Here is a 130,730-nt window from a genome sequence, read left to right on the forward strand (position 1 = left end):
AGGCCTGCTGGCTCATTATCAGTGAGCACAGCCCATTAAGACCAGTTCAACATCCACAGTAGTCATAGAAAAATACAGAATGCACATAGAATGTGATTAACTGTTAATTTAATTTATCAATAAGATTTTGTTTATACAAGCCAAAGGAGGCAATGTATTTCAGTGCTTGAAAGAAAACTTCATCTCTGAGGCCATAAATGAGAGGACTCAGACATCTCGGTGCAAGATAAAACAGTAAGAAATTTAGGTACCTAGCAATTTCATATAAACTGAAGTTAATCTGAAGCAAAGCAACTTCTATAAACGGGCACCACAGCTGGATGAGACAGAGCAGCAGCTGAAAACCATGAAGAGCCACTGTTCTGAGCCCTTTCTTTGATGACTTTTTATCTTCTCCTGATGCAGCTTTGGCCACTTTCATTATTTTAATATAGGAGAAAACAATGATGATGCTCATAATCAAAAATTGGAGTTGATATATAGCTGACCTAAGATTATGCTGCCATATGTAAAGCATAAACAACTCCACTGAACAGAGCTGATATTGTTTGTAAAAGCTCAGAGATGCCGATACAAAGAAGGAGGAGAAAATTAGAATGCCTGGTACAGAGCTGATGCCATGTATAAGGAAGATACAGTTCATTGTATTACGGGTAGAGCTCAGCTCTCCATGGCGCAGGGGCATGCAAATGGCCACATAGCGCTCCAGGGTCATTGCTGCCAGAGTAACTGGCGTGACTGTAACATACACAAGTACCACAAGAAAGATGATGACACATATCCAAACTTGTATGGTCATTTGAAAATAGTCGAAGATGAGAAGGATATCAGACATAAACAACAAGAAACTATCCGACAGTAATGTAACAGCAAACAAGATGTAGCGTGTAGTTGTGTAGAAATACTCCTTTTTAAAAAAGGTTATGATGAGCAACAAGTTGATGAAAAGAAAAATCATCACCAGTGCCTGTAGAACAATTAACTTGACCGTTCGCAGCAAGAAATCATCACCAGCCAATGAGTTGTTAGCAGCCATGTCTTCATATGTTTTCTAAGCAAACACACACTTTTTTTAGCCACTACCAAAAATCCACTTAAGTATCATTATGTAACATGTCTGTCAATACAAACTCAGATTCTTTTTGCAAAGTCCATCTGAACTGTTCAGATGCTGTGTTAAAGACAGCTGTTTACCAAGCCCTCCATGTTGTTTACAGACTAATGTCTTCTGCTGAGCTCTGTGCAGCCTTCTGAGAGAGGGCTGTGCGCAATGACTTTAAAGACTACAGCATCTAAAAATATCACATGAAACTTTGCTCACCATAGTGTTGTCATCACCACCTCACTGGCTCATGTCAACCCTCTGAGGTCTAAGGCTATTTTCTCGATTTTTACATCATTTCATAAATTCATCTTTTGTAGGTACCTGCCTATATGTATAATACCAAAGTGTTATAAGTGCTTTATGTAAACTGAGGGCCCCATTTTTGCACTGTGTAAAGATATAATTTGGCCCAAATGTTGAAAAGTCAATTTTTTTTTTAATTTTCTAACTTTACTCATGTGGATGAATTGTTTCGGTGCTTTAAATGGGTTTACCAAGTCTCTGATTCACAAAAGAAGTGGAATATATGAACAAAATTAGATGAATAAATGTAGATGTATAAAATATGTCTAAAGCCAAATTATGTAATATTACTGTGGCCCTGAGAGCTCCACGCACTGGCTTTGCATGTGTTTTTTTTCTTAAGTTGCAGTTCGTTGAGCTCTCAGGGCCACTGTATAATATAATTTTTTGAGCAGAAGTGTTGTCTGTCACTCTGCTTTCACCAAATGTCAGATCGACTGAGATGAATGGGATTGAATAATGGGATGTGTTTAACTGAAAGATTTGCATAATTACATTTTTTTTTTTTTTACAAAATATTTACTATACAAAAAGATTCCAAAAATGTAGTAGATGTGCCCATCCTATAAAACATGAACTGATGAAACAATGTGAGAATGAAAAATCTGAAGAAAAGCATGACGTCACTGATGGGTAGGCCTTCCTATTGTATCTCATTAAAATTTCAGAAGAAAACTATAATGTAAAAGAGTTTTTTCTTCCTATGAATGAAAAAAAACCAGAAGAAACACTATTTACAATATTTATATAATGTACATGTTTTCATGATTTCGAATCTCCATTCAGCCATTCTGCAAAACAGTTTCTTTCCAGCTGCAGGCAAAAGGCTGGCCTTTTCTTTTGCAGTGTTCACACCTCCTGCGACCTGTGGTGGGTCTCGTGCTTGGGCCTGCTACAATGACACCAGCAATAGGCACAGGAAGATGAATGGGCAACATTCAACTGAATATTGAGCCAGATGTTCGACTGAGACCGTCGTCCATTGTTCCAGACATCAGGCATTTGGTGGCCGCTATGCAATGTCAGCCGTCTCATTAGGTGAGTCGACACATTGTTGGCCTATTGTTGAACCGATCCACTGCAGCTATATATTTATCAAAAAGTAAGAGTGCAATGTTTTAATTTTGTTTTGTTGCAATTGTTAATTTACTTATTTAAATATTTTTCTTCTGGTTATGCCTACACGCTGAATTTACAGTACAATCACATTGAATTTGTGTCTGTTTGAAGGCTTATTGATTTGATATAAAACATGTCATTTTTCATGAATCAGCTGTGGAAAAGCGCAAACACAATAATGCAATGAGTACAATGTTGTAATTTTATGTCTCTGCAATAATGGTCATTGCTTGCAAGTTTGGTCTGGTTATGCCCGTGCTGAATTTACAGCATATGTAGACCTACATTGGTTTTAAGGTTTGTTAATAGGCCTATTGATTTATTTCTCATTTGTTGAATGATACCATGATATAATACGTAATAATTTATTCATTAATTAGCCTATTGCAGACAGTCTGTTTTATGTTGTGCTGATGGACAGATTCTTGAAAACTCATGTACAGTCGCACTACTTCACTGTCCTCTGCTCTTTACACAACATCGCTTATTGATCATGCCAGAGTGTCATTTAGATTTCCCAGAGGGAAATTAATCATTTAGCTTAATCAACTATTCGATAAAATAGTTGATAGATTTACCGTTCGTAAAATAGTTATAAGTTATAATAAAAAATGAGTGGCATCCCTATGACCATCCCAGATCCATCTTATGGAGCCTCTGCCAGACTTTTTGATGTGGGCATTCACATCTGTCTGAGGGCAGTCCTTGTTGTTTTCCCTGTAGGTTCCACAGGCAGCAAACCTGTGGTAATGGAGAGCCCTGAAGCACTCTGGACTAGAATAAAAATTATCTATATAGATATGGTAACAACAACATCATAGGACAGGCCATGTCAGGGCAAGATGTCCACTGTGTAGCCATTCCTTGAATCAGCCAACACATACAGCTTGAATCCCCATTTTATGGATTTTGCCTTCATGTACTGGATCATCCCTGCTTGAGCCTTGGAGGCAGCCATTCTCTCATTCATGGCCAGGTCTCTGTAGGGATGATAAAATAACTAGCTTGCATTCTTGACGGTGTCCATGAGAGGCTTTACTCTGAAGAGTTTGTGGTGGTTTGGATTGTGCCCTTCATTCAGTCATTTTCTAGATCCTCATCAGGATTGCTGAGATTAATGTAACAGGACATTGTTCTGTACCTGTCCTGTGACACAGTCTGTGGCAAAGAAAGGAAGTGATTCTACCGCCATTAATCTGCAATGCTGTCAAGTTTTACTATGGCCATGTACATAAGCAGTCCTATGTACAGTACATATAAGATTCCCCTGCATCAAAGTCTGTCCATTTGTGTTTCTTTCTCTATGCGATCTTTTTAGCAGCCTGCTTGTTTGTGAAAAAAGTGCAAAAACAATCAGTTCAAGCCGTGTATACATCGAGATGGAGCTGTGTCCATATCCTCTTTTAGTGGGTAATGAGCTCTGCCAAGAATGTCTCTTGTCACTGACTATGATTTTTATGAAAAAGATCAGAGCCAGTCTGGTTAGAAAATGGCGGACTGCTCCATGGAAGTGAGCTGCTGCCCTAAGGAGTCCATGTTTTGGGTAGTTACCAAAAGAATGATACTGTGGATGCAAGCGCTCAGCTTTAGACACAGGAGAGGTTAACCCTCTGTGGTCGTTGGACCATGGCATTTTCTTGATTAGATTAGATTCAACTTTATTGTCATTGCACAGAGTACACGTACTAAGACAACGAAATGCAGTTAGTATCTAACCAGAAGTGCAAAAGAGCAGTTAAAGTGCAAGTGTGTGCTGTACAGGTATGTAAAGTGAGGGTGTGCATAAGTAAAGTGGAGATGTGCATATGTAGGGTACAAAATTACAATGATGAGGTAGCGGGAATAAATACAGTGAGTGCTAGACAATGAGTAGAGACGGTTCAGAACAGTTCAGTGCAAGGTTAGGTGGCTGAGGGGGTTGGTGTGGCAGTCACAGTCTCTGGGTTGTGTGTGTGTGGGGGGGGACACCGGGGTTGTGAGTTCAGCAGGGTGACCGCTGCAGGGAAGAAGCTTTTCCTGAACCTGCTGGTCCTGGAGCGGAGAACCCTGTAGCGTTTCCCTGAGGGGAGGAGGGAAAACAGTCTGTGGCTGGGGTGAGAGCTGTCCCTCACGATGCTGCGCGCCTTCCGCAGACACCTCTTGCTCTGGACAGCCTCGATAGAGGGGAGGGGAGAACCGGTGATGCGTTGGGCGGTTTTCACCACCCTCTGGAGTGACTTCTGGTCCGCGATAGAGCAGCTACCATACCACACCGAGATGCAGTTGGTGAGGATGCTCTCGATGGTGCAGCGGTAGAAGTTCACCAGGATCTGAGGTGACAGGTGGGCCTTCTTGAGTCTCCTCAGGAAGAAGAGACGCTGGTGAGCCTTCTTGACCAGGGTTGAGGTGTTGAGAGACCAGGAGAGGTCCTCGGAGATGTGGACACCCAGGAACTTGAAGCTGGTGACACGCTCAACCTCCGTCTCGTTGATGAGCAGGGGGGCGGGTGTGTCACTCCTCTTCCTGAAGTCCACAATGAGTTCTTTGGTCTTCTTGATGTTGAGGGCCAGGTTGTTGTCGGCGCACCACTCTGCCAGATGCTGGACCTCTTCTCTGTACGCTGACTCATCGTTGTTTCTGATGAGGCCAATCACCGTTGTGTCGTCTGCAAACTTGACGATGGAGTTGGAACCATGTACAGGTGTGCAGTCGTAGGTGACGCCATCTGCCTGTCACTGTTCAGAAGTGGTGGATGTGTTTTCTTCTGTGTGACACTAGCCAATGGGCACTCAGGAAATTACGAAGGACCTACCCACTGCCTTGATATTACAATACTTCATAGTTAAGACTCTTGGTTTGGACTTTGGGTTTATTTCCCGTTTTATTTTGATATCACTTCCCCTTTGTGTTGTGTGCTTCATTTACTTCCTGTTCCTGCTTAGTGATTGCCTGCCCTGCCCTAATATGTTTTACCTGTGTTCAATTACCCTTACCCTTAACCTCAGTTTGTCTGTTTTGTCACAGTTTGTTCCAGTTCAGTCCCCTCATGTGTTTCCTTAGTTTTGCCAGTTTTCGGGATTGCTTTCAGATTCTACGGTTTTTATGTCTCCACCATTCAACAGTTTTCATGTGTCCACCAGGCGACAGCCAGAGCCGGAGGCATATTGTCTTCGGGTTGTGAGTCCGTCCATCCAATTCTTGTGGAAACGGTATCTCAATAACGCCTCAATAACGGTGGCTAAAGGTCAAAGGCTCAAAAACTGCAGTTTTGGCCTTTTGAATGCAATATTTTGAGAAGTCCTCAAGGGAATCCCTTCAAATTTTGCACAAATATCCACTGTGTGAGTGAGTGAACAGAGCGTCTGTTTGTTTGGTCTTTCTTTTTGATTTTTTATCTGTAAATGGGCTGTAATTCCACATAGTTTATTAATCACAGTTCACATTGGTTTAGATACAGTGCTTTTTGGTGTTTTTTTCTTTGATCTTTCCCCTTACCGGCGTCTTGTGGAAGGGGAAGCCACAACACTTTTGAGTGGAGGAGTGGGCTTCCTCTTCTCCATGGCTTTTAAACCCAACTCACTGGAGGTCCAACACTTTGTTGAGGGGAGGTTGCTTTTAATGGGTTTAATTGGGTGGGGATTTTAACTGCATTGAAGATACGACTTTAGGTCGCAATCATGCAGAGCCTCATCCTGCCTCTCAGCACGCCTTAAAGCAGCTGGTCCACTCTCATGGCCTGGTGGATGTGTGGAGGAGGATGCACCCAGACTCTAGACAGAATACCTGGTTCCACTTCAGAGAGGGTAGGGTCTCCTCAGCCCGACTTGACCGGATTTATTGTTCTCAAGCATCATTTTAACATTGTTAAAAATTTTGATATTTTATCTGCTGGTTTTACTGATCATTCCCTGCTTTTATGTAGAGTTTTTATTCGAAAATTTTAGGCCAAAAAGCGCATATTGGCATTTTAATTCTATTTTTATATTTGATAAGAGTTTCAAGTCTTTATTTATTTCTGGGGTTTTTAGACAGAGAAAGGATGATTTTAGCAGTCTTAGGCAGTGATGGGACCATAGTAAGACTCCTGTGTCAGCAGCACACCATCAATGTCACCCGAGACGTCACCAGATCTATTTGGGATCTAGAGACCAATATAATGGAACTAGAACATTTAAGTGAGTCCACATAAAATCGAGGCTATATTGAAAGCCACAAAGTAAAAAAAAAATGGCTTTAGCCAACCTGTTAAACATTGCAGCCGGCTAATGACAGGGGCTTACCAACTGAGATCTCCATGGAGAGAACCATGTCTGCATAACAACAGACAATTGTACATGCTTACAAGGCTGTAAGTTAAACAAATCAGTCAATAAACTACTGTGACTGAAATAGTTAAATAAAACTATGTCATTCATGTCAATTCATGCATCATATAATTTCATCATGACATATAAGCCTGGCCTACAGGATACAGTTCATGTTTAATCAATCTAATATATTGTTAGTCATAATATAGAATGATTTATTCCTTGTGTTTGTTGAATAATACAGAAGATAAGAGGAACTTAAAAAAAAACAATCGCATATTAAATTGCAATTGCAATGTTGTTTAAAAAAATATATATATATCACATTTAGATTATTTTCCAAAATCGTTCAGCCCTAGGAACTACCTCAGGTCTCAAGAGACAAACTCACATCTCAAGGTCCCCCTCCAGATGCAGAAGCTACAGGCTGCCCTGCAGGGCATGCAGGGGCAGAGGACTCCTGGCATCAATGGCCTCACAACAGAGTTTTATAAGGCCTTCTGGGACATCTTGGCACAAAATGTCCTCGATGTTTTTAATGAGTGTCTGGCCTCTGGTTCCATGCCGGTGTCCTGCAGGAGGGCAGTCCTCACCCTACTGCTAAAGTAGGGGAGCCTGCAGGACATCCAAAACTGGCGCCTTGTGTCACTGCTCTGTGTGGATTACAAAATTCTGTCCAAAGTCTTGGCCTCCAGGCTCGGGAGAGCTATGGAGCAGGTTGTCCACTGGGAACAGACCTACTGTGTGCCCGGCAGGTCAATGGTGGACAATGTCCACCTAATTAGGGATGTTTTGGATGTGTCTGGTTCATTGGGTTTAGATACTGGTCTGATTTCCCTGGATCAGGAAAAGGCTTTTGACCGCATCAGCACAACTTCCTTTGGAAAATAATGGAGAAGTTTGGGTTCAGCACTGATTTCACAGCTAAGATCAAGGTGCAGTAAAGCGAGGTTGAGAGTCTGCTGAAGTTTAACGGCAGTCTGTGTGCTCCTTTTAGAGTGTGCAGAGGTGTCAGACAGGGCTGTGCTGTCGGGGATGTTTTTTGTTTGTTTTTTATTGGGTAACCAAACAGATTCTAAACACAAACTGGCTGTTTGAAGAAAATAATGGCTTATTTTAGATCTTGTTGTTTTTATTCACTACTGCTATTGTTTCCTTTTCTTTTTTTAAAAGCAAAATATAAGAGGGAAAAAGAGATTGTGTAACATATGAAAATGTTGCTCAATAAACATAAAGTTGAAAAAAAAAAATGCTGCTGCTTGCCTTTTGATTGGAGCACACAAGCGAGAGCCAAGCTTCAATAAACATCCTCAGACATAAGACATCCTGGACTCCAGCGCTCTTTCTTCACCACCAATGATAAGAACAATCTGGCGTCACAAACAGGGTCTCTTATGTCTGAGGATATTTTATGAAGCTTGGCCAAGGAGAAAAGAGGAATCATCAATACTGTCTCTTGTGCATGATGTCACCTCAATTCTGAAGCAGGAACCCCTGAGGATAGTCTTTATACACTTAGAGAGATTACTATAGATAGCTTACACTGCATAATTGGTCAAATATCTAAAAGAGTGTGAGAAAAGGGATGTATAAATACACTATTGGTTTATTAACCATAAACAAGGAAACATGACTATATGCGTTCAGGTGCCGATTCTTAAAACACCCATCCACTTGCTACTGACTATATCCAAGGTCTTCTGTTATCAATCGTGGCACCAGCAGTATCAGCAGCAAACCACAGAGTTGCATCTGGAGGAGCCGCCTGAGCGTCTCAAGGCCTGTTAGATTTAATGCAGTAGCTGTGGCACAGCAACCTAGGGCCTCACACTGACCTGAGTCAGTCATTCATTAGGCGGACAAGAGAAAATTCCCTCACAATTTCTATGCTTCAGAAAAGACCAAAAACATATTGTTAGAAGAAGCTGTGGAATGAGATGCTTATAGTTTTTATCAAACAAATACATCTTAAAACCCTAACCCTAATAATAATAATAATATTAATAATAATAATAATAATAATAATAATAATAATGAAAGTATGTGAGTCTGGGAGACATAAAATGCATGTATGTGTTTATTATACATTTTTTTCTCAGCCAGTGTGTGAATGGTCCAGTACAAGGTCTTCTGGTATTTAAGATGGCAGAAGAAACATGTCAGACTCATTGGCAGAGGAAAAAAATTTGACAGCATGTGATTTTTTCAAAAGCTAACTATTTATACAATTAAGCGAAAAAGCTGCTATTCTGCTTTAAAATACAAAAGACAACACCAACAACCCTCAATCCATCTAGCTCAATTAAATTCCTTCTTGAAGATCTTTGACTACAGTGTACATTGACAAAGTTCACAAAAAAGTATCCATATTATATGCGTCTACAGGACTGACACTAACATTGTTCAGTTAATAATAAGTCTAATCAGTAATACGGACTCAACTACATGAACACAGGGATGTGTACTAGAGTTAAATTACAAGGTTGCATTTTCCATATTAAGCTATAACTGTGCACACTATTAATCAAAACTTGACTGATGGCTGCCAAGCACATCGATGATTATCATTACTCATAACAATGTCGTGTAAGACCTGATACTGATCCATCATCATTGATACTGTGGTTTTGTGGAAAAAGACCCTGAGGCCTGCTGGCTCATTATCCATGAGCACAGCCCATTAAGACCAGTTCAACATCCACAGTTGTGATGGAAAAATACAGAATGGGAACAGAGTGTGATTAACTGTTAATTCATTTTGTCAATAAGATTTTGTTTATACAAGCCAAAGGAGGCAATGTATTTCAGTGCTTGAAAAAAAACTTCATCTCTCAGGCCATAAATGAGAGGACTCAGACATCTCGGTGCAAGATAAAACAGTAAGAAATTTAGGTACCTAGCAATTTCATATAAACTGAAGTTAATATGAAAAAAAGCACTTTCAATTAACGGGCACCACAGCTGGATGAGACAGAGCAGCAGCTGAAAACCATGAAGAGCCACTGTTCTGAGCCCTTTCTTTGATGACTTTTTATCTTCTCCTGATGCAGCTTTGGCCACTTTCATTATTTTAATATAAGAGAAAACAATGATGATGCTCATAATCAAAAATTGGAATTGGTATAAAGCTGACCGAAGATTATGCTGCCATATGTAAAGCATAAACACCTCTACTGAACAGAACTGATATTTTGAGTAGTAGCTAAGAGATGCTGATGCTAAGAAGGTGGAGAGAATAAGAATGCAGGGCACAGAGCTGATGCCATGAATGATGAGGATACAGTTCATTGTATTACGGGTAGAGCTCAGCTCTCCATGGCGCAGGGGCATGCAAATGGCCACGTAGCGCTCCAGGGTCATTGCTGCCAGAGTAGCTGGCGTGACTGTAATATACACAAGTACCACAACAAAGATAATGATACATGCCCAAACTTGGATAGTAATATGAAAATGGGTGAAGATAAGAAGGATATCAGACATAAACAACAAGAAACTATCTGACAGTAAAGTAAGAGCAAATAAGATGTAGCGAGCAGTTGTGTAGAAATACTCCTTTTTTAAAAAGGTTATGATGAGCAACAAGTTGATGAAAAGAAAAATCATCACCAGTGACTGTAGAACAACGAACTGGACCTTTCGCAGCAAGAAATCATCACCAGCCAATGAGTTGTTAGCAGCCATATGTCTTCATATGTTTTCTAAACAAACACACACTTTTCTGAGGCACTACCGAAAATCCACCTAAGTGTCATTATGTAACATGTCTGTCAATACAAAATCAGATTCTTTTTGCAAAATGATCAAAGTTCATCTGAATTACTTGGATGCCGTGTTAAAGACAGCAGTTTACCAAACCCTCCATGTTGTTTAAAGATTAATGTCTTCTGCTGAGCTCTGTTCAGCCTTCTGAGAGAGGGCTGTGCGCAATGACTTTAAAGACTACAGCATCTAAAAATAACATAAAATGAAACTTTGCTCATGTCATTGCTCATCACTTAGCTCCTCCCTCTAACTAGCTGATGTTAATTAACCCTGTACAACTATTTTCCCAATTTTTACATATAAGTTCAAGAATTTCACCTTCTGAAGGTACTTGCATACAAAATAATACCCAAGTGTTATAAGTGCTTTGTGTATACAGAGACCCCCATTTTTTCATGAGCATTGTGTAAATAGAAAATTTCACCCAAATGCTGGTAAGTTGAAGTCCTGTAATACAAACAATAGGAGCTTATCCAAAAGTAGCGCCTCTATGGGGGGCAAGCGTCTTGGACATTTGTCATTATAGTTACAATAACATACAGTTCCACGGTGGAACATTGGTGCTGCAGTAAATCGCTCAAGCCCATAATTAGTTGATCCCTAATTTATACCATGAAGCAAAGAAGCATTGACTTAAAAATACAAACGGCAACACCAACAATCCTCAATCCCTCTAGCTCAATTAAATTCCTACTTGAAGAGTTTTGACTACAGTGTGAATTGACAAAGTTCACAAACAAGTATCCATATTACATGTGTCACTACAGGACTGACAGTAACATTATCCAGTCTAATCAGCAATATGGACTAAACAACATGAACACAGTGATGTGTACTAGAGAATTACATGCTGCATTTTCCATATTAAGCCATAAATGTTCTAAACTATGTAAAAAAAGACACTTCATGACTGACGGCTGCCAATGATCGCACTGATTATTATTACTCATTATGATGTCATGTAAGACCTGATACTGATCCATCATCACTGACACTGTGGTTTCGTGGAATAAACTCACAGGCCTGCTGGATCATTATCCGTGAGCACAGCCTATTGAGATAAAGACCAGTTCAACATCCACAGTTGTCATGGAAAAATAGAGAATGCACATAGAATGTGATTAACTGTTAATCTAATTTGTCAAATATGATTTCTTTTACACAAACCAAAAGAGGCAATGTATTTCAGTGCTTGAAAGAAAACTTCATCTCTCAGGCCATAAATGAGAGGACTCAGACATCTCGGTGCAAGATGAAACAGTAAGAAATTTAAGTACTTGACAATTTCACATAAACTTAAGTTAATGTGAAACAAAGCACTTTCAATGAACGGGCACCACAGCTGGATGAGACAGAGCAGAAGCTGAAAGCCATGAAGAGCCACTGTTCTGATCCCTTTCTTTGATGACTTTTTATCTTCTCCTGATGCAGCTTTGGCCACTTTCATTATTTTAATATAGGAGAAAACGATGATGATCCTCATAATCAAAAACCGGAATTGATATACAGCTGACCTAAGATTATGCTCCCATATGTAAAACATAAGCAACTCTGATGTACATATGTGAAGTTTTTTGTAGAAGCTAAGAGAAGCTGATACAAAGAAGGTGGAGAGAATAACAATGCAGGGCACAGAACTGAGGCCATGAATGATGAGGATACGGTTCATAATATTGTGTGCAGAGCACAGCACTCCATGGCATAGGGGCATGCAAATGGCCTGAGAAACTTTGTTACATTGTAAAGAAGTGTCTTTAAGTATAACTACTGGTGTGTTTAATGTGAATATTGACAACCTCTACTCAATGGAACTTTGATTCTTCAACTTTGACTTACTGTTCATTTGGTAGTTTTGGTTATAATTAAGTTCACTCTTTATCAGGGTTCCAGATTAATAGTAACAATTTGAGACTGAACCAACATTTGCTATCCTCTCTTTTTTCAGGATGGTGGCCCTGAGGGACTTTAATTCATTTTAATGTTATTATTTAGTATTAATATTTTCTTAATTTATGATAGCCAATACATTGATAAACAACCAAGGCCCAACATATTGATTAATCTATGGAAGATAGACTGATCTAAATGATTCATTTTCCTCCAGAAAATATAGATGACGCACTGGCATGGTCAATCAAAAAACAACAAGCCCAAATTCAGGCCTAAACATTTGCTCAAACACTTATTCAGTGTAAATTCTAAGGTAGCAGGTCGATGACTTTATGACTTTATGAGTGATGTACTCATCCTCTCGAGGTCAGCCACTAACCAGCTGTAGGGATAGGTATAGTTAGCATTTTATCTTTACCTTATCCATACCCTTATTGATCCAGCTAATACTATCATTGGTTCTTCATCATTACTGAAGAACTGGGTTTTTTTAGAGCCCAACCGATATTGGATTTTTGGGGGAGTAAAAGAATTCAGATATCGATATATTGGCTGATATATATATATAAACACTCGTGAAAAAGATATGTAATGAAAGCAGGATATTTTACAGTTTAACAATAAACTTTATTGTCCAAAATTATTTCAGTTAACTGAAACAGTAAACTTCCCTGGGAATTAAATAAAATAACCATAAAAATGAATAAATATAAATAAAAAGCATGACAACAAATATGTATTTATATGTTATATATATATATATATTAAACATGAATAAAAAACAATGGATCAAATATACATAAAATGCTGCCGATATAACTTGACCAAAGCATTTCCACTGCATTATTGCTTCTTAATAAAAGTATTCATATCATATCAAAGAATATATGTGCTGATATCGATATATCTGTGATAGGCCAATCGGCCAACCGATAAATCGGTCAGGCTCTAGGTTTTTTTTTCAAATAATCATTTTTAAAAAGAATAAATTCAATTTATTGTCTCAGCCGGTTGCTCAATTTGCAACAATCTATCACAAATCTTAAAATGTGACAAACTAAAATGATCAGTTAGACTTATATGCTTAACCAGAACAATGTTGTGTAAAAGACACAGGGAGACATGGGACAAAATAGATGAAAACATGTTTTTTGCATGTTTAACTGATGATTTCATAAAGTACTTATTGGCCTTATGTGTGCATGTGTGCATGTGTACTGAGTATGCAGCCCCACCTCGCCCAGAGAGCAGAGAAGAGAAGCAGTGCAACTGTACATGACTAATAGAAAAAAAAATATGGCAGTTTATAGTGACCGTCAAAATAAATCAATGTATGGGAAATGAAGCGTCGAATTACAATATCAAAATCAAAATATTTTCAGCGTCGTCTACTATTTATACCATGAAGCAAAGAAGCATTGACTTAAAAACACAAATGCCAACATCAACAACCCTCAATCCCTCTAGCTCAATTAAATTCTTTCTTGACTACAGTGTACTTTGACAAAGATCACAAAGAAGTATCAATATTACATGTCACTACAGGACTGACAGTAACATTGTCCAGTTAATAAATCTAATCAGCAATATGGACTCAACAACATTAACATGATGTGTACTAGAGAACTGAATTACATGCTGCATTTCCATATTTAGCTATAACTGTGCTGAACTATGTAAAAAAAACGTCATGACTGACAGCTGCCAAGCATCTCATTGATTATCATTGCTCATAACAATGTCATGTAAGACCTGATACTGATCCATCATCACTGATACTGTGGTTTTTTGTGGAAAAAACTCAGAGGCCTGCTGGCTCATTATCAGTGAGCACAGCCCATTAAGACCAGTTCAACATCCACAGTACTCAATACAGAATGCACATAGAATGTGATTAACTGTTAATTTAATTCATCAATAAGATTTCTTTTATACAAGCCAAAGGAGGCAATGTATTTCAGTGCTTGAAAAAAAACTTCATCTCTGAGGCCATAAATGAGAGGACTCAGACATCTTGGTGCAAGAAAAAACAGTAAGAAATTTAAGTACCTGACAATTTCATATAAACTTAAGTTAATATAAAAAAAAGCACTTTCAATGAACGGGCACCACAGCTGGATGAGACAGAGCAGCAGCTGAAAACCATGAAGAGCCACTGTTCTGAGCCCTTTCTTTGATGACTTTTTATCTTCTCCTGATGCAGCTTTGGCCACTTTCAGTATTTTAATATAGGAGAAAACAATGATGATGCTCATAATCAAAAATTGGAGTTGATATATAGCTGACCTAAGATTATGCTGCCATATGTAAAGCATAAACAACTCCACTGAACAGAACTGATATTGTTTGTAAAAGCTCAGAGATGCTGATACAAACAAGGAGGAGAAAATTAGAATGCCTGGTACAGAGCTGATGCCATGAATGATGAGGATACAGTTAATTGTATTACGGGTAGAGCTCAGCTCTCCATGGCGCAGGGGCATGCAAATGGCCACATAGCGCTCCAGGGTCATTGCTGCCAGAGTAACTGGCGTGACTGTGACATACACAAGTACCACAAGAAAGATGATGACACATATCCAAACTTGTATGGTAATTTGAAAATGGGTGAAGATGAGAAGGATATCAGACATAAGCAACAAGAAACTATCCGACAGTAATGTAACAGCAAACAAGATGTAGCGAGCAGTTGTGTAGAAATACTCCTTTTTAAAAAAGGTTATGATGAGCAACAAGTTGATGAAAAGAAAAATCATCACCAATGACTGTAGAACAACGAACTTGACCTTTCGCAGCAAGAAATCATCACCAGCCAATGAGTTGTTAGCAGCCATGTCTACATATGTTTTCTAAGCAAACACACCCTTTCTGAGGCACAACCAAAAATCCACTTAATTGTAATTATGTAACATGTCTGTCAATACAAACTCAGATTCTTTTTGCAAAGTCCATCTGAACTGTTCAGATGCTGTGTTAAAGACAGCTGTTTACCAAGCCCTCCATGTTGTTTACAGACTAATGTCTTCTGCTGAGCTCTGTGCAGCCTTCTGAGAGAGGGCTATGCGCAATGACTTTAAAGACTACAGCATCTAAAAATATCACATGAAACTTTGCTCACCATAGTGTTGTCATCACCACCTCACTGGCTCATGTCAACCCTCTGAGGTCTAAGGCTATTTTCTCGATTTTTACATCATTTCATAAATTCATCTTTTGTAGGTACCTGCCTATACGTATAATACCAAAGTGTTATAAGTGCTTTATGTAAACTGAGGGCCCCGTTTTTTCACTGTGTAAAGATATAATTTGGTCCAAATGTTGAAAAGTCAAATTTTTAAAATTTTTCTAACTTTACTCATGTGGATGAATTGTTTCGGTGCTTTAAATGGGTTTACCAAGTCTCTGATTCACAAAAGAAGTGGAATAAATGAACAAAAATAGATATAAATGTAGATGTATAAAATATGTCTAAAGCCAAATTATGTAATATTACTGTGGCCCTGAGAGCTCCACGCACTGGCTTCGCATGTGTTTTTTTTCTTAAGTTGCAGTTCGTTGAGCTCTCAGGGCCACTGTATAATATAATTTTTTGAGCAGAAGTGTTGTCTGTCACTCTGCTTTCACCAAATGTCAGATCGACTGAGATGAATGGGATTGAATAATGGGATGTGTTTAACTGAAAGATTTGCATAATTACATTTTTTTTTTTAACAAAATATTTACTATACAAAAAGATTCCAAAAATGTAGTAGATGTGCCCATCCTATAAAACATGAACTGATAAAACAATGTGAGACTGAAAAATCTGAAGAAAAGCATGACGTCACTGATGGGTAGGCCTTCCTATTGTATCTCATAAAAATTTCAGAAGGAAACTATAATGTAAAAGAGTTTTTTTCTTCCTATGAACGATAAAAAACCAGAAGAAACACTATTTACAATATTTATATAATGTACATGTTTTCATGATTTCGAATCTCCATTCAGCCATTCTGCAAAACAGTTTCTTTCCAGCTGCAGGCAAAAGGCTGGCCTTTTCTTTTGCAGTGTTCACACCTCCTGCGACCTGTGGTGGGTCTCGTGCTTGGGCCTGCTACAATGACACCAGCAATAGGCACAGGAAGATGAATGGGCAACATTCAACTGAATATTGAGCCAGATGTTCGACTGAGACCGTCGTCCATTGTTCCAGACATCAGGCATTTGGTGGCCGCTATGCAATGTCAGCCGTCTCATTAGGTGAGTCGACACATTGTTGGCCTATTGTTGAACCGATCCACTGCAGCTATATATTTATCAAAAAGTAAGAGTGCAATGTTTTAATTTTGTTTTGTTGCAATTGTTAATTTACTTATTTAAATATTTTTCTTCTGGTTATGCCTACACGCTGAATTTACAGTACAATCACATTGAATTTGTGTCTGTTTGAAGGCTTATTGATTTGATATAAAACATGTCATTTTTCATGAATCAGCTGTGGAAAAGCGCAAACACAATAATGCAATGAGTACAATGTTGTAATTTTATGTCTCTGCAATAATGGTCATTGCTTGCAAGTTTGGTCTGGTTATGCCCGTGCTGAATTTACAGCATATGTAGACCTACATTGGTTTTAAGGTTTGTTAATAGGCCTATTGATTTATTTCTCATTTGTTGAATGATACCATGATATAATACGTAATAATTTATTCATTAATTAGCCTATTGCAGACAGTCTGTTTTATGTTGTGCTGATGGACAGATTCTTGAAAACTCATGTACAGTCGCACTACTTCACTGTCGTCTGCTCTTTACACAACATCGCTTATTGATCATGCCAGAGTGTCATTTAGATTTCCCAGAGGGAAATTAATCATTTAGCTTAATCAACTATTCGATAAAATAGTTGATAGATTTACCGTTCGTAAAATAGTTATAAGTTATAATAAAAAATGAGTGGCATCCCTATGGCCATCCCAGATCCATCTTATGGAGCCTCTGCCAGACTTTTTGATGTGGGCATTCACATCTGTCTGAGGGCAGTCCTTGTTGTTTTCCCTGTAGGTTCCACAGGCAGAAAACCTGTGGTAATGGAGAGCCCTGAAGCACTCTGGGCTAGAATAAAAATTATCTATATAGATATGGTAACAACAACATCATAGGACAGGCCATGTCAGGACGAGATGTCACTTTTTCTTGTGTAAACTAATAAGTCCACTGTGTAGCCATTCCTTGAATCAGCCAACACATACAGCTTGAATCCCCATTTTATGGATTTTGCCTTCATGTACTGGATCATCCCCGCTTGAGCCTTGGAGGCAGCCATTCTCTCATTCATGGCCAGGTCTCTGTAGGGATGATAAAATAACTAGCTTGCATTCTTGATGGTGTCCATGAGAGGCTTTACTCTGAAGAGTTTGTGGTGGTTTGGATTGTGCCCTTCATTCAGTCATTTTCTAGATCCTCATCAGGATTGCTGAGATTAATGTAACAGGACATTGTTCTGTACCTGTCCTGTGACTAGGGTTGCAAAATTCTGGGAATTTTCAAAAATGGAAACTTTCCATGGGAATTTATGTGAATTTATGGGAAATTATGGGAATAAACGGGAATAAACTGGGAATTTTCAAAATTGAAGGTTGGCTCTTCATAGGGAACTTAAATATAGTTGAACAAAGTATATTTTAGCATAATCTTGACTAAAACAAACAGATACCATTCAAATACACTCGAATATCCATGCCATTCCTCAATCACATGCACAGAGCACACTGCTTACTGCTAAGCTAACGAGACCACACCCCCTACTGGCACTGTGCATGCCTCCATCACATGAACAGAAGATTTCTAGAAAACTGGACCAAACTTTTGAGCCTGAAGCACAGAGACTATTGAAGGCACACATTTGAGCCTGTGGAATAAACATATATAATATATGTACATATATATAATATATTCCCAGTTAGTTCCCCTAAATTCCCATTAATTCCCAATAATTCCCATTATTCCCATGGACAGTTTCCAATACGGAATATTTCCAAAATTCCCAATCTTAACTTCCCATGGAAATTTACCGGAAACTTTCAAGAAATTTACCTGAAATTTTCCGCCCCTTTGCAACTCTACTCTATACACCTATGTAGATATTGCATTAAAAACCAGACGTTTGCGACTAGAATAGTCATTTACCACATTAACAATGTATAGAGTGTATTTCTGATTAGTTTAATGTTATCTTCATTGAAAAAAAGTGCTTTTCTTTCAAAAATAAGGAAATTTGTAAGTGGCCCCAAACTTGTGAACGGTAGTGTATATATATATATATATATATATATATATATATATTTAACATGAATAAAAAACAATGGATCAAATATACATAAAATGCTGCCGATATAACTTGACCAAAGCATTTCCACTGCATTATTGCTTCTTAATAAAAGTATTCATATCAGCGCATATCGAAGAATGTATGTGCCGATATCGATATATCTGTGATAGGCCAATCGGCCGACCGATAAATCGGTCAGGCTCTAGGTTTTTTTTTTTCATATAAATCATTTTTAAAAACAATAAATTCAATTTATTGTCTCAGCCGGTTGCTCAGTTTGCAACAATCTCTCACAAATCTTAAAATGTGACAAACTAAAATGATCAGTTAGACTTATATGCTTAACCAGAACAATGTTGTGTAAAAGACACAGGGAGACATGGGACAAAATAGATGAAAACATGTTTTTTGCATGTTTAACTGGTGATTTCATAAAGTACTTATTGGCCTTATGTGTGCATGTGTGCATGTGTACTGAGTATGCAGCCCCACCTCGCCCAGAGAGCAGAGAAGAGAAGCAGTGCAACTGTACATGACTAATAGAAAAAAAAATATGGCAGTTTATAGTGACCGTCAAAATAAATCAATGTATGGGAAATGAAGCGTCGAATTACAATATCAAAATCAAAATATTTTCAGCGTCGTCTACTATTTATACCATGAAGCAAAGAAGCATTGACTTAAAAACACAAATGCCAACATCAACAACCCTCAATCCCTCTAGCTCAATTAAATTCTTTCTTGACTACAGTGTACTTTGACAAAGATCACAAAGAAGTATCAATATTACATGTCACTACAGGACTGACAGTAACATTGTCCAGTTAATAAATCTAATCAGCAATATGGACTCAACAACATTAACATGATGTGTACTAGAGAATTGAATTACATGCTGCATTTCCATATTTAGCTATAACTGTGCTGAACTATGTAAAAAAAACGTCATGACTGACAGCTGCCAAGCATCTCATTGATTATCATTGCTCATAACAATGTCATGTAAGACCTGATACTGATCCATCATCACTGATACTGTGGTTTTTTGTGGAAAAAACTCAGAGGCCTGCTGGCTCATTATCAGTGAGCACAGCCCATTAAGACCAGTTCAACATCCACAGTAGTCAATACAGAATGCACATAGAATGTGATTAACTGTTAATTTAATTTATCAATGAGATTTCTTTTATACAAGCCAAAGGAGGCAATGTATTTTAGTGCTTGAAAGAAAACTTCATCTCTCAGGCCATAAATGAGAGGACTCAGACATCTCGGTGCAAGATAAAACAGTAAGAAATTTAAGTACCTAGCAATTTCATATAAACTGAAGTTAATCTGAAGCAAAGCAACTTCTATGAACGGGCACCACAGCTGGATGAGACAGAGCAGCAGCTGAAAACCATGAAGAGCCACTGTTCTGAGCCCTTTCTTTGATGACTTTTTATCTTCTCCTGATGCAGCTTTGGCCACTTTCATTATTTTAATATAAGAGAAAACAATGATGATGCTCATAATCAAAAATTGGAGTTGATATATAGCTGACCTAAGATTATGCTGCCATATGTAAAGCATAAACAATTCCACTGAACAGAACTGATATTGTTTGTAAAAGCTCAGAGATGCCGATACAAAGAAGGAGGAGAAAATTAGAATGCCTGGTACAGAGCTGATGCCATGAATAAGGAAGATACAGTTCATTGTATTACGGGTAGAGCTCAGCTCTCCATGGCGCAGGGGCATGCAAATGGCCACATAGCGCTCCAGGGTCATTGCTGCCAGAGTAACTGGCGTGACTGTGACATACACAAGTACCACAAGAAAGATGATGACACATATCCAAACTTGTATGGTCATTTGAAAATGGGTGAAGATGAGAAGGATATCAGACATAAACAACAAGAAACTATCCGACAGTAAAGTAACAGCAAATAAGATGTAGCGAGCAGTTGTGTAGAAATACTCCTTTTTAAAAAAGGTTATGATGAGCAACAAGTTGATGAAAAGAAAAATCATCACCAATGACTGTAGAACAACGAACTGGACCGTTAGGAGCAAGAAATCATCACCAGCCAATGAGTTGTTAGCAGCCATGTCTACATATGTTTTCTAAGCAAACACACACTTTTTTTAGCCACGACCAAAAATCCACTTAAGTATCATTATGTAACATGTCTGTCAATACAAACTCAGATTCTTTTTGCAAAGTCCATCTGAACTGTTCAGATGCTGTGTTAAAGACAGCTGTTTACCAAGCCCTCCATGTTGTTTACAGACTAATGTCTTCTGCTGAGCTCTGTGCAGCCTTCTGAGAGAGGGCTATGCGCAATGACTTTAAAGACTACAGCATCTAAAAATATCACATGAAACTTTGCTCACCATAGTGTTGTCATCACCACCTCACTGGCTCATGTCAACCCTCTGAGGTCTAAGGCTATTTTCTCGATTTTTACATCATTTCATAAATTCATCTTTTGTAGGTACCTGCCTATACGTATAATACCAAAGTGTTATAAGTGCTTTATGTAAACTGAGGGCCCCGTTTTTTCACTGTGTAAAGATATAATTTGGCCCAAATGTTGAAAAGTCAATTTTTTTTTAAATTTTCTAACTTTATTCATGTGGATGAATTGTTTCGGTGCTTTAAATGGGTTTACCAAGTCTCTGATTCACAAAAGAAGTGGAATAAATGAACAAAAATAGATGTATAAATGTAGATGTATAAAATATGTCTAAGGCCAAATTATGTAATATTACAGTGGCCCTGAGAGCTCCACGCACTGGCTTTGCATGTGTTTTTTTTCTTAAGTTGCAGTTCGTTGAGCTCTCAGGGCCACTGTATAATATAATTTTTTGAGCAGAAGTGTTGTCTGTCACTCTGCTTTCACCAAATGTCAGATCGACTGAGATGAATGGGATTGAATAATGGGATGTGTTTAACTGAAAGATTTGCATAATTACATTTTTTTTTTTAACAAATTATTTACTATACAAAAAGATTCAAAAAATGTAGTAGATGTGCTCATCCTATAAAACATGAACTGATGAAACAATGTGAGAAGGAAACATCTGAAGAAAAGCATGACGTCACTGATGGGTAGGCCTTCCTATTGTATCTCATAAAAATTTCAGAAGGAAACTATAATGTAAAAGAGTTTTTTTCTTCCTATGAACGAAAAAAAAATTAAAAAAAATAAACACTATTTACAATATTTGTATAATGTACATGTTTTCCTGATTTCGAATCTCCATTCAGCCATTCTGCAAAACAGTTTCTGTCCAGCTGCAGGCAAAAGGCTGGCCTTTTCTTTTGCAGTGTTCACACCTCCTGCGACCTGTGGTGGGTCTTGTGCTTGGGCCTGCTACAATGACACCAGCAATAGGCACAGGAAGATGACCCGCAGGTGCCTGCCATTTGGTGGCCGCTATGCATATTAAAAAAATGAGTGGCATCCCTATGGCCATCCCGGATCCATCTTATGGAGCCTCTGCCAGACTTTTTGATGTGGGCATTCACATCTGTCTGAGGGCAGTCCTTGTTGTTCTCCCTGTAGGTTCCACAGGCAGCAAACCTGTGGTAATGGAGAGCCCTGAAGCACTCTGGGCTAGAATAAAAATTATCTATATAGATATGGTAACAACAACATCATAGGACAGGCCATGTCAGGACGAGATGTCACTTTTTCATGTGTAAACTGATAAGTCCACTGTGTAGCCATTCCTTGAATCAGCCAACACATACAGCTTGAATCCCCATTTTATGGATTTTGCCTTCATGTACTGGATCATCCCTGCTTGAGCCTTGGAGGCAGCCATTCTCTCATTCACTCATTTCTTCTGTGACACTAGCCAATGGGCACTCAGAAAATTACGAACGACCTACCCACTGCCTTAATATTACAATACTTTATAGTTAGGACTCTTGGTTTGGACTTCGGGTTTATTTCCCGTTTTATTTTGAAATCACTTGCCCTGTGTGTTGTGTGCTTAATTTACTTCCTGTTCCTGCTTAGTGATTGCCTGCCCTGCCCTAATGTGTTTAACCTGTGTTCAATTACCCTTAACCTCAGTTTGTCTGTTTTGTCACAGTTTGTTCCAGTTCAGTCCCCTCATGTGTTTCCTTAGTTTTGCCAGTTTTTGGGATTGCATTCAGATTCTACAGTTTTTTTGTCTCCACCATTCAACAGTTTTTAGGTGTCCACCTGGCGACAGCCAGAGCCGGAGGCATATTGTCTTCGGGTTGTCAGTCCGTCCATCCCATTCTTATGGAAACAGTTTCTCAATAACGCCTTAACGGAGCTTCTTCAAATTTTGCACAAACATTCATTAGGACTCAAGGATTAGATTTTGCAGGTCAAAGGTCAAGGACATGGTGTCCTCACAATACACAGTTTTGGCCTTGTGAATGTGATATATTTCACAAACTCCTTGAAGTAACTTCTTCAAATTTGGTTAACCTTGACTCAAGGACAAACTGATAAAATTTTGGTGGCTAAAGGTCAAAGGCTCAAAAACCATGGTTTTGGCCTTTTGAATGCAATATTTTGAGAAGTCCTCAAGGGAATCCCTTCAAATTTTGCACAAATATCCACTGTGTGAGTGAGTGAACAGAGCGTCTGTTTGTTTGGTCTTTCTTTTTGATTTTTTATCTGTAAATGGGCTGTAATTCCACATAGTTTATTAATCACAGTTCACATTGGTTTAGATACAGTGCTTTTTGGTGTTTTTTTTCTCTGATCTTTCCCCTTACCGGCGTCTTGTGGAAGGGGAAGCCATTTTAAGTCACAACACTTCTGAGTGGAGGAGTGGGCTTCCTCTTCTCCATGGCTTTTAAACCCAACTCACTGGAGGTCCAACACTTTGTTGAGGGGAGGTTGCTTTTAATCAGAGCTCAGTTCGACCATTTTAAAGCTGTTTCTATTAATGTTTATACTCCAACAGCTGGTGCAGAGAGGAAGCAGTTTTTACTTAAAGTAAATGATGTTTTAAATGGCTTTGCCTCAGAGGATTTTTTATTCTTGGGTGGGGATTTTAACTGCACTGAAGATACGACTTTAGGTCGCAATCATGCAGAGCCTCATCCTGCCTCTCAGCACGCCTTAAAGCAGCTGGTCCACTCTCATGGCCTGGTGGATGTGTGGAGGAGGATGCACCCAGACTCTAGACAGAATACCTGGTTCCACTTCAGAGAGCGTAGGGTCTCCTCAGCCAGAATTGACCGGATTTATTGTTTTTAAGCATCATTTTAACATTGTTAAAAATTGTAATATTTTATCTGCTGGTTTTACTGATCATTCCCTGCTTTTATGTAGTGTTTTTATTGGAAAATTTTAGGCCAAAAAGCGCATATTGGCATTTTAATTCTGTTTTAATATTTGACAAGAGTTTCAAGTCTTTATTTATTTCTGGGGTTTTTAGACAGAGAAAGGATGATTTTAGCAGTCTTAGGCAGTGATGGGACCATAGTAAGACTCCTGTGTCAGCAGCACACCATCAATGTCACCCGAGACATCACCAGATCTATGTAGGATCTAGAGACCAATATAATGGAACTAGAACATTTAAGTGAGTCCACAGAAAATCGAGGCTATATTGAAAGCCACAAAGTAAAAAAAAATGGCTTTAGCCAACCTGTTAGATGCTAAAGTAAAGGGTGCACTGGTTAGGTCCCAGTTCCAGACCATCAGGGAGATGGATGCTCCCTCTAGCTTCTTCTTCAGCCTGGAGAAGAACAGACAGGGGAAAGTAATCCACGCACTGCTCTTCGACACGGGGCAGGAACTCACGGAACAAAGCCAGATACGAAAGTGAACTGTGAGTTTCTATTCTGAACTCTACAGTAGTGTAAGCTGAGAGTCGGAGCTTTTCGCTACCACAACTGACATGTGGTCAAGCCGTACAGCGGAGCCCTATCAGAGTCTTACGGTGCATTTCATTAAAGAAGACTTCAACCTCTAAGTTTGCTACCTTCAAACTGCCTACTTCCCAGATGACCACACAGGGGAAAACATTGCAGCCGGCTAATGACAGGGGCTTGCCAACTGAGATCTCCATGGAGAGAACCATGTCTGCATAACAACAGACAATTTTACATGCTTACAAGGCTGTAAGTTAAACAAATCAGTCAACAAACTACTGTGATTGAAGTAGTTAAATAAAACTGTCATTCATATCAATTCACACATCATATAATTTCATCATGACATATAAGCCTGGCCTACAGGATACAGTTCATGTTTAATCAATCTAATATATTGTTAGTCATAATATAGAATGATTTATTCCTTGTGTTTGTTGAATAATACAGAAGATAAGGAACTTTAAAAAAATAATCGCATATTAAATCGCAATTGCAATATTGGTTAAAAAAAAAAAAAAAAAATCACATCTATTTTATTTTCCCAAATCGTTCAGCCCTAGGAACTACCTCAGGTCTCAAAAGAGACAAACTCACATCTCAAGGTTCCCCTCCAAATGCAGAAGCTACAGGCTGCCCTGCAGGGCATGCAGGGGCAGAGGACTCCTGGCATCAATGGCCTCACAACAGAGTTTTATAAGGCCTTCTGGGACATCTTGGCACAAAATGTCCTCGATGTTTTTAATGAGTGTCTGGCCTCTGGTTCCATGCCGGTGTCCTGCAGGAGGGCAGTCCTCACCCTACTGCTAAAGTAGGGGAGCCTGCAGGACATCCAAAACTGGCGCCTTGTGTCACTGCTCTGTGTGGATTACAAACTTCTGTCCAAAGTCTTGGCCTCCAGGCTCGGGAGAGCTATGGAGCAGGTTGTCCACTGGGAACAGACCTACTGTGTGCCCGGCAGGTCAATGGTGGACAATGTCCACCTAATTTGGGATGTTTTGGATGTGTCTGGTTCATTGGGTTTAGATACTGGTCTGATTTCCCTGGATCAGGAAAAGGCTTTTGACCGCATTGAGCACAACTTCCTTTGGAAAATAATGGAGAAGTTTGGGTTCAGCACTGATTTCACAGCTAAGATCAAGGTGCAGTAAAGTGAGGTTTTGAGAGTGTGCTGAAGTTTAACGGCAGTCTGTGTGCTCCTTTTAGAGTGTGCAGAGGTGTCAGACAGGGCTGTGCTGTCAGGGATACTCTATGCACTCTCCCTGGAACCCCCATCAACAAGATACGCTCTAGGCAACAGGGTGTAGTTTTACCTGGTTTTAATAGAAACATGTTTTTATCTGCCTATGCAGATGATTATATTGTTTTTAGAGGGGTGCAGACGTTATAGCCAGTATTATGAATGATTTTAATGTAGTATCGGTAGGGACGGTCAATTGGAAGAAAAGTGAAGCCCTCACTGACGGTGATTGGCATGACGGTCTCCCAGTTCTCTCTCAAAACCTAAATTGGAAGAGAGATGGCATAAAATACTAGGAGTGTTTTAGACGAATATGTGAAAAAAGTGTTTCTGTAAAAATCAAAAATACTCTCTCTCTGTCCATATATATATATATATATATATATATATATATACACACACAAACACACACACACACACACGCATATACATATATAGCTTGGGCCCCTTCTTTTTTCGCTTTATTTGCTCCCCCTTGGTCCTATTTTCAGAAAACATGGCATCTAGTTCCACTGTTCTGCGGATGACTTAAAATTTTAATTTATGTACCCCTTAAGCAGAAAGATGCGTACTCTGTCAAACCATTAAGCGTGGATGGCATTAAGTTTTTTAAATCTTAATGACAAGAAACTGAAGTAATGTTGTTTGGATCCAATGGTACCCCTGATACCCCTCCTATGAACCTGGGTTCTTTGGCATCTTATGTAAAACCCACCGTTACAAATCTGAGTGTGAAAATGGACAGTGATTTTAAACTGGATAAACAGATCAGCTCTGTTCTAAAATCGATTTTTATTTCAAGTGAGGCAGTTTTCGAAAGGTGAGGACTGTTCTGTCAAGGCAGGACTTTGAAAAGGTGATGGTCGCTTTATTACAACTCGTTTGGACTACTGCAATGCTCTTTATGTTGGGGTTAGCCAGGCTTCCCTCTCACATTTGCAGTTGTTTCAAAATGCTGCTGCTTGCCTTTTGATGGAGCACACAAGCGAGAGCCAAGCTTCAATAAACATCCTCAGACATAAGACATCCTGGACTCCAGTGCTCTTTCTTCACCACCAATGATAAGAACAATCTGGCGTCACAAACAGGGTCTCTTATGTCTGAGGATATTTATTGAAGCTTGGCCAAGGAGAAAAGAGGAATCATCAATACTGTCTCTTGTGCATGATGTCACCTCAATTCTGAAGCAGGAACCCCTGAGGATAGTCTTTATACACTTAGAGAGATTACTATAGATAGCTTACACTGCATAATTGGTCAAATATCTAAAAGAGGAAGAAAAGGGATGTATAAATACACTATTGGTTTATTAACCATAAACAAGGAAACATGACTATATGCGCCAAGGTGCCGATTCTTAAATTCCCAGCCACTTGCTACTGACTATATCCAAGATCTTCTGTTATCAATCGTGGCACCAGCAGTATCAGCAGCAAACCACAGAGTTGCATCTGGAGGAGCCGCCTGAGCGTCTCAAGGCCTGTTAGATTTAATGCAGTAGCTGTGGCACAGCAGCCTAGGGCCTCACACTGACCTGAGTCAGTCATTCATTAGGCGGACAAGAGAAAATTCCCCTCACAATTTCTATGCTTCAGAAAAGACCAAAAACATATTGTTAGAAGAAGCTGTGGAATTAGATGCTTATAGTTTTTAATCAAACAAATACATCTTAAAACCCTAACCCTAATAATAATAATAATATTATTATTAATAATAATAATAATAATAATGAAAGTATGTGAGTCTGGGAGACATAAATTGCATGTATGTGTTTATTATACATTTTTTCTCAGCCAGTGTGTGAATGGTCCAGTACAAGGTCTTCTGGTATTTAAGATGGCAGAAGAAACATGTCAGACTCATTTGCAGAGGAAAAGAATTTGACAGCATGTGATTTTTTCAAAAGCTAACTATTTATACGATCAAGCAAAAAAGCTGCTATTCTGCTTTAAAATACAAAAGACAACACCAACAACCCTCAATCCATCTAGCTCAATTAAATTCCTTCTTGAAGATCTTTGACTACAGTGTACATTGACAAAGTTCACAAAAAAGTATCCATATTATATGCGTCTACAGGACTGACACTAACATTGTCCAGTTAATAATAAGTCTAATCAGCAATATGGATTCAACTACATGAACACAGGGATGTGTACTAGAGTTAAATTACAAGGTTGCATTTTCCATATTAAGCTATAACTGTGCACACTATTAATCAAAACTTGACTGATGGCTGCCAAGCACATCGATGATTATCATTACTCATAACAATGTCATGTAAGACCTGATACTGATCCATCATCATTGATACTGTGGTTTTGTGGAAAAAGACCCTGAGGGCTGCTGGCTCATTATCCATGAGCACAGCCCATTAAGACCAGTTCAACATCCACAGTTGTGATGGAAAAATACAGAATGGGAACAGAGTGTGATTAACTGATAATTCATTTTGTCAATAAGATTTTGTTTATACAAGCCAAAGGAGGCAATGTATTTCAGTGCTTGAAAGAAAACTTCATCTCTCAGGCCATAAATGAGAGGACTCAGACATCTCGGTGCAAGATAAAGCAGTAAGAAATTTAAGTACCTGACAATTTCATATAAACTTAAGTTAATATGAAACAAAGCACTTTCAATGAACGGGCACCACAGCTGGATGAGACAGAGCAGCAGCTGAAAACCATGAAGAGCCACTGTTCTGAGCCCTTTCTTTGATGACTTTTTATCTTCTCCTGATGCAGCTTTGGCCACTTTCATTATTTTAATATAGGAGAAAACAATGATGATGCTCATAATCAAAAATTGGAATTGGTATAAAGCTGACCGAAGATTATGCTGCCATATGTAAAACATAAGTATTTCCGCTGTACATAGCTGATATTTTTTGTAGAAGCTAAGCGAAGCTTATACAAAGAAGGTGGAGAGAATAAGAATGCAGGGCACAGAGCTGATGCCATGAATGATGAGGATACAGTTCATTGTATTACGGGTAGAGCTCAGCTCTCCATGGCGCAGGGGCATGCAAATGGCCACATAGCGCTCCAGGGTCATTGCTGCCAGAGTAACTGGTGTGACTGTAACGTACAGAATTGCAAGAGCAGAGATAATGATGCATATCCAAACTTGAATAGTAATATGAAAATGGGTGAAGATGAGAAGGATATCCGCCATGAATAACAACAAACTATCTGACAGTAAAGTAACAGCAAATAAGATGTAGCGAGCAGTTGTGTAGAAATACTCCTTTTTTAAAAAGGTTATGATGAGCAACAAGTTGATGAAAAGAAAAATCATCACCAGTGACTGTAGAACAACGAACTGGACCTTTCGCAGCAAGAAATCATCACCAGCCAATGAGTTGTTAGCAGCCATATGTCTTCATATGTTTTCTAAACAAACACACACTTTTCTGAGGCACTACCGAAAATCCACCTAAGTGTCATTATGTAACATGTCTGTCAATACAAAATCAGATTCTTTTTGCAAAATGATCAAAGTTCATCTGAATTACTTGGATGCCGTGTTAAAGACAGCAGTTTACCAAACCCTCCATGTTGTTTAAAGATTAATGTCTTCTGCTGAGCTCTGTTCAGCCTTCTGAGAGAGGGCTGTGCGCAATGACTTTAAAGACTACAGCATCTAAAAATAACATAAAATGAAACTTTGCTCATGTCATTGCTCATCACTTAGCTCCTCCCTCTAACTAGCTGATGTTAATTAACCCTGTACAACTATTTTCCCAATTTTTACATATAAGTTCAAGAATTTCACCTTCTGAAGGTACTTGCATACAAAATAATACCCAAGTGTTATAAGTGCTTTGTGTATACAGAGACCCCCATTTTTTCATGAGCATTGTGTAAATAGAAAATTTCACCCAAATGCTGGTAAGTTGAAGTCCTGTAATACAAACAATAGGAGCTTATCCAAAAGTAGCGCCTCTATGGGGGGCAAGCGTCTTGGACATTTGTCATTATAGTTACAATAACATACAGTTCCACGGTGGAACATTGGTGCTGCAGTAAATCGCTCAAGCCCATAATTAGTTGATCCCTAATTTATACCATGAAGCAAAGAAGCATTGACTTAAAAATACAAACGGCAACACCAACAATCCTCAATCCCTCTAGCTCAATTAAATTCCTACTTGAAGAGTTTTGACTACAGTGTGAATTGACAAAGTTCACAAACAAGTATCCATATTACATGTGTCACTACAGGACTGACAGTAACATTATCCAGTCTAATCAGCAATATGGACTAAACAACATGAACACAGTGATGTGTACTAGAGAATTACATGCTGCATTTTCCATATTAAGCCATAAATGTTCTAAACTATGTAAAAAAAGACACTTCATGACTGACGGCTGCCAATGATCGCACTGATTATTATTACTCATTATGATGTCATGTAAGACCTGATACTGATCCATCATCACTGACACTGTGGTTTCGTGGAATAAACTCACAGGCCTGCTGGATCATTATCCGTGAGCACAGCCTATTGAGATAAAGACCAGTTCAACATCCACAGTTGTCATGGAAAAATAGAGAATGCACATAGAATGTGATTAACTGTTAATCTAATTTGTCAAATATGATTTCTTTTACACAAACCAAAAGAGGCAATGTATTTCAGTGCTTGAAAGAAAACTTCATCTCTCAGGCCATAAATGAGAGGACTCAGACATCTCGGTGCAAGATAAAACAGTAAGAAATTTAAGTACTTGACAATTTCACATAAACTGAAGTTAATGTGAAACAAAGCACTTTCAATGAACGGGCACCACAGCTGGATGAGACAGAGCAGAAGCTGAAAGCCATGAAGAGCCACTGTTCTGATCCCTTTCTTTGATGACTTTTTATCTTCTCCTGATGCAGCTTTGGCCACATTCATTATTTTACCATAGGAGAAAACGATGATGATCCTCATAATCAAAAACCGGAATTGATATACAGCTGACCTAAGATTATGCTCCCATATGTAAAACATAAGCAACTCTGATGTACATATGTGAAGTTTTTTGTAGAAGCTAAGAGAAGCTGATACAAAGAAGGTGGAGAGAATAACAATGCAGGGCACAGAACTGAGGCCATGAATGATGAGGATACGGTTCATAATATTGTGTGCAGAGCACAGCACTCCATGGCATAGGGGCATGCAAATGGCCTGAGAAACTTTGTTACATTGTAAAGAAGTGTCTTTAAGTATAACTACTGGTGTGTTTAATGTTGCACAATTGTGAATATTGACAACCTCTACTCAATGGAACTTTGATTCTTCAACTTTGACTTACTGTTCATTTGGTAGTTTTGGTTATAATTAAGTTCACTCTTTATCAGGGTTCCAGATTAATAGTAACAATTTGAGACTGAACCAACATTTGCTATCCTCTCTTTTTTCAGGATGGTGGCCCTGAGGGACTTTAATTCATTTTAATGTTATTATTTAGTATTAATATTTTCTTAATTTATGATAGCCAATACATTGATAAACAACCAAGGCCCAACATATTGATTAATCTATGGAAGATAGACTGATCTAAATGATTCATTTTCCTCCAGAAAATATAGATGACGCACTGGCATGGTCAATCAAAAAACAACAAGCCCAAATTCAGGCCTAAACATTTGCTCAAACACTTATTCAGTGTAAATTCTAAGGTAGCAGGTCGATGACTTTATGACTTTATGAGTGATGTACTCATCCTCTCGAGGTCAGCCACTAACCAGCTGTAGGGATAGGTATAGTTAGCATTTTATCTTTACCTTATCCATACCCTTATTGATCCAGCTAATACTATCATTGGTTCTTCATCATTACTGAAGAACTGGGTTTTTTTAGAGCCCAACCGATATTGGATTTTTGGGGGAGTAAAAGAATTCAGATATCGATATATTGGCTGATATATATATATATAAACACTCGTGAAAAAGATATGTAATGAAAGCAGGATATTTTACAGTTTAACAATAAACTTTATTGTCCAAAATTATTTCAGTTAACTGAAACAGTAAACTTCCCTGGGAATTAAATAAAATAACCATAAAAATGAATAAATATAAATAAAAAGCATGACAACAAATATGTATTTATATGTTATATATATATATATATATTTAACATGAATAAAAAACAATGGATCAAATATACATAAAATGCTGCCGATATAACTTGACCAAAGCATTTCCACTGCATTATTGCTTCTTAATAAAAGTATTCATATCATATCAAAGAATATATGTGCTGATATCGATATATCTGTGATAGGCCAATCGGCCAACCGATAAATCGGTCAGGCTCTAGGTTTTTTTTTCAAATAATCATTTTTAAAAAGAATAAATTCAATTTATTGTCTCAGCCGGTTGCTCAGTTTGCAACAATCTCTCACAAATCTTAAAATGTGACAAACTAAAATGATCAGTTAGACTTATATGCTTAACCAGAACAATGTTGTGTAAAAGACACAGGGAGACATGGGACAAAATAGATGAAAACATGTTTTTTGCATGTTTAACTGATGATTTCATAAAGTACTTATTGGCCTTATGTGTGCATGTGTGCATGTGTACTGAGTATGCAGCCCCACCTCGCCCAGAGAGCAGAGAAGAGAAGCAGTGCAACTGTACATGACTAATAGAAAAAAAAATATGGCAGTTTATAGTGACCGTCAAAATAAATCAATGTATGGGAAATGAAGCGTCGAATTACAATATCAAAATCAAAATATTTTCAGCGTCGTCTACTATTTATACCATGAAGCAAAGAAGCATTGACTTAAAAACACAAATGCCAACATCAACAACCCTCAATCCCTCTAGCTCAATTAAATTCTTTCTTGACTACAGTGTGCTTTGACAAAGATCACAAAGAAGTATCAATATTACATGTCACTACAGGACTGACAGTAACATTGTCCAGTTAATAAATCTAATCAGCAATATGGACTCAACAACATTAACATGATGTGTACTAGAGAACTGAATTACATGCTGCATTTCCATATTTAGCTATAACTGTGCTGAACTATGTAAAAAAAACGTCATGACTGACAGCTGCCAAGCATCTCATTGATTATCATTGCTCATAACAATGTCATGTAAGACCTGATACTGATCCATCATCACTGATACTGTGATTTTTTGTGGAAAAAACTCAGAGGCCTGCTGGCTCATTATCAGTGAGCACAGCCCATTAAGACCAGTTCAACATCCACAGTAGTCAATACAGAATGCACATAGAATGTGATTAACTGTTAATTTAATTCATCAATAAGATTTCTTTTATACAAGCCAAAGGAGGCAATGTATTTCAGTGCTTGAAAAAAAACTTCATCTCTGAGGCCATAAATGAGAGGACTCAGACATCTTGGTGCAAGAAAAAACAGTAAGAAATTTAAGTACCTGACAATTTCATATAAACTTAAGTTAATATAAAAAAAAGCACTTTCAATGAACGGGCACCACAGCTGGATGAGACAGAGCAGCAGCTGAAAACCATGAAGAGCCACTGTTCTGAGCCCTTTCTTTGATGACTTTTTATCTTCTCCTGATGCAGCTTTGGCCACTTTCAGTATTTTAATATAGGAGAAAACAATGATGATGCTCATAATCAAAAATTGGAGTTGATATATAGCTGACCTAAGATTATGCTGCCATATGTAAAGCATAAACAACTCCACTGAACAGAACTGATATTGTTTGTAAAAGCTCAGAGATGCTGATACAAACAAGGAGGAGAAAATTAGAATGCCTGGTACAGAGCTGATGCCATGAATGATGAGGATACAGTTAATTGTATTACGGGTAGAGCTCAGCTCTCCATGGCGCAGGGGCATGCAAATGGCCACATAGCGCTCCAGGGTCATTGCTGCCAGAGTAACTGGCGTGACTGTGACATACACAAGTACCACAAGAAAGATGATGACACATATCCAAACTTGTATGGTAATTTGAAAATGGGTGAAGATGAGAAGGATATCAGACATAAGCAACAAGAAACTATCCGACAGTAAAGTAACAGCAAATAAGATGTAGCGAGCAGTTGTGTAGAAATACTCCTTTTTAAAAAAGGTTATGATGAGCAACAAGTTGATGAAAAGAAAAATCATCACCAATGACTGTAGAACAACGAACTTGACCTTTCGCAGCAAGAAATCATCACCAGCCAATGAGTTGTTAGCAGCCATGTCTTCATATGTTTTCTAAGCAAACACACCCTTTCTGAGGCACAACCAAAAATCCACTTAATTGTAATTATGTAACATGTCTGTCAATACAAACTCAGATTCTTTTTGCAAAGTCCATCTGAACTGTTCAGATGCTGTGTTAAAGACAGCTGTTTACCAAGCCCTCCATGTTGTTTACAGACTAATGTCTTCTGCTGAGCTCTGTGCAGCCTTCTGAGAGAGGGCTGTGCGCAATGACTTTAAAGACTACAGCATCTAAAAATATCACATGAAACTTTGCTCACCATAGTGTTGTCATCACCACCTCACTGGCTCATGTCAACCCTCTGAGGTCTAAGGCTATTTTCTCGATTTTTACATCATTTCATAAATTCATCTTTTGTAGGTACCTGCCTATATGTATAATACCAAAGTGTTATAAGTGCTTTATGTAAACTGAGGGCCCCGTTTTTTCACTGTGTAAAGATATAATTTGGTCCAAATGTTGAAAAGTCAAATTTTTAAAAATTTTTCTAACTTTACTCATGTGGATGAATTGTTTCGGTGCTTTAAATGGGTTTACCAAGTCTCTGATTCACAAAAGAAGTGGAATAAATGAACAAAAATAGATATAAATGTAGATGTATAAAATATGTCTAAAGCCAAATTATGTAATATTACTGTGGCCCTGAGAGCTCCACGCACTGGCTTCGCATGTGTTTTTTTTCTTAAGTTGCAGTTCGTTGAGCTCTCAGGGCCACTGTATAATATAATTTTTTGAGCAGAAGTGTTGTCTGTCACTCTGCTTTCACCAAATGTCAGATCGACTGAGATGAATGGGATTGAATAATGGGATGTGTTTAACTGAAAGATTTGCATAATTACATTTTTTTTTTTAACAAAAATTTTACTATACAAAAAGATTCCAAAAATGTAGTAGATGTGCTCATCCTATAAAACATGAACTGATGAAACAATGTGAGACTGAAAAATCTGAAGAAAAGCATGACGTCACTGATGGGTAGGCCTTCCTATTGTATCTCATAAAAATTTCAGAAGGAAACTATAATGTAAAAGAGTTTTTTTCTTCCTATGAACAAAAAAAAAATAAAAAGAAACACTATTTACAATATTTATATAATGTACATGTTTTCCTGATTTCGAATCTCCATTCAGCCATTCTGCAAAACAGTTTCTGTCCAGCTGCAGGTAAAAGGCTGGCCTTTTCTTTTGCAGTGTTCACACCTCCTGCGACCTGTGGTGGGTCTCGTGCTTGGGCCTGCTACAATGACACCAGCAATAGGCACAGGAAGATGACCCGCAGGTGCCTGGGCAACTGAATGGGCAACATTCAACTGAATATTGAGCCAGATGTTCGACTGAGACCGTCGTCCATTGTCCCAGACATCAGGTACTTGGTGGCCGCTATGCATATTAAAAAAATGAGTGGCATCCCTATGGCCATCCCAGATCCATCTTATGGAGCCTCTTCCAGACTTTTTGATGTGGGCATTCACATCTGTCTGAGGGCAGTCCTTGTTGTTCTCCCTGTAGGTTCCACAGGCAGCAAACCTGTGGTAATGGAGAGCCCTGAAGCACTCTGGGCTAGAATAAAAATTGTCTATGTAGATATGGAACAACATCATAGGACAGGCCATGTCAGGACGAGATGTCACTTTTTCATGTGTAAACTGATAAGTCCATTGTGTAGCCATTCCTTGAATCAGCCAACACATACAGCTTGAACCCCCATTTTATGGATTTTGCCTTCATGTACTGGATCATCCCCGCTTGAGCCTTGGAGGCAGCCATTCTCTCATTCATGGCCAGGTCTCTGTAGGGATGATAAAATAACTAGCTTGCATTCTTGACGGTGTCCATGAGAGGCTTTACTCTGAAGAGTTTGTGGTGGTTTGGATTGTGCCCTTCATTCAGTCATTTTCTAGATCCTCATCAGGATTGCTGAGATTAATGTAACAGGACATTGTTCTGTACCTGTCCTGTGACACAGTCTGTGGCAAAGAAAGGAAGTGATTCTACCTCCATTAATCTGCAATGCTGTCAAGTTTTATTATGGCCATGTACATAAGCAGTCCTATGTACAGTACTTTTAAAATTCCCCTGCATCAAAGTCTGTCCATTTGTGTTTCCTTCTCTATGCGATCTTTTTAGCAGCCTGCTTGTTTGTGTTCTCAGAGTGTTTGAAAAGGGAAGAAAAGTGCAAAAACAATCAGTTCAAGCCGTGTATACGTCGAGATGGAGCTGTGTCCATATCCTCTTTTAGTGGGTAATGAGCTCTGCCAAGAATCTCTCTTGTCACTGACTATGATTTTTATGAAAAAGATCTCAAGGCAGAGCCAGTCTGGTTAGAAAATGGCAGACTGCTCCGTGGAAGTGAGCTGCTGCCCTAAGGAGTCCATGTTTTGGGTAGTTACCAAAAGAATGATACTGTGGATGCAAGCGCTCAGCGCTCATGTGTTTCCTTAGTTTTGCCAGTTTTTGGGATTGCATTCAGATTCTACAGTTTTTTGTCTCCACCATTCAACAGTTTTTAGGTGTCCACCTGGCGACAGCCAGAGCCGGAGGCATATTGTCTTCGGGTTGTCAGTCCGTCCATCCCATTCTTATGGAAACAGTTTCTCAATAACGCCTTAACGGAGCTTCTTCAAATTTTGCACAAACATTCATTAGGACTCAAGGATTAGATTTTGCAGGTCAAAGGTCAAGGACATGGTGTCCTCACAATACACAGTTTTGGCCTTGTGAATGTGATATCTAACAAACTCCTTGAAGTAACTTCTTCAAATTTGGTTAACCTGGACTCAAGGACAAACTGATAAAATTTTGGTGGCTAAAGGTCAAAGGCTCAAAAACCATGGTTTTGGCCTTTTGAATGCAATATTTCGAGAAGTCCTCAAGGGAATCCCTTCAAATTTTGCACAAATATCCACTGTGTGAGTGAGTGAACACAGCGTCGGCTTGTTTGGTCTTTCTTTTTGATTTTTTATCTTTAAACGGGCTGTAATTCCACATAGTTTATTAATCACAGTTCACATTGGTTTAGATACGGTGCTTTTTGGTGTTTTTTTCTTTGATCTTTCCCCTTACCGGCGTCTTGTGGAAGGGGAAGCCATTTTAAGTCACAACACTTCTGAGTGGAGGAGTGGGCTTCCTCTTCTCCATGGCTTTTAAACCCAACTCACTGGAGGTCCAACACTTTGTTGAGGGGAGGTTGCTTTTAATCAGAACTCAGTTCGACCATTTTAAAGCTGTTTCTATTAATGTTTATTCTCCAACAGCCGGTGCAGACAGGAAGCAGTTTTTACTTAAAGTTAATGATGTTTTAAATGGCTTTGCCTCAGAGGATTTTTTATTCTTGGGTGGGGATTTTAACTGCACTGAAGATAAGACTTTAGGTCGCAATCATGCAGAGCCTCATCCTGCCTCTCAGCACGCCTTAAAGCAGCTGGTCCACTCTCATGGCCTGGTGGATGTGTGGAGGAGGATGCACCCAGACTCTAGACAGAATACCTGGTTCCACTTCAGAGAGCGTAGGGTCTCCTCAGCCAGACTTGACCGGATTTATTGTTTTGAAGCATCATTTTAACATTGTTAAAAATTGTAATATTTTATCTGCTGATTTTACTGATCATTTCCTGCTGTTATGTAGTGTTTTTATTGGAAAATTTTAGGCCAAAAAGCACATATTGGCATTTTAATTCTGTTTTCATATTTGACAAGAGTTTCAGGGAGGTCTTTATTTATTTCTGGGGTTTTTAGACAGAGAAAGGATGATTTTAGCAGTCTTAGGCAGTGGTGGGACCATAGTAAGACTCCTGTGTCAGCAGCACACCATCAATGTCACCCGAGACATCACCAGATCTATGTAGGATCTAGAGACCAATATAATGGAACTAGAACATTTAAGTGAGTCCACAGAAAATCGAGGCTATATTGAAAGCCACAAAGTAAAAAAAAATGGCTTTAGCCAACCTGTTAGATGCTAAAGTAAAGGGTGCACTGGTTAGGTCCCAGTTCCAGACCATCAGGGAGATGGATGCTCCCTCTAGCTTCTTCTTCAGCCTGGAGAAGAACAGACAGGGGAAAGTAATCCACGCACTGCTCTTCGACACGGGGCAGGAACTCACGGAACAAAGCCAGATACGAAAGTGAACTGTGAGTTTCTATTCTGAACTCTACAGTAGTGTAAGCTGAGAGTCGGAGCTTTTCGCTACCACAACTGACATGTGGTCAAGCCGTACAGCGGAGCCCTATCAGAGTCTTACGGTGCATTTCATTAAAGAAGACTTCAACCTCTAAGTTTGCTACCTTCAAACTGCCTACTTCCCAGATGACCACACAGGGGAAAACATTGCAGCCGGCTAATGACAGGGGCTTGCCAACTGAGATCTCCATGGAGAGAACCATGTCTGCATAACAACAGACAATTTTACATGCTTACAAGGCTGTAAGTTAAACAAATCAGTCAATAAACTACTGTGATTGAAGTAGTTAAATAAAACTGTCATTCATATCAATTCACACATCATATAATTTCATCATGACATATAAGCCTGGCCTACAGGATACAGTTCATGTTTAATCAATCTAATATATTGTTAGTCATAATATAGAATGATTTATTCCTTGTGTTTGTTGAATAATACAGAAGATAAGGAACTTTAAAAAAATAATCGCATATTAAATCGCAATTGCAATATTGGTTAAAAAAAAAAAAAAAAATCACATCTATTTTATTTTCCCAAATCGTTCAGCCCTACGGACTACCTCAGGTCTCAAAAGAGACAAACTCACATCTCAAGGTCCCCCTCCAAATGCAGAAGCTACAGGCTGCCCTGCAGGGCATGCAGGGGCAGAGGACTCCTGGCATCAATGGCCTCACAACAGAGTTTTATAAGGCCTTCTGGGACATCTTGGCACAAAATGTCCTCGATGTTTTTAATGAGTGTCTGGCCTCTGGTTCCATGCCGGTGTCCTGCAGGAGGGCAGTCCTCACCCTACTGCTAAAGTAGGGGAGCCTGCAGGACATCCAAAACTGGCGCCTTGTGTCACTGCTCTGTGTGGATTACAAACTTCTGTCCAAAGTCTTGGCCTCCAGGCTCGGGAGAGCTATGGAGCAGGTTGTCCACTGGGAACAGACCTACTGTGTGCCCGGCAGGTCAATGGTGGACAATGTCCACCTAATTTGGGATGTTTTGGATGTGTCTGGTTCATTGGGTTTAGATACTGGTCTGATTTCCCTGGATCAGGAAAAGGCTTTTGACCGCATTGAGCACAACTTCCTTTGGAAAATAATGGAGAAGTTTGGGTTCAGCACTGATTTCACAGCTAAGATCAAGGTGCAGTAAAGTGAGGTTTTGAGAGTGTGCTGAAGTTTAACGGCAGTCTGTGTGCTCCTTTTAGAGTGTGCAGAGGTGTCAGACAGGGCTGTGCTGTCAGGGATACTCTATGCACTCTCCCTGGAACCCCCATCAACAAGATACGCTCTAGGCAACAGGGTGTAGTTTTACCTGGTTTTAATAGAAACATGTTTTTATCTGCCTATGCAGATGATTATATTGTTTTTAGAGGGGTGCAGACGTTATAGCCAGTATTATGAATGATTTTAATGTAGTATCGGTAGGGACGGTCAATTGGAAGAAAAGTGAAGCCCTCACTGACGGTGATTGGCATGACGGTCTCCCAGTTCTCTCTCAAAACCTAAATTGGAAGAGAGATGGCATAAAATACTAGGAGTGTTTTAGACGAATATGTGAAAAAAGTGTTTCTGTAAAAATCAAAAATACTCTCTCTCTGTCCATATATATATATATATATATATATATATATACACACACACACACACACACACACACACACACGCATATACATATATAGCTTGGGCCCCTTCTTTTTTCGCTTTATTTGCTCCCCCTTGGTCCTATTTTCAGAAAACATGGCATCTAGTTCCACTGTTCTGCGGATGACTTAAAATTTTAATTTATGTACCCCTTAAGCAGAAAGATGCGTACTCTGTCAAACCATTAAGCGTGGATGGCATTAAGTTTTTTAAATCTTAATGACAAGAAACTGAAGTAATGTTGTTTGGATCCAATGGTACCCCTGATACCCCTCCTATGAACCTGGGTTCTTTGGCATCTTATGTAAAACCCACCGTTACAAATCTGAGTGTGAAAATGGACAGTGATTTTAAACTGGATAAACAGATCAGCTCTGTTCTAAAATCGATTTTTATTTCAAGTGAGGCAGTTTTCGAAAGGTGAGGACTGTTCTGTCAAGGCAGGACTTTGAAAAGGTGATGGTCGCTTTATTACAACTCGTTTGGACTACTGCAATGCTCTTTATGTTGGGGTTAGCCAGGCTTCCCTCTCACATTTGCAGTTGTTTCAAAATGCTGCTGCTTGCCTTTTGATGGAGCACACAAGCGAGAGCCAAGCTTCAATAAACATCCTCAGACATAAGACATCCTGGACTCCAGTGCTCTTTCTTCACCACCAATGATAAGAACAATCTGGCGTCACAAACAGGGTCTCTTATGTCTGAGGATATTTATTGAAGCTTGGCCAAGGAGAAAAGAGGAATCATCAATACTGTCTCTTGTGCATGATGTCACCTCAATTCTGAAGCAGGAACCCCTGAGGATAGTCTTTATACACTTAGAGAGATTACTATAGATAGCTTACACTGCATAATTGGTCAAATATCTAAAAGAGGAAGAAAAGGGATGTATAAATACACTATTGGTTTATTAACCATAAACAAGGAAACATGACTATATGCGCCAAGGTGCCGATTCTTAAATTCCCAGCCACTTGCTACTGACTATATCCAAGATCTTCTGTTATCAATCGTGGCACCAGCAGTATCAGCAGCAAACCACAGAGTTGCATCTGGAGGAGCCGCCTGAGCGTCTCAAGGCCTGTTAGATTTAATGCAGTAGCTGTGGCACAGCAGCCTAGGGCCTCACACTGACCTGAGTCAGTCATTCATTAGGCGGACAAGAGAAAATTCCCCTCACAATTTCTATGCTTCAGAAAAGACCAAAAACATATTGTTAGAAGAAGCTGTGGAATTAGATGCTTATAGTTTTTAATCAAACAAATACATCTTAAAACCCTAACCCTAATAATAATAATAATATTATTAATAATAATAATAATAATAATGAAAGTATGTGAGTCTGGGAGACATAAATTGCATGTATGTGTTTATTATACATTTTTTCTCAGCCAGTGTGTGAATGGTCCAGTACAAGGTCTTCTGGTATTTAAGATGGCAGAAGATACATGTCAGACTCATTGGCAGAGGAAAAGAATTTGACAGCATATGATTTTTTCAAAAGCTAACTATTTATACGATCAAGCAAAAAAGCAGCTATTCTGCTTTAAAATACAAAAGACAACACCAACAACCCTCAATCCATCTAGCTCAATTAAATTCCTTCTTGAAGATCTTTGACTACAGTGTACATTGACAAAGTTCACAAAAAAGTATCCATATTATATGCGTCTACAGGACTGACACTAACATTGTCCAGTTAATAATAAGTCTAATCAGCAATATGGATTCAACTACATGAACACAGGGATGTGTACTAGAGTTAAATTACAAGGTTGCATTTTCCATATTAAGCTATAACTGTGCACACTATTAATCAAAACTTGACTGATGGCTGCCAAGCACATCGATGATTATCATTACTCATAACAATGTCATGTAAGACCTGATACTGATCCATCATCATTGATACTGTGGTTTTGTGGAAAAAGACCCTGAGGGCTGCTGGCTCAATATCCGTGAGCACAGCCCATTAAGACCAGTTCAACATCCACAGTTGTGATGGAAAAATACAGAATGGGAACAGAGTGTGATTAACTGTTAATTCATTTTGTCAATAAGATTTTGTTTATACAAGCCAAAGGAGGCAATGTATTTCAGTGCTTGAAAGAAAACTTCATCTCTCAGGCCATAAATGAGAGGACTCAGACATCTCGGTGCAAGATAAAGCAGTAAGAAATTTAAGTACCTGACAATTTCATATAAACTTAAGTTAATATGAAACAAAGCACTTTCAATGAACGGGCACCACAGCTGGATGAGACAGAGCAGCAGCTGAAAACCATGAAGAGCCACTGTTCTGAGCCCTTTCTTTGATGACTTTTTATCTTCTCCTGATGCAGCTTTGGCCACTTTCATTATTTTAATATAGGAGAAAACAATGATGATGCTCATAATCAAAAATTGGAATTGGTATAAAGCTGACCGAAGATTATGCTGCCATATGTAAAACATAAGTATTTCCGCTGTACATAGCTGATATTTTTTGTAGAAGCTAAGCGAAGCTGATACAAAGAAGGTGGAGAGAATAAGAATGCAGGGCACAGAGCTGATGCCATGAATGATGAGGATACAGTTCATTGTATTACGTGTAGAGCTCAGCTCTCCATGGCGCAGGGGCATGCAAATGGCCACATAGCGCTCCAGGGTCATTGCTGCCAGAGTAACTGGTGTGACTGTAACATACAGAATTGCAAGAGCAGAGATAATGATGCATATCCAAACTTGAATAGTAATATGAAAATGGGTGAAGATGAGAAGGATATCCGCCATGAATAACAACAAACTATCTGACAGTAAAGTAACAGCAAATAAGATGTAGCGAGCAGTTGTGTAGAAATACTCCTTTTTTAAAAAGGTTATGATGAGCAACAAGTTGATGAAAAGAAAAATCATCACCAGTGACTGTAGAACAACGAACTGGACCTTTCGCAGCAAGAAATCATCACCAGCCAATGAGTTGTTAGCAGCCATATGTCTTCATATGTTTTCTAAGCAAACACACACTTTTCTGAGGCACTACCGAAAATCCACTTAAGTGTCATTATGTAACATGTCTGTCAATACAAAATCAGATTCTTTTTGCAAAATGATCAAAGTTCATCTGAATTACTTGGATGCCGTGTTAAAGACAGCAGTTTACCAAACCCTCCATGTTGTTTAAAGATTAATGTCTTCTGCTGAGCTCTGTTCAGCCTTCTGAGAGAGGGCTGTGCGCAATGACTTTAAAGACTACAGCATCTAAAAATAACATAAAATGAAACTTTGCTCATGTCATTGCTCATCACTTAGCTCCTCCCTCTAACTAGCTGATGTTAATTAACCCTGTACAACTATTTTCCCAATTTTTACATATAAGTTCAAGAATTTCACCTTCTGAAGGTACTTGCATACAAAATAATACCCAAGTGTTATAAGTGCTTTGTGTATACAGAGACCCCCATTTTTTCATGAGCATTGTGTAAATAGAAAATTTCACCCAAATGCTGATAAGTTGAAGTCCTGTAATACAAACAATAGGAGCTTATCCAAAAGTAGCGCCTCTATGGGGGGCAAGCGTCTTGGACATTTGTCATTATAGTTACAATAACATACAGTTCCACGGTGGAACATTGGTGCTGCAGTAAATCGCTCAGGCCCATAATTAGTTGATCCCTAATTTATACCATGAAGCAAAGAAGCATTGACTTAAAAATACAAACGGCAACACCAACAATCCTCAATCCCTCTAGCTCAATTAAATTCCTACTTGAAGAGTTTTGACTACAGTGTGAATTGACAAAGTTCACAAACAAGTATCCATATTACATGTGTCACTACAGGACTGACAGTAACATTATCCGGTCTAATCAGCAATATGGACTAAACAACATGAACACAGTGATGTGTACTAGAGAATTACATGCTGCATTTTCCATATTAAGCCATAAATGTTCTAAACTATGTAAAAAAAGACACTTCATGACTGACGGCTGCCAATGATCGCACTGATTATTATTACTCATTATGATGTCATGTAAGACCTGATACTGATCCATCATCACTGACACTGTCGTTTTCTGTGGAAAAAACTCACAGGCCTGCTGGATCATTATCCGTGAGCACAGCCTATTAAGATTAAGACCAGTTCAACATCCACAGTTGTCATGGAAAAATAGAGAATGCACATAGAATGTGATTAACTGTTAATCTGATTTGTCAAATATGATTTCTTTTACACAAACCAAAAGAGGCAATGTATTTCAGTGCTTGAAAGAAAACTTCATCTCTCAGGCCATAAATGAGAGGACTCAGACATCTCGGTGCAAGATAAAACAGTAAGAAATTTAAGTACCTGACAATTTCATATAAACTGAAGTTAATTTGAAGCAAAGCAGCTTCTATGAATGGGCACCACAGCTGGATGAGACAGAGCAGCAGCTGAAAACCATGAAGAGCCACTGTTCTGATCCCTTTCTTTGATGACTTTTTAACTTCTCCTGATGCAGCTTTGGCCACTTTCATTATTTTAATATAGGAGAAAACAATGATGATGCTCATAATCAAAAATTGGAATTGGTATACAGCTGACCGAAGATTATGCTGCCATATGTAAAGCATAAACACCTCTACTGAACAGAAGTGATATTTTGAGTAGTAGCTAAGAGATGCTGATACAAAGAAGGTGGAGAGAATAAGAATGCAGGGCACAGAGCTGATGCCATGAATGATGAGGATACAGTTCATTGTATTACGGGTAGAGCTCAGCTCTCCATGGCGCAGGGGCATGCAAATGGCCACGTAGCGCTCCAGGGTCATTGCTGCCAGAGTAACTGGCGTGACTGTAACATACACAAGTACCACAAGAAAGATGATGACACATATCCAAACTTGAATAGTAATATGAAAATGGGTGAAGATGAGAAGGATATCAGACATAAACAACAAGAAACTATCTGACAGTAAAGTAACAGCAAATAAGATGTAGCGAGCAGTTGTGTAGAAATACTCCTTTTTAAAAAAGGTTATGATGAGCAACAAGTTGATGAAAAGAAAAATCATCACCAGTGTCTGTAGAACAACGAACTTGACCTTTCGCAGCAAGAAATCATCACCAGTCAATGAGTTGTTAGCAGCCATGTCTTCATATGTTTTCTAAGCAAACACACACTTTTCTGAGGCACTACCAAAAATCCAGTCAAGTGTCATTATGTAACATGTCTGTCAATACAAAATCAGATTATTTTTGCAAAATTATCAAAGTTCATCTGAATTGTTCAGACGCTACGTTAAAGACTTAAAGACAGCTGTTTACCAAACCCTCCATTTTGTTTAAAGGCTATTGTCATCTGCTGATTTCTGTGTAGCCTTCTGAGAGAGGACTGTGTATGATGACTTTAAAGACTACAGCATCCAAAAATAACACACAGTGAAACTCTGCTTACCTCAGTGCTGTCATCACCACTTAGCTCGTCCACCTCACTGGCTGATGTCATCTAATCAGATGCCCGAACCTCCATGTTTCGGTTTTGTGCTGCATTTTACTTTCACTCTTGAACTGTAGACCCCAAAATACATGGACTAAGATGAGAACAGATGAGTAAAATTAGGCTCCATGGATCCACAGGAGACCCAGCATTCCAGACATAACCAATTTATTTAACTCCAGGACCGTTTAAGGCCCACAGTATGCAGAAACAGTCTAATACGCCATTATAGAATAGGGTTAAAAAATAAGACATTTGTACAGCATGCAAAGAACTGCATGGTTTTGCCCAAACTTCATGTTATTAACATTATGCGGGCATGTCTGCAGAGGGGAGACCCTTTAAACTTGAGCCAGATGAAAGACAGTATTTCGGCAGCGCGCGCTGGAGGTCAACCTCATAAAAACCCACAAGGAAGCCGTGTCCTCGGGCCGTAATACTGTCTTTCAGAGGGTGTAGCCTTAGTAAGCTACCGGTATAACTTAAGGTGATTCTCCCCTAATTAGTTCGCACTGCAGTAAAAGTTAGCTAATGTTAGTTCATAGCCACATGTGGCTTGAGGCTGGCTATCTTCACTGTTGGACACGTATGCAGACAGACATATTTGTCAAAACTATCAAAACCTATCATAAATACTTCTCATCTAAGTGTTGAGGAATTTACCGGATTTAGCTTACCTTCATTTGTGAGATTCGTGGCATGTTTCTCCCTCTCTTCCATACCTCCTGCCTGCTTTTCGCTCCCAGTGTTCTTCGTACGTTAAGTCCGCCCACTTTGTAAATTAACCAATCATGATGCAGCGTTTTAACGTAAAACGCTCTTGCCCACTGAAATTTTCTAAAGGTGACTCGTGAATATAATAGTAACTTCCTTGCTCCCCGGTCACCACTAACAATAAACTGTTTTATGAAGCGGTCCATGAGACAAAACTGAATTATGTCCAGTTCACAGAACATACCAGAAAGTAATTTGCTGCCTACAGTCATTGATTTTCAATTATTTCATTCAGTTTATTGTAATAAAATATTCATCATTAAGAAATGAATTGTGTGGATAATAACACAGTCAACAAAATATCCAATATATACAGTTGAAGTCAGAAGTTTACATACACCTTAGCCAAATGCATTTAAACTCAGTTTTGAACAATGTCAGTATATGAGCAGCCCCAGTTTATCTTCCCCGAATAGCCTAGTTCATACAGAAGCTTGGTAACAAAAGCAGTTGGTTTATTTGCCTCATTTCTTTGTTGTAAACCAATGATGCCCAAATAAACCAACTGCTGTGATTTTCGAGTGCATGTGTTTTCTCTTTTAATTCTTCATTCTCTGCCAACAACGTTTTGTATTTCTTTTCTAATATCTGAATGTAAAAGTGAAGTGAGATTATTGTTTCCTGGGAGAAAGTCAGTAAGTGATGATCTAATGTTTGATCTTTATGTTTAGATAGATAGATACTTTATTTATCCCCTTGAACAAATTCATGAATATGTTTAATTGTTTAAGGAAGCAGCATTTGGCGTTCTCACAGCTTGCCACCAGCAATCATCACCCTCTGGAAAAAACTATTGTGCAAAACATCATCAAGAGGTAAAACTGATTTATAACAGACTAGATGATGACACAGAGCAAATAGAATGACAGCAAGGAACAGAACAAGCACTTAACATACAATGACACTCGAGCAGCTGTAGATGTAGCATAATTAAACCTGTGATATTAACATTACAAAATAAAGTTTGCATCTTTACATGAATGAACCTTGTTTTTAAGTTCAAAAGCTTTGTTCAAAACAGGAGACTTTGTGATTTTTTTCCTTAACAAGATGTATTTGCCTGGCATCCTGAACAAATTAGCAGAGTGCATCTTTGTCTACACTGCCTATCCTTCACAAGCCCGAAGGGAGCAGGTCGCTGAGGCCCTGGTCACGAAGCATCCGTGTTTGAGGGACCCAGTGTCCTTCAATGGTTTATATAGTTGGCACAACAGCCTGAAGTACAAGTTGGGCAATTACAAAGCAAAGGTGAGACACCTTGGACTACTGGAGCTAAATGTTAACTGTCTGAAGAGAAAATCAGCTGCAGATAGAACTCCAGCAAAAGGCTTGAAAAAGGCAAAGAAATCTGAGGTTAACTACCTCCCACCTCATCCTCAAGGTGAAACTGATGTAACCCTTGAACAGGAGAGAGTGGAGCTTCTGTATGAGTACAGGAAGAGAGATAACAACAAGCTCATCAATGAGAAAATGGCCAAAACTTTCACACTGCGTCGAAATGATGTAATCCTCAAGAAATCACCTGTGATTGACCTCAAAGCTCGATGGCCTGCCCTGTTTGAGCTTTCCCAGGTATGTTTATCTTATGTTGTGAGAATAAAGTTAAAAATATACTTACCTGATCACCTGTTCGAGAAAATGAGAAGTATTCTTACCTGATGAAGCTGTGAGGGGGAAAATGTTTCCTGATTATGTTTTCTGTCTGATTACCTGTGTAATAGCAAGGACTCCATTGTTAGTGCACTCACGATTCAGTTCAAGCTGAATACTCTGTGTATTTTTCTCTTGCCCTGTCTCTTTCTGATTGTTTCCTTTCTGTATCATGTGATGTTTCTTCATCTCACTCTTGGTCTTTCTCACAGATCGAGGAGGAATTTCGTAGGATCACACTGAAGCCATTACAGTCCACATTCCTGGGGAAGTTGGACCAATATACGCCCAAACTGTTGTGCCTGTACAGGAGGAAGGGGGAGCCCACTGGGAAGAAACTTGATGAGTCCCTTGACATGTTAAATGAGGTATGTACTTACAACAGTGTAGAAGTTAGTTTTATGTATCAAAATTGCACTGTACTCTCTGTACTTAACATAATGACCTATTTTATACTTTTGTAGGACCACAGAATTGAGTTCAGAAGAAAAGTTGTAATCAGAGGCCTCATTCTCTACCTTGGTGAGAAGACGGAGGAGTTAATCAAAGACTACCAGGTAAAGAAAATATACCTTTGCCCTGTCTGTGTATATTGTGTATATATATATACTGTGTATACAATATTGTACAAGCTAGGCTGATTGCTGAATGCTATCATGTATACACATTTCTGCTCAAGTATTATCAAATTATTAAAAGGCATACAGGTTAGCAGATAAGCAATTATAATTTTGGGAAAATTAATATATAAAATATAGTAGCATGTACTATATAACAGCTGCAAATAAGCATAATAAGCACAATTTTTAAATGTATGTATTCACAAAACAGGATTGGTTATATATATTTTAGATTCTGCCTATATTCACTAACCTGTGGGCAAAATACCTATAGATAAACCCAACTCCCTTGATACGTACCTGTGATACTTAAACCTCTAAAGAGAAATTAAATAAAGTTTCACCATAAAAGTTGCAACTTGCTTTCTCATCTAAATTGTCATAATAATAAGTTTATAGAATTATCAAGTTTTTAACATACTATTGCCCGTTCACTGTCCCAAATATACAATACTTACCTCTTAACCAATGCTGCAATACTAAAGAAAAACCACAAAATATCAATCTCATCTTCTGTATCGAGGTAGAGCAAAGTTAGCCCTATGCATCCTTCCAATTACTACCTTAGAGGTTGGTTTTATTTTCTCTGCTGTATTTTGCAGGTTTTTGATGATGATGATGCCACAGCCATCCAAGAGGCCCTTACTACATTTGTCCTCAACATCTTTATGGTCAGCAAAGCCAGGGATGACGGTCTCAACAAGCAAGCTGGAATAGCCATCGAGGGAGCAGAGGTCCTTTTTGGTATCCCTGATGTGGCACATGCTTGTACTTACCTGATGGGTCTTATCTATTCCATGGAACTAAGCTACCCTAAGAAACTGAAATACACCTTTGAGGTTTTTCAGAAGATCTTCCTAGAGCTGGAGGATGTGAACAACAAGATTTCCTCCAAGGTTCATGATCTGAAGGTCAGATTACATTCCTAAAAGCCATACAGACTTGGTTGAAGGCAGAGGGTTTGAGTGAACCCCCTCCTGTCAAGATTTACAGTTGTGGTGTTTACACTGCAGTGTCTCAGGTTCTCCCAATGCACTTTCTCAGGTTCTCAAAGTCTCAAAGTGCACTTTTTCAGGTTACACTGATCTATTTTTAAGAGCATTTTAAGGAGTGTAACTGTTCAGGAGTGAGAAACACATGACTCATGGAGAAAATCCTATACAATGTGGATGTATTGTATTCATAATTCAAAATAAGACCTTACTTCAAGTTGTACATTGGTTGAACTGCATTTCAGAATCTTTTGAAATGCAAGTTAAATATGTATACCTGATGATTGACTCGTGGGTGTTGTTCAGAGTACATACTGTTGCTCAGTTGGTAGACAGGGTCTAGGGGATGGCCTTGTCAATTTACTCGTGTGTTCAACACTTCAGCTACATGGCAGCATATTAATGGTTGTAGTGAATGGATTGTTGAATGGATGTTTAGTCAATAAATCCATAAAATTTTAGTGACTTTATGGCCTTCTATGCGTACATTCATATTTTCTACACTGTGAACCATGTCAATTTTGTTAGTTTATCTCAAGACCAATATGTCAGTTTTCAGTAGTACATTAATGCTTTTCAAAGGAAGATTCCTCTTGGTTGTGGTGACTTTATGACCTTTCTCTAGTACCATCCTCATGACAAACTTTTGACTTGTACACAACATATCTTTGTGTAATGCATGGAGTGCTACGTAATTTGCTGAGTGTACCCTTCTAATAAAATAACCAATTATTTGAATTGCTTACTAGAAAATGTGAGTAAATGTAACTTTAAAATGACACTAGCACATTTTGAAAAACTATGTAGATCCCACTTCAAGTAAGAAATATCAAATAAAAAAAAATTAAGTAAGTTTCAATTAAAAATGCATATTTGTAACTCTAGAAATGAAGTAGATAAAACACTTGAAAATACGCCAGGAAAATTGCTAAAATTAAGTAGACTTTACTTGCAAATACATTATTTATGTTCAAAAAATTAAGTTGTTTATACAAAGACTGGCTTTGCTTGATCTACGTAATAATCTGATGCAAAAAGTTGCCTTAATTTTTTTAAGTAGATCAGGCAGGATATTTTTATCAGTGTGGTGCTATCTCATCAGACATGAGATTTGGGAGGTTTGTCTGATTGATAAGTATCTGCTGATCCTAGACCCTACGCTTTTGTCAGACCTTTTCAGTCTTTTCACAATATTAATACAGAGCCATTAATATGGATTTGTATAATCATACTGTATATACTGATATCTGCATGCCACAACTATCTATTTGATCTCCAATGATTTCATATACTGTACCAAAGCCTTATTAATTTGAAAAGAAAATGTGCATCAGTTATGTACCACTGTAGAAACCTGACAACAGTGTAAAAAATATTAAAAACCACAATGCCAGTCAAGGGCCCTCATCAGAGTGGCAGAGTGGTCAAAATTCAGTTCATTAAAATCATGTTGCACAACTCAGGTTTATACTGTATGTAGTTTAAATTGTCATCCAAATTTGATTTATTGGATCAAAAGCCATCACATATTGCCCTCAAACACAGCATTTGTCCATGTTTTTATTTTTTTGTCATAATGTTGTACAATGACGAATAAGTGTATGATGTACTTTGGAGAATAATACATTTTACGCTTTAATTTTTTTATTTAATCTTTATCTAATCAGGCAGTCTCATTGAGATTATCTTTTCTTTCAAGAAAGATCTCAAAACTAGAAACACTCGAAACACAATTAACAACAGAGACAACATAACTACACAATACAAGAAACAAAATATGAAGAAAAATTGTATATAATGAACTGTTAGCATGTAATGAAAAATAATTGCGACAGATCATGATGACAATTTTTCAGAGAACAGAGATCTGCACATTTTTCATACATTTTACACAGGGAAATCCAAAAGGGGCATTGCGTTTCAGCGCAAGAAAAAACTGGTCATCCCTGAGGCCATAAATGAGAGGACTCAGACATCTCGGAGTGAGATTAAACATTATATAATTAAAGTACCTGACATCAATAAATAACTTTAAATTAATCTGAAGTACAGCAGTTTCTATGAACGGGCACCACAGCTGGATGAGACAGAGCAGCAGCTGAAAACCATGAAGAGCCACTGTTCTGAGCCCTTTCCATGTTGACTTTTTATCCTCTCCTGTTGCAGCTTTGACCACTTTCATTATTTTACTGTAGGAGAAAATGATGGTGAGGGTCATGATTAAAAAGTAGCACTGATATACAGCTAATTTAACATTATTCTGCCATCGGAGAAACACAAACATGCCCATGGAGCATATGCTGTATTGGGTATACAAGCTATGTGGGGCTGATGCAAAGAACATGGAGAGAACAACAATGCAGGGCACAGAGCTGAGGCTGTGAATGATGAGGATACAGTTTATACTACTGCGAGTGGAGCACAGCTCTCCATGGCGCAGGGGCATGCAAATGGCCACATAGCGCTCCAATGTCATTGCTGTCAGAGTAACAGGTGTGACAAAAGTGCAAAGAACCAAATTAAGGTAGATAATGACACACAAGCCAATTTGCATGGTGAAACGAAAGTAGCTCAAGATAAGCAGGTTATTAGACATGATTAATATCGAGCTATCAGACAATAGTGTAACAGCAAATAAGATGTAACGCATGGTTGTGTAGAAGTAGACCTTTGAAAAAAAGGTTGCAATGAGCAAAAAGTTGATGCAAAGGAAAATCAAAACCAGAAACTGCACTATAGTGACCCGGTCATTCAAATGGAACTCCAAGGACTCACTACCACCCATTGAGTTGTTATCTGCCATACGATATATAAAATATTTTACTTACTTCCAAAAGTCAAATGACATAGCTTGTGATACCAACACACAGTAATATGACAGTCTTATTTAAGTCCAACGTCAAGCAAATTTTAAGCATTAAGAACATGGTTCAAGTACAGACATTTACAAAATCCTCTCGGCATTAACGTGGCATTGAGGCACATTATTCCGCCCTCCTGAGCTCTGTGCATCCTTCTGCAGGATAGTGCATTAGGACTTTATAGGAGTGACATGAACATCCAAGAATACCACCAAATGAAACTTGAGTTGATATCTGCCATACTATACAAACACTTGGTCGTCACTGCTCTTTAACTGTTACTGTAACTAATTGGTGCTGGAGTGCTGGAGAGTCTCTAGAGTGAACTCAATTTGTTTTTGAACAGAGTTGTGACTGGAGAGTCATGTGTTGATTTTCTACTGGTGTGTTATTGCAGCTAACCTATGTGACCACCAGAGAGTACAAAGAAACACCAAGAGAGTCAAGTTTGGGCATCTCAGAATTTCATTTTCTCTGCAGATACTACAATACACACTGTCGTGGTTTGCAGCTGAGTGAAAGCACTGGGTTGAGAGTCATTTCAGGTCTGTTGTGGTAAAAACAAGACACAAGTAATAAAGCCATGACAGCAGCTCTGTGAGACTGTACTCAGCACAGCTGTGATCTGAGCTGAATGCTTATATGCTCATAATGGCAATGCTAACAAGCTTAACTCAAAAATTTCTAAACCTACACTTATCCTCCCACTGTATTGTACCAAAATTGAATAAAATATGTAAATGATAGATAGATCGTGCTGTGTGACAGGTATGCAAACTGTATTTAAGACACTGTCCAAAGGTCAGTGTGTGTACTGCAGAGGGAGTTGCATCAGTAGAGAGATGACAGAGTTTAAAGTGTACATGTGTACACCGACAGGCTGAGTGAGGAATGTTATGTAACAAAGGCTGTTTTAAAAGGTCCCATATTGTAAAGAGTGAGATTTCCCTTTCAAATTTGAGGCCTAGGTGCTTTATAAATACTGTAAAAGTATCAAAGTGCTCAATCCAGGCAGAGATGCACACAACATATACTCAGAAACTGCCTTTAAACAAGCTGTCAGGACTTCTATAACTTTGTGATGTCGTAACAAAAGACCACACACCACTATGCCCCCTGCACAGGCCACCTGGACCCACCATCCAACCTTGCAGGATTTGGTTCCTCTGAGTGTTTACCTGAAACCTGCTATATTTTTATTTGACCTCTATTAAGAACTCTTATTAGTGTTTTGTTCGGCCTCTCCAATGATATTTTCAGGTTTTAATCTTTTTAATGCTATTCTTCTACCAATCGTTGAATAACCCATCTTACTTATCTTACTATTTTAAGTTTCCTGTTTTGTCAATTGTGTTATTTTATTTTTGGTGTTATACTTGAACTGAAAACTAACTATTAGGATGGCTGTGTGTGTGGACTCCAAACTTGCTTACTGACAGTTAAGAGATGACATCTACTGCCTGTAGTCAGAGCACCGCAAACAGGATAAGCTGTTTGACAGCTTTGTCGCTGTAACTGCTGCCCAGGCAAAGTATATTTTGTAAATCCACTCTTGCTGTCATACATGGACATGATTTTTGGTATTTCAAACCACAAATATATCTTCTTATGGATATCAAGGATTCAATGAAAATACTGGAAAAGTGTAAAATATGGGACCTTTAAAAGGCTCTAGCAATCCCTGCAGTGGAAAGGTGGTGCTGTGTAGCAGTGCCTGCCTGGCAGAAACTGTGGTAGCCCTTTCTGGTCTTTAACCTTCATGGCAGGGGGACAGCTCAATGAGCATTGGATTCGTGGATCCAGAGGCTGCACTATAATAATACAAGCACACATGACAAATATGGAGCAAAAGAACATTTATTTTCAAGACAGTTGTCACTGTAGACAGTAAATGATTTTTAAACTAGTTTCAAATGTTAGTGTGATGACATGACATTTTGTATAGCAAAGACTCTTTTAACACATGATAAACAATGATTGTGGAAGGAGACTGTGTTGTTGAGTTTGATTTATTGTTAGCAAATGTACAGGGAATGGGATATCCTTCAGTGATATATAATCACACATGTTGTTTTAGTAGTGTAACATCATGACTTTTAATTTGTCAATCCAAATAAATCTGATCATTGTTTCTTGTACAAACCACAGAGAGCACAGCTTTTCAGTGCATGAAAAAACTTTTCATCCCTGAGGCCATAAATGAGAGGACTCAAACATCTCGGGGCAAGAATAAAAGTAATGTAATTAAAGTTTCTGACATTAATAAACAACATTAAATTAATCTGAAGCACAGCAGCTTCTATGAATGGGCACCACAGCTGGATGAGACAGAGGAGCAGCTGGAAAGCATGAAGAACCACTGTTCTGGGCCCTTTCTTTGTTGACTTTTTTTCCTCTCCTGATGCAGCTTTGGCCACTTTCATTATTTTAACATAAGAGAACACAATGGCGATACACATAATCAAGAAGTAAAATTGACTTATCGTTGACCTAAGATGACCCTGCCAGGTGTGAAAGATGAAGATTTCCACAGAGCATATTCTGCCCTGGGTGTAGAAGCTGTGGGTTGCAGATGCAAAGAAGATGGAGAGAACAACAATGCAGGGGACAGAGCTGAGACTGTGAATAATGAGGATGCAGTGCAGAGCGCTGCGTGTGGAGCACAGCTCTCCATGGCGCAGGGGCATGCAAATGGCCACGTAGCGCTCCAGGGTCATTGCTGTCAGAGTAACTGGTGTGACAAATGTGTATACAGACAAAACAATATAAATAATAAGGCAAAGCCACATTTGTATGGTGAAGTGAAAATAGCTCAAAATTAGCAGGATATCTGTCATAAATAAAAACAGACTGTCAGACAGTAGTGTGATAGCAAATAAGATGTAACGCATGGTTGTGTAGAAGAACTCCTTCATAAAGAAAATTGTGATCAGCAAAAAGTTGATGCAATGAAAAAGTGCAACAAAAACCTGAACTAAAATGACCCTATCATTGATCTTGTACACTGAAGAGTCATTGCCTGCCATAAAGCTCTCTGTTGTGACCAAATGTACAAAGGTTTTACACACTCATTTAAGTGGAAGCTTTGATTTTTCATTTGTGTAGTGACAAGCTCAGGTCAACAAATGAATGCAGAAGAACACAAAACTGTGTTGCCACTGTGAGAATGCTGTTTGAGTGACTGACATGAAATAATAAATGTGTTGTGCAGAAGGGACTGCTGTGGTGCTCAAAATTTAGTCAGTGGTCGGTGGTCAGGGGGAATCGGTTTTTAATGTGGATGGTCACATCTGGCCATACTATATCTGCTGAATAATGTCAGTACTGGGGCCTTCCAGAGTCTGTGCTGAAGAGTCAGTGTTTAGTAGGAGGACATATAGACTATAATGACATGATATGATTTGTTAATGAGTTTTCATGCTATAATAATCAACATACATGAAAGCAAAGACTTAAAGAATCCAGTCATCTCAATCAAACAGAGATGCAAGAATAGAAGAAAAGAGAGTATCCAGCCTCAGCTGGGGCTTAAATTGTGACTCTCACTCTTTTGCACTTTTTTGTTTATTGAACCATATAACAGATACAACAGGCAAATCAGACAAGTAACGGCAGATATAACAAAAATACAATTTTACAAAGGGGTGAGAGGTCATTAGAATGTGTGTGAGTGAAACATAAGAAAGAAAAATGGACATGACAAAGGAAAATTACAAAAAAAAAAAAAGATTAGCATTGCATCAACAACCCTACACAGAGAGGTCATTTACCATGTAGTTGAACGTAGCAACATTTCTGTAGCAATAGTAGAGCTCTAATTTGTCAAGTTAAAAAATCTTTCTTGTACACGCCACAGAGAGCGTAGTATTTCAGTGCAAGAAAAAACTTGTCATCCCTGAGGCCATAAATGAGAGGGCTCAGACATCTCGGAGCAAGATAAAAAGCAATGTAATTAAAGTACCTGACATTAATGTATAACATGAAATTAATCTGAAGTACAGCATTTTCTATGAATGGACACCACAGCTGCATAAGACAGAGCAGCAGCTGGAAAGCATGAAGAACCACTGTTCTGAGCCCTTTCATAGTTGACTTTTTATTCTCTCCTGATGCAGCTTTGGCCACTTTCATTATTTTAACATAGGAGAAAACAATGATTAAGCACATCATCAAGAAGTAGAACTGACTTATAGCTGACCTAAAATGAGCCTGCCAAGTGTAAAAGATGAACATCTCCACAGAGCATTCCTTGGATTGTTTGTAGAAGCTAAGAGAGGCTGATGCAAAGAAGGTGAGGAGAACAACAATGCAGGGCACAGAGCTGAGGCCGTGAATGATGAGGATGCAGTGCATAGTGCTGCGTGTGGAGCACAGCTCTCCGTGGCGCAGGGGCATGCAAATGGCCACATAGCGCTCGAGGGTCATCGCTGTCAGAGTAACTGGTGTGACAAAATTACACAGAGAGGACACGGTGAATAGAATAAGACACAACTGAATCTGAATAGTGACACGAAAATAGCTCAGGATGAGCATGAGATTTGTTGTAATTAAGATCAGACAATCAGACAATAATGTAATAGCAAATAAGACGTAGCGCATGGTTGTGTAGAAGAAATCCTTCATAAAAAAGATTGTGATCAGCAAAAGATTGATGCAAAGGAAAAGGGATACAAAAACCTGAACCAAAATGAGCCTGTAATTAACGCTTCGTAGTGAGGATTCCCCACCGGTCAGTGAGTTGTTGTTAGCCATATATCTCTCAGTCGTAACCAAATACACAAGGTTTTAAATTCTGATAACTGCCTTTCCTGTGGTGAATAGGTGAAGTCAGTTCAATGTGAAGGAACTCAAAGTAGCAACCACTAGAATTTGGGATTGAAAAAAAGCAAAAAAAACAACAAACATCAGTAGCAAATGACATAAAAGTAAAATAAATTTGACAGAAATTTATCAACGGGTCACAGGGTATAAGATCTTTCATTTTAGCAAACCATCCCTGTAGTAACGTGGAACTGTGGCCTACTGTTCCATTGACAAATGTCTTCTGCTGAGCTCTGTGCAGACTTTTGAGCAACAGCTCTGCATGAAGACTTTATAGGGGCAAATGTTACACAAGGGGAACATCAAATGAAGGTGTACTCACAGCAGTGTCATCATTGCCAACACGTGTCACAGGCTATAGTAACCATAGGTACATCATCATGTGCTGGAATGTGTCTCCTCCAAATACGTTTTCCCACATACAGTACATGCAATTTAACAGCTATAGACACCCTAACTGTACAGCTATGCGAGTAAGAGGGCACATTTTTGGCATGACTACCAGTATGTGATATTAAAACTCATACCTGTTTGCGTCTCCAGTATATATAAATAAATGCTACATTTTTGGTAAGTGTAATGCAGAAACTTCAAAAATATTCTTAGAAGCTTATTGATAATGTGCTCTTTGTATGTGGAGGTAGTCGTAGTAATACTGAACAGGAAAAATCACACGACACCAAACATTTAGAAATGCATTTGCATTAAAACAATGCAAAATTGGATGTGCATTTTTAAGTATCATGAGGTTATATATTCCCTGCAGATTTGACAATTTTTCATTTAGCTGCATGTGCAGGATTTTTTGATAAATCTCAAATCCTAAAGTGTGAATGAATGACTAGCGCTCTCCCCACCCCTACTGTTGAATTCCTGTAATCATTGCACTTTGAGGAAAATTACATAATTTTATTTTATCTTTACAACTTGGGTCTCATTTTTAGCAATGCTAGTAACATGGATCTTTTTTCAGCCTTTATACAACTATTTCTGTCACATGAGTGTAACGGTACAAATGTGAAACTGTCTGAAAATGCAATATTTCACACAATATTGCTTCAACCCCAGCTCCCTGCTATTCTCCTTTTTACTCTGAACTGTTCTGAACAGCTTTGCACAGTGTTTCCATTCTGATGTGTTCAGTCGACACATGTGCAAAGTTCTTGTCTTGCATATCAAATGGGATTAATACTGCTTTTTTTTTTTTTGGTAGAGATATATCGATACACTTTGTGTTTTACAGATATTATGTTTGACATCCTTTAAAGGCTTTATGTTTTATAGTATAGCAGATTGTTCCTTAATCCGTTCTCACAAATCAGTGAGTAAAGGAAAAAAATTGAGTTCACACAGTGTTTAACAGGGCAACGAACCCAAGAGGTTGTAAACAGGCTCCGAGTTTAGCCATATTTTCTCAGCCACTTGTCTAGAAATGAAAGTAAGAGTCTGTGAAGAACTTGTTTGAAAGTTTGCACAGCAGTGTTGAATCATATGTTTTTGTTTGGCAGTCGAATTTTAGGTTGTTGTCACAGTCTGGTCTGTGCCCACAGCAACCAGCAGCAGGTGAAACAGAGGTATCGTGAGGGAATACTTTACTGACGGTAGCAGCAGTCATGGTCTGTTTTTTTCCATGAGGATTTAGACTCCAAATAGAACAGCGATTCTAATGAGCTGTTCATGTTGCTATGCAAGTAAGGCAAATAAACTCCCATGAAACTCATTAAATTAATTGGCCCATTAATTATTTAAACTCTGTGAGTGAAGATGGATGACACAACAGTTTAAAAAAATAGTTGGGAAAACTATTGATTTGTCATCAAAAGTATCAACATGCTTGCATTGAATAAATTATTTTACACTGTAAATTGAAATCACACACAATTCTGCAACCAGAACCAAAACAACACATTATTTAAAAACATGTAACATATTCTTCCTTCCTGTAACCTATTTACCATAACTGCCCGACTATCAATTAAGATAGAGGAAGCCGTTGCATAATCTTTGATCCATGATATTTTTGGGTTTATAACAACAAACAGTGGCAGGATATGACCTGCATTAAAACATCAAATCCTGTGGTGGCCACCGGGCCTGTAGTCAAGTCCACCATGTACCTGCAACGTCCCCAGTTCACTGAGGGGACCTTGTCATATCCATGTCACACCTCTTTCTTGCCCCTCATGTTTCCTCTCAGTATCTCAACTGAAAACAATCAACTAATGGTATAAGCCAAAAAAAAAAATGAACAAACAAAATAAATTTAAAAAGTAAATGATTGTTTTATGTAATCATGTGGTCAAATGGATCAGAGGAGAGATCCACTAAGAAAAAATGGATTGTACAGTGATGTACTGTATATACTGGCCATGATGTGTTGTGTTTCAACCAGCCTCTGTACATAGCATTGTGGATTTGAATTAATTTCAACCACAACACCTAATTCATTTCAGTTTCCTCCTGTATAGATTTTTCCTCCAATATTAAAACACTCTCACAAATTGTGTCTCTTTTGCTTAGGATTGGCTTTGATACAGTGTGACACAGTGTGTACTCAAAAGGAGTCGTATACTAAGAAATAATAAGATGGATTCGACAAGAAAGATTCTATCATTTTATTTGTATAGACAAAGATGGTAGACAGAGTTAATCTAGCTAGTACAGAGAGCTTTTGGTGTTTAGGGATACAAAGCTCTGAATAATCATCGAGTATCAAAAGATGTCACATACAACAACTCTGACATTTTAAAGTCACATCCTTTGATGAATGTGCACCGGGATGCTCCATTTTCTAATTGAACCATACACATATGACAAACAAACCAAACAAACCATACAAGTAATATAAAAACAGGCCATGGCTGAATGACAAAAGTCTTGAAAATGAAAGGGTCCAGGTGATTAGGTTTGCCAAGGACTGAACAATAATTTAATATCATTTTAAACATAAATCAATCCAGAAAACTGCAGCAGGAAGTCATTCTCACATCCTGTAGATGAAGGTACAGGAGTTCTTCATGTGGTACAAACTGTATAGTGGATCATCAGCTGGCTCTTCAGATGTGGAGGACATGATGATATGATCCATGGATAGTAAAAATGTAGTGTTTAATGTTAAAACTGTATTTATCATAGATATGTATCACTTCATAACAGGAAATAGGGCACTGTGAGAAACTGAATTGGGGGCATATTCACTGATGACTTGATAATTGAATGTAAGAATTTCAATAAATAAGCTGCATTCATATGAAATAAACAGTAGTTTCTGTGGCAGAGTCACAGTTTTAATTTGTCAAATGATTTGTTCTTGCACAAGCCACAGAGAGCAACGTGTCTCAGTGCAAGAAAAAACTTTTCATCCCTGAGGCCATAAATGAGAGGACTGAGACACCTTGGAGCAAGATAAAAAGTAATGTAATTAAAGTACCTGATATTGATAAATAATACAACATTAATCTGAAACACAGCAGCTTCTATGAATGGGCACCACAGCTGGATGAGACAGAGGAGCAGCTGGAAAGAATGAAGAACCACTGTTCTGAGCCCTTTCTTTGTTGACTTTTTATTCTCTCCTGATGCAGCTTTGGCCACTTTCATTATTTTAATATAGGAGGACACAATAGTAATAAACATGATCAAGAAGTAAAACTGACTTATACCTGACCTAAGATGTTTGTGCCAAGTGTATAAAAGGAACGCCTCCACTGCACACACCATGTATTGTTTGTAAAAGCTCAGTGTGATAGATGCAAATAAGACTGAAAGAGTTACAGTGACTGGCACAGAGCTGAGGCCGTAAATGATGAGGATGCAGTGCAGGGTGCTGCGTGTGGAGCACAGCTCTCCATGGCGCAGGGGCATGCAAATGGCCACATAGCGCTCCAGTGTCATTGCTGTCAGAGTAACTGGTGTGACAAAAATACACAGAGAGGACACTGTGAATAGAATAAGACACAACTGCATCTGAATAGTGACACGAAAATAGCTCAGGATGAGCATGAGATTTGTTATAATTAAGATCAGACAATCAGACAGTAATGTATTAGCAAATAAGATGTATCGCATGGTCGTGTAGAAGAAATCCTTCATAAAAAAGGTTGTGATCAGCAAAAAGTTGATGCACAGGAAAACTGATACCAAAACCTGAACTAAAATTACCTGGTAATTGATCTTTCGCCTTAAGGATTCACTATCAACCAGTGAGTTGTTGTTAGCCATATCTGTCAACATGGCAACTAAATACAAAAAGCCCTCAGGCAGTGGCACAATTCATTTATCTCTGAAGAAAGATATAAAACATCATCATCATCATCATCATCTGAACTTCATTTGTCAAAATAATCAGAAAATACTCCAAACAGATGAAACAGGTGAAATTTATGCAGGTTCAAGAGCAGAAGATCAATCAGTTTACCGAAACCCTCCCACCACTGATACACATCATGGCTCACAGTTCCAGAGATGACTATCTTCTGCTGCGCTCTGTCCTCTGACAGCCACTTTATGCACAAGTCAAACACAAGGACAATGATACCAGCTTTCGCTCTGCACCACAATGTCATCATCACTATCCCCCACTTACATTGTATTCAATTAGTTACACTGTGTGCTAGACAATGTTTATGTTTGATATCAGTATTTGGGCTTAATTAGTTTTCAGCTACTGTGCAACACAATGACACTTAGTAAATTTATTTTAGTCATTTAGTCATTTATTACACTGACAACCCATACATACTTTTATATAATATAATTTTCAGCACAGAGGTATGATTGTATGCCTTTAATATCATATACCTAAGGACTCAAATACATCTTTGTGAGATTTTTGGCTTTGGCACTGCACTGTGGCAAAAGTCAAGCCATGTTGAACCTTTTCGCTGGATGACCCTGCTTTTTCTTTCATTTCTTTTCTTCTTTTTTTTTCCCGCAAGAGCCCTATGAATTAATACCACTGCTGTGCTGGCCAAGTGTTCTCATTAAAGTGAATAGGGATGCAGTGCTATTGTTGGTGTGAATTCAGCCTAAATGAAGCCGCTTGTTAAGCAGTGTTCTTATGTATAAGATCGCTGCTTCATCTTATGGAATCTCATGTATAATGTATGGAAGGTTTGGAAAGGGTGAAGTATAACTGACTCCTGAAATCCTACCAGTAGCTGCACACATGATACTTATTTGATGTGGCGACTCTAAAAATTGGACTCTATGCTACATTTTGAGAATACATGAGTTTATGTGTGTATTTGCATGTTTGCAGGACATAATGTCGTCATGCTGTCATCTGTGACTCTTTTACTTTGTTACTCTGTGGCTCTGTGACTCTTTTACTTTTACTATGACTCTGTTACTCTGTTACTATTGGTCTGTGACTCATCATTCTTGTAAACTCAAGAACAATTCATAGTATAAGCTTCATACTTGCACCAGTGTCTGTGTGTACAGCTTATACTCAATCACACACACAAGTCAGGAAAGATAATATATAATGTAAATGCCTAACTGTGTATTTATTTCTATAACATTGGGTTACACTTTGCTGGACAACTGTGTGTGGCCTGTGCAGTTAACAACTAACCTCTGATAGTTAACTTTCAGACACCATGAGGGATTATTACACTGATACTCTGAAGTATTGGCCTGTTTTTCATCATCATTACTTTTTTCCTAAAATGGAGATGATGATAATTAGCCAGTTATCCTGTGTATAATTATAAACTCTAGTGAAACTAATTAAGAGCAACGGTTGATGGCTTCATTAATTATTCAAAGAGTGTTCTGTTGATGTTGGCGCCCAGTGAATACACCTGTAATAGTTGGAAAACAAACAAAAAGAACGATTACAGAACTTTAAACAAAGTGTGTTTATTTAACAGGAAGTTGCAGACACCTATAGAAGAATACAAGTAGAATGCAGAGAAAATGTGAAAAGGGAATAAATATTCTTCATTGAACTTTTGCAAAAGCTTCATTAAAATCATGACATGAATTATTATTATCATTGTTATTTCAATGGCATAATAAAATACAGTAAATACATGATAGATCTATACACCAAAGCCCACAGGAAGCCAGTAATCTTGGATACTCAGCAAAAGGCCTCTTTCATCTTTCAAATACCACACTGCAATGTGGCTTATGGTTAATGCTTCTGTACTTCTGAGTGGGAAAACAAACCTGAAGGAAGCCACTAGGTGTCATTCAACACACGCACACACACACACACACACACACACACACACACACACCACACACACACACACACACACACACACACACACACACACACACAATACATTTACATTTTGGACTATAGAACCTTCCTATAGCAGATATCAGGTGTAGGAGAATGTGAACTGTTGTAAAATGTACTTTAGTTAGTTACTTTTATATAGTTATTCTAGTATTCTAGTGCCTTCAGTGTTTCATGTTGTCACTGTATGTTGCTTTGCCTCAGCTACACCTGGTGGTCAGTAGGTGTTTGAATGTATGTCCTGGGTGAAATCAAAACTTTAAGGTACTATATGTAAGAGTGTGGAGCAATTTACATGAATCAATTGCTTTTTAATTGCCAGTGTGTGAATGGAGGGTAATGTGACTTAAAAGATGAGACTTTCTCGGTTGCCTATAACAACCTGTGGACTGATTTCTTTGTAAAGGGCTCAGGCAGAATTTTCTGGGACTATCCAAAGGATGTGACATTTATGCTCACTCTTTAGTGCCTTGCTTCATTGTTTCTTTCCCTCTCATCTACAGCATTAACAGTCCTGAGTCTGCTATCGTCAATAAACGACCGGCTCCCAGCACAACACATACTCCAAAACAAACTCAACACACAGAAAAAAAAGTTTTACCAAGTGAAGCTTGTCCGGCCAAACAGGAATGTGAGAAAAATCTAGGATCAACAGCTGTTGATAACGATATTACACTTTATAAATCTATAAACACTTTATAAATCCTTTTTTTTTTTTTTTTAAACATAACTTTAGTCAAATTAATATATCAGACATAGTCAGACTTGCCTCCGCACATTGTTTTAGTGCTGTGACAGGGCTGGCGAGTCAAATAGTTTGACTATAGTTTGCAGTCAATAAGTCAAACTATAATAACAGTGTAACTATAGTTACCTCATCTATCAACATGATGCCGGTCAATCACAATCAGTCTTGTGTAGTTGGACTGGCCATCAAGACAACCTACAAATCCTGATGATGATGCCCAGGATGTTCGCTCATGCCTACCTATATGCACAACCCTGAGCAACAGGCCACTGACTGAAGTTCACTAATGACCGGTATTATTAATAACAAGGGTTTTCTGAATGTTACATATAGAACCTTTAATGATTTGGGTTCATTGTGTGTCTAGAAATCAATCAATTATCTTTCTGACTCACAGACACTTTCTGTCACAGGGATGATGTTATGGTTTCGAGTGATTACTTATGTGAGAAAAAAATTCTTTGTCCTTAGTAATTGAAAGCCAGAGTATGATGATCTTATTAGTCTCTCATGCAGCGTAACCCTAGATTTTGAATGAAGTACTGTTGTGGTAGTGAATAGGGGCAGTAGGTATAACAGACCGTACTACATTATATCAAGTATCACAAATAATGCTGAGGGTAAATCAGTCTTGAATCACGATTGAATTGCATCTTATCTTTCATTTCAAACTAACTAAAATCTCTAACAAGTCTCAAGATACTTTTCTCAGTAAAAGTACCAATACCATTCTGTAACATCCATCAACAACAACAACAACAACATCCATTACAAGGAGTCCTGCATTCAAATTCAGTGAAGGAAAATCTCCCATGTGACTGTTATAATATTATGTCATTAGATTATTATTATTATTCATTGAATAATGTATGAACAGCATTTTACTATTGTAGTTGGTTTTTGAAATCCATTTTAACAACAGATTTACAACTACTGATTATTTTCATTATGGATTAATCTGCTGATTATTTGATTGTTTTGATTGGTAAAATTCAGTGAATTCAGTGATTGATTCAATGATTCAATGATGCAATCCATTATCAAAACAGTTGCCATTAATTAACTGATCATGTCTACTCTTATATATTGTTTGCAATCAAACTTATAATAAAGCATCATAATTCATTAAATCTTTGTGTGTTTTGTCTGCAAAAATCTAAATTTATCAATTAATTGTAACAACGGCTGTTAATTAAATGGAGTGGAATAGAAATATAAAGTGGCATGAATAGAATATAGGATACTCAAGTTAAGTAAAAGAAGCTCAAATTAGTATCTAAGTGCTTGAGTGAATGAGAGAAAGGTGTAATGTCACCAGTTGTTGTTGTTGAGCACAGGATAATGTCGCTGTTTTCACCAGGAGAGGGCACCAACGTTCAGTCTTTACAGTCTTTGTACAGCAGCGGAACCTTTGTGAGACCTCAGCGAGACGGACATTTTATGGTGGCGGACCAACATGGCCACACTCAAGAGAGGGACAGCCTACTTCAGTTATCTCAGGTATGATATACGTTGTACAAGCAAGTGTTATCATTTAATCTACACACACTTTGTTAAACTAACCGTCTCTTAAACGTGAAAAGCTGCTTTTGACTTTAATATCGGAACATTATCATGTTTAGCTTGATAACAGCGCGGGCAACGACAACAGCAGTGTGTCAGTTCACACCCTTCACTTTGCTTCCTGTTGCCTGAAATTGGCTTTATTGTGTTTTTTCTAAATTGCATAAAATCATGCAAAAGTGGTTCAATAATAAAGAATAAATGACCGCAGTGTTAACTATGTTTTCATAGTAGCATCAGTTTTGATCACTGTTCTCATACAGGGACAGTGTATCCGAAATTGTTAACACACCTGTGATTTACAATGTAGTTCGTTATCTAAATTAGGTACCAATACATTGCTTTAATGTAGGGACAGTGGAAGAACTGGATATTATAGAGGGAGAGATAAATAGTACTATTTGTGTAAACACTGGGTATCTACAGAGTACAGTACTGAACACAGGAGTCAAAAGTTTGGGAAACTTGTGTGAACAGCCTTGTGGACCATAATCTTTATAATGATAATAGGTTTTTTCATGCTAAAATTTCAAACAGTCAGTTCTCTAATGTGATGATTTGCTGTTTTGTCATATCTGATTGCAAACAGAACAGTTTTGCTTTTTGTTTTAGAAAACAAGCAATTCAAATACATCATCTTGGGCTTTAGGAAATTATAGCAAGCAGCTTTCACTATTGACACCTTATAGACAAACTGATTCATTGATTAATTCAGCAGATTAATCGAAAAAGCAAAATAATCATTAGTTGCAGGCAGCCCTACAATCTTGTTCTTGTAATTAAAGTATAAAAATGGGAGATCAGCCTACGTACCTTACCATATAATTAAAATAATTGAAATAATAATTACTAAATTCCTGATTAGACATTCAAGATTATCTGTGTTTGATTCAACTACAGCCATATGTTTTATTGCTACATTACTTTACTATGTTATAGTTCATCCTCCATGGAAGACATTAGACGCTTTCCCATATGTCACCTTGTCCTTATTCCAAATCAATCAGTGAAGTATGATGATAAATCCTGTAATATAAAGTGTTAACCAGAACTTTAATGTAAGATTCCCGGATTTAACAGGACGTCACTGTTTTTAAACTGAAACTGTTTGTTTGTTTTGTTCAGGAGTTCTGCTCGTGTCCTGTTCAGCTGCAAAAAACCTGCAGTGCATAGACTGGGGAAATGGACAAATGTTCTGTACACAAGTATAGCTTCTTTAACTGCTGGCAGTGCGCTGTGTGCTGTACCTTTCAAACAGGTGAGTCTGTCACCTACCAGAGACAGACGCATGTAAAAATTACAGTAGTCATCTGGAGTATAGAACTTACAGTATACACATATCCTGTGTGTTTGTTACAATTACAGAAAAGTAACTGTGAGTACATTCACTGAAGCACTGTACTTACCATTTTGAGGTTTTTTTCTACATTTTAGAGGGAAATATTGTACTTTTTACTGTACTTCATTTATTTGGCAGCTATAGGGAACATGTGATCCATTTCTTAAATATAAAACATTAAGTGCACAAAATCTCCTTCTTATCATGTCATTTCAGTCTGTAATTGAGTCCTTAAAGTGTTATTTTCTTTATTAAAAGTTTTTTAAAAATCTGACAATGCATTAAGAATATTCCAACCTATTTTCAAATTAATGTTTTGTAAACAGATAGTTTCTAAAAGTTACTTTTTTCCATAATCCTAGTACAGCATTCTGTTTTACATGATACAGCCTCTCCCTTTTAGAGCACAATTAAACAAAAAAAGTAAAAACTGGTTGAATAAATTTCACTGGGAGATTTTTTTTTCCCCTTTATTTAAAGAGACTTGATCATAATCAGAAATGTCCTCATGAAGTTGGAGGTTTTGTAGATTAAACTGCCCAACAGTATATAGAATATTTAAAATTTGCTCCACTCCAGCCAACTATAACATTAAAAGGCCATTTACAAATGATCACATCTGTAATAAAAATCCTATGATATGATATACAACCCGACAAATGAGACCTTTTTTCTGTGCAATGTGAACTTTTTGAAACATTTGTTGACAGAACTTTTGAAATTTTACTAAAGTATCTGAGTACTTCTTCCACCTCTAGTTTGTTGTAACCCTCTTCCATGTTTCCCTGTGTCTCTGTGCTGCAGGTTGATACCCTCTCTCATGACTCTCTGATCAGACGAGCAGCCTCTCTGGTGACAGACAGTTCCAGCACTTTCCTCTCACAGACCACCCTGGCTCTCATAGATGCCATCACAGAGTACTCAAAAGTATGTGTTGATCTTGTGGTAAACATTTCTCCTCAATCATAAGATACTCACGTTCATATTTATATGTATAGTGTGGGATCTCTTAGTGCATGTGTCACCATAATTTAAAGTAAAGATATACTTATTTTCCTCATTGACAGCCTATGATTCTCATAGTACTTCACACAATGTGTTGAAGTTTATACAGTGTGGTGCAATGTAATGGTAGTGTGCCGAGATACAAGCGGTAGTGGACTTTGTTTAGTATGGCCATATAACTGTAAACCGTCAGGTCATTCAAAGCACACTAAAGCATAGCCTTTTCCCTTTCGGTCTGATTTGGAGTTCAAGATCTCTGTCTGTTGCTACTCCAGTACAAAAGAGGTGAAAGACAGGTCATTTGTGGTACTCAAAAAGCATAAACTTAAAATTTCTACAGACATGTCCATACTCCCGAAACTCCTCTGTGCTACTCTGGTCTTTGATTTTTTAATATAAACTCTCTGTCCACCCTATGTTTGCCATTAGGCTGTGCACACACTCATTGCACTCCAAAGACGATATCTGACCTCACTGGGAAAACTGAGTCCAGCTGAAGAGGATTCGATTTGGCAGGTGATCCTTGGCCAGCGTGCAGAGGTTAGTTTATGTTGTACCTTTTTGGTGAAAAAGTACTTTAAAATAAACCTGTCAGCAAGTTTTTCTGTTCATTTATTGATAGCCACACCATAAATATGACGGCACACCTGCAAAACTCTACAAACAAACGAACAAACAGCCAGTTGTAGAGCTGTTTGAGTCCGACTTAGGTTTTATAATTCTCTCTGTCCTGACAGGTTAATGACAGACATGATGAATGCAAGCGCTTCGAGTCAACCTGGGTCAGCGCAGTTAAGATGTGTGAGACGGCAGCTGAGGCAGCGTACACATCAGGTGTGTAAAAGTAAATGTCTGAGTGCGAATATGTGGCTGTATAACTGAATGGTTGGGATGTTATGGTTGCAGTGTCGAGGCAGGTTTTCTCAGGGCTCTTGTTATGGTGAATAAAAGTGTTAAGCTGTGAATCATCCCCTTAAAGCTTTGTACATAACTGTTTGTCCCCGTTCCTATTCAGCTGCTGTCAGTGTTACACTTTGGACAGTGTACAGATCATTTGCTGTTACTCAGCAGGACTTTGTGTAAGACAAAATGGAGATGATGGACAGGAGTGCCTTCTTAATGACCACACCTAATGTCTGAACTTGAGATGGTGTTATTATGTCAACCCTTGAACTTTATGTTTGCGTCTGTGTGTTCCCAGGAGCTGAGCATGCGTCCATCACGGTGAGGACAAACGTTCAGGTGGCCCTGTCGCAGGTGGAGGAGGCACAGAAACTGTCAGCGGATGCAGATAAGAAGCTGGCCGAGACCAAAGTAATGGAGATTGAAAGGGTGGCGAAATATGCTGCAGCCCAGAATAATCATGATGAGGAAGAGGTGCCCGAGGCTTATCTGAGAGAAGACTGAAACAAACAGGTATCAGAAAACAGAAGAAAGCATAAAAAAGATTGATACACTTTCAAAGTAAATAATTGTTTTAATCACCCCTACAGTGTCTTTCATGTTGAGCCTTTATTTGACTATGTGATTTGCCATGTCACATTTGTAGTAGATTGTCCACAAATGTATGTGCTCATAAACTGAAACAGTGTATCACACAAAATGAGGACAAACGTTTCCATATAAGGGTTTGGTCACTTATAGGAGCTATTTGTAAGTTATTTGCTACATAGCCAACGTTAGCATTAACAGCTATGTACTTAGTCTAGAAGAAATTCAGCATCAAACTTGCCTCTGTCTTGTCAAACTGTCTCCAGCGATGGAAAGCAACATCATTGTTAACTCTTGTCTCTATCACATCTTTTCGTCAACTGATGTTAGCACGCTAACCAGCTAGCCTCGGCCTGTCTGGTCACTTTCTGATAGTGACTCACTGTAGCCTCCAATCTGCCCTGCTTAGAGGGCATATTGTAACCTCTTGTATTGTAAAGACAACAATGGCCAAAGCTCTTATCAAGTGACAATCACCACCACCCACTCCCAGCAAGAAACCATGTTTGGCGGCAGAGAAAACTTACAAATAGCACCTTTAAGACTATTTATTTGATTAATGACTATCAACTGCTCCTGCAAAATAGAGGATTATGTTTTCTCTCTACTGTTTATTGTGTTGTGATTTGAGATCAGATTTTTGTGTTATATTTTGTCCGAATTCATTATAATAAAGATAAGATGGTATAAAAGTATAAAACTGTTTATTTTTGCTCTTCACGTGCAGTAGCATCAGAAAATGAAATGTAGCATTTCATTTTGTGTTTACTACATATTCTCTTAAGTAACAAGTGGATTAGATTCGATATTGTGTTTCTAGTGCTTGTTTTGTGTAACACTGCATTGATCCAAATGACTTGCGGAAGGATGGAATTTCTTTGAAACCAGTATTTGCCAGATTTTTTCTGAACTGATTGTTGGTGTAAACAGATTTTATACATGAGCGACATCTGTGCCAACTATGTGAACAGAATGTGCTCTGTGGCCATCTTTGGAAATGCTCTGTTTGCTGAAATGTCAGAAGCCACTAAAAACTTTAAAACCCAGAGAGACCACACATTTGGCCAGAGAAACACATTTCTTGATAATGTGAAGTTTTACTGGTGCAATTGAATTTCCCACTGATTCCCACTCACCTGTTCCTTTGAGAACATCTTTAAAGGCAGTGTCGCTTTACTCATCATTTGTATCTCTTTGTCACTCAACAGCTCTACCTTCACTGCAAATTACCCATGTCCTGACTCTCTCCCATTGAGCTTTTTAGGCTGTTTCTTAGATCCCCGCTGTCATCACTTCATCTGCAGTGTCATCTCTTTTCACACTGTCACAGAACAATAAACAATCCAGCCTACTTCTGGTCAACATTAAAAAACTGAGACTCTTTAAATTGAAAAACAATTACTTCCATTATTGGATAGTTTTGTTTCCAGCATACAAGTTACAAAACAAGATAGATTTCTCTAATTCAAATTTAGGCTAATGTGTGGGAAGGTGGTAAAACCTGTAAATGTGATGAAAGCAGACTGACCTCATTTGCATGTAGATAGAGCTTCACAAGCTGCAACTTTTTTTCACTTTCTGCCAATTTCCCAGATTAACTCATGAGTTAAGACCTCAGTCAGACAACAAAACACAAATCTATTCTGAGGGTGAACCAAAGGCTTTTCCTATAACTGCCTTTTTTTGTAAACGTAATGAGAGGTTAACAATCGTCAGTTCTCTTAAAACAATACACAGATGCCCCCATTAATATTAAAACAGGCTTTGTTTGTTGTAATTGTCCCTCCTAGTCATACTAGATAGAGATACTGTCTTAATATACTTCTGATGTAAATTTCAGTCAGTGTTAGTGTTCATAGGGACACCACAGAAAGGTTTGTGAAGCTATCCTTTCATTCCAGCAGATGGCGATCTAAATCTGTTGTAATACATTTTTATGTTTCATTGCTGCAGTTGGATTCATTGCATCTGCAGTTTCATTTCCAGTCAATTGAAATTTATTTACTGGAGTCTCTGTTCCATATTGCGCTTACCTTTTCATTACAAAAGATATGACCTACACTGTTTCCTTTGCTGTTTATGGCTGTGATTAGGTGAAAGCCCTGGGTTGTTACAGAACCTGTAATGTGAATATACTGCATTTGCATGTGGCTTTTTGTCTCTGAACCAGCATGTGCATATAATGTACAGTCCAGAATGATTGTGCATGAATTATAATCAGTTTGAACTCCAGACACTGTAGATAATAGATGATGTCACCTTCTCCTCCTTCCTATCTGCATGCCTTTACAGGATATTAAATATTGGGCAGAGTTAAATTGTACTTTGAAATATATCGCTAACCTGCATGTTTATTGTCAAATATATTCAATGCTGAAGCCTTATCTTTCAGTAATGTGAATATTCTCTGTAACAGGTACGCTGTCTTAATTGTCTTCTCGTAGGCCTTCCAAAGGTCAGTGTGTACTGCAGAGGGTCATTTCAGAGGGAGCTCATTATGGGGAAGACCTATGTGGTGCTGCAAGCAAAAGTGTGTAGCGTCAGCATTGAGGTGACCTATCGTTGCTCTAGATGGTCAAGCCTTGGCAGGGGATAGAACCGTGAGTGTGCCTACAGAGCAGGGGGGTTGGGGGTGTGAGGTTTTGAGGTGTGCAAGGACTGGCTCACCAATGTGACTAGTGAGGAATGTCATGTTTAACAAAGGCTGTTTTCACAGACTGTAAAACCAAATGTCCCAGACAGTCTGTGTGGATGTGCACCCACTGGTCACAGGAGAGGTGGTGCCAGTACAGCCTTGCCTGCCTGGAAGAAAATGTAATAGTGCTTACTGAGTAAGATTTTTTTGCAGAATAAAACCTAAATGAGGTAACCACAATTACAAAGGTCATGGCCCATAAATGCTCATAAAGTATTTAGTGCTACTAAGGGGGTTTGAGCATTTATGCAGCACGAGTTATGTGTGAAATAAGCCTCACTGAAACTATTTCACCCAAATTGGTGATATTATTAACACATTAAATGTTTTGTGGAAGAAAATAAGATGTGATTTATCATCTCATAAAGACAAGAGCCTCCTCACTGCACTGACTTTACAGTTCCAATGCAAAGTGGCCCAGGAGGGGAGATTGATTGGTGAAAAGGGCAGCACTTTCACCTGCGGATTTATAGCTCTTTGAGGATATAAATAAACCACCAGAGGGTATAAAGGCAGGGGGTATAGTGTGGTGACACATCATGGGTCATGCTTTAATCACAGCGAAGCTGAGCTCCAGCACTGGAAGAGGGGGGATTCCTGCAGAGTTCACATCCCCTGATGAGGACTCTGGGCTAATACAGGCCACGAAGACGGCACTGCTGAATGAAGTGGGAAGCTCAACATGAGGGATCCACATTGAAACAAGCATTATTGCTTATCTTCAGTGAATAAATATGATGTCCCCCTGAAACTGCTGAGGGAGCAAGTTTATCAGTTCAAGCTCCAGTGCATGATAATAACACCGTGCTGCACACGACGCTGGATTCCTGAATGTGTAAACGCTGTAATTATCTCAAAGAAAAGAACAATGCGAGTGTTTCATTACCACTTTCTTTTAGGATAGCGTAATGTGTGCCCGTGCTGAAGCTGGCGAGAACAAACTTTTTCACTACTTCAAAAACAGAAATCAGCCAAGTGCCTCAGTTGCATGTGACTGCTTTGTCCTTTAGCAGCTGATCTCCTGGGATTTATATTAACTTTCACATTCACTTCCTCCTTGTAAAATAGCTTTAAATCATTGGTTACACATTGTCCATACAGGATATAGGCCTCAACAGCCTCCAACACAACAATCACTGACTATCACCTTCATGCCAGTAGACTATTTAATTAAACATTCAGATGCAATATTCCTGTAGAGTTAGGTCTGTGTTAGCTTTTCTCCTCTTTGGCTGCTTTGTAATCCTCAACCTCTTCTAATTTACAATATGCTAGATGGACAGTAGTAAATGAACAGTGAATGTAGTTGGGGCCCAAGATTAATCTATCTTAATCTATGTAAAACTGTGTAATCCATATTTTGACTGATTGATAGAATTGTTACTGTTACAGTAGTCCAAGAGTCCTTACAAATATGTCAAATGAAAACAAGATTTACATCAGTTTACAATCGGAAACCTGCACATAAATTTGATCGATAGTGTGTAAATACTAGGTTACAAGCCTGATTCCCACAACACCCATAGGGCCTGCCAAAACAGATAAAGATACAGTGTCTCCTTGAGCAAAACAATGAACCTTTATCTGCTCAGTCACTGCTGTGAAGAAGATAATCGGGCTTAAAAAGCAAATGGTTATTTGTACAATCAACGGTTTCAGCAGTTGCAGTTAAATGTGCCTGTAATAGCAGTTTTCACAAGTGTGCTTTGGGAAGATGAGAGTTTCCCTACCTATCTAAACAAAGTTTTACTTTTGTTTTATTCTTTTTAAGAGAAAAAGAGAAAATACATACAAAGATCATTATTTTATAATCCCTCATGTAAATGTTAAAACATTTATCAACTAATGCAGTTATCCCTTCATCTATCCAGTCCCATCCAGAGTCGCTTTAATCCTCTAGGGGCTCCCTACTGACCCTTTCTCCCACTTTCTGTGAATTGTGTGAGCATTAGTTAGAAATTAGTATTTATTCTATGGTAACGATTAAATACATTTTGACAGAATATGCACAGTACTATGGAAGTGCAATTTGAACTGACATAAGACAGGCTTTGAAACTAGATTTGAGGCCCCTCTACAAGAGGGGCCTCAAATCAAGATTATATAACAATGCAGGTGTCAACCTAAAGCCCTAATCATTTCAGTTTATCTTGTGCTTCAGTGTTGCAAATGGTATTACCAAACAAATGTTCTCTTAATCAGATTTCCAAAAACGAATTGCCGCATGGTGAACTGGGAGCCTTCAGCCCCTGAGGTTATGGTGCCTTAGAGGGCAGCTGCTCATTTTGCCCAGATGGTAATCTAACCTTGGTCCAATCCCACAGCAAAAGTCAATGTTTTTAAAATGCCTCATGAATGAGAGGCTTGTAAAAAATGTAAATCTATTTCATCCATCTTTGATATAAGAATGTTTGTGACTGCCTCTGCTACTACGATCTTACTTTACTTGAGTTCCATCTCATTCTACTTTGAACTTCTACTCCACTACAATTCAGAGGGAGACATTGTATTTATTGTATAAGTCCCTACTTTTTAGTCCAAGACATTCATGTGACAACATATACTGTAGTTACTAATTACTTTGTAGATTTAGATTTTATATACAAAACATATGATGAAACTAAAGATAAAGATTCTCAGCTGTGTCACATAGTTAAGATTAGCCTGACCACCTACATCTTATATATTCATCTCTTCGACTAATCATTTTATCATTTCAGCTCTGGAGCACTAGTTGGTTTATGGATGCCTGGGAAAATAATGAAACTGCCATGTTAAGTGGTGATCAACAGGGGCCCAACAACAAACTTGGCCCCAGGGCCAAGAAGATTAATCTGGCCATGGCGGGGGGGTAGAAGTATCGCAACAGAAAAAGGAAATACTCAAGTAAAGTACAAGTGCCTCAGATTTGTACTTAAGTATTTGACTAAATGTACTTTCCACCATCGAGGACAAATCAAATCAAATAGTCATGATTGAAAGTCCATCAAATGAAAGAGACACCTAATGACCACAAAGTGACACAAATGACATTTGAGTGACACAAACAGACTGAAAGTGACTTCAAATAGACATAAAACAACCACAAATAGACACACAACTGCAGATACATAAAACAACCATAGAGATGCAAAGGTGAGCCACAGAGATGCAAAGAGACTCAAAATGACCACAAAGAGATGGAAAACAACTACAGAGACATAAATCAGCCAAATAGATGCAATACAGCTACAGAGATGTAAAACATCCATAAAATCATGCAAAACAACCACAAATAGGTGAAAAATTACCAAAATGAAATGCTAAACAACCACAATGAGACACAAATGACAGAGAAGGACACAAAAGAACTACCAAGAAACTCAAAGCCACCACAAAGAGGCACTAAACAATGACAAAATGCATAAAGCAGCCACTAAAAAACATAATTGACAACAGACAAAATGACTACAAAAAGACTCAGTGACCACACAGTGACACAATACAATTACAAACAGAGACAAAAGATGAGAAATAGACACAAATGACTGTAAACTGACTCAAAATGAACACAAAGCAGCCACAAAGAGAAACTAAACAACTACAAAGAGACAGAAAACAGTTGCACACAGATGCAAAACAATTACTAAGAGACACAAAAGACTAAAAACACTGCAAAGAGATACAACACTACTACAATCATGCAGCCTGTTTGTTTAAAGGCTTTATTATCAACATGAACATAACCATTTACAACCATTATGGCATTGTAAAAGTAAGTGTATAGATTTATTGACATTTGACATCATTATCTGACATTTATTGACGCTAAATAAAAGTGTTGAAATAAATACATAAAAATAAAAATGAATAATGATTAAAAAAAAAAAAGAGGTATGATTCTGTAGGCCTTTCTCCATAAAATGTCGGGATGAAGAGACGTGACAAATGTCTTCTTCTTGACTTATGCAAATAGAATTTACCAAGTAAGAAAATACTATTAAGGACTAGTTCATGTCATTTGTTTTTCATATTGATACCAAAAATCTGAGCACAGATAAAAATCAAATGGGGATGACTTGGGTCGTGTGCGTGCGTGCATGCGTGCATAGGTTACGTGTGTTTGTGCTTGTTGTCCTGCAGAAGTGGTACAGCCCACGCGGATCGGTCGCTATGGAGAGCAGCTCCCCAAGAGCTTGAGCCAGCCACAGCCGAGCAGGGACGAGCGAGGAGCGAGGAGGAGGACGGAGCAGAGAGTGAGCGCAGAGAGCGCACAGACACGCAGGGATCATGGAGAAAACATCACCGCTTAGAGGGACTTTGCCATCCAACGGACTACGACTTTTAACATCACTTCTCACCTTATACGGACTTACCAGTGAGTTAACGGCTTCTTTTTCATTTTGTTCGTGGTACTTTTGAGGCGACAGAAAGAAGTTGCTGTGGAGCTGGCCGGAGTGTCTGCCGTTAGTCACCGATTCAAAACGCCAAAAAACCGGCTAGCCCTCGTTGTGTTGAAGTGGGCTGTGTTCCGTTAGAAGCCCGTTAGCTTTATTTAAGCTAATGGTTCTTGTGTGTGGACAGTTATCCCAACATTACGTCTCTAGGAAAGCAGCTGCTTCTGGCGTCAGTAGATCGTTAGCTAAACCTCGTTTGCCTTGTCCATTTGAATGCAACTCCGTTTTCTAACAATGGTTAACGTGAACTTATACCCTGCACAGCAACTGCTAATTACACACAAGCTAACCCAATTAGATTTTCAGCCCCAAATGACTCCACTCGGGACAGGAGGCAACTTTAGGCGCTGTGTTTGGTGGTAATTATGCGCACATTTTCTAGCTACTTACAGCATGAAAGAAAATACTTCCAGTATATCACATCATGACTTAGCTAACATTACTTAGTGTGGGGGGAATACCGGCTGGTTTCTCTTCCCACTCAAATGGCTAAAGTCATTGAGAGGCAGCAGTTGTTCGAGGTGTCCAAAAATAGAAACGAAACGAAATATTCTTGGTGTCACTTATGGTGAGCAAAGAGGAGCTCCTTTGTGAAGTTTGCCAAGTGGTCGGATACAGATGGGGGGGATAAACGTTATGTGATACAGAAGAGGAGAGGCAGCACAGACTCCTCCGCTTAGGGCGTGAGGGGTGGCAGGGGAAATGAAGACATATTTCAAGAGAGGCACTGCAGTCGCAGAGTCTCTGGAAGTATTGACCTGCAGCTGGGCTGTATGCCAGCGAGAGCACCCTCCAGTCTCTATACCGTCCCGAGTCGTGAAGCTGGAGAGCTTGTCTATATCCCAGTCCTGAGCTGGGATTACAACACATGGTCTGCAAAGACAAAAGAGCAGACAAACACAGATGGATACTTAAGTTAATACCGCACAGGAATGCGCCACATTTTCTGACTGCAAGGGCAATAAAAGCTTTGCAACTATGCCATGTTTAATAGCTTCTAAAAATGTAAATAAAAGTTTTCTGCACGGTTAATTGTGTAACAGTTACTCTACTATACCACTATAGCTGTCAATGCCCAGAACCTTTTGTATAGTGATGTAACCAGTGATGATTTTAATGAATAATCAGCACATCATTCTCTTGATAAATCGCGTAATTGCTTGGTCTATAATAATATAACTTAAAAAAAAAAAATGCAAAAAGTGTCCACTCCAGTTTCACACAGCCAAAGGTAATATCGTCACATGTCTTGTTTTGTCCAATCAGCTGTCCAAAACTCATTAGTATTATTGTCAAATCCAAAATCATTGAGTACTAAAAAACAAATAAAAAAAAAACAAGGAAATATATCCATTTGTCAATTTTTCCTCACTTTTCCAAACTCTTTTTTAGTATGTAGTAAAGCTGAACCAGTGCTGTATTGATGAAGCTGGTACTGATATATCGAAAAGTATAAGATATTTGATAATGATATGTGGGCAGATATTCATGTTTTTACATAAACACAATAGAACTAAAAAAATGATAAGCTAAAAGTCACTAAAAGTAAATATTTTTTAATGAATTGTGATTCAAATGTGCACTGAGCAGGACATTTTTAAACTGTGACCAACTACGTAATGGAGACACTTTCTAAATGACCTCAAATATATCTTTGGCATTTGTGCATTGCAATTTCTTGGAACTTATCAGCTGACACATTCAGATGAAATATATCAACAACAAGATCAGCTAATTTGTTGCCCTGGCAGATTCATCAGTCAAGCTGTAGTATGTAGTGTCTCTACTGCTGCCACTAGTATCATCTCTGTCTTGCTTACACACACACTTGCAACACATACTTTTACAGAGTCTTCTTCATACCATACTTTTTCTGTCTGTAACCACAAAACACTGGTTCATAAATCAACACAGGGAACTGATAAACAACCCATTGCTGCAAACTAAGCTGATTAGCCCCCAAACATGTGCTACTTGGTGCAGTGTGTATGCCGGTTTTCAGTCCAGCTAGTCACCTTGACAGCCAAATTATCTGATTATTAACACAGAGGACAAACCAGCCAGCAAAAATGCAGTATTCTTGGTGTTGTATTTGGAACAACATCGTGCCGGTTTTTGACTTTCAATAATATATGGTTGGAGCCCATGTGGTTTAGGCATACTGTTGTGTGTTTAGCAAAGCACAAATGTGCAAGGGGGACTTTGTGACATGAACAGTGTTGATGTCAGTTTCCTTGACTGTGTCATTATCAGATTCCCTGTAGTGTTGACGGGGTTGTGAGGAGGGGATTCAGGATTCATCCGAGGCGTGGCTACAGGCTGTGAGGTCTGTAATTGAAGACCGTAGTTTTGTGGTTTCTTTTCTTGGAGCCGCAGGATTCACAATCTAAATAAATAATGTAGTAATGGAGCCACCGAAATTACAGACTCAAAACAGAAATAGATATGAAAAAGCACCGCATTGACTGAGCAGAATTGGTCCTTCTTCTTTAGAGGTTAATGTGCTTCATTGGTTAATAAATGATAGGTGCAGCCAAGAAAGTAGGCTTGTCATTGAAAATGTAATTCAAATAGCTACATCTTTCTACCATATGGCATAGGGCAGATCAGGTCACAACATCATTTTTTGGACCTTTTGATTGGGGGTGGTGGGTGGATAACTTCATGCTTAATGGAAATTCGGATTGTAGTTGTAGAGGTAAAGTTACATGTCATCCAATTATTACGTTTTATCAAGCTAAAGAATCTGCAGTCATAATACATTTTACTTGATTCACTTGATTCTTTTACCATTTTTTCCTGTCAGTCTTCCACAAAGGATGGTTGGTCATTCATGACCATTACTTTGTATAGTAGACAGACTTGTGATACACTGACTAAATATGTCTACAGGTACCAAAATTTCACTCCTGGGTGCTGTTAATTATCCACAATGGTTAAGTGCTATTGAAAATATATGCAAGAAAGGGCTTTAAAGTAAGTTTTAGCATTTGGTTGCACTTTTGTGGGTCGCAGCTGTTGCATCCATCTGAACCTCTCATTAATGTTAAATCTCAGTTGTCAAGCAGCAGACTGAAAACTCCTAATCACATTAAATGCATGCAGTGTTTTCTTTTTGAAGGAAGGCCATCAGCAGATGAGTGTGCTGCTTTATTGTGGGACATGGCGGCTGTGTGTGGGGTTTTGGGAGAAGGCTGTGGTCACCAGCTTCTGTTGACTCCACCCCTTTGCTTCCTCTTCCTCAACAGATGTGACTGACTGACAGAGGCTCTGAATGGCAAGTTGCTCTCTGGTGGTCTATTAGTAAATCATAGCTGTGACCTCCAGACAACAATATATATGACACTGCAGTTAGTTGGTGATACTTAAGCCATCTGCTTCCAATAAGAATGAGCATCAATGATTTGTACATTTAGCGCCAACCTGAAGTACTCTGACTAAAGATACTGTATGTAAGTGTGTTTCCATCCACCTGTTTTTATGTGCATTTAAATTTGTGCATTGGCTGAGGTGGAAAAGTTTGTGTTTCAATAAAACATAAGGCAACAAAGTGCATTTGAAAGTAGTAAAAAAACTGACTAAATCAGTCACAATAATACATCAAATGAACACAAATGCCATTAGGGTTGCAACTAATGCTTTTTCTTGATTAATTGTTTGGTCTATAAAATGTCAGGAAATGGTGAAAAGTGCCCATTACGTTTTCTAAAACACACTCAAATGCATTTTGTCAGACCAGCAGTATAAAAGCCCAAAGTAAAGGCAAAGAAAAGCAGCTAATTTTCACAAGTGTGACATGTTTTTGCCAGAAAAAAATTACTTTTGCCAGAAAAAAGGACTGATTATCAAAATAGTTTCCAATTAATTTGCTGCTGATTGATTAATCGATTAATTTTAAAAAATTTTAAATGCCATGTTTGCCCGTTCCTCTCCAATGGTTTCATGGCACTTGACTGGAGAATTACTGGCACCTACTGCTTATTTCAATTAACCAACTCGTAATACTGGCATAACAGTAGTGAATAGAGAAGTGCATAAAATAGCATTTCCTCTTGCTGATTTTCTGGAAATTCTGTCACAATTTGCACTGCCTTTGGATGGAACCCTGACTTATTACACTTTATCAAAAGGGCCTGTTGCTTAGACTGAATGTCAATATGAATGTTAATGTCATTCTTTCTTGGCTCTAGCAAAGTTATACAAATATTAACCTTCACAGTTTAAAAAGTCACAATGCAAAAAGTTATAATTGACCCTCTTTGCAGTTTGACGTGTCCTGTCAACAGTTTTAGACGGACATCTTTGGCTTAATGCCATGTACCCAGGCAGAGCCATTGTTAGTCGTATGCCTAGAGGGATAAGGCTGTATATTTTTCTTACTGTCAGCAAATCCCATGAAAAAACAAAACCAACAGTGAACTGATCCTGTTAACAAGTACTGTCTGTGTAGCCAAAAGCCTGATATGGCTTATTCCGCTATTGTCCAAAAAATATACAGCAATGAGCCACACCATTGCTGTGGGTGATGGTGACACGTACCTGCACTTCCATGAATAAGGCCACTGTAAGTTATTTTGAATCCCAATCCCTCATACACAATGCTGGAGCCATAAATACTAATAATAACTTTTTAAAATGAAACTTAATATTTGTGACTGAGCTTTTAAAGTTTCACAACTTCTGATGAATGAATGGACTTGGGGCTGATTGCCACAGACAGGGTATGGGAGTTGGAAAGCATTAAGACTAAGACATTGTTGAATTTGGACTTTCCATGGGCACAAATGACACAAATAAGCTATCATACCAGCCTCAACCTTAACCCGACTGCCTGGTTTTGTGAGCCAATCACAATGCTTCTGATGGCATTCATTTTTTTGTGGCTACTTCCTTTCCAGACCAACATGGGTATTAGGACCACAGTACATGGGTAATTAGCCATTCAAAATGGGGAGGAAAAGGACATAATGCATAAAAATACACAGAAAATGCTAATATTAGCAGTGGTATTTTTCACTGTGTTTTAGCTAGTACGTCTTGTCTACTGAATTAATCTTGGATAGACAGGAATCGACTGTTTCAATCACTGAGTCATAGGAAACTGCGCTGTATAAATGGCTTCCAGATATTTCCATGGTTAATTACCTACTGTGAATGAACAGAGAGAAACATTTTAAACCGTTTTTTGCCTGCTGTTTTCAGGAGACAGGGTTTTTCCCTGAAAGAGCAGATCACAGTATGCCACTGAGGTTCGGGTCACTCGGATACACTGTGGCTTCACAGTCCATATTAAAGAGGTATACACACAGGATGTGCACAGTCAGCAGTTGAATCCCCCAGGAGAGGAGTGCCGGGGTTATGGGAAACAGGTGTGGCTGCTTTTCACCGCTCAGTCTTATTTGTTTCACTCATTCAGCTGTTGGGTGGTTATGATGTTTGGGATGAGCACACAGTCAGTTGTATGCACTGACACACCCCCTACCACCCAGGTGGGAGATTATTAACACCCACTAGTCAAATACTGGCCAGTGCTGACTGTAGAGAGTAAACTATTTGTTGTGTTGTCTCATCTGGTAGTACACAAAGAATGGTGACATACAGTATACTGTACGGATGAGAAGAGTGTCTTGTTTTTCCACCAATGTTTCCACCATACCTGCTGCTTGGATCCCTCATCTGTCCTCTGTAAAGTCAGTATTACACCCCCACTACATCCCAGTTTTAAGCTCTCTAGCACAGTGTTTGTCTAGCATCCAAACCTGTGATATGCATCTTGAGAATGGAAATAGACATTTGGCTCAAGAGAACTGGACAATTTAAGCAAAGTTAATCATCCACAATTCTGGCTTTTAGCTGTGAAGTGAAACCTCTGTTATGATGTATCAACAAATATTAACAATCTAAACCTTTTGGCTGTGACATACAAGTGAATTAAGCAGTGAAAACACAGACAGTATTGGACTTACTATCCCAAGATCACACGTCCAAAACCATAAGTGAGCAGGAAATGTTCACTGCATGCATTATTTACAATAATGGACATGCCATGAGTGACGGACCAAAATTGTCCTTTGTAGTAGCATAACTGCATTTCAGATGGGAAAACTCGCATTATTTGAAGTAACTGTCTTGCCTGTGAAAGATTTAACCAGATGTAGTTATTATTTTCTCAGAATTTCAGTTCAAGTTTCTAGGTTTCAGCACCTCTGCCCTCATTGTGTGTCAGATAACATCACACACAGGAAAGGAAAGCCCTGTCCCCTAACTCAGCAGCTTACCAGCCCTGGTCCTTAATGCAGGTATGTTGCAGTAATGGCTTGAATAGGATTTTGTAAAACTGAAACCCTGCTGGCATTCAGCCAGATTATTCTGTATTCCCCTGCCATCCCTGCTACACTGCCCATGTCCACCTTGTGTCCTTATACTTAAGTTTCCATGCTTCTGTTTTAGTTGTTATTATGATCTACAGACAGACTGTAAAGCCCCCCTCTCTGATTTAAGCTGTAGCAAAGAAGACCAAATAGACAGGTTTTGTTACTGGTTAGTATTAATGATGGACGGTGGAAGTATGTGTATACTGTCTTTCTCCAACAGCTTAGCTGCTCTGTCACACAGGGGAAGAGTCACAGATTACTGCTCACTTCTGACCAACATGATAGCTCAATGTGGTTGCTTCTTGCGGAAGGGATCACAACAATACAAGTGGCCAATTCTAATTAGGGTGTAAAACAATGTTGGAATGTCATATAAAGCACAGCTTGCATTACATTTTGAAGGTATACTTACACTATAACCCAGAGCTGTTGGGGTTCTGCTGCCTTTATGGATTCAAAATATTTGTCTTTTACATCCAAATGAGCTGTATATTGTGGGAACACTATGTCAAACCAGACATGTAACCCTAGTCCCAGAAAAAATACACTTGGGTGTTGTCTTGTAGCAAATTTAATCTCTATGAACTTTACACATGTAGGAGGAGGTGGACCTCTAATTTCTGGCTAGTAGGAATGACTTATATGGATTTTGAAAACATTTCTCTTTGAATAAACTCGAGACATAAGTGCAGATCAGTGATGTAGATCAGTAAAATGGCATCATAACCTGTAGATGGGGGATTGGACTCAGGGTTTCAACTGGCATGTTGTCGGATATGTATTTGTGTCCTCCTGTGGGGTCACTATAGATCTGCTTTAGTCAGCTGTGATTTTTTTTTTTTTTTTGACATAGGTTCGTAAATCTAATTTTTCTCACTGTTCAAAGTGGGTGGTAAGTCTAATTCAGTACCACTTCAATCTGTTGCAGAAAACAGGGTGAGAGTATGTGCCGGGAAGAGTGGGTGTGCCGGGAAAATGAATTCACTCTGACCAGGATAATGCTGGTGAAATGCCACAATGACCACACTACTTACTGTTTTTATTGACCACCGGATACACACAGTGCCATACAGAGGCAGGTTTCTGTTGGACTGCTTTACCTTCTCTGTTGTGAAGTGGTGATTGCTGGTATGTGCAGTGATGCTAATTGCTTAATAAAGTCCAAAGAAGCTTTCCCCATCAACATCCATACTTTTCTAGAGGCAATAATGTATTTGTGAAGGAGGCTGCAGTCACCTTGGTAAACCCAAAAAACAAAAAATTGAGAATTGGAAAGAATTGGAAAAGTTCTCATGAGGGAAGACAACAAACCTGAATACAGACTTATTTAAAAAATGGCAAAGGTATGTAATCCGGCTCAGCTTCCAGGCCTCATTGGAAGACCTAAATATGATGACGTTGAACATGCTGTACTGATCTTGCACATAAAACAAACGAACAACAAAGTTTTCTTGTATCAATCAAAAGGTCTGTAAATATGTTTTAATTTTTAACTAAAAATTGCCAAGTATGTGAAGCCTTCTTGTGACATTCACTAACACCATGTAGAAATGTTGCTGGTTGTTAGCAGAAATGGGCATCATACAAGAAATCTAAAATTGGACAATCATGGGAATAATTTTTAAAGAAAAACAGTCTAATTCCCTCTGGGGTCTCTGTGGCATGTGGGAAACTTTGTTTCTATTATGTTAGATTGGCCTAATGAAAGTACAGTAGCCCATTTAAACCCAGTCAAGGGCAGTGGAGTCTGTGATTAGTACAGAACCCATTCTGAAAAACTCCACCTCCTCATGCCACCACCCAACAAGGGCCTGATTGCTTTCTGTCTTAATAAATGAAAATTTAACTTTGTTTTATGGATTTTTTTATCAGGAAATCTGAGTATTTTTCAAAGGACATTGACATAAATGTTGTGAGAACAACATGTGACTAAAAACAATGCATAATTCTTGAATGATAGGCTCTTGAGGTCTAATCTGTCCGTGTGCATGTCTCTATGGTTCATTGCTGGCTATGAGGAAAAGGCTATTTCTCCTCTTTTCATCCACCTGTTCAGAAGCACAGTTGTGTTGGACATGTTGGGGTCTTTACAGCAGGTTTTGGAGCCCACGGATACAACAGCAGTATGGCAAAGTTGAGCAAGTACCAGTTTTGAATATATGAGTCCAACTTGCAATTAATCTTGTATTATCAAATAGGCTGATGTGGAGGGTTGGACTTTCAGTTATCATTAGGTAGCCTGTCTATGCTGTCTTTGGTTTGATTTTAGTGGATGCTGTGAATAACTGACTGAAATCAATTAAGCAGATGCTAGGCTAAGTTGTTTTTGTGATGTGTTGTCTGGCTAAATGTTTTGTATAGTAAATGTCTGAACAATTCATGGCTGTCATCAAGTTGTTTTTTTTTTTTTTTAAACAATCAGCTATCTAAAAAAGGACAGGAGCAGTAAGGCGCTACTCGGTGAGCAAGCAGACCCTTTTTCAACACTACTTGGGAGTGAAGGTGATGGTGGTGCAGTCTCTATTAGCATCTACATGTCAGGGACATCAACACTTCACCTCTAATTGAGGTCCTCAGTGACTCCTGTTGTGGTCTCTCCCCTTAAAAAGAAAACCCTTAAGATTGACTTAGTCACACAGCACATTGGCCTTTTGTGACTGGCTGTGGCTTTTGCAGATTGTCATTTTGAAATAGTACATTTTGTTGTACAATTTCTAACTGCATGGAAAAATAAAATGCCCAACTCTGTGAGCATAGCATTGTGTCCACACACTAAAATACCACAAACCCCCACAACAAACAATAACAAATCCCACACAATAAGGCAGGATGCTGTAGGAATGTTTGTGTTGCTTTGGTACACAGCGGCAGACATTGTCCTTCACAAGTCCTACAGCATAGCTATAGTTGACTCTGATTAGAGGTTGCAACCTGTCCTGACACTCTGTATGTCAACACTATTGATCTTTTTCTTTTAAGCACTGATCTTTAATCAAATGTGACTCGGATGAGAAGGGCAAAAAAAGTCCACAATGCTAGGGGGGGAAAAGGTTTTGAAGAGGATAGTGACATGTGAAAGAGGGCCTGCCTGCCCCCTTTTAAAAGCCTGTCAGCCTGTGTTTGTCTCCACCATGAATTAGCCCACTGAAAAAGCTTCACACCCTCACATGATACAATGCTAGGAAGGAAGGGGTAGAATGGAGCTGGTGTACGAACTAATGTTTTCTTCACACTGCATAAATATTCCTTACGATAAAGACATGCTATAAAACAGGCAATTCACCACTTAACCTATCCTGTCTAACTGATTGAGACAGAGTTAAAGGCTTTACAAAAATAAAAAAAAGGTCTGGGGGGCTGTGTAAGGCACACAGGCATTGTCTGAGTTGTTTCTTTTTTTTTACACTGGTCACCTCTTTAGGGAGTAACTGTCGCAAACAAATGGCTCCACACTGCCTATTGACTTCCTTGAGTTTCCAGTTTAAAGGCACAGACGACTCAGAAAATATGGGGCCGGCCCAAATGGTATTTCAAAATCCCAACTGTTGTAATTTTTGTTAATTTTCCACAAATGTCATTTTCTCATCTACAGTTGCTACTGCACTCAAAGTATAGAGCTCTGTCCTTAAATGACTTTTCTTAGGTTTAATTGCATTTATTTCTTTGTATTATGTTTTTCCCCTTGTCTACCAAGAGGGATTGGGTTGGGAATGGTTGCATGGGAGACATTACTGAATAAATATTTTATGACTGTATCTCATAGTCATATATTAATCCATATACAGAGATTCATTTGGGTGCTGTTTTGAGTGAGGTCAGCAGAGTTTGCCCAGGCAGTTTTCAAATACATGTTAATGAACGTTTTTGAAAAGTGACCTTGATAATCAGATGGAAGTTTAATAGTCCACTAATGTTGCTATTGGCTTATAGTAGACTAAGGGACTTCGGTGCCTGGAAGGAGTATGAATTACTGTGCTCATTAAACACTATGAAACACTGCCTTTCGGACTGTGCCTACCTCCTACACACACATTTGAAAATTAACAATGCAGGGAAGAGGGTGGAGACTATGTTCACTCTGGTGAATCCCAAGTTGCTTGCTAACATCTTAGAGAGGCGAATGACAGGCATTGACCAGCGTCATATTGATTAGATGAGGTAACATTGTTATTATAGTATAGACTATTGTATATGTTGATGTTCACAGACTCCAATTCTAGACTGATGTTAGGTAGTGTTGCACGCTGTTGGTACTGTAGGGGAGCAGGAGATAAGCATTGAGGCATCCCTTGGATTTTCCTGTAAAATTTGGTCTTTTCATAGAAATCAGTCCGCAAGGCTGTGAAAGGCAACTATGAAAGTCGAGGAAGGTCTCAATTTTTGAGATACTTTACAATGTGTATATACAGTGGCAATAAAAAAAGTGATTGATACATGTAAATTGCTCTACATTCTTACATATGATACCTTTTTAAATATAGATATTTAAATATTTTTGTATTTAATTACCCTTTAATTACTCTTTGCAGGATACCAGATTCTAGTTCATTACCACTTCCACTTCTACTTCCACTTACTGCAGTTCCATCGGTTATGATGTTATAGTAATCCTCAAAGTAACTGCTGGGATCTGGGAACACAGCAACATTGCTAAAAAGAAGTTCAATAGGGCTAAAAAAAAAAAAAGAACAGGTTTCAGATGATTGTACAAGTTTTAAACAAACCCCCAGGTTAGCCAAACATCCATCACAGTTTACAGACCGACTTCTTGATTCACATGTGACACACCATACTTGCTACAGTTGTACATGTCCAATATTGTACTACGTCATCTTTGTACTACGAGATTGCATAATTATAAAGGCATACACTTTTAAAGTCTGCACAGATTAACCATCCTGTCTTTGCTGTAAATACTGTACATGTGTTTGCATCAGTAGTTTTAGTGTCAAGTTTGACCTGGTTCAGCAGCAAACATGGTGGTCTGAACTGCTCTGGCAGACTGTTGTTGCCTGACAAGTACTAATATGAGTCAGTAAAAATGACTGACCCAGCCCAGTTACATTCTTATGTCCTTACACACTTCGAACTCCTGTTCTTTCTTCTGTCCATCTCACTCCTGTACTACTTCTCAAAAACTGTCCTATTTCTTGTTTTGTGTCCTGATTCATCTTCTGCTCAACTCTGTTTCCTCTTGCTTTAGTCCTAAACCACACTCCCTGCTGCACAGATCTCATGTCTGCATTCTTCTCCTGTGAGGTCTTCAGATCAGTCCCTCATGAGTGCTGTTTGACATGATAATCTATGCATGGAGTTTGTCTACATGAACATGACATATTGTCTATTTTGTTGCAGCTTGTGAATGTTTCTGGACTTGGCTCACTCTTGTCTCACACGGTTCTGACATGCACTGCAGGCTTTATTGTGAAGATCTCTCTAGCCAGGAGACAGCCTCCTCTGGGGAGGTCAGGGCTGGAGCTAGGTCAGGTCTGGGTAGGTGGAGATTTTGGCTCATCAAGTGGCTGACGTGGAATGTTTGAGCCGGTTGCCAGGCAAAAAGGAAGGTTCTGATTTACCATTGCGTCTTTCGAGCAGCTTGTCGCAATTAGTGATGTCAGGAGGGAAAGAAACAAATATGAAGCATTTCTTCAAAGAGCAAGCATATCCTTCCCATGAGTTCATTCTTTCCTTGGGTTTCTCAAGGAAAGAGGGGCAAAAGTGCAGCCTATTTCTCTGCGGTCAAATTAAGTTTTGCAGGCCAGGGTTCTTCCTGTTCTCTGGGGCAGGGTGTCACATTTAGAGTCGACTGAATGATTGAAAAGCATAAAAACAGTGACACTGCATGAAGATGGCCATCAAAATTTAGTTTTTCTTCTGGATCCTTTGAAAACTCTGAACCTTATTTGTTTATCTAACAAGATGGATAACTAGCAATGAAACTAGTGACAGGCCAGAGCTGTGCCTCAGTTCTACAGCAGTACGCCTGTTTCCTTGATGAAACAGCATGACAGCTTTGTTTAACGCACTGCTTACATTTCATTTGCCTGCAGTATTTTAGATAATATTTCACGGTGCTCTAGTTTGCGAGCCCTGGCTGTGTTGTTCATGGTTGCAGCTAGCAGTGCCAAGTTTCCCCACTCTCCTCCTGGCTGTAGGTATCCCATGCAGAGGCCATCTGTCTCTCCTCCCCTAATGGCAAGGGTGGAGTCCTCTTTAAACACATCCCCCCTTTCTCTCCCTCCTTTTCCTACTTACTCCCAAATGCTTGCTGTAAAACAAACAGAACATGGTATGGATGGAGTCTAGTTTCTTTGTATGCTTTGACAGCCCTGAAAGCTGACACACTCAGATAGACAAACTACGTACAGTAGCAGTTGGAGTGTCGTGTCAGGTAGCTGCAGCATGTGGAGCATGTTAGAGAGAAGCCTGGTCTGAGACACGTGTCTGCAGACATCAACACAATGTCACGCATGCCAAGCATGTTAGTTTACTACTAAGACGACTGATGCAGCAGGATGATTTTTATCTGTTTGCCATCTATATTCTTGTACCACTTACAGATATATATTAGTAAATATGTATCTCACTGTTGAGATTTTATCACTGCAGTATGATTTCGTTATATTTTGTCAAGCAAAACCACTGAGTTATACTAGTAAGGTGACAACAAACAGCTGTCGTGTCAGCTCAGATGACTGTGGAGTGGAGAATGCAAAACCCACACGGCTCTGACCCTGATTCTCCCCCACACCAGTACACCCAGAGGACTCTGGCAGATGCAATGCAAACACAGGGTAACACATGCGGTGCAAAGCACATTATAGCAGTGCAGGCTTTAGTTTTAGACCAAGTCATGATTCAAAGGTGGGAAAGAGATGTAAACAGATCTCTAAATTAGAAATGAATGATGTGAATAATAAGCCAAAGTAACTTTCCCAAGTGTCTTTCCAAGTGGATGTTAAAATAAGGCAGCCGGAGTTAAATACTTGAGGTTAATAGGTTAAAAGCTAAATGCAGTGTAGAGCTGTGCTTGATTAGTTTACACAGCAACACAAGAAACACTAGAGAAATATTTTGAAAATGTGGGTCAACAGAGAAAAAAACAAGCAGGACAGCCCATGTGCTATCGCACAACATGAAACTTCACACACACAATGCAACATACATTTAAGACTCAACAGCCATTCAAACAAAATGACTGACTCTTACACACATGGTAACACACTTATTACTTATTTTGGAAAAGCGAAACTCTCTCTCTCTCTGTGTGTGTGTGTGTGTGTGTGTGTGTGTGTGTGTGTGTGTGTGTGTGTGTGTGTGTGTGTGTGTGTGTGTGTGTGTGTGTGTGTAATCACTAAAATTACAGGGGACGTAATGGAGCACGGGGAGCCTCAGCCTCACTGGCTATATTCCTCACAAACCAAGATAGCATTGCTGTGGCTTACCACTCACATTCATGCCAAAGACTCAAAATACCAGCCAGTGGACCACTTTTATAAGCTTTACTCCATACACATCCGAGACTACGTACAAAGTGGAAATTTATGGCTCCCAAATATAGCTTACTCTGACTGCAACCGTGTCAAGAAAACTGAGATTTACTGTTTTGAATATTTTGAATGAAATCACCTTTTTACATTTTATCTATAAAACAAACATTTTCACAAGGTTTAATGTGGATCTACTCTACAATTCAGTCTTGACCACTGTTGTAAATCTTTGTACAGCCTCTTAAAAATGTTAAAGTATACATTTTTCTATCAATGACTCTTTTCTGTGATTATGCTTGCAGAAAAACTGGGACTATGATGGATTTTTTCCATTCAGAGCAGTATCCATGAGCTTTAATTTAGGATTTATTGAAGGTCAAGATACATTCATTCCCACTGAGCTGGTTGTTTTTGTTTTTGTTCTTTTTTTGGTTACAACCTAGTACTGTGTGTATCAACTGTGAGATGCAGATTACTGTCCATACAGCTCAGACATCATGATTTTTTTTTTTTTTTTTTTTTTTTTTTTGGCTCATCTTGGCTTGACTAACTTACAGAACCTCAATGAATTGTAGCATTCAAAATGGCCAATAATGTTCAAAACAAAGTTTATATGTTGCATTTGTTTAAAATAACGCATTCAAAACTGCGGTGGGCTTCAAGTCAAATTAAGGCCCTCATAAAAAGAGGGGATAAAACCATTAAATAGCTGGTTTTGTTTCATCTCCTTCCAGAGTTTTTTTTTCTTTCCTGCTTAAAATGTGCTTTGATAATTAGCAAAAGGGACAATCTGAGTGTCCTGCGGTGCGAGTGTGTTGCTTATTAAGAGAGAAACCAGAGCACTCAAAAGAAGTCTGGTGTCTGTTTCATCCCCAGGAAAAGCATGTCTGAAACAAATGATGGCTCTTAATGTCACCATGGAGGAACAAGTAATATTGATGATGGGAGAAGAGAATGAATGCATGAGGTAGTGTACTGCAGTTTGTAGAAAGCTAATCAAGCATTTTATTTTAATGACATATGAATCAAAATTTAAGGTGGCAATAAGGAAAAACTGTACTATTGTTGGCCCATTATGCTTTCAATTGATCTAACACCAAAACACACAGGTGGCCACAGTGCATGTCCAGAAAGTCATAACTTTGAATTTTCATGTAGTCTCACATGTGAGTGTTGGTGTGTTGTGTCTCAGTGCATGCAGGTGCAATGTACCATGTCAGTATATGCTAATGTCCTATTTCCCAGTGTTAACAGTGATCAGTACTCCAGAAAAGCAGCAATTTTCTCCCCATTCTCTCCCTGGATTAGCATATCTCAGCGGCTGTACTTTGAATTCTAATGTTCTGTGGTGTTACAGCTGTCACAATGGACGAGGAGAAACTTATTGTGACAAATTCAATCTAGATTTCAATTCACAGACAATTTTCTTCCACTGTTAGACAACGTAGAAGAAAAACTGTAATCTCTTAATCCAATCAAGTGACACTGTCATGAGAAATCCAGTCTTCCAATTTGATTATAACTGCAACAATGATGTACTCCTGTTTATCTAAATCTTTTCTTAAAATGTCTTTTTCTCTCAGCAGGTGTGAGCAGTAACCACGTGATTGTTCCTGAGAAAGTGAATGCAGTGCTGGGGAAGAACATCACACTGGGCTGCAGAATAGAGGTGGGCTCCAACCTCAGTCTCACACAGATCTCCTGGGAACGCCGTCTTTCTTCAGGCACCATTACCTTGGCAGTGTTCAACCCCAAGTATGGAACCTCATTCTCTCAAGAATATGCCCAGCGCGTCTCATTTGTGTCCCCTTCGATACAAGATGCTACCATTACCCTTAAAGAAGTTGGCTTCGCAGATATCGGGTCCTACACCTGCAAAGTGGCAACATTTCCTCTGGGCAATACACAAGCATCAACCTTCGTCAACGTATTAGGTAAAGTAGAGCTCTCTCAAGTCCATCTTCATTCTGTAGAGTGTTTCTTCATGCTGTTTGTAAATCTCACTTTTCAAAGCACAGAATTGGTTGTGATTAAGCAAAGTTTAGGTGACCATTAAATGTTCACCCTGGAGGAAAGAACTTCTCTCTGAAGCCATCTAACCTTTTAAAATGACTACCTGGACAGAGGCCATGTATATTTAAATCCCTGCAGCAATCTGCTGCTGTGTAGAGGCTGCTGTCGTGTGGCCCCACTCCTCTCACTCACTGCAGTGTCACTTGCTGTGAAAAAGTGCTATGTCAGGTTTAAATTCACAGCAATATATTACAACTTTTTAGAAATGTTCTTTCACTGAGTCTTAATAAGCTCTGCCATAAGGACACTTCCATACTGCATGTACAGTATAAATACTACAAGGAGTCTCTCCTCATCTCTAGCAAACATGTAAACAGAATGCAGACAGTTCAAACTGTCCCAACTTGATGCAACTTAGTTGCATGCAACAACAATTTAATTGCAGGGTGTGATAAGGAGTGACTCTCATGACATTAAGTTGATTTTTAACCAAGCTGCATGAAAAAGTTTCATATGTAGCACCGTTCTTAAAATGTCAATGTGCAGCTATTTCCCAGAGAGGTTTGTTGTTAGTTCTGCCCTCTTTACCCTTTGTCACTAATTATGAAATCATACCTCAGGCTCAGTAATTGGTATTTGTAAAGCTCTCACAGACAGTGAAGAAGTAGATGACAAACTTGGCAGTCTGCGGTGTAGAAATCTTTTCTATATAAATCTTTTCTATTTCTATCTCTTTTTAATGATTCATTCTATTGTTACTGATATGGGTGTTTGTTGCTGTATGTTGAGGCTATTTGCCTTTCCTTGATAACTCAAAAAAAAAAAAAAACATTGCCACAGGATATGATATTTACCAAAAAATAGGAAATGTACAGCACAGCATCAAAAGCACACTACACCGAAATCTGATTATTTATTGCTACTTATATAAATGCAGAAAACCTAAACAATAAAATTATAATCTCATTGCCATATTTTGTTGCTCCAGTTGTCTGAGTGTACGGACATTGTAGTGTTTGTATGCCATGTATGTACACTATATTGTCTGTCCACTCGTGTGTTGATGCTTGGTCCATGCTGTATGGACACAATAACGCTCCTCTCTGAGGAACATGAACGTTGAACTTTCTCTGTGGTCAGCATATGTTTCATACCTTAAATGGGTGGTTGGATTGTGCTCAGGCAGAGCTGAGAGTAGGAGATTGCACTGTAGGCAGTAGCTTCTTGTCTCCCTGCAGAGACCACAGAAGACTTGAGTGATACATTAAGTGCTGCTGTGACAGCCACAGTGTCTGGGACCTCACAGAGTTCAATTACACCTTGCTTTCCTCCGTGAGCATTTTCTCAGGCGTGTTTTTTTTTTTTTTTTTTTTTGGCTCATGCAAACACATACATGCATACCCATAAACAAACACATGCTTAGTTCTACTTTACATTCAGATGTAATTAGGGTGTGATTATGGTGGAAATATATGTTCTTCGCAATTTGATATGTGTCATGTGGGAATTAGTTTATTCAACAGGGTATTTTTGTTAGAAAAAGCACATCACAATTACAAGACCTAAAGTAAGCACATTCAAGTTCCCAAGGCAGCGATGAAAAGTGGCTTCTCCATCTCTGCCTTGTATTGGGTTGAACTGTACCTTTTTCACAAAACCTCTTCAGAAGGAACAATTTGGCTGTAGCGCAGCAACTGCATCTCTGCAAAACTGTGGATATTACATCAGTGTAACAGTTGATTAACATATTGATCTAATAAACCAAATATTGGTTGTACAGTGTGTATTGTATTTGTTCCAGTTTAAACTCAACTCCGAGTTCTCAGTTTTGATTCGTGTTTATACTTGGAGAGCACTTGAGGTTTGTGAGAACACTTGACTTCATTCCTTTCAAATGAACTAAAGTAAAGTAATGAAAAAGCTCAAACCCATGAATAATAGACAGCAGTCACGACACACATCATAATGATTAACAGGTGCAGTGGACATTGACTTAATTTCAAAAGTCACACTCTTGATACAAACCTTTGCTTGCATTAAGTCAGTATCACTCAGCACACATTATTTGTATTGGCCTGACACTGTCTTACTCTGGTTTTCATCTCAAGCATTTAAGGACCAGTTGAGCAGGAACTGTGCTACAGTACACGAGCCAGAAGTCTCCACCAGTAAGCAAGAGGAAGGAACCAGAAGAGGAAAAGCTAACACATATAGGGAATGGATTTGAATGACCCTTTGTTTTAAACTGCTGACAGGTCTATGGGAAATATATTGACCAACAATTGACTTTCTTAAAAACATGCACACATATTATGTTGGTAAGATGTTAGTGATAAGAAGTACTCCTGGATATAAATCTTAAGCTACATGAGCTCCAAGAATTTGAGCTTTATCCGCATATAAACTGCATTCTTCTTTTTGTTTTAAAGATGTCTGTGCATTCATGTGGCCGGTAATGCAGCTCTTTTTTTGCTGTGTTATAAAAATGAGAAATCATACCCCACAGAGAGATGGATAAAGTTGCTTACTGATGGAAGCAAAAATCAGAAGAGTGTCATTGTTTCTCTCTTGTGAAAAATGTTTCATTTTTCCTTTCAGTCTACTTAAATGATGTTGGATGGTCCCCAGTGTCTGTGTAGAATGAGTCATGAAGCTATAATACATCCCATATCTTTTCTTGTTCTCTGAACTATCAGCCGGCGAGGGCAGCCTTAGCCAGCAGCTAACTGACAGATCATTTCATTGAACTTACCTGCTTGCCAGGTGTGGTTTCATTTTGACTTTGTTTCAAAAAGAAAAAAATCTAAAACAAAAAGGATGGCTGCTGATTTCAGAACTGCTCTAGATCATCACACCAAACTGACTGCTTTGAATAGTAAAAATCTCAGATATGAATATGATAAGATATGCAGACATTTGTTGTTGGACCTCCTGCTGATGCAGGGCCATTGAACATCCAGCTAAATCCCTTCTGTATTGGGGTTCCCACTCTGACGTCGGTGTGCATGTAGATCAGTATATGTGGGCGAAAAAGGGCCAATGCAGCCAGTTTGCCGAAGGGAAATCGTTACCCTTTCCCCTAAAGCATTTGCACTCATCCAAAGTGTTCCCCTCCCTTCCTGACAGCAGCTCCAAATTAACACGTCTCTGATTTAGTTATTCTGAAGCTTCAGACAGCTCGCCTCCTAACATAGAGCAACTACTGTTTATAGTCAGAGGCCTGTGAGGAGGGGCAGAGAGAAGTGAGTGAAGTATGTGAGGTGGATGACTGAGAACAGCGTCCCCGCCCCTGCACTGGGTACAGGAGACGCCAGGTTATTTTTGGAAAAAGGGGGTGTAAGGAGTTATTTGAATTTGTTGTTGGACCTCCTGCTCCTGCTGGGTGGAGGAGGGTGGCAGATGTCTTAAAGGTGATGGCCTTGTCTTGTGGATTAGGCTGTTTGTGTGCCCCCACGTGCCGCCTTTAAAACTGTCACCATGCAGTAAGTGGAACAGCTGTTAGTGCTCTTGTAAGAGGGACAGAGATGGAGGAGGTGGAGCACTGCAAAACAGTGAAGAAGAAATGAAACAAAGAGGGAAATTCTGTAGTGATGATACACGGAAGTGTAACCTTGTGTAACCTGTGTAGCCAGTTTACTTCACTACCTCCCCATTTTGACCCCCCTCCCTCAGAGTTCCTCAGCAGACTCTCTTTTGTATTTGGGCTGTCTTTTGTCCTCCTTTGTCTTGCTGAACTTTCCCAAGTGTCATTTCTGACACTTTGCAATTATTAAACAGGGCCCCATATGTTTATTTTAGGCCAGTGCAGCACAAGATAAATTGTTATACTGCTTTGTACAACAGGTAGAGTGTTGCATTATTCTGGTCACATCCCTCTTGCAGGGATCTGTTTTGCTTCTCTGTTGAGAAAATCCTTGTTACGTCTAAACCTCCAGTTATTCTCAGGAAGCCAGTGTAACATGACCCCAGCTCTAAAGCACTGAGAGGCCTACCTTAACTTACCTCCTCATCTTCCAATACAACACAGTCAAATATAAACACACTACAGTGTGATTGTCAGTAGCCTATGATTCTGAAATATTACGTTTTTTTTTCTCCCACAGTCACATGAATGTGTCAGACACTGCTTTGTTAGAACCATACACTTGGACCAATAGATGCTACTGCTGTGCATTGTCCTTTCTCAAGCACATTGTATGCTTGACACCCAACAATAAAGACAGCTATGTCTCCACTGAAATGCCTCCGGATGATTGAATAGCATGGTTGATAAATTTTTAATGCATATATGTGAAATGGAAGAAGTCAATCTGTGCTCTTTAGCAGTTAAGTATACTGTGGCCACTTCCTCCTGTCCATATACTATGATGGGCATTATTTATTCATATACATACACAAAAAGATCAATATTAATTTGTAATCTTTTCTCCATTCTGTCATCTTCTCCCCTTCTCCTTCTCTTCACTCTCCTCTTCACAGTGGAGCCAAAGGTTTATGTGTCCGCCGGCCCCACAGCTCTGCTAGATGGCGGGAACGAGTCGCTGGTGGCCACATGCATAGCAGAGCGTGGCCGTCCCGCTGCTGAGGTTTTCTGGGAGACAGAGCTTTATGGGCGAAGTGAGAAAGAAAGTCACGATGAGCCCAACAGCACCACCACCACACATGTGCGCTACATGTGGCAGCCGCAGAGCTACGCCCAGGGGAAGACACTCACCTGTGTGGTGCGCCACCCGGCCCTGCAAACAGAGTTCCGCATACCCTACATACTAAATGTTCAGTGTAAGTGTTGACTTATAAGACTTCCTTAATTTCTGTGATGAAATGAAAATCTGGTGAAATTCAAGTATTTCATATTGTCAGCAAATTTCAAATCAGAAAGTAACTTGCTCCTCTCCTCAGCACTGTGAAGCCTTTAAAACTACTGTGTTAACACATATGGAAATGTACAATTCAAGGCCAAATTTTGCCAAACTCAGACGTTTTGCGTTTTCCCAATGTATTAAAATGGAAGTAAGCACACCATTAAACTATAGTTGGAGTTTTTTGGACTCTGGATTCTAGGCAAAAAAGGTCTGTGTGTTGACTGTACAAAATAATTAAAATACAAATGAGCCACATTGTTGCACAGGGTAACATATTCCTTTAGTAAGATGAAAATGGATTCTGTAGTTTATTTTGAGTCAGTCCCACATATACCACCGTGCTGCTGTAAATACTCACAAGCACATTAAATCCGCAGTCAAAAACTCAGCCAACAAAAAGAGCATATATATTCATGACGCTTCCTTAAAATGAAATGTCCGGTAGGAATGAATGGGCTTGGAGCAGAGAGCCACAGATATGCTTGGGAAGTCGGAAAGTATTGAGAAGCAGACAAAGACGGTGCTGGTTTTGGTCTTTTCACGGGGTTTATTGACAGAAAACTGCCAACAAATCCTTCAAAAACAAGTCACAATTTACAGAGAGATACAAATCAAATCAAATTTTTGTCTCGGTGGTTTTGTGGTATAACTCCAGCTTTCACCCCTTGCACTAAATTGCTTTGAAATCCAATGCTTTGAATTAGGTTAAGCATAAGGGCTGATCAGTAAATTGTGTACAGTTGCACAGCACAGTTAAAATTTTTCGACTATCATTGAATATTATTTTCATTTCATTACCCACTGTTGTTGGTCAGAAATACAGCAAAATGAATTTGTCCCTGGAATAACCAGGTTTAATAGTTATGATCAGAATGTATAACAAAATAATGATTATTATTATAGCTCTTATTGTGCAGCTCTTACAGGTTCAGTATATCTTATTGATATTAACCCACACTGATAGCTTGATTTATGAATAGCCTGCTCACTACCTTTCCTCCTTTGCCCATAAAAGGGCCATTTAAGAGTCATCTTAATGTTATAATCATTGATGCATACTTCCTTGGCGAGCAGTACTAAGGGTTACTCTGTGTTTGGACTGTGTGAGTGCAGGCTAATGAAGGTATTTTATGAAATATTGATCAGGCCTCTGCAGGAACACAAGTAGCAGGAGGCTGCTGGGGGCAGCGGATGAAGACGCAGAAAAACCAAGGTTAATACAGGAAGAAAGACGCTTTCCAGCTCAATAAATCATGTCAAATGCAGAGTCAAGGGATTTTAAGTGCAAAAGAAGCACAATTTCAATGTTGAACTGCGTGAAAAGGGTCAGTGGCCGAGACATCTTCCTGTGTGCTGTAATGAGTTCCTCATTTGTCCTCCAGGGAAATCAAAATGAACAATTGGATATCTAAGTCAGTGTTTGCCATGTTTTATTACAGTGGCATGTGCTGGGCTTCATCTAGGCATCCTCCTGCTTTCCTTTGTTTTGTTTTTTTTCAATGTCATGGTAGGCAGTAGAGTTTATTATGAGCTGCAGTACATCTACAGTCTGAGTGAGTCTGTCATTTTCTAACTTTCCACCAACCCAGGGCCATTTGTTTGTTCTCTTGGCTCACGTTCACCAGCAGGTCCTGTACCCTGCTGCAGTCCTGCACAGCCTTTGTTTTTGTCACCGCTCGCTACTGTGCTTATAATGCACGCTTTGTTCTTTCTGGGAAAGCTCGTTTGTCATCAGGCTGCTGGGATCACAATGACTGATTAAGTTCTACTCTTTTACCTTTTGAAAAAAAAATATATATATCCTGGTCACACTATTTTGAAAAATCAAGACCAACCTTTTTGTGTAGGATGTTAAAAGGTAACACAGGACAAGGACAACATATATTGTAAATATTTTGTTCATTGTAAATAATGCTAATTTTAAACATCATAACCTTTTGTCTCATTTTGTTTCACAGTTGCACCAATGGTATCAATAATTGGACTCAACAAAAATTGGTATGTTGGTCAAGAGAATGTGAAGTTCACCTGTGGTGCCAAAGCTAACCCACCTGCCCGTCACTTCACATGGATCAGGTCAGTGTCCTCAGAATATGTCTTGAGATTAAAACCTCAGATAAACCATTGTGGTAGATGATCATCCTATAGGTGCAGCAAGAATGTTATGATCTTAATTCAGGAATGATATCAGTATATCATCGCTACACTGTCTCTCATATTACCACCACACAGTGCTTTGTACTAACCACAATCAAAATACAAAAGCAGAGTAAGCATCAACCTCTATGGCTAAATGCTGAAGCTAACGCAGAACTCCCTTAAAATGCAGTTTCTCTACTTTTGGCTCAGAATAAACCTCACTGTATGGAAGTGAAGCAGAAAACCTCTAACTAATCACTGGAAACCTAAAGTCACATTTTTTCCAAGATCTGAATAACTCATTTTCTTTTTCTAATGCGTTTCTACACTGCAATTTTGTTTATTATTGCTTTAACTGTAAGATCTAGTATAAAGGTTTGCGGGATATCTTGGAAAACAGCCTTTATATGCTGTGAAACTCTAAACCTTTTATTCTTTGCTATTATACCAACTTGCTAAGCAATGAAACAGCACTGTTTATACCATTTGTGCCCCTTGCACTTGCGCTACACCTATCAAATTTTGGACCTTCGGAGTCACTGGGATGTTGCTACATTCTAATTCAAGGGCTGCATCCTCTGAAGGCTTGCAATGTTGTCTCCCCCCTGAAAGTCCTTGTTTCAAGACAAAATATGTCCAAACAGTTTCTTGCAAATGTGGGAGCCTTATCCGTCCCAAATTTCAGAGGGGGGCAGTCCTTGTCAACTCGTGATGAAAATGATTTTCTATTTATCATTTGTCTCCAGGTTTTCAGCAGCTACTGTTAAATTACCTAGTGTGATCTGGACCACTGAAAAAGCTATTGTAGAATGAAAATATTGGAAGCCATGTGGAAACTCCAGAGTTTGTTCCTTTTTAGCTTGGACAGGTTAAAAGTTCATCATGTATATAAAGATATTGGGCTGAATTTACTAGAGGTATTCAGCACGCTGTTGGCTGCAACAATACATTTTGACAGAACTTAATGAGTTGCTTAAATGACTGATAATTTTGATTTTATTGTAATCATGTTCGTTTTGTTGATCAACAGTTTAGCAACAAACAGGCAAAAGTAACATACTTGTAACTTAGAACTCGTGTTATAGCAAAGACGTCATGGCATATCAGCTATTAATTACGTTACACAGATTTGAACTGTATTCAAACAAATGTAAATTAAGCAGCGAAGAAGCTCCTGTCAGTAAATTACTTCCAGCGTAAATTTGGAGCCCGGACACTGGAGCTGTCGAATGCACTGCTGCACCCATCGGGGGAGAGCGCCTGCTATAAATAAAAGATTCCAAACAGTTCATGCATCAGAGCAACACTGGTCTATTGGCAGCTCTTTGTCATCATCTTGCTTTGAAAACAAGAAATATGGTCTCATTTGGGCTGACAGTACCAGTGAAGTCTAGACAGCCAAGCTCTTTATTTTCTTTTTTTTCTTCCTTTTTCTATCCAGCCTTGTGTTCATGAAGAAATCTTTTCCCCTGGACTGATGGAAGTACAGTCAGCTCAAATTATCCCAGTCATGTGATCACATAATAGTTGCAACAGGCCAATTGACCCAACAGAGCAATGATGTCATTTCAAGTCATGGCTAGTTTTTTTTCTATTATACTTTGAAAGTATGTCTCTTAAACTTACAGTGATAATGTATGAAGTTTAAGGTTTTGTATGCTGATGTACTGTACACTGATATTTCATTCTTGCACAGGTTGGACGGATTGATGCCAGAGGGTGTTGAGATCTCAAACAATAGCTTTGCTTTCACTCGCCCGTTGGAGCGCAATGACTCTGGAGTATATCGCTGTGAAGTGATGAATGACATTGGTCTTCGCAGTCAGAATGTGAACCTCTGGGTACAAGGTACGTTTTGACCTCTTCACTCAGTTTCTTAAAATTTGAAGTATTTTTTTTTCTCTAATCATCTGCTAATTTAAGTAAATTACCTTTTAATAGTTGAGAAATCTGTGCCTTTTGACATTCATCCTGCCTTTCTGATGTCAGATTACCCTCTCAGTACGATCAGCCCTCAGTTCAACACTTCTAGCAGAGCTAAGCCCCTGTATAGATGTCCCTGCCCAGATCCACTTTCACACATTCCTGGCAACAGAGGAGCACAGAGTGCAGATAAAGAGTATCAGTACCAAACATTTCCAGTGTTGTGGTTTTGGCAACATTAGATTTCTCAGATACGGAAGTGGGTGTTTACCCTTGCTGGTTCTGCTAACCATGCACCCATGTAGCCTTTTTCTTTGTTTTGTTAAAGGTCAGGTTTCACAGTGGGACATGATGAATTGTGTTCACAGATTTGCAGTACACAGAAGTATTTGTGTGTACCCCATAAAATATGTTATTCAATGGTATATTGTGTTTTTAAAGCAGTTTGTATGAAATGTGATCAAGTGATTTCTTTTGATTCAGCACTTCATAGATTAAAACTAATAGTAAGAAAGGGGATTTCCCGAAATCATGGAAAAGGGTGTCCCTGCATTTGGGTTTGTTATATTCTGTTGATTCATTGACATAAATCCTTGTCAGAAAACTCGCAGTGAACTAAACTTGTCCCGTCTGCTTCCTCTGTCTGTCCATGATCTGCTACTTGAGTTCATTATTGTAAAAGTCAGGGCGTGGATCCTGAGAACTCTGCATCTCTTTTTATTTTCATTTCTCCTCTGCTCCTTTTAATCCTTTTCCAAACAAAGCAACTGCTGCTTTTGGACACGTACTCCGCTAACACACACAGTCCTTTGGTTTCTCACTGTCGAGAGGAAAGAGCTGGATAAGCCCCAAAAATTGCTGTCAGGCTCCATCTGTGTAGAGGCCTGGGTTTGGAGTCCTGCTCCAAACGAAAGCACAGCTGACATCCTGTCCAGGACAGACTTGCACTGAGCAATTATCTTGCTTCTCTTGTCAAATATTACAACTTGGGCATGCGGCCTCTCGCCTCCCTCCCCTGTGGAGATAGCCAGGTTGAGCTTGGTGATATTCTCTCCCCCCTCCATGGCTGCTTGGTGTAGCTCTTTCACATTCCCAGTTGTCTCTGTAGCCTTGTGGTTTTTGGCTGCTGGTCTCTCAGATGATCAGCTACATGGTTACAGATGCTCATAACATACGTGAGTTTGAAATGTCCCGCTGCAGGGTGGGATTGATGGTAACTGACGAAGGAGACGATTGCCAGTATATCAGTTCACTGACCTTGATCCATCTCCAGTATTCTCTCTCATGCTTTTACTTTACCCCTGATCCCTCGAGCTCACACACGGTGTATAATTGCAGGTAATTAGATTCTTAGTGAGTTACCAAAATTGTGGAAATCATTATAGCTCTACGGGAATTCCGGTTTTGATAACTAGTACCTAAAAACCTCCTGGAGATGCAGACCTCTATTAGTGCGAGTCATATTGCTTTGTAGTCAGGCCTTTGATGTGCCTGTGCAGAGATCGACTCGTGGTATCAGGCTGCTCTTAGCCCCAGAGGCTGGAGGTCAGAATAGAGACGCTTATCCTGACCTTGAGCTCCACACAGCTCTTTTCTCTGCAGCTCTGGCTGCTATCACAAACACCGGCTGCGGGAGGACAAATCAGATGCAGGAACCTCACATCGATCACAGTGCTTCAACGTCTCACATGACTTGCCCACAGCAGGGTTTAGAAAGAAAAGGGGTAGAGCTAATCGCACTCACTCAGATGCTCATGAGTGCATGTCCTCTGTCTTCCTATCCCTCTCTGTCTCTCTCTGTCTCTCTCTCTCTCTCTCTCTCTCGTGCTCACACACACAATGACATTTAGCACTTAACCTCTTTCTGCTCTTCTCATTTCCCCCTTTTTGCTCCACAGCACAGCTTTCAACAGATTCTTTAGTCTCAGGAGAGGCATGTCTCTGCCTCGACACTGCACAGTGTTATAAATTAATCTAAAAACCATTCACACTTGCTTTGTCAGTCGTTACAGAACATAAAGTGCAGTCGTTCTCCTCTTTAGTTTTATAATTTCTCACTTCATCTGCTGTCCTTCCGCTCTGGTTTAAATCTTTTCATCACATCTTCACTCTGTAGATCCTCCCCCCACCACTGCAGCCCCCAGCACCACCGCATCCCTCCTCCACGACACATCCGGAACCGGCACTGCTCTGGACCAGAAGAGAGCCCTGTTCACTTCCCCGACCCTGGCTTCCTTACCTGACAGCAGCCTGGGTACTATAGTTGGTGGGGCAGTGGGTGGAGTTCTGTTCCTGATCCTCTTGCTGATCCTGGGTGGGGCCTGTTTCATGCGCCAGCGCAGAACCTTCAGGGGCGACTACTACACCAAACAGTACCTGGGACCCTCCGACATGCAGAAGGAGTCTCAGCTGGATGTGCTGCAGCCACATGAGCTGCAGGAGGTCTATGGGGACAAGACGAGCAAAGGCAGCCAGGAGCTAAAACCCAAACTGGGTGGAGACATCATTTACCCGGACTACACCCCGGAACGCAAGGACAGGGACGACTGGGCTGACAGGGGGGATGCCCACAGGGGCCTCAAGGAGGGAAACTACTACCCTGATCACTACAACACCCAAAACATGCACCCCTGTGGGCCTCCTGTGCACAGCCCCATAGTGAACAACGGTTCCCCCTACCTCCCGGAGGACTGCTATGACAATGGTACAGACAGCGACTATGTGTCCCACATGGACGGATCTGTGATCTCGCGCAGAGAGTGGTATGTTTGAGGAAAGAAGCAAATGAAAACACAGACAAATGACTGACTGAGAATAATTTAACAACTGACAGATATAAATATCATTAAAGGTTGTGTCATTTCAGTTAAAGGATGAACAAAATTTCTCAGCTCAGTTTCACAATGAGCTCTTTGAACAGTACTGCTCTGCCTTGATTGTAACCACTTAACCTTAAGGACGTGTTTGTGGATTGTATTACACTTTTGTAGCATTTCAAGGAGCTACAAATATGCTGGATGGCCTCAGTGATATAATCTGTGTAGACTTAAGAGGCTTTGGCATACAGTGACGTTTCAACTGGTGTGAATGAGGTTTTGTATTCTGCTCGTTTGTGTTTGCACCTGTCTCTAAAACAGGTCACTGGTCAGGTGTTCAGACCCTTGTTAGTGAAGTATTTATATTCCTGACTGACTGAGCTTTGCTCCCATAAAACCTCACAACTTCTGTGGCATTTTGAAAGTGGTCACTTGTTTGCTTACAGCCTTTTCATACAGGTGATGTGTTTATCATGGCTGCAACAGTATTTAAAGCAAATTATATTGCATGATTTTTTTTTTTTAAAACAAAATGTATCATCAAGTTAAAGGGAAAGTCACATGATTAAAAGGGAGAATTACACAGGCATTGCACCAAGGGAAAGGAAAGATGACTGATGCTACAGCAGTACGTCACATAAAAACACAGCCCCTTGTAAACTTTAGTTATTCAGTAGCTTTTTCTTTTTTTAAGGTTCTTTTGTAAATTACACATGAAATAGCAAGCCTGTAAACTGACAGAGAGAGGGGTCACACTCTGTGGAAGTTCTTTTACTTTCAGCCTCAGTTCAGCTTAACCAAACAAACTCATGTTGTTTTGATGAATAATTCTTTGAAGGTTGGATTGCAACCGTGATCTGATTTCATGCTGCACGTGGCGCGAGTAGTTTTCCACACAGCAGCAGGGCAGAGTAAAGTTGAGTTACCTTACTGAGGAGTTGTACGTGTGATGTCGGTCACCTGCAACTCTTCATCTAACAGTTCACAGTGGCTGCTCGCAAAAATTAAAAATCATCTGCTGACAAACGATACTGCAGAGACAAATATTTTGTGTTTCCTGTGGCTGTTTCACAATAAGAGCCACCCTATGTTACATTAGATGAACTCTTTTAATTTGAAGCACCAGCAGACAAATGTTTGGTTTTCATAGCAGTAACTTAATGCAGCTCTGACACGGTTTAAACAGAGCAAACAGTAGCTGATGAAATTGCATTGGATGCTGATCGCATGCATGTATCGTTTTTCTGTGACTCCCTTGTGTTTAGGTAGTCGAGCAGAATCCAGTGCAGCAAAGGCAGACTCTGCCACCATCAATAAAAACTACTATAGAGAGAGATAATTGCTGAATGTAAACACATTAAATGGCATCTGCAGAAAAAGTGTCAGCTATAAATAGTATCAAAAATAGTCTTGACTGACTTTATGAAAATTTTATGGATTATAACTTTAATCAAATACACTATTATCAGTATTGAAATGTCTTAATACAGTCTCTTTCTTGCCGTGAAAAAAGCACAACTCTTATTACATTAGTCAGCAAACATCAAAGGAAGCCAACGGGGCCTTGGCCTCCTTCACTTAGCCATGATAACAGGCTGTATCGCGGTCTTTGCCATTTTCCCTCCTTCTTATCCTCGGGTTTCTGCCTGCAAGACTAACACCAATTGGTCATTATAGTTTTTTTATTTAAACACAGGATCAAAGCAACATGTTATAAATACCAGATGTGACTATAACAGCTGTCATCATCTGACATTATGTGGCTCCATAAACCACCAACAGTTTCACTGCTCCCGCTCAACACTTCACAGTTGTCATTCATGAAGGTAAATAAGCAAAATACTTTTATTGAAAAAAAAAACTGAAAAGGAGCAAAAATAAACAGACGCTTCAGCTTTAGTTTGTATGTGTTTGAAGTATGATTATTCAGATACCTTGGAAAAATTGTGAGCATCTGACATCACTACCGATCACAGAACAGGCTATAATGTTGGGGTTTGGCTCCTCAGCAGCTCCTCTGTGGATATACAGTGATCATGGAAACTAGAAACTTAATCCATGAGAGAAAAAAATCAGTTTAAGAACCACCTAGGTTAGAGCTGTCTCTGTAATGGCTCCCCAAGGGATTTATATTTTTTTCTTTCTTTTCCTACAAACAACAAACCCAGTGACATTTAAGTTGAAACAAAAGAGTTGACATCATCTGTGATCTCATCTCTCACTGCTTGATTTGACCTTACACTTTTCCACTTAGTGCTTCTTTTTTTTTCGTTTCCTCAGGAATGATACATGGATCAAAGTGGCCTCTGCAAAGCCTCACATGAAAGGGAAAACATACCCTTTTTGGAAAGATCCCCTCTTAGTCAATCAGGGTGTTTGTTGCTAGAAGAAGGAACCATATATGTGTATCACAGTGAGATCAGGGCAGGGGGGTTGAGCATATTTTGAGGGCTCCTTCTTTCTTATTGGGGTTTTATAGATTGTGGGTGCACATTTTCTCTCTCTCTTTTTATTTTTTAACCCTTCTCCACCCATGTCAGGGCTTTGGTCAAACGTTTAGATGTCTGAGAATAAACTACTTTAATCTCTTCAGCTCGCTCTCACTCTCATCGCCGCACACACGCACTCGGCCACCGCACATCTGCCACTGCTGCCCACGTTCAAAGAGCAGTCCTCACCTCAAACCCTCAGCTTTTTAATTAAATTTAATTTTTCTTCTCATTGCACTTGGCAATGAAAGTGCTTGAACTCGAGGAGACACTAAATAGCATATCCATGTCTGCATGCACACACTTTTTTTTTTTTTTTTTTTTGAACGGCTGATTCAGAGCTGTCATCTTGTTTCTTATTTGGTAAAGTCGCTCCAAGCAAACTGCTGTCTCTGATCTTCACATCAGTTTCTGCCTCATCTCTAAAGACTGTTTGACAAAAGCAAAATGAGCTGAAGTGATTGGTTCAGTCAACTGGTTGCATGTAAATTAAGTTATTCGCCTCCTACTACACTCATTATTTCTCATCACTAATGTTTATATACATGTACATAATGCTAATAGGTTAGTGTAGGATTAGCTGTTCTCTCAGTTTGATTTATATGTTCATGTACAGTTTGTTTTGGACTCCCCTACTGAATATTTGGTGCCTTAGAAGGGCTGAGCAATGCACAGAAACTTTAAAAAAAAATGACAAAGATAATATCATTAAAGAGGAGGACCGACTGGTCCTTTAATATGTCTTCCATCTTGATATTTAAGATTTGCTGTTATTAAAACATCAGAATAGACAAAAGGTTGATTGTCATGCCTTATACACTTTGAAAGGACACATGTAACAAGTTGGTTACTGAGAAAATTGTAATAAGTATAATTTCACTGGGAATTGAGGCAAGCCAGATTCATAGAAAATATTATTGTCCTGTAAATATGCTGGCTGTTTTTTTTTTTATTATTATTGAAAACAAATCTTATTTTTTGTATGAGGTCTGTAATTTTCACAGAGTATTAGTTTATCGTACAGTACGAGCGTCCGAGGAACTCTTTCCTCGTGGTAACGTAGAGTGCGATCCTGTTTTCACTGCATTTTTGTATGTGTTCTTGAGAGTTTCTGACCAATTATTTTGTATGTTGTATTTGAATGATTGATGTCTCACAGGAATCAGAGATGGAAGTGCGGTAGATTGTATTTTGTTCCTTTGTTTGCAATAAAAGACCACCATTATTGCACTCAAATGTGTCCTGGGATTGTGCTTCAGAGTGGAGGGTTTTTTAATTTAGAAGTTCTTTCACTTGCATCAGTGTTTAAAGGAAATGAATGCTGTGTCAATATGGTTTTCTAATCACCCATATTAATCTACAGTTTACTGAGTACATACAGGGAATGGCAAAAATACAAACACAGCTTCAATGTTAGATTATTAGTCTGGTATTGAAGAAACTCTTTCATGTTCCTCTTTGCTGTTGCACGTAACTCTTTATTTTTTAAAACATTTCCTCTTACTACACAGTTTCAGTTTCAGTAATTGCAAAAAATATTTAATGTCACAATGGAGATTTAGACCTCATTCTTGACCTTGGACACAGTAGTTTTAGCTGTTGTGGAGCTTTTTAGCATATAATATGGTCTTCCTCAGCAGATGGAGCTGTCATGGCTTTAAATTGATATTGTATTGTCACACAGTCTTCCTCAGATCTGCTGAGGATGTCTGTGACTGCCCCCTCAACTGAAAGCTTCAGTGCAGCCGCTCAATGGACCCTTTGGGGATTGTTTTGTATTCTGCTGTTTCCAAGGACAGGAATGAACTTTCAGTTTCAGTGTTGACAGTGCTGACAAAAAATGCTGGCAAACTAAGGAACATCATGTGACACAATCAAAAGCTCCAGAATGGCTACTAATGCACCCTGAGGTGAGATTATTGGGGACAAATGAATTATTTTACAGTCAGGACTGCAATGGCAGCTATGCATGTGATGAGTTCAGTGTTGAAACAGTTAATCGATAATTGATCAGCTGTTTGACAAAATGCTTAATATAAGGTCCACTTACTAGTTTTCTTCTAGAGCTTTCAGCCACCACATCTGTGACCAGTGATAACAGCTGTTATTGTCTGACAAAACTTTCATACTTAGGTGAATCAATGACAACTGAGCACAAGGCCACAGGACGTGGTTGAAAGTTCTTGGGGAAAAAAAAACATGTAAGTTGATTTCGAGTGAAGATTTTTTAATAATTTTAAAATCAGCGGTTGAGATACAGGCAGGAAACATATGGCAGAGAGAGTCGTCTGACAGGAAACCAAGGTCTGGTTGCAGTTGAACTGGGGACGTTGCTGTTACATGGTGCAACAACATGGTGTAACTGATTTTAAATTATATAGATGAACGTTGCGCTAAACTGCCGTCTTCATACACCAACATGATACACTTTTTGAATTCATCTCACTTTCTCTATCTGACCTTTAATATTGAATTGTGGCATTTTCTGCACAGATGCATATTTGTACTGTGGGATACCTTTTAATGTATGTAGCATGTTTTCTTTTGTGACTTTCACCTGATATTTTTCTGGTTTGTTCTGGTTGATTTCTTGATTATGTGGACTTATGTTTGTTCTCAGGTCTTCCTTACATTGGCCTCTAAAGGAAGCTAATTACCCTGATTTGGAGCACCTGTCTCAGCCAGGTGATGACTCTATTTCATCCCATGTTGATCTTTATTAGTTGAAATAAATACGTGTTATGAGTTTGAGGTTCTCATATTCTGTTTTTAGTGTCAGTTTTTTTCATTAACAAGATGAATTTTGAGTTAAGGATTTTGTTAGACAACTATTTCCAAGGTCAATGAGGATCCTTGAAGCTCACATCCATCAGGTCATCAACAGGTATGTTGATTATTGATAAATCATTTTTCAGCTGCCTTCATGCAGACGGGCAGTGCGAGCATACTTTGGCCTGCCAGTGTATCCGGTGCTTATTGATTTTTAATGTGAATTTCCCCTCTGCAGTTCCATATAGACTTTTTTTTGTTTTGCTTACAAACCCCAAAAAAACAGAAGGATACATTTCTGATACTATAAAGTATAATATAAAAAGGGTTATATAGTCTGATATCTGGTAAAAAAATCTTTTTTTATTTTATCTGATGAATAATACCACAAATTTGAGGATTTGCTGCTTTTTGCTATTTTATATTATTGTAATTTGAACATATTTCGGTTTTGGACTACATACATGACCACGAGTTCAGGACACTTGTAACTTATTGACATTTATAGACTATATTAAATTAATTAGTGTGATGTGCGAGTTTAACATTCATCCGTTTTTTATAAATAAGTGTTTAAAATGACATATGACAATTTACAAAGCAGCTAGATAGATAGATAGATAGATAGATAGATAGATAGATAGATAGATAGATAGATAGATAGATAGATAGATAGATAGATAGATAGATAGATAGATAGACTGCTGTTTCTCCTCCATAAAAGTGAAGAAGTGATTTAGACCAGTGACCATCAGTCTCTGTCACCTTCAGCCTCTTCCACTGTCCACACCTGTGATAGTAACTAACTGACCCATTTCACACAACTCTCCATCCTGTCTAACTCAGCACCCTCTTCATCACCGGCTCACAGAGTGAAGCGATCGAGGCTGCCGGCTTTTTGTCACACCTGCATAGACTGGGAGGTTACTGACCACCCACAACTCCCTCCTGCCACCCTTCTGTCCTCCGAGAGTAAGATGTGTCTCCTTAAATATTGTGAACTTCTCAAACTGAAATGATGCCCTCAAAACATTTACAAAGGAATTTACGATGACATCCCTAATCCAGTCACTCCCACTCTAAGTGCCTGTGTTTAATTCCTAGTGTTAACCTGGCTTCAGAGGTGGCACAAACACTATCAATATGTGTTGTTTAGCAAAGGGACAAGCGTCCCCTCTGGTCCAGATTAAGAGCAGGAGGAGAAACCAGATACTTAATCCTCTGTGGTATGTTGAACAGAAATCTCTCTTCTTGGACTTCACTTTCATCACTTCAGCGTCCACGTCCTCCCAGCCCAAAAGCACTCACTCTATTATCATGGCGTTGCCTGACTGGGATAACCTCAGCCTAATCCATCACTGCTACCATCTGCATGTTTGTGCAGGCGCTGTGGGTAAATAATGCTGTGTTGGTGGGCTTGGGTTACCTCTCCTTTCTCCTTTCTTAAGTTTTTGGCAGATGGCTGCAAGGGGCATTTTTTTTCACACTTAATGTATCAGTCAGCAAATGTGTTTAGTTTTGTTACCTCGTAAACAGCAGCAGTTCCCTTCAACATTCTTTAAAGACCCCACCCAAAGAAGTTAACGTCAAGATGTGCTTCAGCATCAAGCTTTAACCTTTAGAAACTATTCTTGTAAAAATGCCTGTTTTCTGCTTTCTGCCGGTGTATCAGCGGCCGTGCTTTCATGATTTATTAATTCAGTCTGAAGAAAAGAGAGGTGGCCACTTCTGTTTTGTGCTCCTACCGTCCCACTCCTCTCCAAAAACACTGATTGTTAGCTAATGAACACGACCGCAGCGCCGGGGAGCTCACATCAAAGGCCACAGCTGACTGAGCTGAACAGACAAATTGTTTGAGCTCATGGGTTTGGAAATAATGAAATGCTGCAGAGGGTGGGAGAGTGCGGAGCAGTTACAACAAAAATGTTGTCACATGGCCCGCGGTCTCACTGGCCTTCTTCTTGGTGTGAAGTGTGTGAGGCTTCAGGGCAGCAGCCACCTGTGGCTGAGACAGTCAGAGAAAAAAAGAGCCTTTGGTCTCTTGTAGTCGTGTGAATTTAATGTTGTTCCTTTAAACAAGAGTTATTCTTATTTTTTAATGATTGAAATTGTATTTTCTGTTGACCAAACAATCACACAGAAATTCATTTATCAACTGCACCTTAAAGCTGCTGAAAACAATATCTTTATATTAACAATGGACCAATGACTACTTGTTTGTGAAAAGCATTGCATGTAGTGATGAACCCACAGAGAATTGTCACCCGACTCTGCAGTGTCTCTCAGGTCTGTGGAGCTTTTTAGAGTGATTCAGCTCATCGTTCTGGTTTCCAGCCACTAGCAACTTTACTGTTAGCATAGTTTGCAGCTGTTTTAAGCCAAGAAAAAAAAAAAAAAGGAAAAAGAAAGAGACTCTAAAATCCAAGTGTATTCTACCTGTCCAGCACCTAGCATCTAGCTGGTGAACATATTGATTGGAGTTGGTGGAGACCAAAACAGAGCGAAAAGAAGAGTCAATGTTGTACTTAGATTTGCGAGTTTGTCAGAAAATGACTCCAGATGACTGATAATGTTGCTCTGTAATTGTAGTCTGTGTAAATAGGCAACTGTTTGCTGACAACTTCTTCATATCAGCTTTAAAGGTCATGATATGTCAGTGTTATGTTCATAGCTTGTTTCTGCTGCCCCCAAGTGGTCATAAAATGTTTGCAGGTTGAAGGATTTAAGTCATTGAAGTGCCCAGAAAAAAAAACTGTATTTGAACATCTACAATTTCACACTGACAGCTGGGTTACTCCATCTGCTTGTATGGTACCATCAGACAGCTGCTAAAAGGACCTTGGATTGAGATTGTTTTTTTCAACAGATTTTTTCTTAGATTATGACATAAGGCTGAACAAGACTCACAACCCACATTTTGGTTTTTCTGTTTTTGTTTTTTAATTCTTTATTTCCTATATTCATTTTTGCCCCAAAACAAATCCTAAAACAAATTATCAAATGAAGAAGTAAAGAAAGAACTTTTTACACAACTGGTGATTAACTTAAAATAAAAGTCCAAACAATACAAACAAAAACAAAATACAGGAAAAAAAAAAGGTTTTCTACGAACTATTGCAGCATAAAGCTGGAAAAAGCCTGTGGCCTCCAGTCTGGTCTGTTTGTAGACGTCTACTGTTTCACTCTGGCTTTTGTGATTTTCAGGCCACAAGTATGGGTTTTTTCATTGTGTTGTACAATGGAGCATTTAAATGATGCAGTATATCACCAACATGACAGTCACACATGTAAGCAGTCTGCTTTGACCTGCAGTGTTGATCTCTGAAAACCTTTTCCTGATGATTTTTTCCATCACAGGCAAAAAGCAAAGGATTAAAAAATTTGCTGAAAAAGAAAAAAGCTACAGAGTGAATCGTTTCTATCCGAAACATCACGTATTCAGAAACTGTCCTACATGTATCACCATTAAACAGTAAATTTGACTTGTTCGCAGTGTAAATGTGTCCACTACTTCCGACAAAGACAAGAGGTTGGGCACTGTGACAAACCCCCTTTGTGGAGCGACTCCCCTGAGACTGAGAGCAACGACAATGAAGGTTTTCATCAATGAGCCACATTGTTACTCTAGATTGCACTGAGGGCCATTCACAGATCAGATTCTGTGTGCTGTTCCCAGCCCGCTCTGCTGCGATGGAAAAGCTTGCTGCTCTGAAGCACTGTGAGGCTGCGTCTCTCTCTGCTGACTAAGAAAGTTTTCCAGAGACAGTTTAAAGAAAAGTACTGAGAGCAGCATATCTTATTGCACAATATGAAATTAAACTGGGATGATAGAGTGGTTTTCTCTGGGGCCTAATAAATAAGGTATAAACATATAGATCGGATAGTGTGGATGGTAAGAAAATATCCATAGGATAGATCCTTTTTGGCAGATTGACCATCTCTGCCATCCACTGTTGTAACAGGCAACTTTTTAAAGACAAAATCATGCACATCAGAGTGCAATAGGGGCAGAGTGTTATGTGGTTTTACATATAAGGGTTTTAGTTTTTCTTATGGATCAGCCTCTAATTGCGCTCATGGCATGCCACAGGCTCTGATCAGAATGGGTGGGCATCCGACTTACTGGGCCGTGACAGGGGAGACCCCCACATCCCCCTGCATTGTTCTGCAGTGCTGATGCAGATATAATCTTCAGTGAATTTTAATCCCTGCAAAACAATGCAATGTTCCCTGGGAAATGTCCATAGGGTATAACCCCCAAAGGGAAACAACAACACTTAATTGAACCTAAGAGACTAAGATACAGCTATGACTGGACTGGACATAGTATGATGGAGAAGTAAGTGAAGTGTGGAGGAAGTTTACATTCTGCAAGTAACGAGTCTCAGTGTCTTCAGCCAGGCTAACTGCTCTGTCAGGCTATAAGGTACAGCATGCTAACATGTTCACACTGACCATGCTAACATGCTAAGCAGGTGCAATGTTTACCGTGTTTATCATCATAGTTTAGCATGTTAGCATGCTAACATTTCATAATCAGCACTAAAGAGAAAGAGCCAAATTTCAGGGTAATCCATCATGTCCAAGTAGGGTATGTGTCACATACAAGGGATTTGACTTTATCGTGGCTCTCAGTGTAAAGATAGATAATAAAAAAACATGTCAATCAGCTAAAGACATCTCCACAATTTCGAGCATAGATTAGTGGCAGGGATATTTAAATAAAAAGCAAATGTGTCAACCTACTGGTAGTGCAAGGAGAAAAATCTGAGGACCGTAATACTACTCAAAGTCAAAAGGATTCACCCTGAGTTAGGCAAATTTCATGGCAACCATCTCATGTTTCCCAGACATTTTACTCTGAAGCAAAAATATCAGACTTCTGGCGCTACAAGAGGGAAAGTTACAGGATGATGAAAAATCATTAAAATCGTCAGAATGTCTATTCAAGATTTGCCAATCCATTCAGTAGATGTTGAAATATTTCACTGTGAAAACTGACTTACTATAGTAAGTTGTCTTGGTGCTTCCCAAAGACCTTGAATATCTGTAGGAAATTTCATTGGTGCAAAAAGTCTGGGGATCAACAAAGTCATTAGGATTCATACTCTGGGGACCATGAATGCCTTTGCAAAATTTCTTGGCAATTCATCAAAAGGTTGTTGAAACATTTCAGTCTGAAACAAAGTAGTGGACAAACAGACCGACATTGCCCTCCCCCAGAGCTATGCCTGTCTGCTCCTCCCTGTGTCCACTCTTGTTATTTTTAGTGTAAAAGCTCTGTTTCCTTCACCTGCCTGCATCTATCAGTCTGCGACTTCTACAAGGCCAAAGAAGTGGCACCTAATCCGACTGACTAGACACCCGCCACTCCCTCTGCATACTTCCTGTGAACAGTTGGACCTGGTGGTGAGGATGCAGTCTGACAGCCGGGCCGGCCGTCCTCTCTCCGCTCTGCTAGCACCAACTGCGTGCATTTGTGCATGTGACGGCGCTCGTCATGTGACTGCTGCCTGCCTCGGTGTCAGAGCTCAGCAGCCGGCAGACCACCACCGGAGGCTGTTGTTGTTCGTTCCAAATCCTTGGAGCAGATGAGTGGTCATAAAACTTCACCTCACATTAAGCCCCCAGCAAGCTCAGCTTATTACAAATCTGTCAGCTAGTTTGTGTTTTGTAATGTTTTATCATCTGTTTAGCTCTGATTTGCGTTTCCAGCCTTCCTCCTCAGTCTTTTATCTAACAGGGAGACCTCTCTTGACTGGGACAGATGAGCCTGTCGAGCTCAGCTGTTCGGCTGGATGATGGATGTATCACTGGGGCTCGGGCTTACAGTCAGGACATGTGCTTTTTTGTTACAACAACATCAACGCGGCCTTAACATATGTGATTTATGGCTCTGATTTACTGCAGAGGCAGACGGCATTCACATATCTAAGGCAGATAGGGGCCTGCATCACTGTGAACTCAGCCTCATTGATTTAATGACTCATATTAGCACATTTTATTTCTGAAACTTTAATTAAGTCTGTTACTGCTGATGGTTTGTGTTTAGGAACACTTTTTTTGAATTCGTCTTGAAGCTTGCTATCATTTTGTTTCCATTTTGTTGAGGAGATTTTGGCATTTTACCCTTGAGACATTAAATATATTGATATATTAAAGTGCTTCTTCTTGTATATATACTGCCAACAAGAAGGCAACATAAATAAATGTACAATTTTTTATTCTCATTTTAAAGGTAAGGTTGTTACGTTTTCTCTCCCTTAGGAGAGTTTTTTTATCATGTATAACATTTCAGTGTTCCTTTCATGTAGTTTACAACCGTATCTATTTGATGTATTATTGTCTTAATTTGTGCTCCTTTTATTAGTTTATTTCCTGATTTGATGTTGTTTTACTATATTTTTATTCACTGGAGCCACCAGACCCCTTGAAGGTCTGAAGGCTCCAGCTCACTGTGTGGTGTTTGTGGTAATTTGATAATGTGTTCATTTCTTCATTAACACTTTATGCACCATGAAAACCCACAATAATAAACAGACCCCGAGTTAAAAAGTATTTTTTAACCTTTATGATTTTACTGTATATTGTGTTTATCAAGGGTATTTACCTCATTTTCTTGCTGTGAAAGATATATATTATTGGCTGTCTTTTATATACATATATTTTATTTCTAAAAAAGCTTTTGTCTCATAACCATCTTATTTAAAGGTTCTGTTTAAATGTTCTTTGTAATGTGTTGATGACCCTGATGAAGTCCACAAGCCAAAACGCATTGGTCTAACAATAAAGTTGATCTCAATGTTATACAGCATGGCCTCAGTGCTGCTGGCCTTCATCTTGCTTCATCATGTTACCACATACTAATTACTAACTAAGACACAGAAAGACACGGTGGGGGGGTGGGGGCGTCTTTAGGGACCCTCATCTTATTTTTGCACCAGAGGCCCCTAGAGGGTTAATCCAGCATTAAGCTTGTTGATAAGCACAGGTGTTTTTAAATATTTTGACCAGACAGTATATTTAACTAACTTTGTCAGTGTGCAGATTTTTATCTTTTCACTAATTCTCATTAAGCAGTCACAACTTACTAAGAGTTACTTTGATCATTATGTGTATAATTGACTGGAAAACAACAATCATCCATCATCTACAAAGATCAGTGTAACAGGAAAAAGAGCATTTATCTACCGTTCCCTCTCATTGTCCTGGATTTGTTTTCTCTTATTACATCAGTCTCCTGATTGACCACTTGACTTCCTAATCATCTGAGCTCCCCTTTAAATGGAGGCCCTTTTGACTTAATTAAACACAACCATGATCATATACAGAAGCAGAGATGACAAAAGCAAATAGAGACAAAAGGAGGAGAGGAACTCCATTGTTCCACCACAATACAGGCGTGTGTAGCAGGAGAAGCGAGGATGAGGTGAAGCACAACTCATGTCAAATTGAATAAATTACTTTTAACAGGGAGGGTTGGGGGGGCTGCGGGAAGCCCATTTGTGAGCTTTTAAAGTAGAACAGCGTGAAGTCTTAATTACTGAGACTTAACACTGGCCAGCGCTGCGCTCACACTGGGACGGTCAGGAGTTGGAGGCTGCTGCCCCCGTGGCTTCAGAGGAAGGAGAAAAGACCGAAAACTGAAGACAAAAACAGAACATTTCACTGTCTCTGCCAGCAGGAGGGAGAATAAAGGTTGATTAAATCTAACGTCTGGATTGTAAGATAAAAGCCGCCAAGGCCTCATCCTGGTTTCAAGTTGGTGTCGAGATGAGGTGGATTTCCAACAAATTACACTTTTTTCCACCTTTTATCCCACCTGTCAGATTGAACCTTCACGCACACTTGGGTTTATTGGCAGTAATGATCCCAGGTTGCTCCCCGCTGACCAATCACGTGTTAATGCTTGTTGTTCAGATGAAGGAGGGAGGGGTTGGTTACTTAGAAAAGGACCAGAGGTCTTTCTTCAGTAAGATGGTGTGATGGTGTGGATGAGAATAAGGATATGTACGCTGACCTTTAATCTTTACATCCTCCTGAGGTGTCTTCAGCCTCAATTCACACTTTGGTGGAAAATCTAGACGGAATTACATTTAATAACGGCAGACAAACCAAACTGGAATTATATTGAAAGTTTATGGTGAAAACTTTTTAGTCTGAAGTCCCAAAAATCATAAAGCGTCACCAGCAGGTTCTATTTTATATGATTTAAATGATCTTGGGAAAAAACTGCAAATATTCAATTCTATGCAGATGATACACATATCTATAAAGTCGACCCCATCTAAACCAAGCTGTTACCAACTTTCAAAATTAACCATAAATTCTCAAAAAAACAGGCATATAACTTTAGGAATCATACCCTGTACAACATGTAGGTATTATTGCTCTTCAAACACTGATAGAATTGAATAAATACAATATGATACAAATGTGTGGAATATGTCTGGATGATAACCTCAAAAGGTTTTTTATAATTTTTCCTAGAAAAGCTTTCCTTTTGCCACAAGAAAAAAAGTCCACATGTTACATGTTTTTGATTACAGTGACACTGTGTATGAACATGCATGGGACAATACTGTGCAGGGACATCACTCTCTCATCAATCTACACTCAATCTCCCATAGTAAGTGAAAACAGAATGTTATGCACTTGCACTTGCAAATTTATTAAAAAGGAAAGATTGATATATCAGATTGAAGTAAGCATTGAGACCCTTTACTATGACACTTGAAATTAACTCAGGTGCCTCCCATTTCTCTTGGTCATCTTTGAGATGTTTCTACACATTGATTGGACAGTCCCCTTCCAACCTGACAGAGCTTGAGAGGATCTGCAGAGAAGAATGGCAGAAAATCCCCAGATCCATATGTGCAGAGCTTGTCGGGTCATATACCCAAGAAGACTCAAGGCTGTAATCGCTGCTAAAGGGGCTTCAGCTAAGTACTGGGTAAAAGGTCTGAATACTTATTTTTTAAGAAATTAGCAAAAATCTCTAAAATTCTGTTTTCATGTTATCATTATGGGATATTGAGTATAGATTGATGAGGAAAACATTTATTGAAATCATTTTAGCATAAGGTTGTAACATAACAAAGTGAAAGTGTCTGAGTATTTTCTGAATGCAAGGCAGATAATGTATCTCAGAGGATGTCCTGGTTAAATGAAGATTAAAAGAATAACACCTAAAAATTCCTGTTATTTGGTATTTTTTGCATTCGTATTATGTTTTTATTTATGTATTATCAAAGCAGTTTTATTAAAAATCATTTCATTGTAAGTAAACAAAATCTCAACTGACTTGAGCTCTGCATTATTCTGCAAGTTCTGAGCTCTTTTCTTTCCTAATTAGCTGAATATCCAAACGTCTCCTGTGGTGATATCAGAACAAATGTCATGGGGCATTCTTTTGGCGTAGGTACATGTTTGTTCTTGTATAAAACTCTCCGCGGGCTGTGTTACCTTTAGAGGTCAATGCATTGGCCCTTCAGCAGCCGTGAGGATCAGGGGTCTGGTAGCCGTGACAATACACTTTCATTTCAGCCAGCTAGTAATCCCACAATGCAATAAAACTGTCTGGCCCCTGCGTCTGGCTCCAGTCAGACCAACTAACTCACAAAAATGTCCCAACCCCCCCATTCACCCAATATTATTAAGTGGAATGTAAATCTCAAAATAGAAGTTTAGAGCCTTTTTCTCTTCCAAAATTTGAGCTGTCATTAAACAGCTATTGGCCATGAGAGAGTCAGTAATTATATACAGGGAGAGAGTCATATGTGTTATAATGACGGAGTGCATCCTGACCAAACCAAGACACCAGCAGGGACAGAGGTCACTGCAGTCTGGTCAGGCTGTGTTTACGCTGGCAAAGCAGTTGCAGCTTTGTACAGAAAGTGTGGCTCCGGGTTTAGACATTATCTCACCACTGTTTTTGGTCAACTTTTCAAAATAAACAACTGACCCTGTTTTGTAAAGGTGATTAATAATTGCTTAGATAGTTGTAGCCAGAGTAAATTTTCGCTTCGCTAATTCAAATCTTGAAATATTTATATATTTTTTTCCTTCATTTTGGAGAAACCACTGTATACATGAATGGAAATATTTATCTTTAAGCCTGCAATAGGTGATTTGTTTGGCCAATTGGGGCACCACAAGCAAGTTGTAAAACACAGTGTTGACAGCATTATACCCTTTCAAGATGATATAGTGAACTTCAAGAGCAAATATCATAATTAATGTGAGCTTGTCCCTGCCCCTCTAGTGAATGCAAGTAAAAGATTCACTCTCGTTTAGCTCTCTTTTTAGTCCACACCACTTCCTGACATAAATATCTGGCTCTTTAGCTGCTAGATGTTCCACTATGTTCACCAATTAGTCGCTAACTGTGTCTGAGTGCTATTTGGTGCTGAGGAGGTAGTGTAGAAAGAGTCTACAGCCACATCAGTAACTCTGTGAGGTTATATGTTGGACCAAGGTGGTGGACCAACCGAGAGGCAACATCCCTAAAGTCATTCCACTAGCATGTTAGGAAAACAACCCTTGATTTCCTCAAAGCTATATGAAGAGTATACCTTTTCATCCCTATTAATAAAACCGTATAATAAATTACTATTTGAATCTGAGCAGCTGACAGACGGTCTCAAAACTCAATGCTGCCACTCAGTACAGAAAATGAGAAACCTATTGGTGATTTCAGTTTCCTTAATACAGATCCATTTCATATCCTGCAGTCTTAGTCACTGAAACTCGATGCTCATGTATGAACATTACCTCCTGTATGTATTCAGTCTGCATGTGAGCTTTGGAGCTAAAATGACCCTCTCATCCTGACACGAAGAAAATCTAATTACAAGCAAGAACAGAGGGTCTTGTAAGGTAAGCTGAAGGTGTAATGTAATGAGTCTATTACATTACACCTTCAGTGTAGTGGTCTAATAATTAGACCATGTAACTGAGGAGAATAATTCCATATAAGGTTTTAGTGGCTATAATTGTACTGCTCCTCATTACTGATGGGAAGCCACAGCTTGATTTTTTTTGACATCTCAATGAGTTATTTCAGAACAATTGCCTGTTATATATTTCTTGACAGATTTCAGGGTGAGTCCATCTAATGTTTCTTAACATCAAAGTTTTAAAGCTTTGTTTTTTTATGAAACTAAGTTTTAAAAAGTGAAAAACAGGAACTTTGAAAACAGTTTTCTTGATTAACAGAATAAGTGAATGGAAAGTCTACCAAACTATTAAACTATTAAAATAACCTTTATGTTTCACAATAACTATATATGGCAGAACTTATTGCTCATCATTAACTTTCATCCATTACAGGGATCAATTAGCCTGTGATCAGTGAGTGCAGACAACTGGGATTTATGGCCTCAGGCTTCAGACTTTAAAAATGCGGTTAAGAGGATGTTGGACTGATCCTTGACAAATGCCTCTCACACCCACTGGGCATCATCAGCAGCATAATCACTTAACATTAAAGCAAATGCTGAGTCAGTGTAGGTAAGATGAAGGTCAGGCCGTGTGTTACTGGCAGAGGCGGAGACAGCAGTCACTCAGGGACACAGAGGACACCTCCTGGCTGGAAAGTCTTGTTTACTGATAACTCTTGTTGTCATGTTTTAGAGGCTAAAAGTGTGGGAATGTCCCTTTTGATTCTGTTGCCATTGTGTTGAAATTTGTGTTAACACGGAAAACCCTAGAGTACAGTGTGCTGCAGGAATGCACTGGTTGAGCAGTCATTGCGTACACAAGAGGCGCCACAGGGATTTCTGAGGGCCCCCGTCTTCCCTCTGTGTGTGCCTCAGTACCTATCAAACAATGGTCCTTGCCGTCGTTACACACTCACCAACAGTTGACCTGTGAGTCTACAGGGGGCATTTTGTAGGTGCACTGTTGGTCACGGCTGAAATCATTCTATAATGTCTAAAACTCCCTGGTGAAGTTATTCTAATTTAAACCCAGAGTGGACCTGCACTTGTTTGAGTGTTTTTACTGAGCACTGCCTCTTCAGGCTGGAGAAGGGAGTTTAACGACTCACTTAAGTTGTTCTTTCAAGCTCTTCCATAGAGTGAATGGCTTACAGCCCAAGGCAGGTTGTGCTTGGCTGCAGCTCAAAACTGTTTATATATATATAGGCCTGCACAGACATAAACTCTTCATGTTGTGGTAAAAGAGAGTAGGTAGTAACAGAGTAGGCTAGTCCTCTCCACCTGCCTGACATTATTAGGAACACCTGAACCTGCTTATTCATGGAATTATCCAATCAGATCAGGAGCTTCAGTTAATGTTCACATTGAACTTGAGAATGGGGAAAGAATATGATCTCAGTATCTCTGACATGATGTAATTGTTGGTACCAGACAGGCTGGTTTGAGTATTTCTGAACCAGCTGATCTCCTGGGATTGTAACACATTTCTCTATCGTTTTTACTCAGTGCACAAAAAAAAAAGGAAAAGATGGTAGAGCCAGAATCTGATGTCAACAGCATGAATTACTGGATCCAACCTGCTTTGTGTGAACAGGCCCGGCTGCTGCTGGTGTTGGGGTAGTGGTTTGGGGAATGATTTCTTTAGTATCTGAGTATTGTTGCTGACCATGTGTATTCCTATATGGCCACAACCATTAATGGCTACTTCAAGCATTAGCCAACAGCTGAAATAAACACCCAGGCTCAAAGATTTCGGTTAAGTGCCTTTCTACAACTATCCCAAGTTTATGATGTGGGTTTGAACAGCACAAGCTGTTAAAAGACTGAGGTAAAGTTTTAGGTTTGAGGTTGTGGATTCAATTTTGAAGTCCAACACTGTTATATATGGTATAAGGCTGCACTAATTCCAGCGGAGACTTGCAGGCAGTGTGGAACCCCTCCCTCAATCATCACGTAATTGCTGACACCTGACGGCCTGCCTTTAAGAGCTCTGCCAAGTCCCGGCCACTTTCTCTACCTACTCCTTGGAAGCCAGTCACATCAGCATTGTTACAAGCCACCATACTTTATTTTACTTAAAATTCTACCTGTTTTACCACTTTATGTTGCTCCCCTTGGACCAAACACTCAGATGAAAGATTTAAGGAGTCTAAAAAATGGAAAGCTGAACAAATAATATAGTGTGTTCATGGACTGCCCCTGGAACTTCTGAGGCTCAATGAATCTTGGAAGTCCAACACCAGAAATGAAGACTGAAAAGTGCTCAGAGCAAATTCCCAATGCAGTCGGTAGTGTGGTGAGATCTTTTGTGCAGGAGCCAGTGTTGCAGCGGGTGGTTCAAACCGTGCCTGATTTCAATATCTAGAGCGTCAAAAACAATCCTGTGTTAGATGTTTACATGTTAAAAACAATGGTTAAATTATGTGTTTTTTTTTAAAGACCTCAAGAAGGCCTCTATACGTATTCATGCCCCAGTCTGTGTTCACCACAGTCCCACTGCAGACTGTGGACATCCCTCTTCGATATGTAGACATCAACCCGAGTCCTTTATTGACAAATTTTAAAAGAAAATTTACACAAGTAGTTTTGCAGTTACATAATGAAAGAAAGCTTTAAAAATGTGTATTTTGCAGCAGCTCACCTCAGGAGCTGACTCTTTCATCATAAAAAAACTATACATATACATAAACATATACATATATATACTGTGTGCTTGGTTGATTTGGGGTTAATTTGATTAGATCTGATCAATGACACCAATAATGTGAACTCTAGAGGGAGGTTAAAATCAAGGTGACACTGCCCTTCAGAATATACATGCAGGCGGCAGCTGTTTACTCAAGCAACAGCACCAATAAAAACAGTGCAGAAATACTCTGTCAGAAATCAGTATGTTCCTTGCGTACAAGTACAAAAGTATTATTAGCAGAAATGTAAGTATCAAAAAGTAAAAGTACTCACTATTTACTCTATGTACTCCAGAATTACAAATCAGAATAATGTATATTATATTATTGGATTATATGTGTATATCATTTTGATGTTGCAGCTGGACAATGTAGGTTATGATGCTAATTGTAACTCCTTCATAATCTGCTGAAATGTATTCTATAATAATGCAACATTATTGATTTTGTATTAATAATATGAATCTGCAAAATAATAAGTGACTAAATCTGTAAATCTAAATGTAATGGAGTTTAAGGTATGTAACCCCCTATGTTATTTTGTTCAGTGAGTAGAACAGTGTTACAGGTACAATGCTTGAATAAATGTATTTAGTTGCTCAACATATCAAAGTACCCTTCAGCAAGATATTGAAACCCAAAATGCTCCCAGTGTCCAGACCGGTGTCTTGCATGGCAGGTCCTTCTTTATTGTTGTGTGAATGGGAGAGTGAGAAGCTAATTATAAAGCACTTTATTGCTAATTTCTGTTGCAAAAACCTGATATCTTCATTAATCTGGGATGTTTTATAACTGATTTATTTAAATATATGTTATGACTACACATACTAGTGTTATTTTCATCAAAACTCCTATCAGTTATCATTTCTGCCCGTAGGTGGCAGCCATGAATTTTGTTTAGCAGGAACTCAAAAACACAGTCCTGTTGCACAAACTTTGCATTAGGCACCTTTTGTCTTTTACATTTGTAACCTGAAACTCTGCAGAGGAATGTGGAATGGACTCATATCAACTATAAAACCAGATCCAGCAGTCAAAATGGAGACGTCAAATCAACTAACAGAAAGGGAAATCATAATAATGTCCATCACAGCGTGTGTGTGCGTGTGTGTGCGTGCGTGTGTGTGTGTGTGTGTCGCCCGTCTCCCCTCCTCAACAGCCATAAGACAGAAAGATGAATGAAAGTGGCAGAGCAAAGAAGCTACATAAGGCATGATTCAGGTCTATAAAACTGTATTGATTCTCTACTCGCCTTCCTGCACAGTCCCTGCCTGGCGGGTGCCAGAGTAATTTGTCCCCTGGGTCTAAGGTTGCATGTGAATTTTCTGTTGTGTCAGCTGAGTTTAGTACAGTGCATGCTTGAGAGGAGGTGAACTCTCATTATCCCACACTGCTTTAATTAAGAGCTTGCTGTCAACGAAATCAACATCTTTAACTCATTTAGTACCTCCTACAGTAGGCATCTCCAAACGGCAATAGGCAGTTTTTCATCTTGCACAGTAGAGTGTTTACAACTTCGTCACAAACACATCTGTAGCACACAAATCTCACAGAAAATTAAGCTTTTATTAAACATTAGACAGTATAAAGTACAACGCAACTTTTTGTTATTTTATGAACTGTACCAGTCATGTGCCTGCCTGCATTTATCCTAAAACATAGAAACCTAGCAAACAAAGTTATTATTTGCAATGACAGACAGTGTGTCTGAAGAATCCTTGAGGTTTTATGCATTTAAAAAAAATGTGGTGATACTGTATCGAATTTGTTTTAAAGCAGTATTAATTGATTTTTTTGTCCATTTGGGGGCAGCGGAACAAGATGCAAAACCAACAGAACACATTATCACTTTATTAAGTTAATAGGCAAATGTCTACACAAACATTTGCTTATCTGCAGATCCAGTGGAGCAACATTAGTGTTTAATTGGACTCCTGTCTCTGGCTGCCTGGCAAATTAGCTCTATTTTGGTCTCTACCAACTTCTGAGGGAAAGATCTGGTTCTTCAGTTGCTAAACTCTCCACTGTGTTCACCAGGTATTACCTCACTTCACCGGTCTGCTGCTTGGTGTTAAGCCGGTAGCATAAAATGGGTTTATCAGAGCTTTGGGTCGAAAACAGCTGCCTGCTCCTGCTAAAAACCAATGCTAAGAGATGTGAGAGTGAAGCATAGTAAAGTTGTGGGCCACACGACCATTGAGCTAAAAGATGCTAAAATGCTCCTTAGAGCTAAAGAGTTGGGTAATAATTTTCTGTGAGTTACAAACAGTCACTACGAGTGATCATTACCAAAATACTGTTTAGTGGAGCTTAAAGGTTATACAGTATTTCAGACATATTTTCTCTTATTCAGTGATGTACAGTGGAGAGGCTGACAGAAATGGATGTTGCCATTAGGTTTTATCGATTTAACCAGAGTGTGACTGTTAAGCTATAGTCCCCCTTTAGTGTGACTTTATGCCTGGACAGTGTCATTTCCTGTTTTATTTTGAAATGTATTTTTTCCTGTGTGTCTGTTGGTGGTTTTCCTTCCTGCTCTTGTGTGTTTCTCGCCTTTTGTGATGTGGCTTCTCTGCCTCAATTAGTTTCACCTGTTTCTTTACCCTTGCCTCCCTTGTGTATTTAGTCTCTGTGTTCCTCTCCCTCTCGGTTAGTTTGTCTGTTTTGCTCCTCCTTTGTCCCCGGTGTTCCGGTGCCTGCAACCTGCTTGTGTTTCACAGAGACTTTTGAGTTTGAATTATCTGTTTTGCATCCAGTTTGGCATATGCCTGCTTGTCTGCCAGCCAGAGTAGTGTAAGCCTGTGTTTCTTTGTTGAATCAGCCAGCCTCTGAGAGCCTGTATTTGGGGCCTTCCCCTTTGTGTTCCTGACTTCATTGTAACAACTTCTGTTTCATCAATATGTTCTCCACCCTCTGTGTGTCTGTCCAATCTCAAAACTACACTTTACATCACATCCTAAGAAAACTTTCCCTGTTTATGTGCTTCCACTTTTCAGTTTTAAAATGCATGAATGTTGGAGACAAGTCAGTATGGAGCTTCTGAGTTTCACCAATCGAATAAACGTTCATAATTTTGACGGCCTAATCAAAACCCAGTGAAGCAACCGCTGATCAACCCTTTCACATGGCCACTACTGGAAGTGGTTACTGAGGTGTGGCCTCTCGGTTCTGCAACAGCAACACTTTGCGGTCTGTGTATCACAACAAAATAAGTACACAAGATTTCAAATGTTACTCCCCTAATTGGTTGTGTGGCAGAAAAATGACCCCAAACTTCAGCTGCAAGGGGTGTTGATTTTGGACCTCATGAAGACCTCTTTTTTCTTTTTTTTTTTTTTTTTTTTTTATAAATGACATCATTTCCTTAGATGAGCCTCAGTAACCCGCCTCCTCCCCTGATGGGAGATGTACAGGTTGCATTAGCACAGACTCACAGCCTGCTGGTCGAAGTGTCCTGTGGTGGGGGAAGCCAGGACGGGTGCCAGGACCGGAGGGGTGCACAGGCCCAGCCATGCTCAGCATGTCCCAAACAACCGGTGCACGAACCAGAACCATCTGCTGTCTATTTCACTTACATTCTCACTTGATGCTCTGCCAGCAGCCTGCTTTTTCACCCCTGGAACGAGACTAATCCTCCCATCCACACATGAGCCACCAAAGCTCTGGGTTCAGCTGGCAGGACACCATGGCTACTCTTCTGATTTTTCCAGAGAAAACAAAGAACTATACTTCGCTGAAACGTCTTTCAAAGCAGTATCTTTCATCACAAACCCTCCTAGACGCTCAATCCATTTCTTACTGTAATGACCAGATTGGCTTTCCACTCTTCTTGAGTGTGTTTGAGTAATTCCCATCAACTAAATAACCATTAAGCACTCAGCATTATGGCTTCAACTGTTGAAGTACATAAATGGCTCATGACCTGAACATCAGATGCATCATATTCAGGATTGCCACATCATTGTTTGAGTAGTTTCCTCCAATAACCATTAAGCACTCAATGTCTTCAACTCAACCGTTAAAACACATCAAGGAAGAAGAGATTGATCAGAGATGTTATGAATCAAGGAGAAAAAAAAGGACAAGAGGCCGTAGTAGCAGTTGTTTCTATCATTTTAAAAAGCTCTTCATCATGAAAAAGGAGCATTTATTACATTTTTACTCACTCTACGTTCTTGCAGTTGCATTAAACGTTTAATTCTAAGCTGCATCACGAGAAGCGACAGGCATGAATGTGTTTGATGATCTTTCAGATGTCTCCTGACAGTTGGAAATGATAAGAACCAGTATTTCAGTATGAGTCACCTTACCCTACGAATACACAACAAAGTGTCACAACCTATCAGTGTCTGCTGAGTGAAATTTCCATTTGTGGGCAATGGATTTGAAAAGCATTACAAGTAATGTGACTTTAGAGGGTTTTCAGACAATAAGTCATAAACATTGATGAGATGATTATGATTCATTATGGATGTATAATGTTGTATCAGAGCTGATAAAATGCATCAGTGGGTTCCTGAAAACAAGGTCAGGATGTACTGTGAATGACTTGAGTGCCCTTATATGCATTGTAGAAGTTACGTTTAAAATCTAGCAGACTTCTGAAGCTCTTGTTTTGCATTTCAGGTGTTTACACTTTGCTGGGTATGTGTTGTTTGCAGATCCTTTTATTGTGGTCAGCACCTCCTCAGAATGGTGTTGCAACACTTATTTGTTCACAGAAAGTATTGTCAGTCAGTCAATCAATCAAACTTTCTTAAACCCCCTTTTATATACAAAGTACATTACGTGACTTACAAGCTAATATAAATAAGGCATTAAAAGTTTTTTGCCCACCTATAAAATAAAATCAAGCAAACAGTATCTGTAAAAACGGCTGTAGAAAATAACTTACATTTTCTTCAGTACTGAAGTGCACTAAAAATGTATAGTCCAATACATTTTTTGACTAATTACTCACATTAAGATGCAGATTAAGTTTTACTGATCACTTATTAAAAAATATGATGCATTGTTAAACAACCCTACAGTATGTAAAGTTGTTCAAACTAGCTCCACCTCCACAAGCCACAACATTGAAATTATGTATAATCAAATAATATATACAAAAATATTGCACTCTGAAAGGCTACTTTTTTATTCTGAAGTACTTTTGGCTGATAAAACCTCTGCACTTTGATTCAAGTATAGATTTGAATGCAGCATTTTTTCTTTTGTCAAATTGATACTTTGAAGAAGTTTCAGTTCCTCTGCCAGTGCATGCGACTTCATAAGCAAAAGTCTGACTAAAAAGATAAGTTTCAGAGGAAATGTTTGACACTGAATATGTGCACTCGCCTTCTTGCTGAACTTTAGATGAGAAGATCACATAATAAATGAGATGCTAATGCCAGCAGACATTTAGCTTAGCTTAGTGTATAGACTGGAAATGGGGAAACAGCTAGCAAGTCATTACATTGCATTACATTTACTCATTTGGCAAACTTACAGGTGAGGGACATCACTAGAGCTTCAGTGCAGTAGGAAACTTTGGCGTAAGTACTAAGTACTACATCTATTCAGTAAGTGCAAGGAGATCAAGTAAGAGAGTGCATCCAAAGTGCACAGTAAGTGCTAGTTAAGCATGTAGGCTGTTAGAGGTGTTAGGAGACATGAGTCTTCTTCGACATTCCTTGAAGGAACGCAGTGGCTGATAGGGAGCATAAAGCTGTATGGGAGAGTTCAAGTAGATTGGTGAAGACCCAGAAGTTACTCGGAAGGCAAGCATTAGTGACTAGAATTTGAATTTGATTCGGGTGGCCATGGGTAGCCAGTGTAAGTTTAATGAGATGACGTGCCCTTTTAGGCTGATCGAAGACCAGACGCTTGTTGTTTTTACGCTTTGTTTTTGGCACGCGCACACACACACCCACACACAGACACACACATGCACGCCTATAAATATATAAAATATCTTGGTATTCCTCACTGCTTAAAACTTTCCAAACAAAAGCCAGGCTAAGAAGGAAAGTTTATGTTTAAAGAGCAGACTGCTCCTACACCTTGAAGCAAAAGAGCCAAAGAAAAAACCTGTCTCTCTTTGGTTTATTCTTATTTGTGAATTGCAAAGACAGACCTTGCCAACCAGACTCTTTGTTCTTTCTCTCTGTCTGTGCAGACCACACGTCTGTACAAAGGTGAGTGGTATTAGATTGTACTTCAAGATATAGAACAGCCCAGACACTGGTGCATGCAATGATGCTGAGATTTCTTTTTGTGCACGAACGCCGGCGGTGTCAGATGCCAAAACTGTTATGTTACTCAGACTGATAGTAGCATATCAATCAAGTGTTGTGGCAGTGTGAAATCTGTGTGTGTGTGTGTGTGTGTGTGTGTGTGTGTGTGTGTGTGTGTGTGTGTGTGTGTGTGTGTGTGTGTGTGTGTGTTTAAGAGGAATAACAGCAGGAAGAGATGTTGCAGGTGATCCTCCTCTGAAGAAAGGGGTGATAAGGACCCACAGAGTTAAATAGGTTTACACACAGTCTTTCACAGGCAGGTTTGCTGGTGTTTGACTGCACACACATTATTACTGGCTGATCACCAACTACCTTTTTCCAGCTGTATTTCCATGTGTCCGTAGAAAAAGTGACAGAGAAAGACAGCACGTTGAAAATGATGCCAGTTATACATCTGTGAAATGTATAAATACCTTTTCTGTGAAATGTTAACAATTCATTGTCAGTAAAACACATTAGCTCGCAGACAGTAGGGCACACAAGACTGAAATATTCCAGACTCCTATTCCAAACTCCACTCCACCTCCGCCTACCCTCAGGGAATAACCACTTCAGGTAATTTAATTAGCAGGAAAAAATTACCTCCAGCTCCATGTTCATGTGATTACACTGGGTTTTAAGAGATAGACTCAACTCCATGTCAAGTGTTTGCCCTCAAAATCAAATGTTGCGTGCAATTTGGGTAATAGATTGAACTGTGTTTTACCTTCCGGAGATATGATCATCCATGGTCAGAATCAAGTCGGAGAGCGAGACTGGAAGTAATAACAGCTTTAATGTTGCTTAGAAGATCCCGACAAAGCGTCTCTCATCCATCTGTGCGGCTCTGAAGCTGATTTGTATGATTTGTTAATGTAGATTCAAAAAAATCCTGATTTGCTATCCCTTCATCTGCTTTTCAGTAGAAAGTAACTCAAGAGAAACTTAAAAAGAAACTGAGATATGATAGTTTGGCATGATTAAAACTTAGATACCAATTACTTGAAACGCTTTGAAAGACTTTCAAATGGAGATTAAGGTGAGATGTGCACGGAAAAAATAACTTTAAAGACCCCCTCTGAAGAAAATCAAGTATTTAACCTTGTTAATCTGCCCATATGGAATTTTTGTATGTAATACAAGACATATGAGTGAAATAAGCAGAGTGTAAGATTTAGCATTAGCACAACCACCAACAGAGCTGTGTGACAGTCTGGCCTATGGAGGATTTTTGTTTTGCATCACCAGCTGTGCCCGTCTTAACTAATGCATCACAAAGCACAGCTTCTGTCAGCTAGCAACCTTTGACAACACTTAACCTCTTTATCACAATAACTTGACATTTTAAGGCCCATGGTT

General features: G+C 39.0%; 13 protein-coding genes and 1 pseudogene across 14 annotated transcripts; 2 read left to right on the forward strand and 12 right to left on the reverse strand.

Annotated features, from left to right (window-relative positions):
• Positions 1 to 103: 103 nt before the first annotated feature.
• On the reverse strand, positions 104 to 1,036 carry LOC130167770 (odorant receptor 131-2-like). The gene has a single exon (XM_056374258.1). The coding sequence runs from the start codon at positions 1,034 to 1,036 to the stop codon at positions 104 to 106; it is 933 nt and encodes a 310-aa protein (XP_056230233.1).
• Positions 1,037 to 9,561: 8,525 nt separating this feature from the next.
• LOC130167772 (odorant receptor 131-2-like) lies at positions 9,562 to 10,494 on the reverse strand. The gene has a single exon (XM_056374260.1). It carries the CDS (start codon positions 10,492 to 10,494, stop codon positions 9,562 to 9,564), a length of 933 nt encoding a protein of 310 aa, XP_056230235.1.
• A 3,872-nt stretch (positions 10,495 to 14,366) lies between these two features.
• On the reverse strand, positions 14,367 to 15,299 carry LOC130167773 (odorant receptor 131-2-like). The gene has a single exon (XM_056374261.1). The coding sequence runs from the start codon at positions 15,297 to 15,299 to the stop codon at positions 14,367 to 14,369; it is 933 nt and encodes a 310-aa protein (XP_056230236.1).
• Positions 15,300 to 19,933: 4,634 nt separating this feature from the next.
• On the reverse strand, positions 19,934 to 20,866 carry LOC130167780 (odorant receptor 131-2-like). Its single transcript, XM_056374272.1, has one exon. It carries the CDS (start codon positions 20,864 to 20,866, stop codon positions 19,934 to 19,936), a length of 933 nt encoding a protein of 310 aa, XP_056230247.1.
• Positions 20,867 to 28,254: 7,388 nt separating this feature from the next.
• LOC130167781 (odorant receptor 131-2-like) lies at positions 28,255 to 29,244 on the reverse strand (annotated as a pseudogene).
• A 3,887-nt stretch (positions 29,245 to 33,131) lies between these two features.
• Positions 33,132 to 34,064, reverse strand: LOC130167783 (odorant receptor 131-2-like). Its single transcript, XM_056374273.1, has one exon. The coding sequence runs from the start codon at positions 34,062 to 34,064 to the stop codon at positions 33,132 to 33,134; it is 933 nt and encodes a 310-aa protein (XP_056230248.1).
• Positions 34,065 to 41,942: 7,878 nt separating this feature from the next.
• Positions 41,943 to 42,875, reverse strand: LOC130167784 (odorant receptor 131-2-like). Its single transcript, XM_056374274.1, has one exon. It carries the CDS (start codon positions 42,873 to 42,875, stop codon positions 41,943 to 41,945), a length of 933 nt encoding a protein of 310 aa, XP_056230249.1.
• A 1,224-nt stretch (positions 42,876 to 44,099) lies between these two features.
• On the reverse strand, positions 44,100 to 45,020 carry LOC130167786 (odorant receptor 131-2-like). Its single transcript, XM_056374277.1, has one exon. The coding sequence runs from the start codon at positions 45,018 to 45,020 to the stop codon at positions 44,100 to 44,102; it is 921 nt and encodes a 306-aa protein (XP_056230252.1).
• A 6,235-nt stretch (positions 45,021 to 51,255) lies between these two features.
• LOC130167787 (odorant receptor 131-2-like) lies at positions 51,256 to 52,206 on the reverse strand. Its single transcript, XM_056374278.1, has one exon. It carries the CDS (start codon positions 52,204 to 52,206, stop codon positions 51,256 to 51,258), a length of 951 nt encoding a protein of 316 aa, XP_056230253.1.
• Positions 52,207 to 54,387: 2,181 nt separating this feature from the next.
• LOC130167789 (odorant receptor 131-2-like) lies at positions 54,388 to 55,290 on the reverse strand. Its single transcript, XM_056374282.1, has one exon. It carries the CDS (start codon positions 55,288 to 55,290, stop codon positions 54,388 to 54,390), a length of 903 nt encoding a protein of 300 aa, XP_056230257.1.
• Positions 55,291 to 55,891: 601 nt separating this feature from the next.
• On the reverse strand, positions 55,892 to 57,016 carry LOC130168091 (odorant receptor 131-2-like). The gene has a single exon (XM_056374678.1). It carries the CDS (start codon positions 57,014 to 57,016, stop codon positions 56,087 to 56,089), a length of 930 nt encoding a protein of 309 aa, XP_056230653.1. The 3' UTR covers positions 55,892 to 56,086.
• A 3,348-nt stretch (positions 57,017 to 60,364) lies between these two features.
• On the reverse strand, positions 60,365 to 61,306 carry LOC130167790 (odorant receptor 131-2-like). Its single transcript, XM_056374283.1, has one exon. The coding sequence runs from the start codon at positions 61,304 to 61,306 to the stop codon at positions 60,365 to 60,367; it is 942 nt and encodes a 313-aa protein (XP_056230258.1).
• A 4,189-nt stretch (positions 61,307 to 65,495) lies between these two features.
• LOC130168382 (diablo IAP-binding mitochondrial protein-like) lies at positions 65,496 to 70,184 on the forward strand. The gene is made up of 6 exons (XM_056375184.1): positions 65,496 to 65,586; positions 66,775 to 66,907; positions 67,793 to 67,915; positions 68,423 to 68,533; positions 68,731 to 68,827; positions 69,195 to 70,184. Exons 1-6 carry the CDS (start codon positions 65,543 to 65,545, stop codon positions 69,398 to 69,400), a joined length of 714 nt encoding a protein of 237 aa, XP_056231159.1. The 5' UTR covers positions 65,496 to 65,542; the 3' UTR covers positions 69,401 to 70,184.
• Positions 70,185 to 76,064: 5,880 nt separating this feature from the next.
• Positions 76,065 to 107,951, forward strand: nectin3a (nectin cell adhesion molecule 3a). 2 transcript variants are annotated; one of them, XM_056374387.1, is made up of 6 exons: positions 76,065 to 76,536; positions 92,066 to 92,413; positions 96,972 to 97,271; positions 99,313 to 99,430; positions 101,190 to 101,341; positions 103,533 to 107,951. In XM_056374387.1, exons 1-6 carry the CDS (start codon positions 76,449 to 76,451, stop codon positions 104,186 to 104,188), a joined length of 1,662 nt encoding a protein of 553 aa, XP_056230362.1. In that variant the 5' UTR covers positions 76,065 to 76,448; the 3' UTR covers positions 104,189 to 107,951. The 2 variants fall into 2 exon arrangements, with proteins under 2 accessions (XP_056230362.1, XP_056230360.1); XM_056374385.1 differs by having other exon boundaries at positions 76,066 to 76,536; positions 92,063 to 92,413.
• Positions 107,952 to 130,730: the final 22,779 nt, after the last annotated feature.

The sequence above is a fragment of the Seriola aureovittata genome, chromosome 4 (assembly GCF_021018895.1).
Source record: "Seriola aureovittata isolate HTS-2021-v1 ecotype China chromosome 4, ASM2101889v1, whole genome shotgun sequence".
Taxonomy (NCBI): domain Eukaryota; kingdom Metazoa; phylum Chordata; class Actinopteri; order Carangiformes; family Carangidae; genus Seriola; species Seriola aureovittata.

Coding starts and splice junctions, on each gene's coding strand:
- LOC130167770 (XM_056374258.1), bottom strand. CDS start 1,036: ATGGCTGCTAACAACTCATTGGCTGGTGATGATTTCTTGCTGCGAACG.
- LOC130167772 (XM_056374260.1), bottom strand. CDS start 10,494: ATGGCTGCTAACAACTCATTGGCTGGTGATGATTTCTTGCTGCGAAAG.
- LOC130167773 (XM_056374261.1), bottom strand. CDS start 15,299: ATGGCTGCTAACAACTCATTGGCTGGTGATGATTTCTTGCTGCGAAAG.
- LOC130167780 (XM_056374272.1), bottom strand. CDS start 20,866: ATGGCTGCTAACAACTCATTGGCTGGTGATGATTTCTTGCTCCTAACG.
- LOC130167783 (XM_056374273.1), bottom strand. CDS start 34,064: ATGGCTGCTAACAACTCATTGGCTGGTGATGATTTCTTGCTGCGAAAG.
- LOC130167784 (XM_056374274.1), bottom strand. CDS start 42,875: ATGGCTGCTAACAACTCATTGGCTGGTGATGATTTCTTGCTGCGAAAG.
- LOC130167786 (XM_056374277.1), bottom strand. CDS start 45,020: ATGGCTGCTAACAACTCATTGACTGGTGATGATTTCTTGCTGCGAAAG.
- LOC130167787 (XM_056374278.1), bottom strand. CDS start 52,206: ATGGCAGATAACAACTCAATGGGTGGTAGTGAGTCCTTGGAGTTCCAT.
- LOC130167789 (XM_056374282.1), bottom strand. CDS start 55,290: ATGGCAGGCAATGACTCTTCAGTGTACAAGATCAATGATAGGGTCATT.
- LOC130168091 (XM_056374678.1), bottom strand. CDS start 57,016: ATGGCTAACAACAACTCACTGACCGGTGGGGAATCCTCACTACGAAGC.
- LOC130167790 (XM_056374283.1), bottom strand. CDS start 61,306: ATGGCTAACAACAACTCACTGGTTGATAGTGAATCCTTAAGGCGAAAG.
- LOC130168382 (XM_056375184.1), top strand. CDS start 65,543: ATGGCCACACTCAAGAGAGGGACAGCCTACTTCAGTTATCTCAG. Junction 65,587..66,774: donor GCCTACTTCAGTTATCTCAG/GTATGATATACG, acceptor TGTTTTGTTCAG/GAGTTCTGCTCGTGTCCTGT. Junction 68,534..68,730: donor TCCTTGGCCAGCGTGCAGAG/GTTAGTTTATGT, acceptor CTGTCCTGACAG/GTTAATGACAGACATGATGA.
- nectin3a (XM_056374385.1), top strand. CDS start 76,449: ATGGAGAAAACATCACCGCTTAGAGGGACTTTGCCATCCAACGGACTA. Junction 97,272..99,312: donor CTACATACTAAATGTTCAGT/GTAAGTGTTGAC, acceptor TTTGTTTCACAG/TTGCACCAATGGTATCAATA. Junction 101,342..103,532: donor TGTGAACCTCTGGGTACAAG/GTACGTTTTGAC, acceptor TTCACTCTGTAG/ATCCTCCCCCCACCACTGCA.